The 117,500-nt window shown below is 41.8% G+C and overlaps 7 protein-coding genes, 3 long non-coding RNA genes and 2 other non-coding genes across 23 annotated transcripts; 7 read left to right on the forward strand and 5 right to left on the reverse strand.

Annotated features, from left to right (window-relative positions):
• The first annotated feature begins 6,816 nt into the window (after nucleotides 1-6,816).
• On the forward strand, nucleotides 6,817-19,108 carry LOC135100011 (tubulin alpha-1A chain). The gene is made up of 7 exons (XM_064002837.1): nucleotides 6,817-6,974; nucleotides 15,027-15,249; nucleotides 15,673-15,974; nucleotides 16,243-16,442; nucleotides 16,759-16,933; nucleotides 17,655-17,807; nucleotides 18,173-19,108. Exons 1-7 carry the CDS (start codon nucleotides 6,972-6,974, stop codon nucleotides 18,470-18,472), a joined length of 1,356 nt encoding a protein of 451 aa, XP_063858907.1. The 5' UTR covers nucleotides 6,817-6,971; the 3' UTR covers nucleotides 18,473-19,108.
• LOC135100081 (uncharacterized) lies at nucleotides 14,741-18,202 on the reverse strand. The gene is made up of 3 exons (XR_010268522.1): nucleotides 18,086-18,202; nucleotides 15,696-16,023; nucleotides 14,741-15,289 (listed from the first exon to the last, which is right to left on the reverse strand). It is a non-coding gene; the product is annotated as an uncharacterized LOC135100081 (long non-coding RNA).
• A 3,176-nt stretch (nucleotides 19,109-22,284) lies between the features above and the next one.
• Nucleotides 22,285-31,084, forward strand: LOC135100015 (uncharacterized). The gene is made up of 7 exons (XM_064002847.1): nucleotides 22,285-24,111; nucleotides 24,332-24,453; nucleotides 24,567-24,679; nucleotides 24,835-25,001; nucleotides 26,290-26,474; nucleotides 26,673-26,783; nucleotides 27,063-31,084. The coding sequence occupies exons 1-7, from the start codon at nucleotides 23,775-23,777 to the stop codon at nucleotides 27,258-27,260; spliced, it is 1,233 nt and encodes a 410-aa protein (XP_063858917.1). The 5' UTR covers nucleotides 22,285-23,774; the 3' UTR covers nucleotides 27,261-31,084.
• Nucleotides 24,449-30,997, reverse strand: LOC135100082 (uncharacterized). The gene is made up of 4 exons (XR_010268523.1): nucleotides 30,880-30,997; nucleotides 26,540-26,761; nucleotides 24,961-25,063; nucleotides 24,449-24,672 (listed from the first exon to the last, which is right to left on the reverse strand). It is a non-coding gene; the product is annotated as an uncharacterized LOC135100082 (long non-coding RNA).
• Nucleotides 31,085-32,560: 1,476 nt separating the features above from the next.
• Nucleotides 32,561-60,817, reverse strand: LOC135100045 (uncharacterized). Of its 6 annotated transcripts, none has more exons than XM_064002949.1 (8): nucleotides 60,706-60,817; nucleotides 36,237-36,364; nucleotides 35,935-36,056; nucleotides 35,687-35,799; nucleotides 35,369-35,535; nucleotides 33,989-34,173; nucleotides 33,666-33,776; nucleotides 32,561-33,373 (listed from the first exon to the last, which is right to left on the reverse strand). In XM_064002949.1, exons 2-8 carry the CDS (start codon nucleotides 36,292-36,294, stop codon nucleotides 33,176-33,178), a joined length of 954 nt encoding a protein of 317 aa, XP_063859019.1. In that variant the 5' UTR covers nucleotides 36,295-36,364; nucleotides 60,706-60,817; the 3' UTR covers nucleotides 32,561-33,175. The 6 variants fall into 6 exon arrangements, with proteins under 6 accessions (XP_063859019.1, XP_063859000.1, XP_063858990.1 ...); XM_064002930.1 differs by lacking the exon at nucleotides 60,706-60,817 and adding an exon at nucleotides 37,088-37,117 and having other exon boundaries at nucleotides 36,237-36,382; XM_064002920.1 differs by lacking the exon at nucleotides 60,706-60,817 and adding an exon at nucleotides 37,088-37,116 and having other exon boundaries at nucleotides 36,237-36,457.
• On the forward strand, nucleotides 40,592-40,664 carry Trnap-agg (transfer RNA proline (anticodon AGG)). Its single transcript has one exon. It is a non-coding gene; the product is annotated as a tRNA-Pro (tRNA).
• On the forward strand, nucleotides 44,792-46,218 carry LOC135100084 (uncharacterized). The gene is made up of 3 exons (XR_010268535.1): nucleotides 44,792-45,482; nucleotides 45,583-45,749; nucleotides 46,148-46,218. It is a non-coding gene; the product is annotated as an uncharacterized LOC135100084 (long non-coding RNA).
• LOC135101376 (tektin-4-like) lies at nucleotides 54,382-61,398 on the forward strand. Its single transcript, XM_064005319.1, has 7 exons — nucleotides 54,382-54,591; nucleotides 55,550-55,701; nucleotides 55,860-56,026; nucleotides 56,375-56,610; nucleotides 56,996-57,112; nucleotides 59,395-59,583; nucleotides 60,778-61,398. The coding sequence occupies exons 1-7, from the start codon at nucleotides 54,382-54,384 to the stop codon at nucleotides 60,910-60,912; spliced, it is 1,206 nt and encodes a 401-aa protein (XP_063861389.1). The 3' UTR covers nucleotides 60,913-61,398.
• On the reverse strand, nucleotides 61,396-65,222 carry LOC135100021 (uncharacterized). 6 transcript variants are annotated; one of them, XM_064002868.1, is made up of 8 exons: nucleotides 64,924-65,222; nucleotides 64,351-64,571; nucleotides 64,049-64,170; nucleotides 63,801-63,913; nucleotides 63,484-63,650; nucleotides 62,394-62,578; nucleotides 62,071-62,181; nucleotides 61,396-61,778 (listed from the first exon to the last, which is right to left on the reverse strand). In XM_064002868.1, the coding sequence occupies exons 2-8, from the start codon at nucleotides 64,565-64,567 to the stop codon at nucleotides 61,581-61,583; spliced, it is 1,113 nt and encodes a 370-aa protein (XP_063858938.1). In that variant the 5' UTR covers nucleotides 64,568-64,571; nucleotides 64,924-65,222; the 3' UTR covers nucleotides 61,396-61,580. The 6 variants fall into 6 exon arrangements, with proteins under 6 accessions (XP_063858938.1, XP_063858948.1, XP_063858954.1 ...); XM_064002878.1 differs by having other exon boundaries at nucleotides 64,351-64,496; nucleotides 64,924-65,218; XM_064002884.1 differs by having other exon boundaries at nucleotides 64,351-64,496; nucleotides 65,192-65,215.
• Nucleotides 65,223-72,303: 7,081 nt separating this feature from the next.
• LOC135100088 (tektin-4-like) lies at nucleotides 72,304-98,265 on the forward strand. 2 transcript variants are annotated; one of them, XM_064003011.1, is made up of 11 exons: nucleotides 72,304-74,802; nucleotides 74,903-75,069; nucleotides 84,743-84,913; nucleotides 85,072-85,233; nucleotides 85,631-85,820; nucleotides 86,205-86,321; nucleotides 88,625-88,813; nucleotides 90,046-90,174; nucleotides 95,373-95,492; nucleotides 95,940-96,094; nucleotides 96,601-98,265. In XM_064003011.1, exons 3-11 carry the CDS (start codon nucleotides 84,762-84,764, stop codon nucleotides 96,809-96,811), a joined length of 1,425 nt encoding a protein of 474 aa, XP_063859081.1. In that variant the 5' UTR covers nucleotides 72,304-74,802; nucleotides 74,903-75,069; nucleotides 84,743-84,761; the 3' UTR covers nucleotides 96,812-98,265. The 2 variants fall into 2 exon arrangements, with proteins under 2 accessions (XP_063859081.1, XP_063859091.1); XM_064003021.1 differs by lacking the exons at nucleotides 72,304-74,802; nucleotides 74,903-75,069 and adding an exon at nucleotides 84,042-84,293.
• LOC135100093 (uncharacterized) lies at nucleotides 90,473-95,211 on the reverse strand. Its single transcript, XM_064003037.1, has 8 exons — nucleotides 94,580-95,211; nucleotides 94,007-94,210; nucleotides 93,667-93,788; nucleotides 93,419-93,531; nucleotides 93,105-93,271; nucleotides 91,665-91,849; nucleotides 91,338-91,448; nucleotides 90,473-91,045 (listed from the first exon to the last, which is right to left on the reverse strand). The coding sequence occupies exons 2-8, from the start codon at nucleotides 94,062-94,064 to the stop codon at nucleotides 90,848-90,850; spliced, it is 954 nt and encodes a 317-aa protein (XP_063859107.1). The 5' UTR covers nucleotides 94,065-94,210; nucleotides 94,580-95,211; the 3' UTR covers nucleotides 90,473-90,847.
• Trnap-agg (transfer RNA proline (anticodon AGG)) lies at nucleotides 96,322-96,393 on the forward strand. Its single transcript has one exon. It is a non-coding gene; the product is annotated as a tRNA-Pro (tRNA).
• Nucleotides 98,266-117,500: the final 19,235 nt, after the last annotated feature.

Genomic DNA, 117,500 nt, shown 5'->3' on the forward strand with positions numbered 1-117,500 from the left:
CTGCTTATCTGAATATTCTTCCCCTAGTAATTCCTCCTGCAACACTATCCCTCACTCACTCTTCCTTCCCTCAGTATTACTCCCTTCTACAGTATTCTTCCCTTCAGTAATACCCCTCACTCATTGCCCCCTCTGTCGAGTATCATCTTCTCAGTATCATCTTCCTCTTAGTATTCTTTCCCCACTGAGTAATTCCAACCACAAGAAATTCCTCTCTAGTAACTAACTCCTTGCACATTGTATTAAAATATCTCCTCAGTGTCCCTCTTCTTCTGTATTGCTACTACTGTGTTATCAGCTGCGTAATGTTCTGAAGGGTGGACTTGAGTGTGTCTGATAAGGAGAGAAATCAAGCAAGTGGTGCAGTCTTGGTTAGAAGTCGAGCAATGTACCGCTCTTGCTTACATTGTTTACTGTTTGTCATCAGTCTCAAGTTCTCTGGTTTGACAATAATTTAGAAGATGTTATATTTCGTAGGGAGACTGACAGAAGAAGATCGGACTTAAGATTGAGAGAAAACGCAAAACACAGTGGAAATGCATGTATGTTACTCGACTGTTGATCATAACTTTACCTTAGGATGGAGTATTTTTCTTATCACTGGTCATATGTCTTAAGGAGGCTGGCAGAATATCAGGAGACTTCAGACTGAGAGAAAAGAGAACACAGTGGAAGTGCGTGCGCTATGTTATTTAAATATGATCATAACTAGACTCTTAACTGGAATACTTTTTCTATTCACTTTCTATGGAAGCAGCAATTAAAGGGGGACGTTCTTATATATATATATATATATATATATATATATATATATATATATATATATATATATATATATATATATATATATATATATATATATATATATATATATATATATATATATATATATATATATATATAATATACTGTCAGCTTCCTCCTCACTTCAAAAATATAAGAGCAGGAGACGCGTGGTAGGTTCTGATGGATGTTTTTTCCTCGTTATAGTTCTCTTTTCAGCAAGACTCGCCTGTGATGTCGTTTTGTTTGATTTGCTTTTAGGTGAACCAGCAATGTGACGATGCAACAAGAAACGCTGATTTGTCATAAACGTGTCACGAAGTGTGAGAGTGGAGGTGCCTCCGCTTGAGTGCTTTTATGACATTAAAAGCAATTAACACACAGCATTTTCAAACAGGTTTCTAAAAGGGCCTAACTGCTCTGTTGCAATAGTCTAGCCTGGGCCTTCCTGCCTCGGACGCAGAGGCTCGTTTTCTGTGAGTGGTGTTGCAGTAAGGGTGTGTTGCATCCAGGGCACATCAGCACCGCTCAGCACGCATTGCGCAATACAGGCACAATTTGGACGCACGTCCCTCTAAACAGGAACCTCTAATTGTCATCGCGTATCACACACACACACACACACACACACACACACACACACACACACACACACACACACACACACACACACACACACACACAGATGGAAAGATGGAATTGGTGGGTGGGTGCATTTTTTTTTTTTTTCCTTTCCGTTTTATGTGCGATTATATACAATTTGATCTCAGTTCTGATGGATGATCTTGCCAACCCATCCTTGAAAAAAAAAAAGTTGCATGTTATGAAGACACACGAGAAATAACAGCCGTATTATATTTATTTGTACATGTTATATTGTTATTATTTATTCACATGTCAGGATATGTAATATGTATAATATATACATATATATATATATATATATATATATATATATATATATATATATATATATATATATATATATATTTACAGAAGTAATCATATTTTATAGCAAGAGATAAACAACATACGTATCCAGTTTACCCTAGCTTAATTAACTCGAGAAGAGAAAATTGGACTTTATAATTATAATGTGTCTGCACGCTGCAATGTTGTTTTGCTGTGTTAGGTTTAGGTTATTTGATATGTATTTGTTTATATTTAATTTTTTTTAACACTGTGGACTTATGTTTTACTCGCTCAAGAAATATACCATAGAGTTTTAGGTGTTGTAGGTTGTGCAAGTGTGTTTGTGTGTGTGTGCGTGTGTATGTATGAGTGCCTGGCTACAGCAGTGACGGGAAGAGCAGGTAGGCAGGAAGGCCGCTGAGTCCCCGAGAGCAGAACTGGTTGAGGTGGCGTGACACGGTCTTGTTTCTATCGGGACTTGTTTTGGTGTGTGTGTGTGTGTGTGTGTGTGTGTGTGTGTGTGTGTGTGTGTGCCTGGGTGTTTGTTTGCGTGTGTGCATGCGCTGTATGATTTAGTTTTCGTGCGTGTAATATCCCCTCCCTCCGGTACTCTTCTCCCTGTCAGCAAACTGTTATCAAGTTAGAATCCCATGATCAAAATGCGGGTGTGTTTTTGGCAATGCAGATACCGTGACGAAAACATTTACCTATCCTGATCTATAGAAAACGGACTGGCTTCTTGCACTAGGCACACCCAGACCTTCCACACGCCCACCCTTGCCACCCAGTCTTAAGCGAATTTGACGTTAAGACTCTCAGTTAAGCTTCCCCGGACCATATTCTGAAACACATCCACGCTATACCACTACTTTTAAAGGGCTGTGGTTAAAGTTATACGGGCTTTTAATGATTTTTTTAACCATTAAAAGGACAAATTAAGATTTCTACGTTATCAACAGGAGAGACACCCTTAAGAACATGAGTAATCATTTCCGTTGCCTTTGAAAATAATCGTGATGAAGGACCAAAGCGCTTCAGAATACGGCCCCTAGTTTCTCTTTATAGTCTCCAGGTGATCACAATATGACAAGTGTGAGGTGAAGGTGAGGCGTCAAGTCACAGTTCCCTTCGTTTCACCTGACGGAGGCGGTGACGGGGAGGGAGGGAGGGAGGAAGGCATCAAACCTTGTCGTTACGTAAGGTGGGACGGCAGACAGGTTCGTGCTGTGACGTGATGGTGGTGGTGATGGCGGTGGTGGCGGGGTGTGTGTGTGTGTGTGTGTGTGTGTGTGTGTGTGTGTGTGTGTGTGTGTGTGTGTGTGTGTGTGTGTGTGTTTGTGTGCGTGTGTGTGTGTGTGCGTTGAAAATGGTAAAATACAGAGATTCTCTTCCAGATGTCATGCAGATTTCTTCCTTGTATATATAATTTTCTTATTCCAAAATCTCTCTCTCTCTCTCTCTCTCTCTCTCTCTCTCTCTCTCTCTCTCTCTCTCTCTCTCTCTCTCTCTCTCTCTCTCTCTCTCTCTCTCTCTCTCTCTCTCTCTCTCTCTCTCTCTCTCGACTTATTTTATTTTACATTCCTGAAAGAAAATTTGCATTCCTTAAAGATTGCTGTGAATTAGGAACACCTCGGATCGTTGTTCACTGCGTGGCTGATGCATGCGAGGGGACCATCATGCAGTTCGGCCTACTGTATGCCTTTCCCTGGACGTCCTTCCCGCTCCAGGTTTTTCCTTCTGTCACTGCGGTAGTCTTGTGTGTGTGTGTGTGTGTGTGTGTGTGTGTGTGTGTGTGTGTGTGTGTGTGTGTATTCCCAGTAACCTTCCCCATAATCCTTTCTTTCATTTGTCACTGTTCCCCTCTCCCAGGTATTGTTTCTCAGTCTGTTTCTCTCCGCCTACGAAATACATTTTTTTTAAACATCACACATTTCTCCTAGCGTTCCTTCAGGATATAAAACTGTCCACGAAGTTTTTTTTTTTTTCCGATATATTCATTAGCTGCCTCGTCGCACTCTTTTTAATCTCACCAACAGTCTGAAATGTCCTTCCTTTCAGCGGCGACTTTACTCTTGCCGTCGTTTTTTTTTTTCTCCTCCATCCTTCAGCTAAAAAAGACCCTCGATATATTACTCCCTGGTCAATGTTCGACCTTGTGGAGTGCGCTCAGGAAAGGAAAGGAAAAAAAAAGTCAAAATGGCCAACTTTTTTCATACCTTCTTCGTACATGTAGTGAACGGGGCTTATGTTTGAGGATTGTAGCCAAAGACTCACGCCTCGTCTGCGGTTTTGACTTGTTTGACGCATTCCTCCCGCGTCATGCTCATGTTAATCAGGGTTTGCATGAATGATACGTGGTAGCTGGCAGTCAACAGATGGAAAAATGACTTAATTGCTCTTAAAAATGTGTGTGTGTGTGTGTGTGTGTGTGTGTGTGATTCGACGTCGTGCATGATACGTTCCAGAATTACAAGTCTGAAGCGACGCCATTCTTCCGCAGTGCCTCTCCCTGTTCTCAGTCGCTGCGCCATTCCCAAAGGGTAATCTCACGAGCGGAGAGACACGAAGGCGTAGAGGGAAGGGAGGAAGATGAAAGCCTCAGAAAATCATATGTGTATGGGGTGGACGAATGATTACCCACCTATCACATTAAGTAAGGAGATACGAAATGGAAGAAAGGAAATGTATATAGATGGAACTAAGGTGTATGTTGAATGTATATTAGTTGATCATTATTTAATACATCTCGGGAGGAATAGATGAATGATAAAGGAAGTATGACTAGGATGGAACGCGTGGATGGAAGGGTGCATAGAAGCATAGAAGCAGGAAAGAAAGAAGGAAGGGAGGAAGGTGTAAGGTACTGTGCATGTCTCAGGCGTATAAGTTAATTTTGCAATACATCTGAAGAGGGAGAGAAGAGTGATGAAGAAAGTACGAGTAGGGCTGGAATGCGTGGACGGAAGGTATAGGAAAGAAGAAAGGAAGAAAGGTGCATAGAAGAAAGGAAGGAAGGAAAGGTGCATGGGAGAAGGAAGGAAGGATACATGGAAGGAAGGATAGATGCGTGGAAGAAAGAAGAAAGGCAGAGTACATGGAAGAAGGAAGGAAAAAGAAAGGAAGGGTACATAGAAAGAAGGAAGAAAGGAAGAGTGCATGGAGGAAGGAAGGAAGGGTGCATTAAAAGAGAGAGGGCAGGAAACAAGGATACATGGAAAGAAGGAAGGCAAGAAGAAAAAAAAATACAAGGAAGGAAGCAAAGGAAAGAAGAAAGGTGTACAGGTCAATAATATCAGCATTAGTCAGCAGCGGGCAATGTGTGTGTGCGTCACGGATCACAGGAGGAGCAGATGAATGGAAGGCAAGCACGTGTAGGGCAGGTTAGGAGCGGCGTGCAGTTGCTGGGGCTGGTGACTGAGGCGTGTGTTGGTCGCCATAGCAACTGACGGGACGCCGCCACGCGCTGCTCCCTGCCTCTGCTGCGAGAACGAAGGGGGCGGCGCAAAGAAGTGATCCACGCGAAACCCACGCCGTTGTAGTAGCAGCAGCAGCAGCAGTATTAATAGTAGTAGTAGTAGTAGTAGTAGTAGTAGTTGTTGTTGTTGTTGTTGTTATTGTTTTAGGTTGTTGTTTTATTGTTCTTTCCATCATCATCATCATCATCATCATCATCATCATCATCATCATTTTCTTGTTCTTGTTCTTGTTCTTCTGGTTCTTCTTCTTCTTCCTCCTCCTCCTCCTCCTCCTTTTCTTCTTAGTCTTCCGGAAGGGGAAAAAAAAACTACTGACTTAAGCCCTGGGACGATAATAATTAATTCCACCACAGCAGCAGTCCGGCGAACTTTTGTTTCATCGAAGTATAATTCATGATAATATTGATAATTCTTTAAATACTCTAAAAATACATCCATGTAATAGTTATATTCGTACTGCTGCATAGGAAACGAAACTGAGTAAAAATATGTAATTGTCACTTGATTAATCTCTTACCAGATGTATGCAAACTTCTTTTTCGAAAACCTCAGTGATACTTGCATTTATTGTGGTGCATAGGAAAGGAAGCAGAACAGAGCAATGCAATTAACGCTTAATTAATTAGTCTGTCATCTGTTTTCTATTCCAGGTTCTTAAAGTCACGAATTTGCAAGTACGTAATACCACTCTTTTAAAATAGAAGCAATCTTTTCTCGAAAGTCTCAGTGGTACTTGAATCTCAAAAATAGTTACGTGTTGGTAGTGAATGCTGATAGGGAAAGATCAACATGGACAAGGGGACAAACTTAAATGAAACATACCACGAAGAGTCCAATAAAGGAAGAAATATTTATGTTGGCAGAACTTGTGGCTGGGTCAGATAGAATATGGAGGAAAAGGCTCACTGACCGGGCTCCTAGACAGCAGAAGCAGGCGAGGAAAACCGGTAGGAGGCGGATTGATGATACAGAAAAGTTTGCAGGCAGACCTTGGCAGAGATTAGCGCAATGTCATGACTCACGTGGGGGTGGCGGTTTGGGGTGAGAGGGAGGAGGGCAAGATGGAGAGAAGGCGTTGTTGAACAGTGGACTAGTTGTGGCTAATGATGGTTGGTGTGGTTGGTGGCATAGTGTTTGTATTGTGCTGCATTGGAAGTGCGGTAGTTATGTGTATCTGCTAACTTCTCTGGTTTTCATTGTGTATTGGTTAGTGGGATTTGTCTTGCAGTGTTACTGCTAAATTACTGCTCATGTTAGTGAGTTGATTGTTTGATTGTGTCATTAGCTGTCACCTAATATTCACCGTTGCCACAACCGCCACCACCAACCGCCCACCACCACCACTAACAAGGTCCATAAAGATCTTGACCACCATCACCACCAGGCGTGGTCTAGTCCAGTGCCACGCACTGTTATCTGCCTTGCCTGGATAAGGAACTGTCAGAAGCGTCTCCTCGCTGTGCTCACGAAGCCTCATCAGTTAACATTCCCGGAAGCTTTGGCCATAAAAAAAATTACCCCACGAGACAGCAAGACTGATCAATAGCAGCAGATAGTCGCTGCATGGCGTGTCTGGCGTGTGTTTCCTCAAAGAATCGTTTGGACGAGGTAGTTTTGAAATAAAGAAGAAGCACGATTGGCTGGAGCGTATGCGCAGGACACTCCACCCGGCTGGCAGGACCACGCCTCCTCGTGGGGTGAGGGGCGCGGGCTTATATAGCGAGGTGCACGACTGGAATGTCAGCAATCTCACTCGTGTTCCCTCGTCACACTCTGTGAGGCTTCCCTCAGGCCGCCAAAATGGTGAGTTCAGGTTGTTACAGATTGTTCTGTCTGTGCCTCCTTTGCAGCGCATCGCTGTTCTGCAAACCCTTGTGTTCTGCCCCACGTGAAAGTCTTCAGCCCCGGGTTGCTTTATCGCTCTCGGGTGGGAGTGAACGTTCCAGAGCCCGCGTGACTCACCGCGCGTCGCGTCGCTAAACACAGACGGAAAGGCAAACTCCACCGTACGCACCGGTAATGATTTGAGGAACGTCACGTCATTATGACATAATTAGCGCGTTATACGCCACGGTAATGAGTGACCTTGGCTGAACCATGTTTGTTTACCCAATCATCTTCCGTTATTTCGATAAGAAAATTACTGACACTGCGGTTGTGAAGTTTTTTCAGTTGAGCAGTAAAGCTTGCAACGCGGTGAGTCACGGCTTGGCAGCGGCGTCCATGCCTCCTGTGAGCCCCTCCAGTGCTGGTTGATATGCAGGACACCTCACGCACTTAACGCGTCGCCCTAGTGAACTTTTCAATACGGTTTTATAACAAAACAACTAAATAAACGAAAAAAAAAGTTATATAAAAAAAATATATAATAAATAAATAAATATTTAAAAGGTACGACCGATTTTGCTATAGTTTGCATTATTTAAATGTTTGATCATATTTACACATAAAGCTCACGTAAATGCTGTACGTTTTATTTTTTTCTTGCTGTGTTAAGTAAACATCACATTATAAATATTTAGGCAACTGACAGGAAAAAAAAAAAAAAAAACCTTGTTAAAAAAGTTACTTTAGAAGACCCGCCGCTCTGCCTGACGCGGCGCCCAGCCCGTAGAAGGCCCGCTGGCAAGGAGCTTCTCGAGGACCGCAGGGCTTTCGTATCGATCAGTTGTCCGCAGCGCTTGACTCACGGATGAAGGACGGGGCAGTGCACGCGAGGAACCTGTGCTACCTGTGCTGCAAAAAACAGGCCCAAAGAATCATGATGTTTACGATGGGAACGAGAAATCAATCCATTGACTGAATTATCAATATTTTGGCGTCGAAAGAATGTCACGTGGGAATGCGAGAGAAGAGAAGACACGGGAATTGGGTTAAGAGAAATACAACAATTAGGGACAAGATTTGGTGTAACTGACAGTCATGGGGTGATGTGGAAGAGAGGACTAGAGGTCACATAAGAGAAAGGAGGGAAAGGGAACAGGTTCAGAGAAATAATTAGAACAGTTGATGGGCAGAGTGGTGCAGCAGACAGTCATGAGGTGATGTGGTATGGAGAACAAGAGGTCATGCGGGCCGTCACGTGGTAGAGAGGTTTACAGGTCATACGGGCTGTCATGACATAGATGGCTGAGAAAAAAGAAAGTGGAAAGTGGTTCGCGGTCCTGAAAAAAAAAAAAGTGCACTCGTTGGCTGGACTGTTATTGAAGGGGAAAGGGGCTGCTGGACTGTCAGGCAGGAGGGAAAGAGGAACTGGGTAGGGGAAGAAGGGGGGGAGAGAGGGGAGGGGTGGCGACAACCGGTCAGAGCCCCCACCATCACCGCCTGCTTGTTATTGATCCCCCGCCCGCCCCCAATCCACGCCCTGACGCCCGACACTCGACACTACTCCTCATGGCCGCACCCCGCCCCTCCTACCCACGCACCCCCAACACACACACACACACACACACACACACACACACACTCTTCATTGCTCTCATTATCAAGTTAATTTTTTTAACCCCATTCATGCAACGGATGCTGACGAGGGGTATGGAGGGGTAAGGGTGAAGAGGGAGGCAGGGCAGGTGTTGAGGCTGGAAGGGAGAGGAGGGGAGGAGGGAGATGAGGGGAGGGAGTGAGGGCAAGCAGGTGACGTGGGGCTGTGGGTGGGATTTAAAAGTTTTCCACGTAATGGTTGGCTTCGGCTTTCTCAAGTGAGTGGTTGTTGTTGTTTTGTTGTTGTTGTTGTTGTTGTTGTTGCTGCTGCTGTTGTTGTTGTTGTTGTTGTTGTTGCTGTGTGGTGCAGGAGGGAATACACAGAGTTGCCATTGCTTTGCTTTGTTCGCAGTTCACAGATGACAGCCGAAGAGTGAGTGTGTGAGGCCTGTATATTTGCCTAGGATTAAAAATAACTAATCTAACCTAACAGATACCAGGAGATAATTTGGTCTAACACGGTAGTACTTGCTAAATAACATACCATCTCCAAGCATGCCACACTGATTAATTAAATTTTGATTAACATTACTGTCTTTTCTCATTGATATTTTCGTGATTCCAGTGATTGCTTAGCTAGAACTGCTGCGTCATCAATAGAAGAAAAAAAAATTATACTACGTGAGTGAGAACAGGAGAGAGAGAGAGAAAAAAAAAAACAAGAGACCAGGATAGCTAAGAGCAAACAAAGACAAGCACGTTACCTAACAAGACACTGACTGGCCTACTCGAAGCAATGTCAGTGTGAGATTTCAGGTGACTTCAGAGGCTTCACTGTTTTCTTGTTGTATCACTCGGTTCATACTCGCGTCGGCATACCGGTGACTCATTCGTGCTTTCCTGTGACTTGCATGATATTGAACGCTTGTTTGAGACAGTAATGCGATGTAGAGAAAACTGAACTGCTGGCACCTGCTTTCATGTTTATATTATTCCCCCCCCCTCATTTTATTTATGCTTCTTCCCTCCTCCTTTATTTCTTCTTTCTCTCATTCTTGTCGCATATCCTTTCTTTTTCTTTCGTGTTTCATCTCCTCAAGGTGTTTCTTAATTTACGACAGCACTCATGATTAGGTTTATGCCTAGATCTGCATAAAGAAACTTCCATATGACTCATCTTTTTATCTTCTTCACTACGCTAACGGAGAGGTGTATTGTCTGTATCTCCTTATCACTTTATCTTATTTCCTATCCCTCATCATTTATTCCACTGCAGGGTGAAGTCTTACAACCTCCTCCACTCCTTTATAGGGCGGCTACCTGTCTATACCAGACCACCCTAGCAGAACTTATTTCCCTATATACGAGTAGTTGTCTGTCTACCCTGCCTTCTGTTACTATACCTGCTAGTGGGCTGCTGTGTTGTTATTCTAATCCTCTCTCTACACTCATATATCTTTGTAATACAGTTAGGGTAGAGAGAAAAGGCATCTCTTTCTCCTCTTTTCCCTTCCACCCATTCATTGTTTCTCTCATTCCTTCTTTTCCTTACTTCCATCCATCCTTCTTTCCTCTCCTTCCTCCATCTTTTCTATACTTTCATCCCCATCCTTTCCCTCTCTCCTTCCTCCCTCTTTCCCTTCCTCACATCCACCCTTTCTCCCTCTCCTTCCTCCCTTTTTCCCTTCCTTTCATCCACCCTTTCTCCCTCCTCATGCATCCCCATGCATCCTTTCTTCCTTTTCCTCCCGTTTTCCCTTCCATCCACCCTTTCCCCCTCTCCTTCCATCCTCCCTTTCTCCTTCCTCCTTCTTTCCCTTTCCCTATCCACCCTTTCTCCCTCTTTCCCTTCCGTCCACCCTTTCTCCCTTTCCTTCCTTCCTCTTTCCCTTCCTGCCATCCATCCATTCTTCCTCACCCTACTCCCGTTTTCCCTTCCTTCCTGAGGGTGTGTCGCGGTGCTAAGTAACAATGCACACGCTAATCAGTAACACACCAAACACACACTACACATACTCTCTCTCTCTCTCTCTCTCTCTCTCTCTCTCTCTCTCTCTCTCTCTCTCTCTCCGCGGGAAAGGTAGGAGGGCAGTGTGGCGCCTCTCCCCGCAGAGTCCAAGGGTTACATCAGCGCGCCGGGAAACATGACTGGCTTTTCAATTCTCCACTCAGGTGCGGAAGGGAGCGGCGAGTCAGAGATTAGCTTTGCTCTATTTGATTTCCTTGAGTTGACGTGTTTTTTTGTATTGAACGTATTTACAAGAAAGTACTTCTTTGATTTTTCTTTTATTTATTTATTAATTTATTCATTCATTTACTTATTTATCCATTTATCTATATCTTTAATCTTTACTTTTTTATCTTGTGGCCATTTGTTCACCCTCCTCCAATCGTTGTAGTGAATATAAATCATACACGTCGTCTCGATCTTTATTTTCACTATATGTTTGTCCTCAGTAAATATGTGAGTCTGTTGTTCATGTATAAGGTAGTGCTGCTCTGTATAGGCGGCCACTCACGCGTTTGTATAACAATGAACCGTGACTTGAAAGTATTTCCTAGAGGTGAAATTTTAACTCATTGGTATACAATAGTAAGGAGCCAAACAGACCCTTGATTGGTGTCCAGACTCAGATCTCTTGAAGGACGATGGATGTATATCGCTGACTTTTCTGTATGTGAGCCTGTGAATGAAATAGAATGCTTTCTGCCCACCTCCCTAATGCAAGAGTTAACCAGTATTCTCAATCTTTCATTCCTTTCTTGGTAACCTCTAAAACTCCCTGCCTCCTTCTATATTTCTCCTTACATATGACCTGAAGTCTTTCAAGAAGGAGGCTTCAAGACATTCATTTTGTTCTGGATAATCTTTTGGACTATTTAGGGACTGGCATCTTCATTGGGCCTTTTTTTTTCTCTCTGCCTTTTTAGCCCTTGACTAGAGCCCCTCTTACACACACACACACACAAAAAAAAAAAGAAAAGAAAAAAGGCTCAGCTTATTTGGAAGACGAACCGCGTTTGGCTTTCTGGTGGATGTATATCGTTAATTTTCCATATGTGAGCGTGCGTTATGAAGTAGGGACCATATTCTGAAACACTCCTGCGCCGCACCTCCACTACTTTCAAAAGGCTCTAGTTGACGGGACGCTGGTTTTTAGGGATGTTTTTTTTTGTAGTTCTACATTATTAACAGGACAAACAGTTTCGCGTACCGGCTAATCATCTCTGTGGCCTTTGAAAATAGTTATGGTGGGAGAGCAAAGTGTTTCAGAATACAAGCCTAGGATGCTTTATGTACGTGGTGTCTCGTCAGCACCAACCGGACGAGAGCAAGGCTAGACGAGGATTAAGCACCAACACAGACGACACAGTACAAGTCTGCGTGTGTTCCGAGATGAGGCGAGGGGAGGCGAAGCGTGGCAGTGTCGAGACAACAGGAAGCCGTGACGTGCGCACTTGTTTACTGTCTTGTTGCCATGGTGACGACAGTGTGGCGAGGAGAGGTGCATGGTTAGGGTCATGTTGTTGTTGATGATGATGATGATGATGACAGGGGCAGCAGAAGTAGTCATGAAGATAATAGTAGCATCACCACCACCAACAACAACAGTAGTAGTAGTGGTAGTAGTAGTAGCAGAAACAGTAGCAATAGGCGCAGCAGTAGTTGTAGTAGTAGCAACGGTAGTGATTATATTAATGTGAGGATGGTAATGGTGGTAATGATGGTGATGAAGGATAGAAAGGGTGAGAAGTGTTTTATTACTCTAATATATAGGATTAAATGTTCTTCTTCTTTTTTTTTTTTTTTTTTAAGTTACTTTTAAATTAGTCCTAATATATAAATATATGAAATTTTTTTTTTGTCTGCCCATAAAGCAGTTGCTTGCTAAGGGCTGTTTGTTTGTTATAAAATTATATTAAGTTCTTAACTCAACTGTAAAATGACAAACATAATAAAGTGTTTAAAGTGAAGTGAGATAAGGATGGAGAAAACATTTTGAAAGATGAAAAGAGGAGAAAGAGACAGGGCGTAAGGGTAAAAAAAAATGAAGGAGTTAGAGAAGTAAGAATGAGAGAGAGAGAGAGAGAGAGAGAGAGAGAGAGAGAGAGAGAGAGAGAGAGAGAGAGAGAGAGAGAGAGAGAGAAGCAAAACACTAAGTAAAACGACCAAGGAAAGAATGGGAAGAAAGAGGAGGTGGATTAGATTAACAGCACCAGCACCATTAGCAGCGTGACAACATACACTCAGCAACACGCGACTTCCCTTCAGTGCCCCGGGCGGTGGTGTAGTGAGGGCCCTGCCGCCTTATCGACCAGGGAGCTGCGGGGGTCAGGGTCGCGTCTGCAGCAGTGAGGGGCAGGGGGTGGGCCGGTTGTGGCGTGGGGCTGAAGACGGTGACTAATCTGATCTTGAGTCTCCGTTTTCTGTCGTGCTGAGTTGTCTGCATTTGTATTAGGTGTTTCTCCAGTGATTACAGACGTGATTAGTTAAGAGGGGAGATAAGATGAGGTGACACATGAGAAAAGGAACTGTAGGAATTAGGGATAAAGAGGAACAGAAGAACATAAGAAGTAAGGCGGTCTCAAAATTTTTGTTGACCCTCTCGAGGCATCTCCTGAAGGTGAGAAGAGAGGAAGAATATTAATTAGAAGGAGAAATAAGAGAAAGGAAAGGAGATAAAAAGATGAGAAGAGGCGGCAGAAGAATTAGATAAGAAGGAAGAGAAGAAAAAACAGAGCAGTGGAAATATGAGGAAAGGAAGGAGAGAAAAGATAAGAGAACAAGGGAGACGAGAGACAACAAGAGAGACGAGTAGAAATATGCATACTTTTATGATAACTTTCATCTTATCTTCCTGTCTGGCATTGCCAAACACGGCGGTCGTAGATTTAAGATTTCTGGGCAGCGGGGGTAGCAACAAGATCCAGGGTAAAACTAGGGTCGAGGGTTATGTGTCAGTCTTGGGTGAAAACAAGGGACAGAATCAGAGTTAAGGCAGAAACACGACGGCACGAGCACCTCTGTTTCTATATTGATCTTATGACTGAAATTTGTCTTAATTTGCATATGTAAAAAAAGATACGGCATGAAAGTCAGCCATAATGATGAAGAGTAATAAAGTTGGCACAAGAGGTTAATTATTCGAAAAAAGAGAGAAAAAAAAAACGACAACCTTAGAAGACAAAAAAAAAAAAATACTACGAAACATATCTCTTCATCACACAAACCTGCCCACCCATCTTCTCCCCCCCCCCCACACACACATATACACCCACCCATACACACGTCCATCATTACTCTCTTACTAGGAAAGAATATCCTACTACAAGCTACTGTCGTGTGCTCTTATCTCCTTGTCTATATTCAACCAGTCTTCTCTTCAGTGTGTGTGTGTGTGTGTGTGTGTGTGTGTGTGTGTGTGTGTGTGTGTGTGTGTGTGTGTGTGTGTGTGTGTGAAGCGGTACAGCCATAAGCGTACTCAACAGCATCATGATGACCTTCAGCATACACTTGTCACTGTCAGTTTGGAGTCTTTGTACCTTCAAGTTTACGTCGCGTGTTTGGACCCAATACCTAAATAAAAAAAATAAAATAAAAAGAATATTCGGAGAAGGTGCTGTGTCATTGATATGGTCTGTTTTCCTTTCTTAACATTTAAAACATTGTAGATGGACACGAAGAAGAAAGAGAGTATAGAGTTGGTTTTGTCATTTCTAAACTACAAAACCATATAAGAGACTATAATACAAAATAAGTGAGATTTTAGTACATAAATGAATTAAATAAGTGTCTTAAAAATTTCTCGTGAATATGGGGGAATATATATATATATATATATATATATATATATATATATATATATATATATATATATATATATATATATATATATATATATATATATATATATATATATATATATATATATATAGCAGTTAAAGGGTTAATGGTACATGTAGTGGGCAAACTATTTCCTGCCCACTTATTTATCTCTACGTGTCATTATGTGTTATCATTATTCAGTAAAAGTTAATAATAATCTACCGTTTCGTTGGTGTGTGTGTGTGTGTGTGTGTGTGTGTGTGTGTGTTATCAACCGGTAGTGTTCTTAAATTAAGTTAAGGTCAGTGGCTTCATCGAAATGCCTTTTATATTGCTTATATTTCCATAGGTTTCAGTCTTCCCTACTAGATTATTGATCATCCTCGTAGTTACATATCTTTTCAGCCTCCATTATTTGCGTAGGTTTTAATCCTTTCCTCCCTAGAGTATTCACTGTCCACTTAGTTATATATATTTTCAGCCTCCACTATTTCACTCAAATCACTCCTGATCCGCCTTTTTCTCCCTCCTATCTCTTAACTTGCCTCAAACACAAACCGTGGAGTGTTGTACCTGCGAAACTGAGACCTTATTCTCTTACTTCCTAGCGTGAATGTATCAGCGTGCACATCGGGCAGGCGGGCGTGCAGATCGGCAATGCCTGCTGGGAGCTGTACTGCCTGGAGCACGGCATCCAGCCCGATGGCTCCATGCCCTCAGACAAGACCATCGGCGGCGGCGACGATTCCTTCAACACATTCTTCAGTGAAACCGGCGCCGGCAAGCACGTCCCCCGCGCTGTTTTTGTGGATCTGGAGCCCACTGTGGTCGGTGAGTGTCTTTCTTTTCCTTTTTCCTTTTTTTTTCAATCCTATAAACGAATTTTTTGGTCAAACGAGAACAGAAAGAGGATAGAAAGAATTAGAAATCGATATGGAAATAGAAAGTTAATTGTATACCCACTCGTACCCTCCCACTGTTTTATGGTATTCGTTCCCCATTCAAGATATACACTTGTTGTTTGCCTCCATGCTCTAAATAACAAACTGCCAGTCACTTGGCTTTCACTCCCTTGAATATATACACACTTGAATCTCCACAGTACTAAGGCCTGACACACGGAGGGAAAAATCTGGCAAAGGGGAAATAGGAGTCTAATCCCATTCAATCTATGCAAATTTTTCCCCTCGTGCTTCGCTGCTTTAAGGCAGGATAAGGTGAACTGCTGCCCCTTGACGTGTTCCGCCCCAACAGATGAGGTGAGGACGGGCACGTACCGCCAACTGTTCCACCCCGAGCAGCTCATCACCGGGAAGGAGGACGCCGCCAACAACTATGCCCGCGGCCACTACACCATCGGGAAGGAAATCGTTGACCTTGTACTGGACCGCATCAGGAAGCTGGCCGATCAGTGCACGGGTCTCCAGGGCTTCCTCATCTTCCACTCCTTCGGCGGCGGCACCGGCTCTGGCTTCACCTCCCTCCTGATGGAGCGACTCTCTGTGGACTACGGCAAGAAGAGCAAACTGGAATTCTCCATCTACCCCGCCCCTCAGGTAAGCTGTGGCTCCTCCCTTCCTTCCCTCAGGACTACCTTGTTCACTCCTATGGAATGGAATAGACTCAGTAATCAGTTTGTTAGAGCCGAGTCATTAGGGAACTGTAAAGGAAGATTAGATAAATTTATGGATGAGGATGATAAGTGGATATAGGTGGGTAAGTTTCATTCAGGGACTGCCACGTGTAGACCTAATGGTTCCTTGCAGCTTCCCTTGTTTTCTTATGTTCTTATATATCACTCATCCGTTCATTTATCCCGCGCAGGTGTCGACAGCTGTGGTTGAGCCTTACAACTCCATCCTGACCACCCACACCACACTGGAACATTCCGACTGCGCCTTCATGGTCGACAACGAGGCCATCTATGACATCTGCCGCAGGAACCTGGACATCGAGCGACCCACCTACACCAACTTGAACCGTCTCATCGGCCAGATCGTGTCCTCCATCACCGCCTCCCTCAGGTATCGCTCCTTGTCTTCGGCTCTTGGTGTGTGTATCTTTATTTTGGTGATTGCCTTTTGTCTATGATTTCTATCTCCGTTGTTGTTTGTCTTTGACATAATTTTTTTCACATGTTTTCATCTTCCTACCTAAAAAAAATGTTTTATAGTAGTTGGACAGAATCTACTTTTCAAGGAGTCATTTATTCTTTCATTTACTCTTTCATTCATACATTCAGTTTGTCATTCAGTAAGTCACTCCATTACTCACTCACTCACTCACTCACTCATTCACTCACTCACTCACTCTTCATTTCTCGCTTTCCACCACTTTCAGGTTCGACGGTGCCCTCAATGTTGACCTGACCGAGTTCCAGACCAACCTGGTGCCTTACCCTCGCATCCACTTCCCTCTCGCTACCTACGCGCCCGTCATCTCTGCCGAGAAGGCTTACCACGAGCAGCTCTCCGTTGCCGAAATCACCAATGCCTGCTTCGAGCCTGCCAACCAGGTACGTGTCTTCCTGTGGCTCAAGTTTGGACCGTATTCTGAAACATTTCTGCGCCGCATCTCCACTACTTTCAAAAGGCTTTAGTTGAAGTTACACAGGTTTTAGGAATGTTTTTTTTTATGGTTCTAGTGACAGATTAACAAGATTTCTATAATATTAGCAGGAAAACACTCTTGAAAACCCGGGTAATCGTCTCCGTGGCTTTTGAAAATGCTCATGGTGTGAGATTAAGGCGTTTCAGAATACGGGTCTTTGTCTTTCAGTTAGAATTGTTGCCTCCATTGGGTACTTGGGGATGAATGATACCGGAAAAAAGTGGCACTGCAAAAAAAAAAAAAAAAAAAGGATGACTTGGTTAACTAGGGTACCAGTTTTTCCTGCGTCATTTTGTCTGTACTGGAGGACAAATTAGAGTAGAAAAGTGGCACTCGAAAATGTAAAAGATTTGAATGATTCATTAAACTTGGGTGACAGTTTTTCTGTGCTGAATTTTCTTACATAGGTTTCATTGATATAAGAAACCTCACCCTGAATGCATTGCCAAGAGGTTACAAGTGAAGTGAAGACCAGCCAGAGTTATGTTACTGAGCACGTAACACTTCAGAATCGTCAAGCTAGATAACACAGTCTCCAGTGATGTAAGATTAGTGAGTAGTATGTTTTTCACCAAACGTTTTGTTCTTGATGTGCCACCGAAAACTGACCCGCCGTGTGGTTCCAGATGGTGAAGTGTGATCCCCGCCACGGCAAGTACATGGCGTGCTGCATGCTGTACCGCGGTGACGTGGTGCCCAAGGATGTGAACGCCGCCATCGCCTCCATCAAGACTAAGAGGACCATCCAGTTCGTTGACTGGTGTCCCACAGGCTTCAAGGTGAGTGGCTGCATGTGTTTTGTGATTATGATTGTATTTACGTTAGTAAAGTAGTTTGCATGGAAAGTATGTTGTTTACATAGAAAAGGTATAGGTTTAGATAGAAAGCAGTAGCAATTCACATTGGAATTTATACATATCTAAATACTTCAGTTGAAAATGACTAATACAAAAGGTAGTTTATACAAAATACTTAATTATGTATTAAATTGATGTGTAGATGAAACTAACAAAAGCAAAGAAAACCAGACAAAACTTTCTGTAGCAACATTACAAACCTTCCTCAGACCTTAACTCATGCGGCTCGCTTGGTGTGTGTGTGTGTGTGTGTGTGTGTGTGTGTGTGCGCGATGTGTGTGAGACAGGTCGGCATCAACTACCAGCCGCCCACGGTGGTGCCCGGCGCTGACTTGGCCAAGGTGTCGCGAGCGGTGTGCATGCTGTCCAACACCACCGCGATCGCCGAGGCCTGGGCGCGTCTGGACCACAAGTTCGACCTGATGTACGCCAAGCGTGCCTTCGTTCACTGGTACGTCGGCGAGGGCATGGAGGAGGGCGAGTTCTCTGAGGCTCGTGAAGATTTGGCAGCCCTGGAGAAGGATTATGAGGAGGTGGGCGTGGACTCTACCGACGCTGAGGACGAGGAAGGAGGCGAGGAGTACTAAGAGGCATGACAGCGAGGAGAAAGATTGAGAAAGAGCAGAAACTGGATATCCAGGAAGCGAGAAAAGGCGAGGATCTATCAACACACTAAGTCCTTCATCTCTTCATGGTCGGTACAAGTCACGCCCCGAGCTGATGGCAGTTGACAGAGCCTGTCTCGGCCGTCTGTCTGGAATCTCTTAAAGACCAACCGAAGTGAAGCCTTTACTACTTTCTGATATGGATAACTAATAAATGTTTCAGCAAACGTAGTTATTCCCTTCACGAGAACATGTAGCTCGAATGTTATTATTATTTACATTATTATTATTATTTTTTATTATCAGTCCTTCATTCACAATTTTTATCACATTTTGCATTATACTACATAAGAAAAGTGTAGCATCTTTGTGTAGACATGAAGTGAAATACTAATGATGAAAATAATCTCAATATTCAGGAAACTATCTTACGTACCTTCATAAATAAGCTTTACAGAGAGAGAGAGAGAGAGAGAGAGAGAGAGATTCCAATATAATTTTCAGGATTCTTTTTTAGGATAGTTTTGCTTTGTTCGTCCCTCACTCCTCATGCGACCATCCACAGTGACGAGCCAGCTGTTCTGTACTTCTCTCAATAACAGCAGACAAATGAACCTGGCACGTGTTTCCTTCCTCCGCATCTCACGACTATAGAGAGGAATCACATGTAATGTCGGCCCACTGTAGCCACGTCTTACATTTGCGATCAACTCTGCGTTCTTAGTCTGAGATGAATAGGACTGGACCGTATTCTAAAACACTCGTGTGCCACACCACTACTTTATAAAGGCTCTTGTTGAAGCTACACGGGTTATAGTGTTCTTGTTTTTACAGTTGTAGTGACATATTATCAAGATTTCTATGTTACTGAGTGGAGAAACAGTCTTGAGAATCCGGCTAATCCTGTGGGCTTTTAAAATGATCGTGGTAAGAGTCCAAAGCCTTTCAGAATACGGGCCTTTATACCACATCACAATAATCTAAATCTGGCTTGCCTTCTCAGTTCGTAAATCAAAGGATGATGTATGAATAACACATGAAAATACTGGACATGATTATACAGGTATCCGTCGTTGTAGATGAGTCAGGATTCACTACCGGTTGCATATTTCCGGCTGCTGTTGTTTCTGTTGTTGTTCAGCGCCACTGGAGTGAGACTGAAGGGCAAATGTGTTGGAAATGTGAAGGAGAGACAGTAAGAAGAGAGCGTTACAAGAATGATGTGTGTGAGAGTAGGAAGAGTTGTTGCACTTGATAGGAATGAAAGGAGAGCAGTTGTGAATGCATGGATCTTCGAGGACCTATGCGTTTGTGACAGGTTTGTCCCTCGTATGATAAACTAAGAGGAGGAACCAAATAGACAAAAAAGTTTAAATCACCAGGACCAAATAAAATACATCCTAGAGTATTAAAGTAATGCTAAGAGATTGTTATAGTAATTTAATATTTTAAGGTCATTAGATTCTTCAAAGACGTGCCTTTAATGTGAAGACAAGCGACTGTAGCTCCCATCTTTAAGCAAAGAGATCAAACTGTAACGTCAAACTATCGTCCGGTCATCTTGACATAAACAATGCGTAGGTAAGTAACTAAAGTTTGTCAGTACAAGGAACACCAGGAATAATTTACAAAAGCGAATTCTAATAAAAAAAAAAAAATCAGAGCATGGATAAGTATACTTTTACGGCTGGGGTTTTCAGAAAAGGAGAGCCAAAGTATGTTCAGTGCAGAGGAGGAAGATAATAGAGCATCATTGAAAGCAACGAGCTAGTTGTTTGGAAGATAATGCTGAGTAGATGCGAGAAGTAAATGAGTTTTTGAGGCAGTATCAATGCAAACTTTGCTTTCTTCCATTCAGAAATTACAGAAAGATCTAAAGTTGAGACTTCTGCGACGTCTCTTCGTGAGTTGTTGTATTCGTGCAGTTGGTTGGTCTGACAAATGACGTTGATAAGAGCCGGTTAGAGTCTTCAGCCAAAGATGGGATAGGGAATGTGGTTAGGCAGAGATAATTTATGAATAGTGGAGAGTGGGTGACAGGAGAGAGCTCTTAGGGACACTACTGTTAATAGGAAGAACAATGGCGTTCTACTACACCAATATAACGGTCAAAAGGGAGGCTTGAGATAATGCTGAAGAGAGATGGAGAGAAAGTGTATGAGGGAAACTTAAAATAAATATATATATATATAGATTTATGCCAGACTGTCAGAAGCTTCAGATATTTTTAAGATAGCATCGAAGGTTTTAACAAAACTTCTAAGGGGATGCCTGAGATTCAATATGGACTCAAGATCATCAATGGCCTTTTTTCCACTTTTTTTTTTTTTTTTTTCTGACGTCTAGAATGAAGGCTGTGAGCAAATACATGTTTAGGAATCGTCCCATGAAGGATAGATTTAAAAGTTCTAGAGATATGAAAGGGTTGGAGGGACCTTCTTTTAGAGTAGGCTGAATGTAGCCAAGCTCCCAGTAAGTCGAACAGATAAATGTTGAGAGAAAGTTGGAAAAATTTGATCAGACAAGATGGAGACATGGAAACATAGCTACAGAGAATTATCAGAGGATGTCCATTAGAACAACATGCCTTCGAGAATCAAGGCCAGAGAAGGCATGGAAAACATAACTATAGTGAATGGAAATGAAGAAGGAGAGCGGAGAAACAAGGTTAGAATCATGTAGTGTCAGCAATGGTCTTACTTTAGAGATGGACGACACGTAAATAATTATAATAATTTGAATTTTCATAGCACAGAAGTGTAAAGCAACTTACTCCAGTAGTTAATTAAAACCACGAAAGGCAATCCTCTATAAACTAAAATGAATTATGAAGACATGACATGTAATATTTCGGATTTTTATAATAATTGAATAATCAATTGAAAAATTGTTTGCATAATTTATATGGTATCAACACCTTATTTTAGAAAAGTGGATGTTGCTTCTGGTTCTTGCAGTAATTTTATCATATACTTTTTAAACAATTATTTTTGGGAAGATAACTTCGCTCCCTTCACCTGCTGTGCTCTCCTCACGCCCCCAATTTGAGTACATGGTCAGTTTCGAGAAACAATTTCGGTGAAATACTCTGACAGACTGCGCAGCTCCACCTTGCTGGGCAGGCGATCAAGAGCGCCCCTTCACTCCCATCGTCTCCGTCTGTATGTCTGAATGTCTCTCGACGGCACAACAGCAACTTACATAATTACTTTTACATTGTAGTTGCCCGGAGGCAGCTGAAGGATTTTAGACCCACACGGTGACGCGAATCGTTTATTGCATTCAGTCAAACCTGAAGACATACATAATAAACATGAGACATGCGTGGCATTACTAACTGTCACATACTGTATCAACGAAACGTATCACTAATTTATGCATTATGCTAATTAGGGCAATCAACCCCTCGTAATACAGATGCGGAACTCACGTGTTTGGGGTCTTAAGGAGGCCTGTCACCAAGCAACACCTTTGTCTATACTGTAGAGGTCCGTTCTTTCCTGGAGTATTCACACCCTCACTCGGTGGCGATTCAAAGGAATCTGTCCCTCCGGGCTTCGTTCCTGCTGGTCCTCTGCGCCTCACGCCTGCCCGTCTTACCCTTAGGTCAGCAATAGTTCTTGGGTGACTCATTCCTCTATGGAGATCCCTCTGTGTCTTATCTACCCTCCGCGCCATGTCATCAACTTTATCACGTAAACACGTGATAAAGCTAGTCCTTCTCACACAGCTTCACTACTGCAATTAACTACTCTAATGAATTTAGTTTCCTTAATCTCTATGCTAATTAACTTAGCTTCCTTAGTGTTTTACATGCCTCATATTAGTCTCTCACTGCCAGCCCCACAGGACCTTGTGAGGCGGCACAGCTGGCGATTACACTCTCCTCATTTACTTAACCTTCAGCACCGGAGCTTAAGACACTACTAACTTATTACACTAGTTCACACCAAGTCTCATAATACACAACACATAATACAGAACATGTTATGTAGCATACATTTGTTTGTTCTTCCATCATTACTTCCGTAACACTTCCATAACCGGCAGCATCACTGGTGGCGGTAACATACATAACTGACAATACCACAAAGCCTGAAAAACTGACTGATGTCATTCACTTCAAAATGCTATGGACTTCAGTAAGATGTGGTGAAAGCTGTTACAGTCTTTGAATTTTTAATGCGAGTGATACGGTTAAGACAACAAGTAATTCAGGGACAACCTATACATACCATATAGGAAGAATAAAGAAGTATTGTCCTGCTGAACCTTTTCGGATCTGAATCTTCATGTATGTACTTGATTACATTCAGGTGATGGCAGTCGCTGGTCTGTTAAGATCAAAGTGACTTGATACTCATTAGGCCTTTAGCTTCCTTGAATAAAACCCTGTTTGGCAACTTTCCCTTCCCTTCCCTGTGTGTCTAGCAGACTGCCATTCCACACGGCTATACCTAGTCCTCAGCAGTCTGCCTTACTGTACGTTTAGTTTCTCCCCAAAGGTCTACACATCTGGTTCAGTTTCATGTAAGTGCGTCATGGTGTGTGTTTGTGTGTGTGTGTGTGTGTGTAATAGTGATGAAATTAAGTAAGCATGCTGATGATATTTAAGATGCATCGAAAGATTGTGCGAATATTAGTGAAAGTAAGAGTGGGGATGGTAGTACTCATAAGTACTTATTAGACTGAGACTGAATGAGAGAGAACGCAAATGTGCGTGAATGTGTTAGTTAACGAAAGATGAAGTGTGGCACTGAGTGAATTAGAACGATCCTAAGAATTGGTAAATAGAGTGAGACTGACAGAGAATGAGAATAAAATTATACGAAAGGGTGAGGAAGGCTGAGGAGTGAATGTTGTGGGATGAGTGAGAGGGAAAGAGATAGATATCACTCTCTTAACACTTTATCTTGGGCAGGTGAAGGGAGGGTAGGTGACAGGGAGAGAGGTTTGAAATAAGACGAAAGAGGAGAGGAGAGGAAAGGAACAGGGGGGAGAAGGAAAGGACATTATGGAGTTCGTAACGGGCCAAAGAAGTGGAGGAAGAATGAAGTACGAGGAGAAGGTAAAGAGAATAGATATAAGCAAGAAGAACAGGCTGAGTTAAACCAAGCTTTGGAAGGTTTAGGGTGAAAGAAAGAATGAGGAATGCATGCATCAATGGTGGATACAGTCACCTCTGCTATGGTGCTCAGCACACAGAAATGGATCTCTGACACAGAAGTAGATTGTGCTTAGTTGCAAAATCTATTGTGATTGAAGAAGGTATTTACTTTCAATCATGCAAATAACCTTAGGACACAGTTCCTCAACGCTTTTAAAACATTGTGCGGCGCGCAAAATCGACTGTGACATCAGGCTTCCAGCATCCACTTTGTCCTCATTATCACCATCAGCAGCACTCCCACTAGAAAGAGAACCAGCAGCACCACTCCCACCACCAGCAACAAAAGCAGCGACATCACCATCACCATCACCGCAGCCAACAAGAGAAACCACCACCATCGCCACCGTTTGCAACATAACGAGCAGCAGCAGAAGGCACAGCAGGTGCAGCAGCATGCAGAGCGAGGCGCCTACCTGCAGCAAGGTGCCCACCGTGGACGTGGGTGGCCTAGGTGAGTGCCATGGCCATCCTGGCCACCTTCAGGGAGAATACACAAAATTCCATTAAATGTTGCCCTTGGGAAGCACCGCCTGCTCGTTATACAACCTCTAGTGTACCTGACATATGTTGTGAAGAGCTCTAATGACCACCAAAACCACCACAATTAATGAGTTAGTAAGCCTTCTTCAAGGTGAACCCTGAAGCACGTGACTCTCCCCATACTCCTGCAGGCGCACACCACGCGGAGGAACCCTGCCAGCAGGAGTGGGAACGCGTGACGCGCGAGCTGGAGCAGGCCTTCAGCGATATAGGATGTGCCTACCTCACCGGCCATGGCGTGCCTGACCACCTGGTAAGAATGTTTGCAGGCTCTTCCATGCGTGGGTGATGTTGGTGTTGAAAATGGTGATGCCGGTGGGGTTGTAAAGAAGGTACTACTGTAGCAATGGCGGTTCACTGTTTCAGATCAATGAAATGCTGTCCACTGGTGTTGCTTTCTTCAAACAGCAAGAAGAAGTTAAGAATCGTTGGTCTAAAGATACGAATATGCATGGATACCTCAGTATTAACTCTGAAAGGTAAAAATACAGCGTAAATATGAATTTGCTGGTGTTACTTGAAATTGAATAAAATTAAAATGAAATGGAATTAAGTGCATGTAATTTCTCCACCGATGGAGATTAACAGACTTTAAGATACAGTGTGACCACAGACAGCTTAATATTTCCCACAGATATGCTGGAGCAGGTCCTGAACTGCATGAAAGCTTTCTCTTTAAGCCAGACAGTTACAACTCGTGTGATGAGGAAGCCCCGCCGTTTATGACGCCCTTAATGACTGTACATGAGTTTTGCCTCACCCTCTCTCGGAGGCTGATGACCTGTCTCGCCCTCAGTGTGGGTAAGTATCGCCAGACCCTCGTCGTGGCACTCGTGGTGCTGGCGGCCTCTGGAGGCTCGGTGCTGCGAGAAGTTAGACTTAAGTACTGGGCTCTCCTTAGTCCGGGTACCCAACGTTTTGGGCACGAATCAAGAACACACACACACACACACACACACACACACACACACACACACACACACACACACACACACACACACACACACACACACACACACACACACACACACACACACATACATACATTGTGAATATGTTAGGCTGGATAAGGTCAGGGTTAAGCGACAGGCAACAGAGACTTGTAATAAACGGCTCTAAATCCTAGTGGGGTCATGTAATTAGTGGGGTGCTACAGAGATCAGTGTTAGGACCATTGTTGTTTTTAATATATAACAATGACTCGGATAGTGGAATTAGTAGTGATGTTAAAAAATTTGCGGATGACACGAAGATAGGCATATTAATTAGTTCAGGATCGGATGCCATCGCCTTGCAGGCAGATTTAGATAGGATGAATGAATGGACGAACAGATGGCAAATGCAGTTTAATATCAACAAATGCAAAGTACTTAGCGTAGGTGCTGAAACCCACACAGTAGGTACACAATAAATAACAAAGTTCTGGTAGGTTCAGCATACGAAAAAGATTTAGAAGTTATAGTTTGCTCTGAACTCCGTCTAAGAAAGCAATGCAAAGAGGCCAGAAACAGGGCAAATAGGGTATTAGAATTCAATTTTAGGAGTGTTAAAAGAAGAAGGTCCGAAGTAATATTACAGTTATATTTGGAGTAATATTAGTTATATTAGGGAGACGTAGGTTAAGAGGGGACCCAATAGAAGTCTTTAAGTGTTATAAGGGTTATAACAAGGGAGACGTTAGCAAAATTCTTAGGATCAGTAACCAGGACAGAACAAGAAATAACGGGTTCAAGCTTGAAAAAAAAAAAAGAAAACATGGGTTTAAAAAAGAGATAGGAAGAAATTGGGTCTCAAATATAGTAATAGATAAATGAAACGGATTCAGTAATCAAGTTGTTAGTGCTAAGACATTAGGGAGCTTTAAGAGAAGATTAGACGGATTTATGGATGGGGATGATAGGTGGAAAAAAGTAGGTATGATTCATACAGGGACTGCCACGTGTAGGCCTGATGGCTTCTTGCAGCTTCCCTTATTTCTTATGTTCTGTTCTTATGTTACACACACACACACACACACACACACACACACACACACACAAACAAACAAACAAACAAACAAACAACAGTCTTTAATTTTAAGTGTTTTCAGGAAAAAATCGAGACCACTTCGTGAACATGCACCTGGACAGCGGCACCAAAAACAGCCTCAGCACTTATCGCCTGAACTATTACCCACTGGCCTCCGGTGGCCGAGAGGACACGACTGGATTCGGTGCTCACGTTGATTACTCTACTATAACCCTTATTTATAGCAACGACTCGGAAGGCTTGCAGGTGAGTGAAAAAATTATATTTTTAATTGATTTGAATAATATTAGCAAGCTGAGATCTAGACTTACCTACTAATGATCACCCCTATGCTATCACCCCTAGTTCTTGACGAAGGATAAAACGAAAAGCCAAGAGGGTATTCTTGGTGTAACTGTCGAGACTCTTGTCATTGTCATTCGTGCAGTACCTCACTTTTGGCAGGTTCGTGACTCAGCTGGACGGTGGATTGATGTGAAGTGCGTCCCAGGCACCATAATCTTGCTGGCAGGGGAGTTCCTCCACTTCCACTCCTACAAGAGGTTCAGACCAGCGGTGAGTCGCTGTTTAGATAGGATCGCTGGGTAATTCAGCACATAACATTACACCTTTAATGGGATGAACTTTCCACCTTAGGTTCTCTGTATTCATTGACTTCCATAAAAGTAAGGGAGATGATATCCATGAGGGTAGGTGGTGACGCGGGCATAACGGAAACTTCTATTTCCAGCCAAATAGAGCTTGTAAGAAGGCACTAGCATTTCTTTAATACACACAGGAAAACGCGATGCCAAGGAGTTAATATATTCACTTTAATGTCCTTTATGTATTCAGATGCACCGTGTCGTGCTGCCCAGCGAGCACCAGCCCAGGCGACCCCATCGCTGCACGTTGATTTGGTTCGAACATGCTGATTCACACCAGCCAATGTGGCCTACCAGTGAAGACCCCACCCAGCCCGCTCCTCCGGGTGTCAAGGATTTCCTAATGGAAAAGACAACTACAGCGGTTAAAGCAGTTTCCAGAAATTAAAAACAAGATGTCGGAACAAACATACTTGTCGATAATAGTTTCATTACTGTGTATCTTTTTTTTTTTGGATCTTGGTCATTTGTAATCCTCTATTTAGGCGGGATCCGTTGTTAACTAACGGGTGTCCGTGATCGAGTCACTCCATCTTTATCTTTATCTTTGATCTTTATCTTATTTTTGTCACTTTTACCATTAATTACTTGTAATTTTATGCAATTTTATAATCCGGCGCCATATAACCTACGTTGTTGTGGCGCCACGCAAAAAACTTAAACACGTCTCCTCGTTTCCTCAGTGATGCCAAAGGGTGACTATGGTTGAACATATTTAGTAACAGATTAGTGCCGAAAATCATATTGAACAGGTGAAATGAACGCTGTTGTGTGGTGGACTGGATGAATGGGGTTACCTCAGTGTGTGGCTAGGGATTTCGCATTTTTTATTTTCGCCTCAAATATCGTTCCCCACTGATATTAAAAGATCGTCAGAGTTTAATAAGGATGGTTGCTTGTGATGGCGATGGTATAGTAAATGGACCTCTGATGACACTGACTGTCTCTGGTAATGTAGTGATGTGTACACACGTACGTACGCACAATCTCATGCACTTTATATATCTGCCTGGAAACATGTCAAGTCTGTTCAGCAACTAGCCAAAAACTCCTTCATTAATAGAAAGTGTCATAATCTTTCAAGATCTAACTGCCCTCGTGACTTCTGGCATCTAGCCAGAAATATCTCCAATAACTTTGCTTCTTCTTCTTTCCCTCCTTTATTTCAACCAGATGGCACCACTGCTATCACATTTATCTCTCAAGCTGAACTCTTCGCTCAAACCTTTGCTAAAAACTCTATCTTGGATGATAAAGTGTTTGTTCCGCCCTCTGACTACTTCATGCTGCCTATTAAAATCCTTCGCAATGATGTTTTCATTGCCCTCGCTGGCCTAAACCCTCAGAAGGCTTATGGACCTGATGGGGTCCCTCCTATTGTTCTCTGAAACTGCGCCTCCGTGTTTGCACCTTGACTAGTCAAACTCTTTCATCCCTGTATTAACATCTGCCTTTCCTTCTTGCTGGAAGTTTGCCTACATTCAGCCTGTTCCTAAAAAGAGTGACCGTTCTAATCCTATTGCTTTAATTTCCTGCCTATCTAAAGTTTCTGAATCTAACATCAACAGAAATATTCTTAAACATCTATCACTTCACACCCTTCTGTCTGATCGATAGTATGGGTTCCGTCAAGGCCACTCTACTGGTGAGGTTTGGTCACCCTCTTTTAGAGATTTTGGTGAAACTTTTGCTTTTACTTTATAAATATCAAAGGCATTTGATAGAGCCTGGCACAAAATTTTTATTTCCAAACTACCCTCCTACAGCTTCTATCCTTCTCTCTGTAACTTCATCTCAAGTTTTCTTTCTGACTGTTCTATTGCTTCTGTGGTAGACGTTCACAGTTTTTTTCCTGATTCTATTAACAGTGGTGTTCCTTACGATTCTTTCTTGTCACCCACTTTCTTCATACAATTCATCAGTGATCTTCTAAACTAAACTTCTTGTCTTACCCACTCCTACGCTGATGATACCACCCTGCACTTTACCACGTCTTTTCGTAGACCTCCAACCCTTCAGGAAGTAAGCACTTCACGTAGGGAAGCCACAGAACGCCTGACTTCTGATCTCTCTAAAATTTCTGATTGGAACAGAGCAGACTTAGTTTTGTTCAGTGTCTCAAAATTTAATTCCTCCATTTATCATCTCGACACAACTTTCCAGATAACTATCCCCTCTTCTTCAATGACACTCAACTGTCCCCCTCTTCTACACTGAATATCCTCGGTCTGCCGTTTACTTATAATCTGGGAACTTCACTTCTCATCTCTATAGCTAAAATAGCTTTTATGAAGTTAAGCGTTCTGAGCCACCTCCGCCAGTTTTCTCAGCCCCTCCTCCCCCCAACAGCTGCTTATTCTGTACAGGAGCCTTATCTGTCCATGTATGGAGTATGCTTCACATATTTTGTGGTGGAGGGGGTTTTACACAAGGTGGAAGCAAAAACTTTTCGTCTTATCAACTCCTCTCCTCTAACTGACTGTCTTCAGCTTCTTTCTCATTGCCGTAATGTTGCATCTCTTGCTATCTTCTACCGCAATTTTCATGCTAACTGGTCTTCTGATCTTTCTAGCTGCATGTGTCCCCTCCTTCCGCGGCCTCGCTCTCACCTCTATTCCATCCACCTCTCTAATGCAAAACTTAACCAGTATTATCATTCATTTATCCCTTTGTCTGGTAAACTCTGTAACTCTCTGCCTGCTTCTGTATTTCATTTTTCCTATGACTTGAATCCTCTCAAGAGGGAGGTTTCAAGACAGTTATCCTTTCATTTTTGACGACCGTCTTTGACTCTGGGGACCGGCACCTAAGTGGACCTTTTTTTCCATTACAATTTTGTTGCTCTTGCTCGGTGCCGCTCCTACATAAAAAGGAATAAAAGAAAGAAAAAAAAAAGGAGTAAAGAAGGATAAAAATAAGTGCCTATAGTGTTAGAGCTTATTTTGTTGATGAAAGAGTGTTTGGTAAAGAAGCTTGGGATCAGATTCCTTAAGTATCTCTCCAATAACATAATCAGCTGATATCAACGACCAAGTTGTGCAGCGGACCACACCAAATGTAAAAGTCTGTTTGCAGGTTGATGAGCGTACTGACATGGCTGGGAAATGCCTTTCCCGTCCTGACCAGAGTTGAACTGACCTGTTTCTAAATCTAGATGATGAAGTGATCCTTTCTTGTAGACTCTGTGTTTAAATGCTACGCGTCCGATCGTAACGAAATTAGCACCATATGATAGCACAACTCTGTTAATTTTATAGTATGTAGCTTTCATCTCTTCTCTTGTTTGAGGTCAATTGCTAACTTGCAAAAAGTAGAAGGGTGTCGAAAATGGTATTTTGTTAAAAAGATCCTAATTTTTCTGCAATTTTCACCAACTTTCTTTTCTTTCAACGAGACCGGATACTTACTACTGAACGCATAGTCTAATTTCCTATCCAATAGTATATCCCATAGCCATTCGGCTCTCACAAAGTTTTTAGCTAGAGTGATTTGAATATTAGCCAAGTTTTCCGGCCCATCGCGGCCTGACCGTAACGCTATTCAGACGCTAATATTTCATGAACTACGCTGCCGATTGTAATGAAATTTGCACCATATGATAGCACAATTATATCAATTAAACATCATGTAGCTTTCAGCTCTTCTATTAGGTGAAGTCAAAGAGTAACCTGAAAAGTATAAGTGTTGAAAATGCGATTTTATAAATAACCTCAGTTTTCTGCAATTTTCATCAACTTTTGTTTATCTCAGCATGAGAGGACACATACCACTGAACGCACAATGAAATTTCCTATCCAACGGTATATACCACAATTATTATTCAGCATTTGCAGACTTTTAGGTAGAGTGATTTGAATTTAGCGATTTGAGGCTTGCTTCCACTTTTTCATCAATTTACTGTTACATATAAATGACTAAGTTATTTTAGGTTAGGTTACGTTATTTTAGGTTATTTTACTTAAGGTTAGGTTATTTTAGATTAGTTTGGTTTATTTTAGGTTACTCACCGCTTCCCTCGTCAATCGCCTATCGACGCATTTTACTGGAAAAAGTAGTGGTAGTAGTAGTAGTAGTAGTAGTAGTAGTAGTAGTAGTAGTAGTAGCAGTAATGATATTAGTGTGAGTGGAATCTGATAGATGGTGGTCACTCACGTCTGTAATCCATTATGTACCAGAAATAAATAAAGAAAAAAATATCAGTAACCATGACAAGATGTTAGTGAATTGACTGATAACCTTAACAATCTGGAACAATCTTTGTGGTTATATCATCCTTGTTATATTCCGTTAAACACGTAAAGATCTTTATCAGATCCCTCTTATCTAACGTCTCTCTAGAGGATGTAAATTTGAAAACTTCAGTCTCCTTTAGTAAGGAATATTTTTCATCCTTTATAATATATATATATATATATATATATATATATATATATATATATATATATATATATATATATATATATATATATATATATATATATATATATATATATATATATATATATATATATATATATATATATATATATATATATATATATTATATTTCTATTTTTTTAATTAATTAATTATTATTATTTTTTTATTTTTATTTTCTGTTGTACTAACTTTAATAGACCCGTATCTCTCCTGTAACATGGAGATCAGAAAAGATCCACAACATAATCTACAATAGTTAAGGTCTGACTAGTGTCAAATATAAATTAGACATTTCTTCGGGACTTCTATTTTAACGCTCCTGAATATGATTCCTAATGATCTGTTTAATTTTTGGGTACTATGCATTGTTTATTTCTGATGTAAAGCACAGCTGATTATAACTCCCAAATATTTCTCTTTCTCTGAACTTACCAGAGCTTCCTTCTCTAATGTGCGGTGTCGGCGGCCCTGAACGAGGGAGTGTCTGTGCCAGACACGTGGAGACTGCGCAGCAAGATAACATCTGGATGTGTGTCGCAGGGAGATAACGACGCTGCTGATCAGGTATGACTTCCCCAAGGTGAACTAATGTACTGTACCCTACACGGCAACTTTTTCGTAAAACACACACACACACACACACACACACACACACACACACACACACACACACACACACACACACACACGCTCATCATTATAGTTGATCCGAACCTTCTTCAGGAAAACTGAAGGCACGCAGCAACAGCAACAGCAACAACAGTAGAAGAGGAAAAAGACTGAGATACATAAGATCACGAAGTCAATAACTGCAAAGAATGAACGAAAAAAAAAAAAAAAACATTTGTGCCACGTGAAGACATACTTCAGAACCAAACAAGATTACTTTATAAAACCTTTTTTTCATTTTTGAGAACGAAAAATTAAACGTTTTCTCACTTTTTTATGAAGTTTTAATAGTTTATTTTAGGGTATTTTTTTTGGGGGGGTGAGGGTTTATTCTCTCTCTCTCTCTCTCTCTCTCTCTCTCTCTCTCTCTCTCTCTCTCTCTCTCTCTCTCTCTCTCTCTCTCTCTCTCTCTCCTACAGAACACTGTTTTTCCTTCACTGTATAAGAGATATCCTACATTAAATGGATATAACCTAAGACCAAAAACTTCAGGAGGTCGCCGTTATTAACAACTGATTTATGGGATCACTATTGTGATCTGTTCATGTTAGTTCTGAAATTTATAGAAAGTTGTTGGTACCATCGTATTCAAGAAACATATTTCTTTTTTTTCGATTTTTTTCATTTACATTCGTCATAATCTATATTGGTTTTACAGGGCTTTCACAAACATTCTTGAGTTTTCAATCACCGTTGAGTCAAATAGTATTAATGACGTGTAATGTTCACTGTTGTACAGCTTAACATGAAATGAATGACAAACGTTACCCAGAACTTACTACAAGTACCTGATTCTGGAAAAGTAGATTTCAAAATATAAAGGGAACACGGAGTCTACAAGGAAGGATCACTTCATTATCTAGATTTAAAAGCAGGTCTGTCCAACTCGGGTCAGGTCGGGTCGGGCATTTTCAAGCCATGTCGTTACGCTCATATACCTGCAAAAAAACTTGTACATTTAAAGCGATCCACTACTCAATTTGGTCGTTCATATCATCTGACATTTGAAATACACTACGACTGATTGTGTTAATGGAGATATACTTAAGGAATCTGACCCCAAGCTTTTTTCCCAAACACTTCCTCAACAACAAAATAATCTCTAACACTATAGGGGCTTATTTTTATCCTTTTGCCTGAAACATAAGAAAAAAAAAAACTAAAAAAAAAAAATGATTAACGCCAAACAGTATGCTTGTTCCAACACCTTGTCTCTCATTTCTTGGACACTAGTTCAACCGCTTTATGCATCTTTGCCACAAAGTAGTCTTTGGCATTCGGCGGAGCAGGGCTGGTAGGGTCTTCACTGGGAGGCCACATTGGCTGGTGCGAGTCAGGATGATCGAAAAAGCCAAACGTGACACGATGTAGTCGCCCGGGCTGGTATTCACTGGGCACAACGACGCGATGCATCTGAACAAACAGAAGACACAAGAGTAAATAGACATCCTTGGCATCACATTTTCGTGTCCGTACTAAACAATGAAAAGCTGATTGTGTATACAGCATCTCTTCACAACCTCTATCTGGATGGGAATGGAGGCGTCCGCTATGCCAACGCCATCCTTTACCATCACGGATACCACCTCCCTTTCTTATATGGAAGTCAATTGATACAGAGAACCTAAAGAGGAAAGCTCGTTCCATTAAAGTTATAATGTTAGGTGCTGAATAACCTAGCGATCCTCTCTGAACACCGACTCACCGGTGCTTTGAACCTCTTGTAGGAGTGGAAGTGGAGGAACTCCCCCGCCAGTAACAGTATGGTGCCGGGAACGTAGGGCACGTCCACCCACTGCCCAGCTGAGTCATGAACCTGCCAACATTGAGGTGCTGCACCTATGACACATATCGCGAGAGTTGTTCCTACTATGATTCACGTCTTGGCTTTTTCTCTTGATTTCTCAAGGAAGTAATAGACTTGGTATCACGAGGTAGAAAACATAGGCAAGCAAGACTTTACCTCCACTTAATGATTTGATTGAATTTCCAATATTCATTTATTTATCTGCGTTACTATTCACTCACCTGCAAGCCTTTCGAGTCGTTGCTGAAAAGAAGGGTTATAGTAGTGTAATCAGTGTGAGCACCGAATCCAACCACGTCCTCTTGATCACCAGAGGCCAGTGGGTAATAGTTGAGACGGTAAGAGCTGAGGCTGTTCTTGGTACCGCTGTCCTGGTGCATGTTCACGAAGTAATCTCGATTCTTTCCTGAAAAACGTCTATAATTAAAATGAAAGATGCATTAAAGTCTTCCAAATAGTAATGACATTCGTAATGTCAAGTTAAAAAAAAAAGACGGACTTTTTTATTTGCTTACAAATTTCTATCACTCATGCTCTTTCTTCTGCTATATGTGAAAAGGTAATAGAAAATTTATGAATATGGGTTTGTCTTGTGAAATGTTCGCATATCGTCATTTTTCGTCCATTACACACCTAAAACTGAGTGATTTCTTTGAGTCTCTCATGATAGGTTTATTTTCATAGGAATATAAGAGAGAGAAAAAAGTAACACTAACAATATTTTTTTTTTTTCGATTTTTGGCACATATGTACTTTTTTTTTATATATATTTATTGATCTATTTAGATGCACAAAAAGATGCTTCTTACATTATATTTCATACATTTTCAAAAAGAAACGCTCGTGAAATATAGTCAAATTCATAGTGTTTGTATGGGCCCTGACCCGACCGAGTCTCGTGCTGACCTCCCCCAGGCCGACTCTCGGCCTTGATACACGACCCCCTGATCGAGAAGAGAAAAAAATCGAGGAAAGTCGCAGAAAGTAGGGCTAATTTATTTACCCCGGGCCGAGAGTAGTCCACCAATCACGTACAATACTTCTGTCACGTGGCGAACGGACGAGGATCACGTCCACCCCCCTCCACCCCCTGCAGTCATGTGCGCCATTGTGGTTTGCGAGCACAGACAATAATAAATAATGTATGGTACAGTTGCTGAAAATGCAGCAATTTGCAATAAAAAAGATTATCTTTACACTTCTTACTATACTGCTCTTTATGCTGCAGCTTTATGAAACTATGGAAAAGGAAGAATTCCTAGAGGATGAAATTTTGTTTGGAGTTGATTTTGATTTTTGACAAATATTTAAATACCGAATTTCAATTTTTTTTCTTTTTTCCTCGAGCAATAAGAATATTTATTTACTATTTAAAAAAAATAAAACCATAGCCTTTAATCTCCTATCCTCCCTAAATAAAACGCTTTTTGAATAAAAGAAATTGGTCAGTAACTAGGGGAAAATATAAAAAAAGATAAGCAACTGAACATGAGGTCGGCACATTTTCCAATCGCCCTTCAGTCTAACTTTTCGCAACACTGAACCTCCAGAGGCCACCAGCACAACAAGCGCCACGACGAGGGTCTGGCGACAATACTTACCCACACTGAGGGCGAAGCAGGTCATCAGCCTCCGAGAGAGGGTGAGACAAAACTCATGCAGAGGCACTAAAAGCGTCATAAACAGCGGTACTTCCTCATTATACGGGCCGTAACAGGCTGGATTGAAGACGAAGCCTTCATGCAGCTCAGGACCTGCTCCAGCAAACCTGCAGAAAATATTAAGCCGTTAATGATAATAAAGAAGTGAATCCCGTTAACCTCCGTCCCTGGTAAATTAGGTATACCTACATTTCATGATTATTTCTTGGTAAAACCATCAAATACATGGAATGTAAATTACGATGTTTTTTTTTTCACCTTTCGGAGTTCATCTTGATGTATCCATGTATATTCGTATCTTTAGCCCAACGAATCTTAACCTCTTCTTGCTGTTTGAAGAAAGCAACACCAGTGGACAGCATTTCATTGATCTGAAACAGTGAACCACCAGTGCTAAAGTAGTACCTTCTTTACAACCCCACCGGCATCACCATCACATTGACCAAATATCACCATTTTCAACACCAACATCACCCACGCATGGAGGAGCCTGCAAACATTCTTACCAGGTGGTCAGGCACGCCATGGCCGGTGAGGTAGGCACATCCTATATCGCTGAAGGCCTGCTCCAGCTCGCGCGTCACGCGTTCCCACTCCTGCTGGCAGGGCTCCTCCGCGTGGTGTGCGCCTGCAGGAGTATGGGGAGTCACATGCTTCAGGGTCCACCTTGAGGAAAGCTTACTAACTCATTATATATGTCAGGTACACCAGAGGTTGTAAAACGAGGAGGCGGTGCTTCCCAAGGGCAACATTTAGAGGAACTTTGTGTCTTATCCCTGAAGGCGACCAGGATGGCCACAGCACCTACCTAGGTCACCCACGTCCACGGTGGGCACCTTGCTGCAGGGAGGCGCCTCGCTCCGCATGCTGCTGCACCTGCTGTGCCTTCTGCTGCTGCTGGTTGTGCTGCAAGCGGTGATGCTGGTGGTGGTTGTTCTGTTGGGGCAGGCGATGCTGTTGATGATAACAGGATGAACTCTGTCACAGTCTGTTCCGTGTTTTGTGTGTAGGAAATTAGAACACATTAAGCTGAAAATAAAGTCAAGCACTGAGGATGTGTGTTTGATTTCCTTGATCGAGGATGATATGTTTTATAGATATAAAGATTTATAACGATATGGAGTCCGAGATTTATCCTAAAATAATCCTACACCAATGCGACATTCCAAGAAGGAAGTAACTGAGAGAAAGGAAAAATTTCCCTGTCACCGTGAAGGAAACAGATTTTTCATCAATATCCATATAAGCGAATCACTGAACCGTCAACCCTCAAGCATGTGGAAAGCGGCTGCAGTTCACGACGATGAGGCGTTATAGCAATATAATTGATGTTTTTAGAAATAGTTCCTTGCTTCTCTTAAATGGCATTTAAATAAAGTTTTGTATACACCATTGTATTTGTTGTAGATGATATGGTACATTTTGGTACCCACTCCACACAGCAGATTCAAATAGTGATCGTTTGTAAAATGGGTCATGAATATTGCGGAGCGATAATTTGCTTTGCACTCATCATTGTATATCTGGTTTTTGTTTTACCAAGTATTTGCTTATTTAAGTGCTTCATAACTAGTTGTTTTGAAAAGAAAGAAAAAAAAAACTTTTATATCAATGTCAAAAAGTAACGCGCAAGCAGGAGCAGAAGCCGCAGACACCAACTTTCTCGAATGTCGAACTCATACTGACTGTTAGGGATGGGCGGGAACCGAGTCCGACGATTCCGCCGCGGCCGACTATAAGAACCGAGTCCAAAGTCTGGGAACCAAATCCTAATGAGTCCAAGTGATTATTAATTTGTACGGCGCCTCAATATATCAAACATTAGAGAATATGTTTTAGAAGTAATTATGAAACAAAATACGTTTGATAAAATACTGTTAAAATGAGGTAGAACGTACTGAAATTGCATGAATCGCATCCCTGCACGAATATTACAGAAATTGCATGAAAGTCAAAGAGAAATTTCACTCAAGCTGGCCAAAAGCAGCACCGCTTTAGTGTTGCCATAAGAATCTTTTTTTTTTTTCTTTTTTTGTGTGTCTGTTCATTGGTAGATGTCAGGTGACATCACAACTAGGTATATATAATGGGTGCCCATCTCGCACGCAGCTCCTAAGGGGCTAAACCAATCCAGAGGGGGTACCCGTGCAGTTGCACCCACAAATAAATTTACTCTCATTTTCCGGATGCATATGAACTTACTCATTATTCACTTATACTGCAACTCTTCCTTTCTCAAATTATCATATATCTAAATTTCACACTCTAAATTTTTTTTTTTCAGGCGCACAGATTTAAAGGTATACAACTCACGTACTCACCAAACTTGCGCGGTAACGTAACTTTTTCAAGCAAACAACGTGACAAAATTAGCTTCGTGTTTGTCAGCCATAGCGCCCAAGAGAAACAGAATTGCTCCTGTGTGGAGCTATATGGAGCAGACATCTTCTGACGCTGTCACATGCTTGGTGTGCAAAGATGCAGCAAAGTTTTGTGGTGGTACTTCCAGCATGTTGAAACATCTCCGCACGAGACATCCTATAGAATATGCTTAGTTAAAAGAGGACGTGTCTGAAAAGGCTGCCAGACCGTCTACTTCAGCTCAGCCTTCTCTAATGAAGACAATCACAAGGGCTCATCCCTATAAAAATGACTCGAGCAAAAAGAAGGAATTTGACGAGCTGGTAGTCATAATGATAGTGGAAGACCTGCAACCACTATCTGTTGTGGAAGACAAAAGGTTCAGGAATCTAGTTCATGGACTTAACCCTAAGCACGAATTTGCCAGACGCAGAGAGATAGGTAGAACTTTTTTGCCCTCTACTTACAACCGAGAGGTAGAAAGAGTTCGAAAAAAACTAGAGATGGTGAAATACATCTCACTGATTACTGACATATTGCAGTCGCCAGTTGTGTCGCCTCACAAGGTCCTGTGAGGCTGATGGTGAGAGACTAATATGAAGCATGTGTAACAGTAAGGAAAGAGTAGAAATCAAGGAAACTGCATTCATTATAGTAGTTAATTGCAGGAGTGAATTTGTGTGAGAGGAACTAGCTGTGGAGAGCTTAGCTGTTGAGAGGTAGTGAGGGTTGTGTTTACGTGGTAAAGTTGAAGACATGGCGCCAAGGGTAGATAAGGCACAGAGGGATCTCTGTAGAGGTATGGGTCACCTGGTGTCGCATATTTGGCCCAGCGGCCTCAGAAGTGGGCAGATTGTGCCCAGTCTTCAGAGGGAGAGGTGTTGCGACTCGTTCTGTTTTTTCCATAAACCCTAGACCCTCAAACGCCGACCCTCGTAGTCGTAGGTGTTGCATTGTGATTAATTAGCAGTAACTGCTACATGTCAAAATGCAATGTAAATTACTATACATGTATTGCATTTGCGTATCTATTATTCTGAATGCTCGTTAAAGCGTAAACCATTATGTATTTTGGTTATTATATCGCACTTTATTATGATGGAATGCTATCTCTCTATATGTTCATGTGCCTTAAGTGCATGCGAATGTTTTATTGTACTTCAGTACTCCTCGTGCTGATGTCAAATTAATTGTCACTACAGGTTAACCACATTAAAGCGAGTAAACGACTGGGTCGTTTGTCATCCTGATCCCTTATAGACGTGAAGGCGTCTACAGTTAACGACTACGGTCTGCCGCATGCTGGAGAAGAGAGGCGAGGATCGCAGTGGAGCAAAGCGTTTACGGGACTGCCCAGCGGACGAGTGCGTGTGTATGTTTGTGCGTTCTGCTGCCCGGTGGGCGGAGTTTGAGGCGGCCGGGGAACCTCGCACGCTGATCTTCCCGCGAGGCCGTCTCGCAACGAAGTGCGTGTGTGCGTATGTGCGTTCCTCTGCCCAGCCCTTTCACTTAACGACGCTTCCTCTCTCTCTCTCTCTCTCTCTCTCTCTCTCTCTCTCTCTCTCTCTCTCTCTCTCTCTCTCTCAGACCGATGAATCGGTTTGCTTTCATTAACTGACAGCTGACGGATCAACGACATCTGCCCATCCCCCACCCATCGCTACCTGTTCAGCGGTGTTAAACATCACAGGCATTCCTGATGAGCCTCACCCCGATAAGGACACTACCTGCAGGGATCTGTATCCAGCTGATAATACTGCAAGAAGCTAGAAAATGCATCCATCGGGTCCTGCAATGCTCGGTAATGCGGACAGGACCTTTGCTTTATAAAGGGTAATATTCTCTCTCTCTCTCTCTCTCTCTCTCTCTCTCTCTCTCTCTCTCTCTCTTAGACGTTGCGGGACGTGGCGAGGGACGCAGAGGATACAGCAGAGCCAGTGAACATGGCCCTCAGCATACGCATCCCTGAACTGAACGAGGCCAAGGTGAGACTCACGGAGAAGGACGGCATGGTGAGCCTCGCGTTACTTAGAACTTCTAAAACACTTCTCCCTCTCCTTGACTACTTTTAAAAAGCTCTAATCGAAGTTACACGGGTTTTCGATGGTGTTCTTTTTTTTCTGTTCTATTAGCAGATTAACAACATTTGTACATTGTTAACAGGAGAATCACACTTGAAAACCCGGTTAATCATCTCTGTGGCCTTTGGAAAAAGTCGTGGTAAAACAGGAAAGCGTTTCTGAATTGGAGTCTTAAAGAAAGACCATTCCTCTTTTCTTTTTCTTTTATTTTTTCTTCGCGTTTTCTTTATTCTTTATGTTATTTATTATTATTTATTCTTTTTTACTATCTTTTGAGACTTATGAAACGTTTGGATGGTTGGATCCAATAGGCTTGTTTCTTGAGGCCTAAAATTTTACAATTTTTAAGCCTCCCTTTACTCCAGCTTCGTCAGGAGATAGCACAGGAGGAGGAGAGCATCGCGTCGCTGCGGCAGGCCCTGCAGGACAAGGAGTCGCCAATACAGGTGTCGCAGAGCAGACACTGGACGCGCCCCTTCAGGCCTGGCGCCGACAGCTGCCTCAACCAGCCCCACTACATGTACTACTGCTGCTGCTGCTGCTGCTGGTGCTTCTTCTTCTTCTTCCTCTTCTTCTTCTTCTTCTTTTTCTTCTTCTGTGATATTGCGGTATCTTATTTAAAATCAATCAATTAATCTTCTTGTTCTTGTTGTTCTACTACTACTTCTACTACTGCTACTGATACTAGTACCACTGCACCATCCCTGTGGCTTGCTTAATCGGCCTGATGGTCTAGGGGTATGATTCTCGCTTAGGATGCGAGAGGTCTCGGGTTCAAATCCCGGTCAGGCACTAGGAGCAACATTTTACAGGGACTGCCACGTGCAGGTCTGATGGCGTCTTGCAGCTTCCCTCATTTTCTAATGTTCTTATGTTCTTATGCTACTGCTGCTACCACCACCACCACTACATTCACCACCACTACCTTCACCACCACCACTACCACTACTATTACTCCTGTCCAACACTTCTCGTTCTTCCTCTGACTGAAGGACGAGCTTCAGGAGTTACCCCAGAGCATCGAGTTCGTTCGCGAGCGGCTGAGCGCAAGCGAGGACACCCTGGCTGGAGGGCCAGTATTGTCCTGCTGAACCTTTACGGATCTGAATTTTCATGTTTGTACTTGATTACTTTCAGGTGATGGTAGTCATTGGTCTGTTAAAACCAAATTTTTCATTAAGCCTTTAGCTTCCCTGTTTGGCAACTTTCCCCTTCCTTCTCTGTATATCTGGCACGCTACGGCTATAACTAGTCCTCAGCAGCCTGCTTTACTGCACCTACTTTTAGTTTCTCCCCAGACGTCTACAAAGTTGGTACAGTTTCATGTGTGTCATGGGGTGTGTGTGTGTGTGTGTGTGTGTGTGTGTGTGTGTGTGTGTGTGTGTGTGTGTGTGTGTGTGTGTGTGTGTGTGTGTGTGTAATAGTGATGAAATTAAGTAAACATACTGGTGATGTTTGGGATGCATCGAAAGATTAAGTGCGAGTATGAGTGAAAGTAAGAGAGGGGATGGGAGTACTCGTAAGAGCTTATTAGACTGAGACTGAATGAGAGAGAACGCAAATGTGCGTGAATGTGTTAGTTAACGAAAGATGAAGTGTGGCACTGAGTGAATAAGAACGATCCTGAGGATTGGTAAATAAAAACATAAGAACATAAAAAACAAGGGAAGCTGCAAGAAGCTACCAGGCTTACACGTGGCAGTCCCTGTATGAAATATACCTACCTATTTCCACCTATCATCCCCCATCCATAAACCCGTCTAATCTTCTCTTAAAGCTCCCTAATGTCTTAGCACTAACAACATGATTACTGAGTCCGTTCCACACATCTACCACTCCATTTGAGAACAATTTCTTCCTATCTCTTTCTTAAACCTAAATTTTTCAAGCTTGAACCCGTTATTTCTTGTTCTACCCTGGTTACAGATCCTAAGAATTTTGCTTACATCCCCCTACATCCTATTCACTCAGTGCCACACTTCATCTTTCGTTAACTAACACATTCACGCAAATTTGCGTTTTCTCTCATTCAGTCTCAGTCTAATAAGCTCTTACGAGTACTCCCATCCCCTCTCTTTATACCTTTATACCACTTGAAGACTTCTATCAGGTCCCCTCTTAACCTACGTCGCTCTAAAGAATGTAAATCTAACAGTTTCACTCTCGCCTAGTAAGGAATACTCCTCATTCCCTGTATCCTTCTATTCATTCTCCTCCGTACTGATTCTAATAGACCTATATCTTTCTAGTAATGTGGGGACCAGAGCTGCACAGCGTAGTCTAGATAAGGTCTGACCAACGCCAAATATAACTTTAATATTACTACTGGCCTTCTACTTTTAACATTCCTAAAATTGAATCCTAATACCCTATTTGCCTTGTTTCTGGTCTCTATGCATTGTTTTCCAAGACGGAGTTCAGAGCTAACTATAACTCCTAAAACTTTTTTGTACCCTGAACCTACCAGAGTTTCGTTGTTTATTGTGTACCTACTGTGTGGGTTTCCTCTACCTACGCTATGTACTTTGCATTTGTTGATATCAAACTGCATTTGCCATTTGTCCGTCCATTCATTCATCCTATCTAAATCTGGCTGCAAGGCGATGGCATCCGATTCAGACCTAATTAATCTACCTATCTTTGTGTCATTCGCAAATTTACTAGCATCACTACTAATTCCAATATCCAAGTCATTGATATATATTAATAAACAACAGTGGCCCTAATACTGATCCCTGTGGCACTCCACTAATTACATGACCCCACACGGATTTATAGCCGTTTATTACAACTCTTTGTCGCCTGTCGCTTAGCCATGACCTTATCCAGCCTAACACCTTCCCATCTATCCCGTGCCATAACCTTTATTAGGAGCCTCTGATGGGATACCTTGTCAAAAGCTTTACTAAAGTCCAGATATAAAATGTCATAACTATCACCATTATTTACTGCCTCGTACACTTTACTGTAAAAACTTAACAAGCTCGTCAGGCAAGACTTCCCCTTTATGAAGCCATGCTGTGACTGATTTATCAAGTTATGTTTGTCTAAATGCTCTCTAATGTTCCTCATTATTATTGATTCCAATATTTTACCTACAACTGAAGTTAAGCTGACAGGTCTATAAGTAGACGCTAAAGTTTTGTCTCCTTTCTTAAAGATGGGTACTATATTAGCCTGCCTCCACATTACTGGTACCTCACCTGACTCATGTGATTTCCTAAAGACAGAAACTAACGGCTCACTAATAACCTCTTTGCATTCCTTAAGTACTGTGGGATATATTTCATTTGGTCCTGGTGTCTTGAACTTTATTGGCCTATCTATCTCCTGTTGCACTATCTCCTTAGTTATGGAAATATCTGTCAGCTTCTCATTCTCATCTGCTCTAAATATCTGTTCTCTATTTGGCATATTCTGCATGTTTTCCTGGGTGAAGACAGTTAAAAAAAATTCATTCAGAATTTTACTAATCTCCTCCCCAGAACTAAGCAGCTCCCCATCTGCTGCCTTTAATGGACCTATAGTATCCTTATTCTTCGTCCTGTAAATCTAATAAAATTCCTTGGGGTCCTTCTTCGCCTGGTTGGCTACCTTTGATTCGTAATTCGTAATTGTTCTAACTAATTCATTATATTGTGGCCTTAAAACCTCTTCACCTGCCCTAAATCTCTTATATATACTTCTCTTCCGCCCTATATAATGTTTCAACCTAGCAGTCATCCATTTAGGGTAATTTTTTCTGTGATCTTATTGCTCTATACGGGATCTTTGCTAACTCCTGTATGCACTTTATCTACGAAATATTTATAGAACTCATCTACATTTTACTTCACCTAATCCCCTCATCTCGGCCCCTTCCATCCTTTCCACTCCTTCATCTACTCGCTTCGACCTCACCTCTCTCATTTCAGCATGACCTGACCCTCCAACATACTCACACTATCTCCCCCTCTCTCTCTCCTCCGCCCCTTTCGGACACATCTTCCTTCCTCTTGTCACCCTCACACCTCACCTTACCTCTCTCATTCTGCCTTGTCTCTCTCAACTCCGTCTCGGACCTGACCTCACCCTGCATTCGTTGCCATGCAAGTCCTCGGAGGTACCTTTTTAATTCCTCAAAATCTGCTCTTATAATGTCAGGTATTTTACTAGTGTTTTTGCTTCTAAAATTTTCTTCCCATATTGATTTGTACCCAATTTCCCAATGGTCACTGTTGCCTAGCTGTCCTCCAACCTCTACCTGCGTGACTATTTCCTCCCTGTTAGTAAGAATTAAATCTAGAATATTGTTCCCCTTTGTGGGTATTACGACAACCTGTTTTAAAAAAATCATCCTGAATTACCTTAAGAAATTCCTCTGCCTCATTGATACCCACCATCAGACTCCAGTCGATATTCCTAAAATTAAGATCTACTACCACTCAGACCAGACTGTACCTTCCTGCTCTATTTATTTCCTGCCACAGTGAGGTGTTAATTTCCTTTGTACTGTTCCGTGGCCTGTACGTTACTCCCAGTACTACTAACTGTGATCCTTCCTTAATATCTACCCACATCGACTCTGTTTTGCTATCTGTTTTAATTCTACTGTTAATACAGCCCTGTAATGTGTCCCTAACGTATAACGCGACGCCTCCTCCTTTCCTGTTTTACCTGTCTTTATAGAACAATGTATAACCATCTTTCTTAACCTCTGGATTTAATACTTTTCTTGACATATCTAACTAAGTTTCTGTTAAAGCAATGATATCAAGGTGCTCTACATAAGACTGACAGAAAATGAGAATGAAATTATACGAGAGAGTGAGGAAGGCTGAGGAGTGAATGTTGTGGGATGAGTGAGGGGGAAAGAGAGAGATATTACTCTCGTAACACTTTATCTTGGGCAGGTAAAGGGAGGGGAGGTGACAGGGAGGGAGGTTTGAGAGAAGATGAAAGAGGAGAGGAGAAGAAAGGAACAGGGGGGGGGAGAAGAAAAGGACATTATGGAGTTCGTAAAGGGGGAAGGAGAACACATGGGGCAAAGAAGTGGAGGAAGAATGAAGTACAGGGAGAAGGTAAAAAGAATAGATATAAGCAAGAAGAATAGGCTGAGTTAAACCAAGCTTTGGAAGGTTTAGGGTGAAAAAAAGAATGAGGAATGCATGCCTCAATGGTGGATACAATCACCTCTGCTATGGTGCTCAGCACACAGAGACGGATCTCTGACACAGAAGTAGATTGTGTTTGTTTGCAAAATCTATTGTGATTGAAGAAGGTATTTGCTTTCAATCATGCAAATAACCTTAGGACACAGTTCCTCAACGCTTTTAAAACATCGTGCGGCGCGCAAAATCGACTGTGACATCAGGCTTCCAGCATCCACTTTGTCCTCATTATCACCATCAGCAGCACTCCCACTAGAAAGAGAACCAGCAGCACCACTCCCACCACCAGCAACAAAAGCAGCGACATCACCATCACCATCACCGCAGCCAACAAAAGAACCACCACCATCGCCACCGTTTGCAACATAACCAGCAGCAGCAGAAGGCACAGCAGGTGCAGCAGCATGCAGAGCGAGGCGCCTACCTGCAGCAAGGTGCCCACCGTGGACGTGGGTGGCCTAGGTGAGTGCCGTGGAATTAAGTGCATGTAATTTCTCTACCGATGGAGATTAACAAACTTTAAGATACAGCGTGACCACAAACGGCTTGATATTTCCCACAGATATGCTGGAGCAGGTCCTGAACAGCGTGAAAGCTTCCTCTTTAAGCCAGATAGTTACAACTCGTGTGATAAGGAGACCTCGCTGTTTATAACACCTTTAGTGTCTCTACATGAGCTGCATCGCACCCTCTCTCGGAGGCTGATGACCTGCCTTGCCCTCAGATTGGGTAAGTATCGTCGCCAGACCCTCGTCGTGGCGCTTGTGGTGCTGGCGGTCTCTGGAGGCTCGGTGCTGCGAGAAGTTAGACTTAAGTACTGGGCTCTCCTTAGTCCGGGTACCAAATGTTTTGGGCACGAATCAACAACAACAACACACACACACACACACACACACACACACACACACACACACACACACACACACACACACAGAGAGAGAGAGAGAGAGAGAGAGAGAGAGAGAGAGAGAGAGAGAGAGAGAGAGAGAGAGAGAGAGAGAGAGAGAGAGAGAGAGAGAGAGAGACATATTAAGTATTTACTGTGAAAAGAAAAGGAATACATTTGGAGCATAATTACTATTTGAAAGCCTTTTATGTATCAACAGTCTAATTTTAAGTATTTTCAGGAAAAAATCGAGACCACTTCGTGAACATGCACCTGGACAGCGGCACCAAAAACAGCCTCAGCACAACTGCAATTTTTGTATATATATATATATATATATATATATATATATATATATATATATATATATATATATATATATATATATATATATATATATATATATATATATATATATATATATATATATATATATTTCTTTATTAGATTTTTGTTGCCATTGGCCAGTGTCCTTCCTACATAAAAAAAAAAAATATATATATATATATATATATATATATATATATATATATATATATATATATATATATATATATATATATATATATATATATATATATATATATATATATATATATATTGCTCGTGTCACACACTTATTTTATATAGAATATAACTCTCGCATGTGTATTTACATAAAAAGTTGATCTGAATAAACCACAACATAAAAGACTGAAATAAGTTTACTTCGAGGAGAATATTTCTTAGAATTACGAAATATTGGTAAAAAAAGTTTTTGAAAATATTTCTTGAATGGTGGGGTGCCATTCATATAAGTCTGGTAATACACATTGCTTCATTACTTTGCCCTTGCTCATCTATGTTATGATATGGACCATTTTGACTCAAGCGTGACTGTAGAGCACGAACATGTTTGCTGAAACTCTGTAAAGCAAAGCAAAATAAAAATAAAAATAAATAAAATAAAATAAAAAGATAAGGTACGTGAAAGAAGATTATGGAAATATTTACACCATTTGTCATATAATTACTATTTGCTACAATATTGGATCAGTATTGAAATTAACCATTTTAACTTATAAAGGAAAACATTCCGAATACGATATTGTAACTAACGATAAGTGGAAATGGCGGAAAATATTTAATAGAGATTGATTAGCAAGAGAATTCTACACTCTGCAGAACCAGAGATATAAATTGATACATAGCTGTGCACATACACTGTGTTTTCTGAGCATTCGTAGGGAGTCCGTTCGTAAGAAAGCACAGGCATGCTTTATGCAATGTTTCTTGTGTATTATGAATGAAGTCATCAAGATTATTGACAGTGTTGCTGTACAGAAATGCATGTCTCCTACGTATTGAGCCATCATCCAATCATTGATATCATCTGATATGTCATTTTTGGAAAATGTCGGAAAAAACTTGCAGCCCTGCAGAATACGAGTACATACACAACAATAATTTTTGGAGATTGTGTTCTCTTGAAATACTTATGTAGCCAACAGTGTCAACTTTTGTTTTTGCAATTTTCTTAGGAACCATGGCGTCGATGATATTGTCAAATGCTTAAGACGTTATATATTGGGTCGAAAGCCATGTTGATTGTTAGATAGGCAGTCGATGACTCGAAGAACGTTATGGATTGAATTACTGTTGCTCGCCGCTGTGGATGATGGATCCTGGACAAACCCCTCTGTACAATAGGTTTATCTGTAGTCCTCTCCTCGATAATTTCCACGTAGCCAGTTGCAGGTTTTGTACTCGTGTCAACAATGCCGAAGACGTGTGAGATGCTTGTCCACGGTGATGGTTTGGTTTACGAAAGAAACGTGACTTCATCGATTTCAAATCATTCCTTGCCCACAGACTTGAACTGGGCATGCTTCAAGGCACAAAGCTCCTGGAAAAAAAAAAAAAAAACTAACAACCAATCCTAGTCTTCCCAGAAATGTTTACCTGTCAGCATGCGTCTGCTTTTCTTATTCTCTCGCTCCAGAGATACATAACATATACCCATTTCTGAAGTGACAGTCTTGAGCGTACAAAAAAAAAAAAAATGATCCTGTTCTCATGGATGTGATACTTTTATATTCTGCAGTCTTTCTTCTGACATTTCCATACAAAATCATTGTTATTTTCTGATATTTTGTCCGGCTCATTCGGCTGTGACACTTTTTTCACAATTTTCTAAACGCTGCCAGATGTCACATCACCAGAATCGAACAGAAACATCCACATAATGATCAGCCACGCTGCGTGTAGCTGATCGTCATGTGACCTGTTGTTGCGGGGCGGCCATCTTTGCAGTGAGAGCGTGTCATTAACCACGCGTAGACAGGGTTGGTCAAGTCTTATCAGGATTTATGATAGACGCGCGCAGTTTACGACTATTTTTCTAATTTATGATAAAAATGCGCAATTTGAGCACTATTGCGAATTGACTTTAAAATAAACTACCTTTTTTATTTATTAGAAAAAAAAAAAGAAAAGTAATGTCCATTAAGCATCAGTCTTACTCATTAAGTGCTGAAAGCCAAAGCAAAGTAATAATCAATATTCATCAACACTTAATCAATCAGCTTCATCTTTCCGTCCCTGTAACGCGCTTTTACACACACACACACACACACACACACACACACACACACACACACACAGCTGCCCCTAATCACAGTTATCATCAACGTAACATATTTTTCAAGCATAATTTTTCCCTTTCACTAACCTCTTCCTTATATATTCTCTCTCTCTCTCTCTCTCTCTCTCTCTCTCTCTCTCTCTCTCTCTCTCTCTCTCTCTCTCCCTCTCTCTCTCTCTCTCTCTCTCTCTCTCTCTCTCTCTCACACACACACACACACACACACACACACACACACACACACACACACACACACACACACACACACACACACACACACACACACAGGTCAACATGACATTCCTAAACATACCATGTCGGCACCTATAACCAGGTATGCCTGGTGAACACACACACACACACACACACACACACACACACACACACACAGGTCAACATGACATTCCTAAACACACCATGTTGGCACCTATAACCAGGTATGCCTGGTGAACACACACACACACACACACACACACACACACACACACACACACACACACACACACACACACACACACACACACACACACACATACACACACACAGACATACGCTCCTACTGTCCTACAGCCTTGCAATAATGGTAAAAGGAAGTGTAACCTGTTTTTATTCCACTATTCTTTAGTTTTCCTCATCCTTAACCCTTAAAATCCGGTTGGCTTCTTGAAACATATCAAATCAGTCTATTCCTACTCGAAATTGTACAAAACTAGATACTTTCAGATAGAGAATTTTACTATACATAACACACAGCTCATTGATTTTAAGATAGTACCCGTGAAACAGTAAAAACATGTAATCACAACCTAAATAATAATCCAAGACAACCACCGGATTCAGAGTTCATTCCTCTGGTGTACCACCGTCTCTTTACAAAACAAAAGAGTCTCAGTTTATCGATGATTAGATAGCGGGAAGACTGACCAGAATGGATGTCTGATATGCTATTCGATACCCTAGTTACTACACCACGAAGCTCAGCTCTGCTGGATGCTTAACTTCTCTTCGTTAGCGGACGAGATGGAAAGCGAGGCAAAGGGCACGGTCTAGAGAAAGGGAGCAATGGGGGTATCTGACAGGAAAGCGGAGAGACGATTAGTTAGGGAGAGGGAAGGGGAAGGGGTTGTGATGTCTGTAAAAGGGAAGATGGAAGTGTTAATGGGATGGTGTGATGAGTGTGTGAGGGGAAGAAGGATACAGGACGAGGGTGGATACAGTGGGACTCTTAAACGATAAGGCCTGGCAGTGGCAAGACCATTGCAATATGGGTACACCTACAACCGGTTCAGCATGACCAATGGTGCCCGTGGTAGCTATAAGCATCTCCATCAGACTGCAGCCATTCGTTGTTGCCGTTACTCCAACTGATGAGGGTTATTATAATGCAGTTGAATCTAAAGTACACCATGGGCTTCATGTGTCTCATTGCAGTGTATGCTTCTATCGAGGAATTCGAAACCGAAGAAGACATGTTCTAAGCCAAACTCGACTCAGTATTGGACCGGGACACACTCATTGTCTTAGTTGAATTATTAATGCATGTACCGGCAATGACAGAGCTATCTACGAGATACTAGTTGGTTCTCATGATTTTGGTAACAGGAATACCAGCAGTTCTCTTGGTATCAAACATCAGAGCTTCATCAATGGGCTTAATACAGCAGTGCCAGAAGGATTGTTAAGGAGATAAATCACATACTCAGTAGCACTTATAGGAGGATCCTTCAGAACTGCAGGGTTTTCTGAAGTGCTGAATTCTTTCCTACTGATCACAAATTAGTTGTTGCATCACTGAAGCTTCATTTCAGGTCCAAAAGAATCCCCAAATCTGAGCACTCAGTGTTTCACCTTGAGAAACTGGAGAACCTTTGTTGATCTCAAGAAGGCATTTGATTCAATGCATTTTCAGTCACTCTTGGAGTTGCAGTAACTGCGGGATTGCTATGAGGTCTATTGACTTGCCTATAGTCCGGTACTGAGAATGTTGTCAAGCGCAGAAGGGAATGTCAAATTTCTTTCCTGTGATTGCGCAGGTGAGGCAAGAATGTGTCCGTGCCCTGTCATTTTCCAACGTTTGTATGGACAAGGTATTGGGTAGAGCCGTAAATCAAAATCATTGTGGAACATTTACCAACAATATCAATGCCATTGATCTTGTTATTGTCATCTGCGAAGTAATCCTTGTGGGGTTGATATAGGTTCTGGAGATGGCTTTCGAGGCACTCCACTAGGAGGTGAAGGCCTCGGGTCTTAAGGTCTCCTAACCTAACGCCGAAGTCCAGGTGACTGGAGGCTTACTGGATAACTCAGTAGACTGTCCATGCGTCTGGCTGTAGCATTAAGATCTTGAGAAACTTCAGATACTTTTCTGCAAGGCACAATCCAGTATGGCAGAAGTCAGAGGCCAAGGGCACCCCCACAAATCTCATGACAGTGGTAAATTGATGCCTCCTGCCAGGCTTTACTTGTTATGGGGAAGAGGTCTGCATGGAAACTAGTCCAGGGCAATCCCTCCAGGAATACGTCGTAGGGTGAGCGAAGCAACGGGTTCTCCTGGGTGTGCCCTCCATAACTGATTGGAGACAAAATTACAAAATGGCTGAAATGATCTACACAGACAAAGGCATATGGGGAAACCTGAGGCAATTGTAAAAGGGCGAGTGCAGCTGTTTCGAAAGGAAGGAATGGGGTGGGGTATTCACATGTAGGAGCAATTTGAGTATTGCCTTTTGTCTGCACGCGAGAAAGAGTTAGGAAGTGTGTGATGATGTGAATATCCATAGTATGATAGTAATGATGATTCCATGCAACAGACAATTTTGTCACCATCTGGCTGACCAGAGACAGATAAATTATTAGGAAGCTGCAAAACGGTGTTGGAAATGGAGGTGAAATAACGAATCATAACGGACATCGACAAAGAAATCGATTCTCAAGAAAAAAAAAACTGAGAACAGCACAAGTGAGTTAAGGTGAAGTCGTCACTATTTTCTAATGTTCGTATAAATAACTTTAGAACTCAATACATTTTGGCGTTGACCTATAGAGAGTTCTCGAGAAGAAAAGTAGGAACCTTATTAACAGAAATAACTGGGATGATACGTGAAAGTGTCAGCGATAGCAATCCCTCATTAACTCATGGAGAGTGACATATGTACCATCCGGTTAAGTGATGAGCTTTTTACCTCGAAAAGAGGTGAGTTACAGCACTGTGGAATATGTACTAAATAATCTGGTAGTCATGTATGATCTCTCAGAAGTGCTTCCATTCCTTGTAAGTGCATAACAGAGTATTGACATTGAGCTGCATCACCAATATAGAGGGCCAGCACTGGGTTCTTGGTCCTAGGTCAGTGGAGTCAGTGTCTTGGGTACATGAACAATGGGTCAGTGGGGTCAATGCCTTAGGTACGAAATGAACAACGCCAGATGTACTGTTCTGGATCAGTGGGATCGATACCCATCACTTGCAATTAGTACATTATGATTCCAGTCTGCTTAATTTATAGTTTCTAGTCTTTTTTTTTTTTTTTTTAAATTTGAATTATATATTTTCGTTAGTTTTGCCTTACATTTTAAACATTACAAGTATTTTGTGCAATTCTTATTTTCTATTTCGACGCCTTACGTATAACTGTAGTTGTAACTCCATGCAAGAAATGTTTTAATCACTTTACTTTCTACAAAACGGAGAAAATATTGTTTGATCGGGATTATTTAGTGTTTTTATCGTATGTAATTTTGTGACGTCTGTAAAAAGTGTATTTATATTTTTCATTTGTTTAATTAAGTTTTGGACACTGGCGTTGGATTTTTTTTTTCTTTTTTTTTTTTTTAGTGGAGGAATCAATTACTAATAATCTTTGTAGCTGCCCGAATGCAGCTAAAGGATTTCGGGCCTGCACGGTGGCAGGAATCGTTTATTGCATTCGGTCAGACCTGAAGGCATACATAATAAACTTAAGACGTGCGAAGCACTACTAACCATTAAATATTGTATCAACATAATGCATCACTAATCATTGATTATGCTAATTAGGCCAATCGACCCCTCGTAATACAGATATGGAATTCACGTGTTTGAGGTCTTAAGGAGGCCTGTCACCAAGCAACACCTGCGTCTGTATTGTAGTGGTCCGATCTTTCCTGGAGTAGTCACACCCTGACTCGGTGGCGGTACAAAGGGATCTGCCCCTCCGGGCTTCGTTCCTGCTGGCCCTCGGCGCCTCACGCCTGTCCATCTTATCCTTTTAGGCCAGCATGACCCATTCCTCTATAGAGATCCCTCTATGTCTTATCTACCCTACGCGCCATGTCATCAACTTTACCACGTAAACACGACCCTCACTACGTCTCTACAGCTAAGTTCTCCACTGCTAGTTCCTCTCACAGAACTTCGCTACTACAATTAACTACTATAATGAGTTCAGTTTCCTTAATCTCTACTCTAATTAGCTCGGTTTCCTTAGTGTTACCCATGCGTCATATTAGTCTCTCACCACCAGTCTCACAGGACTATGTGAGGCGACACAGTTGCCGATTATACTCTCCTCATTTACCTAACTTTTATAGCACCAGAACTTAATATACTAGTTCACTTTAACTCTCATAACACAGAACATGTTATTTATCATACGCTTCTTCAACAACAATTTCTTTCACCCTCTCGGCTCTCTTTCACCCGCTCGGCGGTAACAATCTTCTATATATATCATTCTTAAAATTCAATAGTTGTTCATGATTGTACTCTTTATTTCATATACAGAGTATAACACGAGTTTCTGCGGATATTGCTAGAGGTGAAAGTACAGGTTATTCTAGTAGGAAAATATTATTTGTATAGTATCATTCAGCGCCTCAAAAACTCAATTCTTCCATCTATCAACTCGACAAAACTTTCCAGATAACTATCCCCTCTTCCTCAATGACACTGAACTGTTCCCTTCTTCTACACTGAACGTCCTCGATCCGTCCTTTACTTATAATCTAAACTGGAAACTTCACATCTTATCTCTAGCTAAAACAACTTCTATGAAATTAGGCATTCTGGGACGTGCTTGGGAAAGAAGCATGGGATTGGATTCCTTAAATATCTCTCCAATAACACAATCAGTTGTAGTATATTTGATAGTATATTTTGATCAGCTGATATCAACAACTAAGTTGAGCAGCGGATCGCTTCAAATGTAAGTCTCTTTGCAGGTTGATGAGCGTACTGACATGACTTGAAAATGCCTGATCCGACCTGACCCGAGTTAAACTGACCTGTTTCTAAATCTAGATAATGAAATGATCCTTCTTTATAGACTCCGTGTTCTCTCTATATCTTCAAATCTACTTTTCCACAGTCAGGTACTTGTAGTAAGTTCTGGGTAACGTTTGTCATTCATTTCATGTTAAGCTGTACAACGGTGAACATTGCACGTCATTAATACTATTTGACTCAATGGTGACTGAAAACTCAATAATGTTTATGAAAGCCCTGTAAAACTAATATAAATTATGACGAATGTAAGTGAAGGAACAATTTCGAAAAAAAAAAAAAAAAAACTAAAATGTTTCTTAAATACGATGGCATAAACAACTTTTCAATAAATTTCATAGCTAACACGAACAGATCACAATAGTGATTCCATAAATCAATCATTAGTAACCACGACCTCCTGAAATTTTTAGTCGCATGTTGTATCCCCTTAATGTGGGCTATTCTTATACAAAGAAGGAAAAACAGTGCTCTATAAGATACAGCGAGAGAGAGAGAGAGAGAGAGAGAGAGAGAGAGAGAGAGAGAGAGAGAGAGAGAGAGAGAGAGAGAGAGAGTAGTACCTTAGATATTTTACAAAAGTAGTGGTATGGAAAGAAGTCAGATTGATCTAAGGGTCGGACCTCGACCACTCACACGCCACACGCCGGGACAGCGAGGCCACAACTTCTCGTCTTACTTCCCATATGTACTGCTGCTGGTGAACAGGGGCTACAGATTATTTAAAAGATTCGCCCATCTGCTTCGCCGCGCCCGGGACTCGAACTTGGGTCTTCTCGATTGTGAGCTACACTACCCGGTGTGTGTATGTGTGGGTGTGTGTATTTGTGTGTGTGTGTTTGACTGAATGATTGTGCGTGTGCGTTCTATATGTTTCTAATGTTTCATAGTTGTGTTTAATGGGTTTAGTGTAACATCAATTTGTTAGACCACGCTAATTATTGGAATTATGCTGCTTACTGTGTAGTGATGAATGAAATATCTATATGTGTGTGTGTGTGTGAGCGAATTATGAAATTTGAGCAATAGTAATTAGTCAGTTATATTGCTTCTTATTCAGCAATGCACATCTAAATAAAAACGTCACACCTTATTTATGACCCACTCGCTATGTCCTTTTCTAGTTGTACAAGTACTTATGTACTTGACGGGCTCACTCAGTTATCAAAGAAGTGGAGCTTGCATGGCGCGGTGGATGGAGTTTTCGTCGTGAGAACTTCTATCCTGGTCTTGAGATATTGTTTTGACCACGCGGTTGTTATGACGACGGGGAGGACGCTTGGCTCAGTAGTGCCTGGCCTCCGCCACCACCAGGGAAGACAGTGTTATCGTCCTTTTACTTTTGGTCAGGTACCTCAACTTACAGCGTTGCTACTGCCTTTTTTTCTCTTCTTTTCTAAGAATAGAAGTTTACACAAGATTATTATGGATATGTCGTCAGGTTATGAGTTCACGTCATGGAGTCGTGTGTGTGTGTGTGTGTGTGTGTGTGTGTGTGTGTTTTAATTATTCCCTACTTATCTGTACTGATAGTGAAACAGCAACAACAACAACACCAACAACAACGACGACAACGACGACGACGAAATTAAAGAAAAAATATGCACCTGAGAGAGAGAGAGAGAGAGAGAGAGAGAGAGAGAGAGAGAGAGAGAGAGAGAGAGAGAGAGAGAGAGAGAGAGAGAGAATATTAACAAAACAAGCTTGTCCACTCCACTCACACCCCTCCTGTCTCCAGTTTGCCTTGCTCCTGGGAGATGGAGGGCCCTGCGGTGGTGCAGGCTGTGGAGGAGGTGGGCCTGCCCAGTGCCCGGCAGGAGGTGGCAGCCCCGAGGGAAACCACCACCTTCACAGGTCTCGTGCCCCACACCCAAGCCAGAGATGTGAGACCAGGTAACCGTCCTTACAGGTAAGTGACGCAATCAATCACGTTTTCTCGTTAAGTTACCTGTATCGTCACCTTTCCGGGATCTGTTGCAACACTGACCGATTAACTGTGCGCCTGTTGCTGTGATAATGTTAATAATAATGATAATGCTGATGATGATAACAAAACTCCTTTCCCAGTGCCGTGGACGTGACTGGGATGCGCGAGAGGCTGGTGAGGGCAGTTTCCCCGCTGCAGACGGTGGAGGAGGCGCGGGGCGGGAGAGTTCACGCCTGCTCTCTGGGCGGCCCACCACCTGGACCGCCACACCCATGCACAGGACCTCCTGCAGCGCTCCGAAAAGTTAGTTCGTTTCTGGCGCTCAAATATTATTCATGAAAAATAAAGAAATAAATATACGAGAACAGTACTGTACAGCTAATAATTATTTTTTTTATTTATTTATCTTTCTAGTTGTTAGTTTTAATGAATGCTCTCTAGATCTGAAACGGAGGTCATATAAAGTTGAATTTCTGCTTGTTCCTCATTCTAAAATACGATTTATTGCCAAGAAACATTTTTGAATAAAGTAAATACATGCAAAACACAGGCATCTAGAGGATATAGATGTCAGTTTATTATTCTGATAAAATGTTCAGCAAAACTATACGATAGGAACATGATGTGAGGTTAGCTTTAAATCTAATTCCTCCAGCTCCTTATCCTCCTCCATCTCCTCCTCTTCCTTCCTCCTCTCCAAGGCTACGAGGTCAGAGCCGCCGCACGGAGACCTACACGGAGGAACGCACCCAGTCGGCGGAGAATTCGGTGACTCATGGGCTGGACCAGCGCCTCGCTTCTACCCTGGAGCTCCGCACGCACCACCACCACGCCATCAACAACACCATAGACGAACTGGCGCTCCAGAACACCATGAAATCGCGACTGCAGGTGGGGATTGAGAAGTTCCTTTGTGGTCCATGTTTCGGGGAAGGTCTAATGAACTGTGCAAAGAAAGGAACCGTTTTTGATGGAAACAGCTAAGAGACGGTTGATTGAATTAAGGGTCCGTCAGCCAGTCGGTCAATATGGGAACATCGGACACACTTGGGGGGCGAGGGGTCCTCAAGAGCACGGATTCGAATCTTGGCCACGGTCCGAGTTTAGGAAGGGCATCCACTCGGGTTAAAGGTTTCGAAAACCCAACACCAAAGTCCTTTGTTAGGAGGCACCGTTCTAACCTAGATAAATTAGGGGAACCCAGACGTAAAATCCGGAAAAAGTAAGTCGGTCAGTGTGTCTCTCAGTTCAATTCATAAGCCCCCTGCCCTCCTAGGTGGCCCTGTTCGCGCTGGAGCTGCCAGAGAGGAACAACGAGGAGTGCATCCACATAAGGAGATTTCGATTCAGTGTGGACAGGACGCGAGACCCGGTGGTGTTTGCTCTCAACAAGGTAATACAGATGGAACCTCCCTGTCATTATTATTATTATTATTATTATTATTATTATTATTATTATTATTATTATTATTATTATTATTATCAGAGAGAGAGAGAGAGAGAGAGAGAGAGAGAAGAGAGAGAGAGAGAGAGAGAGAGAGAGAGAGAGAGAGAGAGAGAGAGAGAGAGAGAGAGAGAGATTCTTTGTCAATGTAACAACGAATATTTATTGTGTACTAATTTTTCATTCTCTCTCTCTCTCTCTCTCTCTCTCTCTCTCTCTCTCTCTCTCTCTCTCTCTCTCTCTCTCTCTCTCTTTCTCTCCGTTTTTAGCTAAGCATACATCAGTATTTTTTGTCCAAAGGTGCACTGTCGTGTGCCACCTATTTAAAGGACAATGTATAGCTTAACTTAGCCTAACGTGGTTCAGTATTAAAAGTTAAAACCATATACAAGTATACAAAAATGTGCAAAAACTATATTCAGCTACAAAGAAAGTGTCTTGAAGCGATTTAATAGTTCCACAGTTTGTCCCAAATGTAGTTCACTGTACTGTATATTATGTTGTATCAGTATGATTGCCTGTGTGCATCACTGTCACTATCACTGTGTTTGTAGTGTCAGGGAGACTGTCTCTGTCTCCAGGCGTAAGCCGCCACTTTCACGCTTTGGGTGTTCATGTGACGGATTTGAGACACAACGGCTATGGAAATATCCCACATCCTGGAGACGTGACCCATAAAGGTGCGGATGTGCTGGCTGGCTCGGGAAAGCGTCACTTCCATTGTGTTTCTGATCAAGTGTACCGTTCTTATGCACCGTGTAGCGATCCCTGGAGATTGGTGCATCCCAGCGAAATGTGGCGCTCCCTGCACCTTCTCCTTGGGAACACTACTATCTCTGTAACGTTCCAGTGAGTTGATGGGACTCGCAGGCCTAGGTTGGGCAGAGGAGTCTGCAGCATCCACCAGTCACAGAGCCTGATAACGGATGCTTTTCAGTTTATTGGTGTGGGGATGTAGCTGTTGACATTCAGTAGAGGGAAGCATACTCTAGTGAGAGCCGTATCTGGGTCTTACAGACCAAGAGCTTCCGTCTCCTGTCGAGAAAACCAGCCATCCTTTGCAGGGCGGAAACTCTGTTGGAGGCCTTTTTGGCTATGGTCTAGATGTGGCCATCAAAGCATAGTGTTCGGTCCACCTTTACTCAAGGAATCTTGATGGATTCCTGAAGCTGAAGAGGAACACCACCAAAAAGCAGTCTTCCTTACACTGCTGGTCTGGCAGTGGGAGACCTAGACATCACCACTGCCTGAGTCTTCTCCGAGGCAATGGTTACCTGTTAGCGTGCACCCAACTCCTCTAATACCCTTAGCTGCTGGTTGATGTCATCAGCAGTACACCTGCTTCCTTCTCTGGGATAGGTGTAAGAGAGAGTACATTCATCAGCAAAGGCTGAGACTGCTGACGGTTGCCAAGGATCATCCACATAGACTTTCCTCAGGACTGATGCCAACACGGGACCTTGTAGTACTGATGCTTCCACTGGCAGGGACTCTAATGCCTGACGTTGACGACGACTTACAAGGTCCTTCCTTGTAAGGTGCAGCAGAGGGCCGCCCCGGATGCCTTTTGCATGAAGTTTTCCACCAGCCCTCCTGGCCACACTCTTTTTCTCTTTTTTTTTTTCTTTTTCTCACCTGTAAGAACATGAACGCCTATAGATAAGATTGCTCCCTGCCTTCTTCACTAATGTTTGAAGAGAGTGTCCGGATGGCTGGCAACACACTGGTTCTCTTCTTCCCTTATATAAGTGACACAAAAGATAAGTCCTGAATCATTACTTTACCCAAGTTTGTTGAGAATTCATTGTACTCTATTGAGCTTTCAACTTTCCTTCTTTCTTTTTCTTTTTCCTTTTCTTTTTTTTTGCTTTCCTTCTTCCTTCTTTTCCTTCTTTCTTTCTTTCTACCTTCGTTTTTTTTTCTTCTCTTTTATTAGTCTTGCGCGAATATCCTTTATTCTTTATGTCCCCCTTTCCTTTCTTTCTTCTTCCCTTCCTTCCTTTTTCATTCTTTCATTCTTATTATTCCTTCACTTCCTCCAGCATACCTTCCTCGTTTCCTTCATTCCCTTCATTCTTTATTTTTCTTTCCTTCTTCCTTTTTTTCCTTTCCTTTCATTCCCTCCCTCTTCTTTCCCTTCTCATCCATGAATCTCGATCCTTCCCTCCTTTCTCCCCCTTGCTTCTCTCCTTCCTTCTTATCTCTGTCTCAATCTGCAATGACCCGAACAGGAGAAGGAGACACTGAGTACGGGTCGCAGCCTCCTGACACAGACGCTGAAGGAGACAGAGGCACAGATCAGTCGCCTGCTGGAGGTCAAAAGGCTGCTGGAACATGACTGGTCCGACAAACAGGAAGCCTTTCAGCTGGACCACTTCGCCGCCAAGCTGGCCAACGACCGTGTCAAGGCGCAGTTCAAGGTGGGTTGTCAGGGAAAGAACACTGGTGGTGGCGGTGGTGGTAATGGATTTTTTTTTACCAGAATTGTATTGTTAAATTCGTTATTATTTTTATTGGCGTTGTTTTAAGTATTAGTGATGGTGATAGTATTATTATCATTATTATTATTATTATCATTATTATCATTATTAGTAGTAGTAGTGGAGTATTATTACTATCATTATTATTATTATTATTATTAGTAGTAGTAGTAGTAGTAGTGGTAGTAGTAGTAGTAGTAGTAGTAGAATCAGAAGAAGAAGCAGCAGCAATAGCAGCAGCAGAAGCAGCAGCAGCATTTTATTATTGTTATTATTATTATTATCATTATTATTGTTATTATCATTATTATTGTTATTATCATTATCATTATCATTATTATTATCATTATTATTATTATTATTATTATTATTATTATTATTATTATTATTATTTTCAATATCATCATCATCATCATCATCATCAGCATCAGCATCATAAGTAGTAGTAGTAGTAGTAGTAGTAGTAGTAGTAGTAGTAGTACTAGTAGTAGCAGTAATGATATTAGTGTGAGTGGAATCTGATAGAGAGTGGTCACTCACGTCTCTAATCCATTATGTACCAGAAAGAGAGAAAGAAAAAAAAATATCAGTAACCATGACAAGATGTTAGTGAAGTGACTGATAACCTTATCAATCTGGAACAATGTTTTGTGGTTATGTTATCCTTGTTATATTTCGTTAAACACGTAAAGATCTTTATCAGATCCCTCTTATCCTACGTCTCTCTAAAACAATGTAAACTTGAAAACTTCAGTCTCCTTTTGTAAGGAATATTTCTCATCCTTTTTTTTTTTTTCATTTCTTGTTGTACTAATTTTAATAGACCCGTATCTCTCCTGTATAATAGAGACCAGAAAAGATCCACAGCATAATCTACAACAGTTAAGGTCTGACTAGTGTCAAATATAAATTTGACATTTCTTCGGGACTTCTGTTTTAACGCTCCTGAATATAATTCCTGATATATGATCTGCTTAATTTTGGGGCACTATGCATTGTTTATTTCTGATTTAAAGCACACCTGATTATAACTCCCAAATATTTATCTTTCTTTGAACTTACCAGAGCCTCCTTCTCTAATGTGTATCTGTTATTTGGATCTTCTTACGTTCTTGTAAATACTGCCCTTCACAGGCTGTGTCGGCGGCCCTGAACGAGGGAGTGTCTGTGCCAGACACGTGGAGACTGCGCAGCAAGGAGCATCTGGATGTGTGTCGCAGGGAGATAACGACGGGGAGTCAGCTGAGGGGCGCTGCTGATCAGGTATGACTTCCCCAAGGTGAACTAAGGTACTGTACCCTTCACGGCAACTTTTTCGTAACACACACACACACACACACACACACACGTCCGATTAAAGCAACTCTCATCATTGTAACTGATCTGAACCTTGTAACTGATCTGAACCTTCTTGAGGAAAACTGCACGCAGTAGCAGCAGCAGCAGCAGTAGAAGAAGAAAAAGAGACTGAGATACATGAAGGTGTTGTACAGCTTAACATGAAATGAATGACAAACTTACTACAAGTACCTGACTCTGGAAAAGTAGATTTCAAGATATAAAGGGATCACTTCATTATCTAGATTTAAAAGCAGGTCTGTCCAACTCGTGTCAGGTCGGATCAGACATTTTCAAGCCATCATCTTACAAAGAGACTTTTATATTTGAAGCGATCCGCTGCTCAACTTAGTCGTTCCTATCATCTGACATTTCAGATATCTTACGACCGGTTGTGTTATTTGAGAGAAATACTTTTAAGAAATCTGATCCCAAGTTTCTTTGCCAAGCATATTTTCAACAACAAAATAAGTTATAACGCTTTAGGGGCTAATCTTTATCATTCTTTTCTCCTTGGATGGCCTCCTGACACATTAAAATTAACCTAAACAAAACAGTAACTAACGCCAAACAGTATGCTTGTTCCAACACCTTGTCTCTCATTTCTTAGCACCTATGTCAACCGCTCTACGCATTATTGCCAGTAAATAGTCTTTGACATTCGGCGGAGCAGGGCTGGTAGGGTCTTCACTGGGAGGCCACATTGGCTGGTGCGAGTCAGGATGATCGAAAAAGCCAAACGTGACACGATGTAGTCGCCCGGGCTGGTATTCACTGGGCACAACGACGCGATGCATCTGAACAAACAGAAGACACAAGAGTAAATAGACATCCTTGGCATCACATTTTCGTGTCCGTACTAAACAATGAAAAGCTGATTGTGTATACAGCATCTCTTCACAACCTCTATCTGGATGGGAATGGAGGCGTCCGCTATGCCAACGCCATCCTTTACCATCACGGATACCACCTCCCTTTCTTATATGGAAGTCAATTGATACAGAGAACCTAAAGAGGAAAGCTCGTTCCATTAAAGTTATAATGTTAGGTGCTGAATAACCTAGCGATCCTCTCTGAACACCGACTCACCGGTGCTTTGAACCTCTTGTAGGAGTGGAAGTGGAGGAACTCCCCCGCCAGTAACAGTATGGTGCCGGGAACGTAGGCCACGTCCACCCACTGCCCAGCTGAGTCACGAACCTGCCAACATTGAGGTGCTGCACCTATGACACGTATCGCGAGAGTTGTTCGTACTATGATTCACGTCTTGGCTTTTTCTCTTGATTTCTCAAGGAAGTAATAGACTTGGTATCACGAGGTAGTAAACATAGGCAAGCAAGACTTTACCTCCACTTAATGATTTGATTGAATTTCCAATATTCATTTATTTATCTACGTTACTATTCACTTACCTGCAAGCCTTTCGAGTCGTTGCTGAAAAGAAGGGTTATAGTAGTGTAATCAGCGTGAGCACCGAATCCAACCACTTCCTCTTGATCACCAGAGGCCAGTGGGTAATAGTTCAGACGGTAAGTGCTGAGGCTGTTCTTGGTGCCGCTGTCCTGGTGCATGTTCACGAAGTAATCTCGATTCTTTCCTGAAAAACGTTTATAATAAAAAAGAAAGATGCATTAAAGTCTTCCAAATAGTAATGACATTCGTAATGTCAAGTAAAAAAAAAGACGGACTTTTTTATTTGCTTACAAATTTCTATCACTCATGCTCTTTCTTCTGCTATATGTGAAAAGGTAATAGAAAATTTATGAATATGGGTTTGTCTTGTGAAATGTTCGCATATCGTCATTTTTCGTCCATTACACACCTAAAACTGAGTGATTTCTCTGAGTCTCTCATGATAGGTTTATTTTCATAGGAATATGAATATGAAAAGTAGGGCTAATTTATTTACCCCGGGCCGAGAGTAGTCCACCAATCACGTACAATACTTCTGTCACGTGGCGAACGGACGAGGATCACGTCCACCCCCCTCCACCCCCTGCAGTCATGTGCGCCATTGTGGTTTGCGAGCACAGACAATAATAAATAATGTATGGTACAGTTGCTGAAAATGCAGCAATTTGCAATAAAAAAGATTATCTTTACACTTCTTACTATACTGCTCTTTATGCTGCAGCTTTGTGAAACTATGGAAAAGGAAGAATTCCTAGAGGATGAAATTTTGTTTGGAGTTGATTTTGATTTTTGACAAATATTTAAATACCGAATTTCATTTTTTTTTCTTTTTTTCCTCGAGCAATAAGAATATTTATTTACTATTTTATAAAAAAATAAAACCATAGCCTTTAATCTCCTATCCTCCCTAAATAAAACGCTTTTTGAATAAAAGAAATTGGTCAATAACTAGGGGAGAATATAAAAAAGATAAGCAACTGAACATGAGGTCGACACATTTTCCAATCGCCCTTCAGTCTAACTTTTCGCAACACTGAACCTCCAGAGGCACAACAAGCGCCACGACGAGGGTTTGGCGACAATACTTACCCACACTGAGGGCGAAGCAGGTCATCAGCCTCCGAGAGAGGGTGCGACAAAACTCATGCAGAGGCACTAAAAGCGTCATAAACAGCGGTACTTCCTCATTATACGGGCCGTAACAGGCTGGATTGAAGACGAAGCCTTCATGCAGCTCAGGACCTGCTCCAGCAAATCTGCAGAAAATATTAAGCCGTTAATGATAATACAGAAGTGAAGCCCATTAACCTCCGTCCCTGGAAAATTAGGTATACCTACATTTCATGATTATTTCTTGGTAAAACCATCAAATACATGGAATGGAAATTACGATGTTTTTTTTTCACCTTTCGGAGTTCATCTTGATGTATCCATGTAAATTCATATCTTTAGCCCAACGAATCTTAACCTCTTCTTGCTGCTTGAAGAAAGCAACACCAGTGGACAGCATTTCATTGATCTGAAACAGTGAACCACCAGTGCTACAGTAGTACCTTCTTTACAACCCCACCGGCATCACCATCACATTGACCAAATATCACCATTTTCAACACCAACATCACCCACGCATGGAAGAGCCTGCAAACATTCTTACCAGGTGGTCAGGCACGCCATGGCCGGTGAGGTAGGCACATCCTATATCGCTGAAGGCCTGCTCCAGCTCGCGCGTCACGCGTTCCCACTCCTGCTGGCAGGGCTCCTCCGCGTGGTGTGCGCCTGCAGGAGTATGGGGAGTCACATGCTTCAGGGTCCACCTTGAGGAAAGCTTATTAACTCATTATATATGTCAGGTACACCAGAGGTTGTATAACGAGAAGTCGGTGCTTCCCAAGGGCAACATTTAGAGGAACTTTGTGTCTTATCCCTGAAGGCGGCCAAGATGGCCACAGCACCCACCTAGGTCACCCACGTCCACGGTGGGCACCTTGCTGCAGGGAGGCGCCTCGCTCTGCATGCTGCTGCACCTGCTGTGCCTTCTGCTGCTGCTGGTTGTGTTGCAAGCGGTGATGCTAGTGGTGGTTGTTCTGTTGGGGCAGGCGATGCTGTTGATGATAACAGGACGAACTCTGTCACAGTCTGTTCCGTGTTTTGTGTGTAGGAAATTAGAACACATTAAGCTGAAAATAAAGTCAAGCACTGAGGATGTGTGTTTGATTTCCTTGATCGAGGATGATATGTTTTATAGATATAAAGATTTATAACGATATGGGGTCCGAGATTTATCCTAAAATAATCCTACACCAATGCGACATTCCAAGAAGGAAATAACTGAGAGAAAGGAAAAATTTCCTTGTCACCATGAAGGAAACACAGATTTTTCATCAATATCCATACAAGCGAATCACTGAACCGTCAACCCTCAAGCGGTTGCAGTTCATGATGATGAGGCGTTATAGCAATATAATTAATGGTTTTAGAAACAGTTCCTTGCTTCTCTTAAATGGTATTTAAATAAAGTTTTGTATATACCATTGTATTTGTTGTAGATGATATGGTACATTTTAGTACCCACTCCACACAGCAGATTCCAATAGTGATCGTTTGTAAAATGGGTCATGAATATTGCGGAGCGATAATTTGCTTTGCACTCATCATGATATATCTGGTTTTTGTTTTACCAAGTATTTGCTTATTTAAGTGCTCCATAACTAGTTGTCTTGAAAAGAAAGAAAAAAAAACTTTTATATCAATGTCAAAAAGTAACGCGCAAGCAGGAGCAGAAGCCGCAGACACCAACTTTCTCGAATGTCGAACTCATACTGACTGTTAGGGATGGGCGGGAACCGAGTCCGACGATTCCGCCGCGGCCGACTAGGAACCGAGTCCAAAGTCTGGGAACCGAATCCTAACGAGTCCAAGTGATTATTAATTTGTACGGCACCTCAATTTATCAAACATTAGAGAATATGTTTTAGAAGTAATTATGAAACAAAATACGTTTGATAAAATACTGTTAAAATGAGGTAGAACGTACTGAAATTGCATGAATCGTGTCCCTGCACGAATATTACAGAAATTGCATGAAAGTCAAAGAGAAATTTCACTCAAGCTGGCCAATAGCAGCACCGCTTTAGTGTTGCCATAAGAATCTTTTTTTTTTCTTTCTTTTTTTGTGTGTGTGTTCATTGGTAGATGTCAGGTGACATCACAACTAGGTATATATAATGGGTGCCCATCTCGCACGCAGCTCCTGTGTCACTTTGTTTGCTTTTGTCACTTTGTTACTATTACTGTAAGCTAGAGATAAGATTTGTTTTTGTTGTATCTTGAGTGTCAACCAGATATATATAAAATCATAATGTAAATAAATATAGATAAAAAAAAAATCTATAAATAAAAACAGTAACGTGGTCAATCCCACATCCTATCTTTCTCCAACTTTCTTTCACCTCTTCTCTTCCCACCCACTTTCTCTTAGCTAGCTATCTTCCTCTCTTCACCCACTTAAAAAAAAAAAAAAAAAAAGCACGCAGCTCTTAAGAGGCTAAACCAATCCAGAGGGGGTACCCGTGCAGTTGCGCCCACAAATAAATTTACTCTCATTTTCCGGATGCATATGAACTTACTCATTATTCACTTATACTGCAACTCTTCCTTTCTCAAATTATCATATATCTAAATTTTACACTCTAATTTTTTTTTCAGGCGCACAGATTTAAAGGTATACAACTTACGTACTCACCAAACTTGCGCGGTAACGTAACTTTTTCAAGCAAACAACGTGACAAAATTAGCTTTGTGTTTGTCAGCCATAGCACCCAAGAGAAACAGAATTGCTCCTGTGTGGAGCTATATGGAGCAGACATCTTCTGACGCTGTCACATGCTTGGTGTGCAAAGATGCAGTAAAGTTTTGTGGTGGTACTTCCAGCATGTTGAAACATCTCCGCACGAGACATCCTATAGAATATGCTTAGTTAAAAGGGGACGTGTCTGAAAAGGCTGCCAGACCGTCTACTTCAGCTCAGCCTTCTCTAATGGAGACAATCACAAGGGCTCAGCCCTATAAAAATGACTCGAGCAAAAAGAAGGAATTTGACGAGCTGGTAGTCAGAATGATAGTGGAAGACCTGCAACCACTATTTGTTGTGGAAGACAAAAGGTTCAGGAATCTAGTTCATGGACTTAACCCTAAGCACGAATTTGCCAGCCGCAGAGAGATAGAACTCTTTTGCCCTCTACTTACAACCGAGAGGTAGAAAGAGTTCGAAAAAAAACTAGAGATGGTGAAATACATCTCACTGACTACTGACATATTGCAGTCGCCAGTTGTGTCGCCTCACAAGTGGCGAGAGACTAATATGAAGCATGTGTAACACTAAGGAAAGAGTAGAAATTAAGGAAACTGCATTCATTATAGTAGTTAATTGCAGGAGTGAATTTGTGTGAGAGGAACTAGCTGTGGAGAGCTTAGCTGTTGAGAGGTAGTGAGGGTTGTGTTTACTTGGTAAAGTTGAAGACATGGCGCCAAGGGTAGATAAGGCACAGAGGGATCTCTGTAGAGGTATGGGTCACCTGGTGTCGCATATTTGGCCCAGCGGCCTCAGAAGTGGGCAGATTGTGCCCAGTCTTCAGAGGGAGAGGTGTTGCGACTCGTTCTGTTTTCTCCATAAACCTTAGACCCTCAAACGCCGACCCTCGTAGTCGTAGGTTTTGCATTGTGATTAATTAGCAGTAACTGCTACATGTCAAAATGCAATGTAAATTACTATACATGTATTGCATTTGCGTATCTATTATTCTGAATGCTCGTTAAAGCGTAAACCATTATGTATTTTGGTTATTATATCGCACTTTATTATGATGGAATGCTATCTCTTTATATGTTCATGTGCCTTAAGTGCATGCGAATGTTTTATTGTACGTCAGTACTCCTCGTGCTGATGTCAAATTAATTGTCACTACAGGTTAACCACATTAAAACGAGTAAACGATTGGGTCGTTTGTCATCCTGATCCCTTATAGACGTGAAGGCGTCTACAGTTAACGACTACGGTCTGCCGCATGCTGGAGAAGAGAGGCGAGGATCGCAGTGGAGCGAAGCGTTTACAGGTCTGCCCAGCGGACGAGTGCGTGTGTATGTTTGTGCGTTCTGCTGCCTGGTGGGCGGAGCTTGAGGCGGCTGGGGAACCTCGCACGCTGATCTTCCCGCGAGGCCTTCTCGCAACGAAGTGCGTGTGGGCGTATGTGCGTTCCGCTGCCCGATAGACGGGCATGAGGTGGCCTGAGAGCCTCGCATACTGAGTGCAAGTGCGTGTGCGCATATTGGGGCACATTAGAACGAACGGAAATATTCGTTTGTTAGTGCAGATGTACAGGTGTGCCCTTGTGAAAGGCACAACAACGAGGTAAGTCTGTGTATTCATGACGAAGTGGTGTAGTGGCAAGCTGATTGAAGCAAGCAAGCGCAGTGCAGCAAACGTCTGGGCCTTCACACGCATACAGCGAACAGGGAGAGGGGGGAGGTTGTACCTCACGGTGTAAATAGTGCCTGCCTATTTGGGTTAGCTGACACGCATGACGCAGCGGACGAAACAGAATCCGCCACTGGTAACCTCACCTCAGTGGACACCGGGATTCAGCCTTTTAATGAGGCCTGTGGTAAATGAGACCCGGTTCACGGTGACTCGATGTATTGATTCGATTGGCATCGGACTCGGGATCGCAATCGGTCAAAACGTGTTGGCAGGTCCTTGAGCTTCTGTGAGTTTACAAAGCTTTCTTTGATTCAGGGTTAAATATTCCCTTTGCCTGTTTTATGTGCAGTTACAAGGCTGGGTTGAATGTTTTGCTTTCACAGTTTGTGCCCTCCCAGAGGACACAGTATGGAGTGCCCGTGTCCTCGCACTGGCAAAGAGTATCTGTGTCCTCGCTCGGGGCGAGACACCAAGTAGTGAGTGTCCTCGCGCTGGGCAAGACATCACGTTGTGCCCGTGTTCTCGCGGTGGCGAGGCACTGTGTTCAGTGGCGGATCCTCCAGCCTCTGGACTCGGAACCGTGAGTTCTCAAGTTACCGAGTCCTACCCACCACTACAGACTGTTGGCCCTTACTTGACCTGCAGCGAGGGGCCCGTGGCAGGGGCTCATTGCCGTCTAACGCCGAACAAAGTATAAATTGACTCTCTCGACCAGCCCTTTCACTTAACGACGCTTCCTCTCTCTCTCTCTCTCTCTCTCTCTCTCTCTCTCTCTCTCTCTCTCTCTCTCTCTCTCTCTCTCTCTCTCTTTCAGACCGATGAATCGGTTTGCTTTCATTAACTGACAGCTGACGGATCAACGACATCTGCCCATCCCCCACCCATTGCTACCTGTTCAGCGGTGTTAACATCACAGGCATTCCTGATGAGCCTCACCCCGATAAGGACACTACCTGCAGGGATCTGTATCCAGCTGATAATACTGCAAGAAGCTTGAAAATGCATCCATCGGGTCCTGCAATGCTCGGGAATGCGGTCAAGACCTTTGCTTTATAAAGGGTAATATTCTCTCTCTCTCTCTCTCTCTCTCTCTCTCTCTCTCTCTCTCTCTCTCTCTCTCTCTCTCTCTCTCTCTCTCTCTCTCTCTCTCTGTCTCTCTCTCTCTCTCTTAGACGTTGCGGGACGTGGCGAGGGACGCAGAGGATACGGCAGAGGCAGTGGACGTGGCCCTCAGCATACGCATCCCTGAACTGAACGAGGCCAAGGCGAGACTCACGGAGAAGGACGGCATGGTGAGCCTCGCGTTACTTGAAACTTCTGAAACACTTCTCCCTCTCCTTGACTACTTTTAAAAGGCTCTAATCGAAGTTACACGGGTTTTCGATGGTGTTCTTTTCTTTCTGTTCTATTAGCAGATTAACAACATTTGTACATTGTTAACAGGAGAATCACACTTGAAAACCCGGTTAATCATCTCTGTGGCCTTTGGAAATAGTCGTGGTAAAACAGGAAAGCGTTTTTGAATTGGAGTCTTAAAGAAAGACCATTCTTCTTTTCTTTTTCTTTTATATTTTCTTCGCGTTTTCTTTATTCTTTATGTTATTTATTATTATTATTATTATTTTTTTACTATCTTTTGAGACTTATGAAACGTTTGGATGGTTGGATCCAATAGGCTTGTTTCTTGAGGCCTAAAATTTTACAATTTTTAAGCCTCCCTTTACTCCAACTTCGTCAGGAAATAGCACAGGAGGAGGAGAGCATCGCGTCGCTGCGCCAGGCAGGACAAGGAGTCGCCAATACAGGTGTCGCAGAGCAGACACTGGACGCGCCCCTTCAGGCCTGGCGCCGACAGCTGCCTCGACCAGCCCCACTACATTTACTACTGCTGCTGCTGCTGCTGTTGCTTCTTCTTCTTCTTCTTCCTCTTCTTCTTCTTCTTCTTCTTCTTCTTCTGTGATATTGCGGTATCTTATTTAAAATCAATCAATTAATCTTCTTGTTCTTGTTGTTTTACTACTACTGCTACTACTGCTACTGATACTAGTACCACTGCACCATCCCTGTGGCTTGCTTAATCGGCCTGATGGTCTAGGGGTATGATTCTCGCTTAGGGTGCGAGAGGTCTCGGGCTCAAATCCCGGTCAGGCACTAGGAGCAACATTTTACAGGGACTGCCACGTGCAGGTCTGATGGCGTCTTGCAGCTTCCCTCATTTTCTAATGTTCTTATGTTCTTATGCTACTGCTGCTACCACCACCACCACTACATTCACCACCACTACCTTCACCACCACCACTACCACTACTATTACTCCTGTCCAACTCTTCTCGTTCTTCCTCTGACTGAAGGACGAGCTTCAGGAGTTACCCCAGAGCATCGAGTTCGTTCGCGAGCGGCTGAGGGCAAGCGAGGACACCCTGGAGGACCAGTATTGTCCTGCTGAACCTTTACGGATCTGAATTTTCGTGTTTGTACTTGATTACTTTCAGGTGATGGTAGTCATTGGTCTGTTAAAACCAAATTTTTCATTAAGCCTTTAGCTTCCCTGTTTGGCAACTTTCCCCTTCCTTCTCTGTATATCTGGCACGCTACGGCTATAACCAGTCCTCAGCAGCCTGCTTTACTGCACCTACTTTTAGTTTCTCCCCAGACGTTTACAAAGTTGGTACAGTTTCATGTGTGTCATGGTGTGTGTGTGTGTATGTGTGTGTATGTGTGTGTGTGTGTGTGTGTGTGTGTGTGTAATAGTGATGAAATTAAGTAAACATGCTGGTGATGTTTGGGATGCATCGAAAGATTAAGTGCGAGCATGAGTGAAAGTAAGAGAGGGGATGGGAGTACTCGTAAGAGCTTATTAGACTGAGACTGAATGAGAGAGAACGCAAATGTGCGTGAATGTGTTAGTTAACGAAAGATGAAGCGTGGCACTGAGTGAATAAGAACGATCCTGAGGATTGGTAAATAAGAACATAAGAACATAAAAAATAAGGGAAGCTGCAAGAAGCTACCAGGCTTACACGTGGCAGTCCCTGTATGAAATATACCTACCTATTTCCACCTATCATCCCCATCCATAAACCCGTCTAATCTTCTCTTAAAGCTCCCTAATGTCTTAGCACTAACAACATGATTACTGAGTCCGTTCCACACAATTTCTTCCTATCTCTTTCTTAAACCTAAATTTTTTAAGCTTGAACCCGTTATTTCTTGTTCTACCCTGGTTACAGATCCTAAGAATTTTGCTTACATCCCCCTACATCCTATTCACTCAGTGCCACACTTCATCTTTCGTTAACTAACACATTCACGCACATTTGCGTTCTCTCTCATTCAGTCTCAGTCTAATAAGCTCTTACGAGTACTCCCATCCCCTCTCTTTATACCTTTATACCACTTTAAGACTTCTATCAGGTCCCCTCTTAACCTACGTCGCTCTAAAGAATGTAAATCTAACAGCTTCACTCTCGCCTAGTAAGGAATACTCCTCATTCCCTGTATCCTTCTATTAATTTTCCTCCGTACTGATTGTAATAGACCTATATCTTTCTAGTAATGTGGGGACCAGAGCTGCACAGCGTAGTCTAGATAAGGTCTGATCAGCGCCAAATATAACTTTAATATTACTACTGGCCTTCTACTTTTAACATTCCTAAAATTGAATCCTAATACCCTATTTGCCTTGTTTCTGGCATCTATGCCTTGTTTTCCTAGACGGAGTTCAGAGCTACTCGTAACTATAACTCCTAAATCTTTTTTGTACCCTGAACCTACCAGAGTTTCGTTGTTTATTGTGTACCTACTGTGTGGGTTTCCTCTACCTACGCTAAGTACTTTGCATTTGTTGATATCAAACTGCATTTGCCATTTGTCCGTCCATTCATTCATCCTATCTAAATCTGGCTGCAAGGCGATGGCATCCGATTCAGACCTAATTAATCTACCTATCTTTGTGTCATCCGCAAATTTACTAGCATCACTACTAATTCCAATATCCAAGTCATTGATATATACTAAAAAACAACAGTGGCCCTAATACTGATACCTGTGGCACTCCACTAATTACATGACCCCACACGGATTTATAGCCGTTTATTACAACTCTTTGTCGCCTGTCGCTTAGCCATGACCTTATCCAGCCTAACACCTTCCCATCTATCCCTTGCCATAACCTTTCTTAGGAGCCTCTGATGGGATACCTTGTCAAAAGCTTTACTAAAGTCCAGATATAAGATGTCATAACTATCACCATTATTTACTGCCTCGTACACTTTACTGTAAAAACTTAACAAGCTCGTCAGGCAAGACTTCCCCTTTATGAAGCCATGCTGTGACTGATTTATCAAGTTATGTTTGTCTAAATGCTCTCTAATGTTCCTCATTATTATTCCAATATTTTACTCCAATATTTTACCTACAACTGAAGTTAAGCTGACAGGTCTATAAGTAGACGCTAAAGTTTTGTCTCCTTTCTTAAAGATGGGTACTATATTAGCCTGCCTCCACATTACTGGTACCTCACCTGACTCATGTGATTTCCTAAAGACAGAAACTAACGGCTCACTAATAACCTCTTTGCATTCCTTAAGTACTGTGGGATATATTTCATTTGGTCCTGGTGTCTTGAACTTTATTGGCCTATCTATCTCCTGTTGCACTATCTCCTTAGTTATGGAAATATCTGTCAGCTTCTCATTCTCATCTGCTCTAAATATCTGTTCTCTATTTGGCATATTCTGCATGTTTTCCTGGGTGAAGACAGTTAAAAAAAATTCATTCAGAATTTTACTAATCTCCTCCCCAGAACCAAGCAGCTCCCCATCTGCTGCCTTTAATGGACCTATAGTATACTTATTCTTCGTCCTGTAAATCTAATAAAATTCCTTGGGGTCCTTCTTCGCCTGGCTGGCTACCTTTGATTCGTAATTCGTAATTGTTCTAACTAATTCATTATATTGTGGCCTTAAAACCTCTTCACCTGCCCTAAATCTCTTATATATACTTCTCTTCCGCCCTATATAATGTTTCAACCTAGCAGTCATCCATTTAGGGTAATTTTTTCTGTGATCTTATTGCTCTATACGGGATCTTTGCTAACTCCTGTATGCACTTTATCTACGAAATATTTATAGAACTCATCTACATTTTACTTCACCTAATCCCCTCATCTCGGCCCCTTCCATCCTTTCCACTCCTTCATCTACTCGCTTCGACCTCACCTCTCTCATTTCAGCATGACCTGACCCTCCAACATACTCACACTATCTCCCCCTCTCTCTCTCCTCCGCCCCTTTCGGACACATCTTCCTTCCTCTTGTCACCCTCACACCTCACCTTACCTCTCTCATCCTGCCTTGTCTCTCTCAACTCCGTCTCGGACCTGACCTCACCCTGCATTCGTTGCCATGCAAGTCCTCGGAGGTACCTTTTTAATTCCTCAAAATCTGCTCTTATAATGTCAGGTATTTTACTAGTGTTTTTGCTTCTAAAATTTTCTTCCCATATTGATTTGTACCTAATTTCCCAATGGTCACTGTTGCCTAGCTGTCCTCCAACCTCTACCTGCGTGACTATTTCCTCCCTGTTAGTAAGAATTAAATCTAGAATATTGTTCCCCTTTGTGGGTATTACGACAACCTGTTTTAAAAAAATCATCCTGAATTACCTTAAGAAATTCCTCTGCCTCATTGATACCCACCATCAGACTCCAGTCGATATTCCTAAAATTAAGATCTACTACCACTCAGACCAGACTGTACCTTCCTGCTCTATTTATTTCCTGCCACAGTGAGGTGTTAATTTCCTTTGTACTGTTCCGTGGCCTGTGCGTTACTCCCAGTACTACTAACTGTGATCCTTCCTTAATATCTACCCACATCGACTCTGTTTTGCTATCTGTTTTAATTCTACTGTTAATACAGCCCTGTAATGTGTCCCTAACGTATAACGCGACGCCTCCTCCTCTCCTGTTTTACCTGTCTTTATAGAACAATGTATAACCATCTTTCTTAACCTCTGGATTTAATACTTTTCTTGACATATCTAACTAAGTTTCTGTTAAAGCAATGATATCAAGGTGCTCTACATAAGACTGACAGAAAATGAGAATGAAATTATACGAGAGAGTGAGGAAGGCTGAGGAGTGAATGTTGTGGGATGAGTGAGGGGGAAAGAGAGAGATATCACTCTCGTAACACTTTATCTTGGGCAGGTAAAGGGAGGGGAGGTGACAGGGAGGGAGGTTTGAGAGAAGATGAAAGAGGAGAGGAGAAGAAAGGAACAGGGGGGGGGGAGAAGAAAAGGACATTATGGAGTTCGTAAAGGGAGAAGGAGAACACATGGGGCAAAGAAGTGGAGGAAGAATGAAGACAGGGAGAAGGTAAAAAGAATAGATATAAGCAAGAAGAATAGGCTGAGTTAAACCAAGCTTTGGAAGGTTTAGGGTGAAAAAAAAGAATGAGGAATGCATGCCTCAATGGTGGATACAATCACCTCTGCTATGGTGCTCAGCACACAGAGACGGATCTCTGACACAGATTGTGTTTGTTTGCAAAATCTATTGTGATTGAAGAAGGTATAAAAGTCTGCTTTCAATCATGCAAATAACCTTAGGACACAGTTCCTCAACGCTTTTAAAACATTGTGCGGCGCGCAAAATCGACTGTGACATCAGGCTTCCATCATCCACTTTGTTCTCATTATCACCATCAGCAGCACTCCCACTAGAAAGAGAACCAGCAGCACCACTACCACCACCAGCAACAAAAGCAGCGACATCACCATCACCATCACCGCAGCCAACAAAAGAACCACCACCATCGCCACCGTTTGCAACATAACCAGCAGCAGCAGAAGGCACAGCAGGTGCAGCAGCATGCAGAGCGAGGCGCCTACCTGCAGCAAGGTGCCCACCGTGGACGCGGGTGACCTAGGTGAGTGCCGTGGAATTAAGTGCATGTAATTTCTCTACCGATGGAGATTAACAAACTTTAAGATACAGCGTGACCACAAACGGCTTGATATTTCCCACAGATATGCTGGAGCAGGTCCTGAACAGCGTGAAAGCTTCCTCTTTAAGCCAGATAGTTACAACTCGTGTGATAAGGAGACCTCGCTGTTTATAACACCTTTAGTGTCTCTACATGAGCTGCATCGCACCCTCTCTCGGAGGCTGATGACCTGCCTCGCCCTCAGATTGGGTAAGTATCGTCGCCAGACCCTCGTCGTGGCGCTTGTGGTGCTGGCGGTCTCTGGAGGCTCGGTGCTGCGAGAAGTTAGACTTAAGTACTGGGCTCTCCTTAGTCCGGGTACCAAATGTTTTGGGCACGAATCAACAACAACAACACACACACACACACACACACACACACACACACACACACACACACACACACACACACACACACACAGAGAGAGAGAGAGAGAGAGAGAGAGAGAGAGAGAGAGAGAGAGAGAGAGAGAGAGAGAGAGAGAGAGAGAGAGAGAGAGAGAGAGACATATTAAGTATTTACTGTGAAAAGAAAAGGAATACATTTGGAGCATAATTACTATTTGAAAGCCTTTTATGTATCAACAGTCTAATTTTAAGTATTTTCAGGAAAAAATCGAGACCAGCACCAAAAACAGCCTCAGCACAACTGCAATTTTTGTATATATATATATATATATATATATATATATATATATATATATATATATATATATATATATATATATATATATATATATATATATATATATATATATATATATATATATATATATATATATATATATATATATATTTCTTTATTAGATTTTTGTTGCCATTGGCCAGTGTCCTTCCTACATAAAAAAAAAATATATATATATATATATATATATATATATATATATGTATATATATATATATATATATATATATATATATATATATATATATATATATATATATATATATATATATATATATATATATATATATATATATATATTGCTCGTGTCACACACTTATTTTATATAGAATATAACTCTCGCATGTGTATTTACATAAAAAGTTGATCTGAATAAACCACAACATAAAAGACTGAAATAAGTTTACTTCAAGGAGACTATTTCTTAGAATTACGAAATATTGGTAAAAAAAGTTTTTGAAAATATTTCTTGAATGGTGGGGTGCCATTCATATAAGTCTGGTAATACACATTGCTTCATTACTTTGCCCTTGCTCATCTATGTTATGATATGGACCATTTTGACTCAAGCGTGACTGTAGAGCACGAACATGTTTGCTGAAACTCTGTAAAGCAAAGCAAAATAAAAATAAAAATAAATAAAATAAAATAAAAAGATAAGGTACGTGAAAGAAGATTATGGAAATATTTACACCATTTGTCATATAATTACTATTTGCTACAATATTGGATCAGTATTGAAATTAACCATTTTAACTTATAAAGGAAAACATTCCGAATACGATATTGTAACTAACGATAAGTGGAAATGGCGGAAAATATTTAATAGAGATTGATTAGCAAGAGAATTCTACACTCTGCAGAACCAGAGATATAAATTGATACATAGCTGTGCACATACACTGTGTTTTCTGAGCATTCGTAGGGAGTCCGTTCGTAAGAAAGCACAGGCATGCTTTATGCAATGTTTCTTGTGTATTATGAATGAAGTCATCAAGATTATTGACAGTGTTGCTGTACAGAAATGTATGTCTCCTACGTATTGAACCATCATCCAATCATTGATATCATCTGATATGTCATTTTTGGAAAATGTCGGAAAAAACTTGCAGCCCTGCAGAATACATACACAACAATAATTTTTGGAGATTGTGTTCTCTTGAAATACTTATGTAGCCAATAGTGTCAACTTTTGTTTTTGCAATTTTCTTAGGAACCATGGCGTCGATGATACTGTCAAATGCTTAAGACGTTATATATTGGGTCGAAAGCCATGTTGATTGTTAGATAGGCAGTCGATGACTCGAAGAACGTTATGGATTGAATTACTGTTGCTCGCCGCTGTGGATGATGGATCCTGGACAAACCCCTCTGTACAATAGGTTTATCTGTAGTCCTCTCCTCGATAATTTCCACGTAGCCAGTTGCAGGTTTTGTACTCGTGTCAACAATGCCGAAGACGTGTGAGATGCTTGTCCACGGTGATGGTTTGGTTTACGAAAGAAACGTGACTTCATCGATTTCAAATCATTCCTTGCCCACAGACTTGAACTGGGCATGCTTCAAGGCACAAAGCTCCTGGGGGAAAAAAAAAAAAAAAACTAACAACCAATCCTAGTCTTCCCAGAAATGTTTACCTGTCAGCATGCGTCTGCTTTTCTTATTCTCTCACTCCAGAGATACATAACATATACCCATTTCTGAAGTGACAGTCTTGAGCGTACAAAAAAAAAAAAAAAAGAAAATGATCCTGTTCTCATGGATATGATATTTTTATATTCTGTAGTCTTTCTTCTGACATTTCCATACAAAATCATTGTTATTTTCTGATATTTTGTCCGGCTCATTCGGCTGTGACACTTTTTCACAATTCTCTAAACGCTGCCAGATGTCACATCACCAGAATCGAACAGAAACATCCACATAATGATCAGCCACGCTGCGTGTAGCTGATCGTCATGTGACCTGTTGTTGCGGGGCGGCCATCTTTGCAGTGAGAGCGTGTCATTAACCACGCGTAGACAGGATTGATCAAGTCTTATCAGGATTTATGATAGACGCGCGCAGTTTACGACTATTTTTCTAATTTATGATAAAAATGCGCAATTTGAGCACTATTGCGAATTGACTTTAAAATAAACTACCTTTTTTTATTTATTAGAAAAAAAAAAGAAAAGTAATGTCCATTAAGCATCAGTCTTACTCATTAAGTGCTGAAAGCCAAAGCAAAGTAATAATCAATATTCATCAACACTTAATCAATCAGCTTCATCTTTCCGTCCCTGTCACACGCTTTTACACACACACACACACACACACACACACACACACACACACACACACACAACTGCCCCTAATCACTGTTATCATCAACGTAACATATTTTTCAAGCATAATTTTTCCCTTTCACTAACCTCTTCCTTATATATTCTCTCTCTCTCTCTCTCTCTCTCTCTCTCTCTCTCTCTCTCTCTCTCTCTCTCTCTCTCTCTCTCTCTCTCTCTCTCTCTCTCTCTCTCTCTCTCTCTCTCTCTCTCATACACACACACAGGTCAACATGACATTCCTAAACACATCCTGTCGGCACCCATAACCAGGTATGCCTGGTGAACACACACACACACACACACACACACACACACACACACACACACACACACACACACACACACACACACACACACACAGACATACGCTCCTACTGTCCTACAGCCTTGCAATAATGGTAAAAAAAAAGTGTAACCTGTTTTTATTCCACTATTCTTTAGTTTCCCTCATCCTTAACCCTTAAAATCCGGGTGGCTTCTTGAAACATATCAAATCAGTCTATTCCTACTCGAAATTGTACAAAACTAGATACTTTCAGATAGAGAATTTTACTATACATAACACACAGCTCATTGATTTTAAGATAGTACCCGTGAAACATAGTAAAAAACATGTAATCACAGCCTAAATAATAATCCAAGACAACCACCGGATTCAGAGTTCATTCCTCTGGTGTACCACCGTCCCCTTACAAAACAACAGAGTCTCAGTTTATCGATGATTAGATAGCGGGAAGACTGACCACAGTGGATGTCTGATATGCTATTCGATACTCTAGTTACTACACCATGAAGCTCAACTCTGCTGGATGCTTAACTTCTCTTCGTTAGCGGACGAGATGGAAAGCGAGGCAAAGGGCGCGGTCTAGAGAAAGGGAGCAATGGGGGTATCTGACAGGAAAGCGGAGAGACGATTAGTCAGGGAGAGGGAAGGGGAAGGGGTTGTGATGTCTGTAAAAGGGAAGATGGAGGTGTTAATGGGATGGTGTGATGAGTGTGTGAGGGGAAGGAGGATACAGGACGAGGGTGGATACAGTGGGACTCTTAAACGATAAAGCCTGGCAGTGGCAAGACCATTGCAATATGGGTACACCTACAACCAGTTCAGCATGACCAATGGTGCCCGTGGTAGCTATAAGCATCTCCATCAGACTGCAGCCATTCGTTGTTGCCGTTACTCCAACTGATGAGGGTTATTATAATGCAGTTGAGTCTAAAGTACACCATGGGCTTCATGTGTCTAGTTGCAGTGTATGCTTCTATCGAGGAATTCGAAACCGAAGAAGACATGTTCTAAGCCATACTCGACTCAGTATTGGACCGGGACACACTCATTGTCTTAGTTGAATTATTAATGCATGTACCGGCAATGACAGAGCTATCTACGAGATACTTGTCGGTTCTCATGATTTTGGTAACAGGGATACCAGCAGTTCTCTTGGTATCAAACATCAGAGCTTCATCAATGGGCTTAATACAGCAGTGCCAGAAGGATTGTTAAGGAGATAAATCACATACTCAGTAGCACTTATAGGAGGATCCTTCAGAACTGCAGGGTTTTCTGAAGTGCTGAATTCTTTCCTACTGATCACAAATTAGTTGCTGCATCACTGAAGCTTCATTTTAGGTCCAGAAGAATCCCCAAATCTGAGCACTCAGTGTTTCACCTTGAGAAACTGGAGAACCTTTGTTAATCTCAAGAAGGCATTCGTTTCAATGCATTTTCAGTCACTCTTGGAGTTGCAGTAACTGCGGGATTGCTATAAGGTCTATTGACTTGCCTATAGTCCGGTACTGAGAATGTTGTCAAGCGCAGAGGGGAATGTCAAATTTCTTTCCTGTGATTGCGCAGGTGAAGCAAGAATGTGTCCATGCCCTGTCATTTTCCAACGTTTGTATGGACAAGGTATTGGGTAGAACCGTAAATCAAAATCATTGTGGAACATTTACCAACAATATCAATACCATTGATCTTGTTATTGTCAACTGCGAAGTAATCCTTATGGGGTTGATATAGGTTCTGGTGATGGCTTTTGAGGCACTGCACTAGGAGGTGAAGGCCTCGGGTCTTAAGGTCTCCTGACCTAACACCGAAGTCAAGGTGACTGGAGGCTTACTGGATAACTCAATAGACTGTCCATGCGTTTGGCTGTAGCATTAAGGTCTTGGGAAACTTCAGATACTTTTCTGCAAGGCACAATCCAGTATGGCAGAAGGCAGAGGCCAAGGGCACCCCCACAAATCTCATGACAGTGGTAAATTGATGCCTCCTGTCAGGCTTTACCTGTTATGGGGAAGAGATCTGCATGGAAACTAGTCCAGGGCAATCCCCCCAGGAGTACGTCGTAGGGTGAGCGAAGCAACGGGTTTTCCTGGGTGTGCCCTCCATAACTGACTGGAGACAAAATTACAAAATGGCTGAAATGATCTACACAGACAAAGGCATATGGGGAAACCTGAGGCAATTGTAAGAGGGCGAGTGCAGCTGTTTCGAAAGGAATATAGGGGTGGGGTATTCACATGTAGGAGCAATTTGAGTATTGCCTTTTGTCTGCACGCGAGAAAGAGTTAGGAATGTGTGTAATGATGTGAATACCCATAGTGTGATAGTAATGATGGTTCCATGCAACAGACAATTTTGTCACCATCTGGCTGACCAGAGACAGATAAATCATTAGGAAGCTGCAAAACGGTGTTGGAAATGGAGGTGAAATAACGAATCATAACGGACATCGACAAAGAAGTCGATTCTCAAGAAAAAAAAAAAAAATGTGAGAACAGCACAAGTGAGTTAAGGTGAAGTCGTCACTATTTTCTAATGTTCGTATAAATAACTTTATAACTCAATACATTTTGGCGTTGACCTATAGAGAGTTCTCGAGAAGAAAAGTAGAAACATTATTAACAGCAATAACTGGGATGATACGTGAAAGTGTCAACGATAGCAATCCCTCATTAACTCATGGAGAGTGACATATGTACCATCCGGTTAAGTGACGAGCTTTTTACCTCGAAAAGAGGTGAGTTACAGCGCTGTGGAATACGTACTAAATAATCTGGTAGTCATGTATGATCTCTCAGAAGTGCTTCCATTCCTTGTAGGTGCATAACAGAGTATTGACATTGAGCTGCATCACCAATATAGGGGGCCAGCACTGGGTTCTTGGTCCTAGATCAGTGGAGTCAGTGTCTTGGGTACATAACGAACAATGGGTCAGTGGGGTCAATGCCTTAGGTACGAAATGAACAACGCCAGATGTACTGTTCTGGATCAGTGGGATCGGTACCCATCACTTGCAATTAGTACATTATGATTCCAGTCTGCTTAATTTATAGTTTCTATTTTTTTTTTTAATTTGAATTATATATTTTCGTTAGTTTTGCCTTACATTTTAAACATTACAAGTATTTTGTGCAATTTTTATTTTCTATTTCGACGCCTTACGTATAACTGTAGTTGTAACTCCATGCAAGAAATGTTTTAATCACTTTATTTTCTACAAAACGGAGAAAATATTGTTTGATTGGGATGATTTAGTGTTTTTATCGTATGTAATTTTGTGACGTCTGTAAAAAGTGTATTTATATTTTTCATTTGTTTAACTAAATTTTGGACACTGGCGTTGGATTTTTTTTTTTTTTTTTTTTTTTTTAGTGGAGGAATCAGTTACTAATAATCTTTGTAGCTGCCCGAATGCAGCTAAAAGGATTTCAGACCCGCACGGTGACAGGAATCGTTTATTGCATTCGGTCAGACCTGAAGGCATACATAATAAACTTAAGACGTGCGAAGCACTACTAACCATTAAATATTGTATCAACATAATGCATCACTAATCATTGATTATGTTAATTAGGGCAATCGACCCCTCGTAATACAGATGTGGAACTCACGTGTTTGAGGTCTTAAGGAGGCCTGTCACCAAGCAACACCTGCGTCTGTATTGTAGTGGTCTGATCTTTCCTGGAGTAGTCACACCCTGACTCGGTGGCGGTACAAAGGGATCTGTCCCTCCGGGCTTCGTTCCTGCTGGCCCTAGGCGCCTCACGCCTGTCCATCTTATCCTTAGGCCAGCATGACCCATTCCTCTATAGAGATCCCTCTGTGTCTTATCTACCCTACGCGCCATGTCATCAACTTTACCACGTAAACACGACCCTCACTACGTCTCTACAGCTAAGTTCTCCACTGCTAGTTCCTCTCACAGAATTTCACTACTGCAATTAACTACTATAATGAATTCAGTTTCCTTAGTCTCTACTCTAATTAGCTCGGTTTCCTTAGTGTTACCCATGCGTCATATTAGTCTCTCACCACCAGTCTCACAGGACCATGTGAGGCGACACAGCTGCCGATTATACTCTCCTCATTTACCTAACTTTTATAGCACCAGAACTTAATATACTAGTTCACTTTAACTCTCATAACACAGAACATGTTATTTAGCATACGCTTCTTCAACAACAATTTCTTTCATCCGCTCGGCTGTTTTTCACCCGCTCGGCGGTAACAATCTTCTATATATATCATTCTTGAAATTCAATAGTTGTTCATGATTGTACTCTTTATTTCATATACAGAGTGTAACACGAGTTTCTGCGGATATTGTTAGAGGTGAAAGTACAGGTTATTCTAATAGGAAAATATTCTTTGTATAGTATCATTCAGTGCCTCAAAAACTTAATTCTTCCATCTATCAGCTCGACAAAACTTTCCAGATAACTATCCCCTCTTCTTCAATGACACTCAACTGTTCCCTTCTTCTACACTGAACGTCCTCGATCCGTCCTTTACTTATAATCTAAACTGGAAACTTCACATCTTATCTTTAGCTAAAACAACTTCTATGAAATTAGGCGTTCTGGGACGTGCTTAGGAAAGAAGTATGGGATTAGATTCCTTAAATATCTCTACAATAACACAATCAGTCGCAGTATATTTGAAATGTCAGCTGATATCAACAACTAAGTTGAGCAGCGGATCGCTTCAAATGTAAGTCTCTTTGCAGGTTGATGAGCGTACTGACATGACTTGAAAATGCCTGATCCGACCTGACCCGAGTTAAACTGACCTGTTTCTAAATCTAGATAATGAAATGATCCTTCCTTATAGACTCCGTGTTCCCTTTATATCTTCAAATCTACTTTTCCACAGTCAGGTACTTGAAGTAAGTTCTGGGTAACGTTTGTCATTCATTTGATGTTAAGCTGTACAACGGTGAACATTACACGTCATTAATACTATTTGACTCAACGGTGACTGAAAACTCAATAATGTTTATGAAAGCCCTGTAAAATTAATATAAATTATGACGAATGTAAGTGAAGGAACAATTTCGAAAAAAAAAAAACAACTAAAATGTTTCTTAAATACGATGGCATAAACAACTTTTCAATAAATTTCATAGCTAACACGAACAGATCATAATAGTGATTCCATAAATCAATCGTTAGTAACCACGATCTCCTGAAATTTTTAGTCGCATGTTGTATCCCCTTAATGTGGGCTATTCTTATACAAAGAAGGAAAAACAGTGCTCTGTAAGATACAGCGATTATTAAGAGAGAGAGAGAGAGAGAGAGAGAGAGAGAGTAGTACTTTAGATATTTTACAAAAGTAGTGGTATGGAAAGAAGTCAGATTGATCTAAGGGTCGGACCTCGACCACTCACACGCCACACGCCGGGACAGCGAGGCCACAACTTCTCGTCTTACTTCTCATATGTACTGCTGCTGGTGAACAGGGGCTACAGATTATTTAAAAGATTCGCCCATCTGCTTCACCGCGCCCGGGACTCGAACTTGGGTCTTCTCGATTGTGAGCTACACTACCCGGTGTGTGTATGTGTGGGTGTGTGTATTTGTGTGTGTGTGTTTGACTGAATGATTGTGCGTGTGCGTTCTATATGTTTCTAATGTTTCATAGTTGTGTTTAATGGGTTTAGTGTAACATCAATTTGTTAGACCACGCTAATTATTGGAATTATGCTGCTTACTGTGTAGTGATGAATGAAATATCTATATATATGTGTGTGTGTGTGTGTGTGTGTGTGTGTGTGTGTGTGAGAGAGAGAGAGAGAATTATGAAATTTGAGCAATAGTAATTAGTCAGTTATATTGCTTCTTATTCAGCAATGCACATTTAAATAAAAACGTCACACCTTATTTATGACCCACTCGCTATGTCCTTTTTGTACTAGTACAAGTACTTATGTACTTGACGGGCTCACTCAGTTATCAAAGAAGTGGAGCTTGGATGGCGCGGTGGATGGAGTTTTCGTCGTGAGAACTTCTATCCTGGTCTTGAGATATTGTTTTGACCACGCGGTTGTTATGACGACAGGGAGGACGCTTGGCTCAGTAGTGCCTGGCCTCCGCCACCACCAGGGAAGACAGTGTTATCGTCCTTTTACTTTCCGTCAGGTACCTCAACTTACAGCGTTGCTACTGCCTTTTTTTCTCTTCTTTTCTAGGAATAGAAGTTTACACAAGATTATTATGGATATGTTGTCAGGTTATGAGTTCACGTCATGGAGTCGTGTGTGTGTGTGTGTGTGTGTGTGTGTGTATGTGTGTGTGTGTGTGTGTGTGTGTGTGTTTTAATTATTCCCTACTTATCTGTACTGATAGTGCAACAACAACAACAACAACAACAACAACAACAACAACAACAACACCACCAACAACAACGACGACAACGACGACGACGAAATTAAAGAAAAAATATGCACCTGAGAGAGAGAGAGAGAGAGAGAGAGAGAGAGAGAGAGAGAGAGAGAGAGAGAGAGAGAGAGAGAGAGAGAGAGAGAGAGAGAGAAAGAATATTAACAAAACAAGCTTGTCCACTCCACTCACACCCCTCCTGTCTCCAGTTTGCCTTGCTCCTGGGAGATGGAGGGCCCTGCGGTGGTGCAGGCTGTGGAGGAGGTGGGCCTGCCCAGTGCCCGGCAGGAGGTGGCAGCCCCGAGGGAAACCACCACCTTCACAGGTCTCGTGCCCCACACCCAAGCCAGAGATGTGAGACCAGGTAACCGTCCTTACAGGTAAGTGACGCAATCAATCACGTTCTCTCGTTAAGTTACCTGTATCGTCATCTTTCCGGGATCTGTTGCAACACTGACCGATTAACTGTGCGCCTATTGCTGTGATAATGTTAATAATAATGATAATGCTGATGATGATAACAAAACTCCTTTCCCAGTGCCGTGGACGTGACTGGGATGCGCGAGAGGCTGGTGAGGGCAGTTTCCCCGCTGCAGACGGTGGAGGAGGCGCGGGCGGGAGAGTTCACGCCTGCTCTTTGGGCGGCCCACCACCTGGACCGCCACACCCATGCACAGGACCTCCTGCAGCGCTCCGAAAAGTTAGTTCGTTTCTGGCGCTCAAATAATATTCATGAAAAATAAAGAAATAAATATACGAGAACAGTACTGTACAGCTAATAATTATTTTTTTATTCATTTATCTTTCTAGTTGTTAGTTTTAATGAATGTTCTCTAGATCTGAAACGGAGGTCATATAAAGTTGAATTTCAGCTTGTTCCTCATTCTAAAATACGATTTATTGCTAAGAAACATTTTTGAATAAAGTAAATACATGCAAAACACAGGCATCTAGAGGATATAGATGTCAGTTTATTATTCTGATAAAATGTTCAGCAAAACTATACGATAGGAACATGATGTGAGGTTAGCTTTAAATCTAATTCCTCCAGCTCCTTATCCTCCTCCATCTCCTCCTCTTCCTTCCTCCTCTCCAAGGCTACGAGGTCAGAGCCGCCGCACGGAGACCTACACGGAGGAACGCACCCAGTCGGCGGAGAATTCGGTGACTCATGGGCTGGACCAGCGCCTCGCTTCTACCCTGGAGCTCCGCACGCACCTCCACCACGCCATCAACAACACCATAGACGAACTGGCGCTCCAGAACACCATGAAATCGCGACTGCAGGTGGGGATTGAGAAGTTCCTTTGTGGTCCATGTTTCGGGGAAGGTCTAATGAACTGTGCAAAGAAAGGAACCGTTTTTGATGGAAACAGCTAAGAGACGGTTGATTGAATTAAGGGTCCGTCAGCCAGTCGGTCAATATGGGAACACCGGACACACTTGGGGGGCGAGGGGTCCTCAAGAGCACGGGTTCGAATCTTGGCCACGGTCCGAGTTTAGGAAGGGCATCCACTCGGGTTTAAGGTTTCGAAAACCCAACACCAAAGTCCTTTGTTAGGAGGCACCGTTCTAACCTAGATAAATTAGGGGACCCAGACGTAAAATCCGGAAAAAGTAAGTCGGTCAGTGTGTCTCTCAGTTCAGTTCATAAGCCCCCTGCACTCCTAGGTGGCCCTGTTCGCGCTGGAGCTGCCAGAGAGGAACAACGAGGAGTGCATCCACATAAGGAGATTTCGATTCAGTGTGGACAGGACGCGAGACCCGGTGGTGTTTGCTCTCAACAAGGTAATACAGATGGAACCTCCTTGTCATTATTATTATTATTATTATTATTATTATTATTATTAGAGAGAGAGAGAGAGAGAGAGAGAGAGAGAGAGAGAGAGAGAGAGAGAGAGAGAGAGAGAGAGAGAGAGAGAGAGAGAGAGAGAGAGAGAGAGAGAGAGAGATTCTTTGTCAATGTAACAACGAATATTTATTGTGTACTAATTTTTCATTCTCTCTCTCTCTCTCTCTCTCTCTCTCTCTCTCTCTCTCTCTCTCTCTCTCTCTCTCTCTCTCTCTCCGTTTTTAGCTAAGCATACATCAGTATTTTTTGTCCAAAGGTGCACTGTCGTGTGCCACCTATTTAAAGGACAATGTATAGCTTAACTTAGCCTAACGTGGTTCAGTATTAAAAATTAAAACCATATACAAGTATACAAAAATGTGCAAAAACTATATTCAGCTACAAAGAAAGTGTCTTGAAGCGATTTAATAGTTCCACAGTTTGTCCCAAATGTAGTTCACTGTACTGTATATTATGTTGTATCAGTATGATTGTCTGTGTGCATCACTGTCACTATCACTGTGTTTGTAGTGTCAGGGAGACTGTCTCTGTCTCCAGGCATAAGCCGCCACTTTCACGCTTTGGGTGTTCATGTGACGGATTTGAGACACAACGGCTATGGAAATATCCTACATCCTGGAGACGTGACCCATAAAGGTGCGGATGTGCTGGCTGGCTCGGGAAGGCGTCACTTCCATTGTGTTTCTGATCAAGTGTACCGTTCTTTTGCACCGTGTAGCGATCCCTGGAGATTGGTGCATCCCAGCGAAATGTGGCGCTCCCTGCACCTTCTCCTTGGGAACACTACTATCTCTGTAACGTTCCAGTGAGTTGATGGGACTCGCAGGCCTAGGTTGGGCAGAGGAGTCTGCAGCATCCACCAGTCACAGAGCCTGATAACGGATGCTTTTCAGTTTATTGGTGTGGGGAGGCAGCTGTTGACATTCAGTAGAGGGAAGCATACTCTAGTGAGAGCCGTATCTGGGTCTTACAGACCAAGAGCTTCCGTCTCCTGTCGAGAAAACCAGCCATCCTTTGCAGGGCGGAAACTCTGTTGGAGGCCTTTTTGGCTATGGTCTAGATGTGGCCATCAAAGCATAGTGTTCGGTCCACCTTTACTCAAGGAATCTTGATGGATTCCTGAAGCTGAAGAGGAACACCACCAAAAAGCAGTCTTCCTTACACTGCTGGTCTGGCAGTGGGAGACCTAGACATCACCACTGCCTGAGTCTTCTCCGGGGCAATGGTTACCTGTCAGCGTGCACCCAATTCCTCTAATACCCTTAGCTGCTAGTTGATGTCATCAGCAGTACACCTGCTTCCTTCTCTGGGATAGGTGTAAGAGAGAGTACATTCATCAGCAAAGACCGAGACTGCTGACGGTTGCCAAGGATCATCCACATAGACTTTCCTCAGGACTGATGCCAGCACGGGACCTTGTAGTACTGATGCTTCCACTGGCAGGGAGTCTAATGCCTGGCGTTGACGACGACTTACAAGGTCCTTCCTTGTAAGGTGCAGCAGAGGGCCGCCCCGGATGCCTTTTGCATGAAGTTTTCCACCAGCCCTCCTGGCCACACTCTTTTTCTCATTTTTTTTTCTTTTTCTCACCTGTAAGAACATGAACGCCTATAGATAAGATTGCTCCCTGCCTTCCTCACTAATGTTTGAAGAGAGTGTCCGGATGGCTGGCAACACACTGGTTCTCTTCTTCCCTTATATAAGTGACACAAAAGAAAAGTCCTGAATCATTACTTTACCCAAGTTTGTTGAGAACTCATTGTACTCTATTGAGCTTTCAACTTTCCTTCTTTCTTTTTATTTTTCCTTTTCTTTTTTTTTGTTTCCTCTTCCTTCACGTTTCGTTCATGATTTTAGTAGTGTCTCTAACTGACCTTTGCTTTCCTTCTTCCTTCTTTTTCCTTCTTTCTTTCTTTCTTTCTACCTTCGTTTTTTTTCTTCTCTTTTATTAGTCTTGCGCGAATATCCTTTATGTCCCCCTTTCCTTTCTTTCTTCTTCCCTTCCTTCCTTTTTCATTCTTTCATTCTTATTATTCCTTCACTTCCTCCTGCATACCTTCCTCGTTTCCTTCATTCCCTTCATTCTTTATTTTTCTTTCCTTCTTCCTTTTTTCCTTTCCTTTCATTCCCTCCCTCTTCTTTCCCTTCTCATCCATGAATCTCGATCCTTCCCTCCTTCCTCCCCCTTGCTTCTCTCCTTCCTTCTTATCTCTGTCTCAATCTGCAATGACCCGAACAGGAGAAGGAGACACTGAGTACGGGTCGCAGCCTCCTGACACAGACGCTGAAGGAGACAGAGGCACAGATCAGTCGCCTGCTGGAGGTCAAAAGGCTGCTGGAACATGACTGGTCCGACAAACAGGAAGCCTTTCAGCTGGACCACTTCGCCGCCAAGCTGGCCAACGACCGTATCAAGGCGCAGTTCAAGGTGGGTTGTCAGGGAAAGAACACTGGTGGTGGCGGTGGTGGTAATGGATTTTTTTTTACCAGAATTGTATTGTTAAATTCGTTATTATTTTTATTGGCGTTGTTTTAAGTATTAGTGATGGTGATAGTATTATTATCATTATTATTATTATTATCATTATTATTATTATTAGTAGTAGTAGTGGAGTATTATTACTATCATTATTATTATTATTATTATTAGTAGTAGTAGTAGTAGTAGTGGTAGTAGTAGTAGTAGTAGTAGTAGAATCAGAAGAAGAAGCAGCAGCAATAGCAGCAGCAGAAGCAGCAGCAGCATTTTATTATTGTTATTATTATTATTATCATTATTATTGTTAATATCATTATTATTGTTATTATCATTATCATTATCATTATTATTATCATTATTATTATTATTATTATTATTATTATTATTATTATTATTTTCAATATCATCATCATCATCATCATCATCATCATCATCATCAGCATCATAAGTAGTAGTAGTAGTAGTAGTAGTAGTAGTAGTAGTAGTAGTAGTAGTAGTAGTAGTAGTAGTAGTAGTACTAGTAGTAGCAGTAATGATATTCAGGACATTGAGTGAGTGGAATCTGATAGAGAGTGGTCACTCACGTCTCTAATCCATTATGTACCAGAAAGAGAGAAAGAAAAAAAAATATCAGTAACCATGACAAGATGTTAGTGAAGTGACTGATAACCTTATCAATCTGGAACAATGTTTTGTGGTTATGTTATCCTTGTTATATTTCGTTAAACACGTAAAGATCTTTATCAGATCCCTCTTATCCTACGTCTCTCTAAACAATGTAAACTTGAAAACTTCAGTCTCCTTTTGTAAGGAATATTTCTCATCCTTTTTTTTTTTTTTTTTCATTTTTTGTTGTACTAATTTTAATAGACCCGTATCTCTCCTGTATAATAGAGACCAGAAAAGATCCACAGCATAATCTACAATAGTTAAGGTCTGACTAGTGTCAAATATAAATTTGACGTTTCTCCGGGACTTCTGTTTTAACGCTCCTGAATATAATTCCTAATATATGATCTGCCTAATTTTGGGGCACTATGCATTGTTTATTTCTGATTTAAAGCACAGCTGATTATAACTCCCAAATATTTATCTCTCTTTGAACTTACCAGAGCCTCCTTCTCTAATGTGTATCTGTTATTTGGATCTTCTTACGTTCTTGTAAATACTGCCCTTCACAGGCGGTGTCAGCGGCCCTGAACGAGGGAGTGTCTGTGCCAGACACGTGGAGACTGCGCAGCAAGGAGCATCTGGATGTGTGTCGCAGGGAGATAACGACGGGGAGTCAGCTGAGGGGCGCTGCTGATCAGGTATGACTTCCCCAAGGTGAACTAAGGTACTGTACCTTTCACGGCAACTTTTTCGTAACACACACACACACACACACACACACACACGTCCGATTAAAGCAACTCTCATCATTGTAACTGATCTGAACCTTGTAACTGATTTGAACCTTCTTGAGGAAAATTGCACGCAGTAGCAGCAGCAGCAGCAGTAGAAGAAGAAAAAGAGACTGAGATACATGAAGGTGTTGTACAGCTTAACATGAAATGAATGACAAACTTACTACAAGTACCTGACTCTGGAAAAGTAGATTTCAAGATATAAAGGGATCACTTCATTATCTAGATTTAAAAGCAGGTCTGTCCAACTCGTGTCAGGTTGGATCAGACATTTTCAAGCCATCATCTTACAAAGAGACTTATATTTGAAGCGATCCTCTGCTCAACTTAGTCGTTCCTATCATCTGACATTTCAGATATCTTACGACCAGTTGTGTTATTTGAGAGAAATACTTTAAGAAATCTGATCCCAAGTTTCTTTGCCAAGCATATTTTCAACAACAAAATAAGTTATAACGCTTTAGGGGCTAATTTTTATCATTCTTTTCTCCTTGGATGGCCTCCTGACACATTAAAATTAACCTAAACAAAACAGTAACTAACGCCAAACAGTATGCTTGTTCCAACACCTTGTCTCTCATTTCTTAGCACCTATGTCAACCGCTCTACGCATTATTGCCAGTAAATAGTCTTTGACATTCGGCGGAGCAGGGCTGGTAGGGTCTTCACTGGGAGGCCACATTGGCTGGTGCGAGTCAGGATGATCGAAAAAGCCAAACGTGACACGATGTAGTCGCCCGGGCTGGTATTCACTGGGCACAACGACGCGATGCATCTGAACAAACAGAAGACACAAGAGTAAATAGACATCCTTGGCATCACATTTTCGTGTCCGTACTAAACAATGAAAAGCTGATTGTGTATACAGCATCTCTTCACAACCTCTATCTGGATGGGAATGGAGGCGTCCGCTATGCCAACGCCATCCTCTACCATCACGGATACCACCTCCCTTTCTTATATGGAAGTCAATTGATACAGAGAACCTAAAGAGGAAAGCTCGTTCCATTAAAGTTATAATGTTAGGTGCTGAATAACCTAGCGATCCTCTCTGAACACCGACTCACCGGTGCTTTGAACCTCTTGTAGGAGTGGAAGTGGAGGAACTCCCCCGCCAGTAACAGTATGGTGCCGGGAACGTAGGGCACGTCCGCCCACTGCCCAGCTGAGTCACGAACCTGCCAACATTGAGGTGCTGCACCTATGACACGTATCGCGAGAGTTGTTCCTACTATGATTCACGTCTTGGCTTTTTCTCTTAATTTATCCAGGAAGTAGTAGACTTGGTATCACGAGGTAGTAAACATAGGCAAGCAAGACTTTATCTCCACTTAATGATTTGATTGAATTTCTAATATTCATTTATTTATTTATTTACGTTACTATTCACTTACCTGCAAGCCTTTCGAGTCATTGCTATAAAGAAGGGATATAGTAGTGTAATCAGAGTGAGCACCGAATCCAACCACGTCCTCTTGATTACCAGAGGCCAGTGGGTAATAGTTTAGACGGTAAGTGCTGAGGCTGTTCTTGGTACCGCTGTCCTGGTGCATGTTCACGAAGTAATCTCGATTCTTTCCTGAAAAATGTTCATAATTAAAAAGAAAGATGCATTAAAGTCTTCCAGATAATAATGACATTCGTAATGTAAACCTAAAACAATGACTATTTGCTTAGAAATTTCTATCATTCTTGCTCTTTCTTCTGTTATATGTAAAAGGTAATAAAAAATTTATGAATATGGATTTGTCTTGTGAAATGTTCGCATATCGTCATATTCCGTCCATTACACACCTAAAACTCAGTGTTTTTACAAGATAATGTGATCATAGCTTGATTTCTCTGGGTCTCTCATGATAGGTTTACTTTCATAGAAATATAAGAGAAAACAAAAAAAAAGTATCAATAACTTTTTTTTTCGATTTTTGTCATATAATATGTACTTTTTTTTTTATATTTATTGATCTATTTAGATGCACAAAAAGATGCTTCTTACATTATACTTCATACATTTTCAAAAAGAAACAATCGTGAAATATAGTAAAATTCATAGTGTTTGCATGGGCCCTGACCCGACTGAGTCTCATGCTGACCTACCCCAGGACGACTCTCGGCCTTGATACACGACCCCCTGGTCAAGAAGAGAGAAAATCCAGGAAAATCGCAGACAATATGGTTAATTTATTTGACCCGGGCCGAGAGTAGTCCACCAATCACGTACAATACTTCTGTCACGTGGTTTAGGAGGAAAATGTGTGAAGGTAAGGTGTGAGTCCTGGGTGTTTCCCCGGGGGACCAACACACCTAGCGAAGTCCGGCGAGGTGCGAACATGTTTGGATCGCGTCACCCACACAGTCATGTGCGTCATTGTGGTTTGCGAGCACACACAATAATAAATAATATATGGTACAGTTGCTCAAAATGCAGCAATTTGCATTTCTTATTATACTACTCGTTATGTTGCAGCTTTATGAAACTATGGAAAAGGAAGAATTCCTAGAGGATGAAACTTTGTTTGGAGTTGATTTTCATTTTTGACAAATATTTGAATATCGAATTTTAATGTTTTTCCTCGAACAATAAAAATATTGATTTACTATTTTATAAAAAAAATAAAAACATAGCCTTTAATCTCCTATCCTCCCTAATTAAAATGCTTTTTTAATAAAAGAAATTGGTCAATAACTAGGGGAGAATATAAAAAAAAATAAGCAATTGACATGTGATCGGCACATTTTCCAATCGCCCTTCAGTCTAACTTTTCGCAACACTGAACCTCCAGAGGCCACCAGCACAACAAGCGCCACGACGAAGGTCTGGCGACAATACTTACCCACACTGAGGGCGAGGCAGGTCATCAGCCTCCGAGAGAGGGTGCGACAAAACTCATGCAGAGGCACTAAAGGCACCATAAACGACGGGGCTTCCTCATCACACGAGCTGTAACTGTCTGGCTTAAAGAGAAAGCTTTCATGCAGCTCAGGACCTGCTCCAGCATATCTGCAGAAAATGTTAAGTCGTTAGGGATAATATAGAAGTGAAGCCCGTTAACCTCCGTCCCTGGAAAATTAGGTATACCTACATTTCATGATTATTTCTTGGTAAAACCATCAAATACATGGAATGTAAATTACGCTGTATTTTCACCTTTCGGAGTTCATCTTGATGTATCCATGTAAATTCGTATCTTCAGCCCAACGAATCTTAACCTCTTCTTGCTGTTTGAAGAAAGCAACACCAGTGGACAGCATTTCATTGATCTGAAACAGTGAACCACCAGTGCTACAGTAGTACCTTCTTTACAACCCCACCGGCATCACCATCACATTGACCAAATATCACCATTTTCAACATCAACATCATCCACGCATAGAGGAGCCTGCAAACATTCTTACCAGGTGGTCAGGCACGCCATGGCCGGTGAGGTAGGCACATCCTATATCGCTGAAGGCCTGCTCCAGCTCGCGCGTCACGCGTTCCCACTCCTGCTGGCAGGGCTCCTCTGCATGGTGCACGCCTGCAGGAGTATGGAGAGTCACGTGCTTCAGGGCCCACCTTGAGGAAGGCTTACTAACTCATTAATTGTGGTGGTTGTGGTGGTCACTAGAGCTCTTCACAATATATGTCAGGTACACCAGAGGTTGTATAACGAGCAGGCGGTGCTTCCCAAGGGCAACATTTAAAGGAGCTTTGCGTCTTCCCCCTGAAGGTGGCCAGGACGGCCATGGCACCCACCTAGGTCACCCACGTCCACGGTGGGCACCTTGCTGCAAGGAGGCGCCTCGCTCTGCATGTTGCTGGTTGTGTTGCAAGCGGTGATGCTGGTGGTAGTTGTTCTGTTGGGGCAGGCGATGCTGTTGATGATAACAGGATGAACACTGGATCCAGATGTCACAGTCTGTTGCGTGTCTCGTGTGTAGGAAATTAGAACACATTAAGCTGAAAATAAAGTCAAGCACTGTGAATGTCTATTTAATTTCTTTGATCGATGATGATATATTTTATAAATATAAAGACTTTTAACGATATGGAATCTGAGATTTATCCTAAAATTATCCTACACGAATGCGACATTCTAGGAAGGAGGTAACTGAGAAAAAGGAAAAATTTCGTCGTCATCATGAAGGAAACACAGATTTTTCATCAATATCCATATAAGCGAATCACTGAACCGTCAACCCTCAAGCATGTGGAAAGCGGCTGCAGTTCACGACGATGAGGCGTTATAGCAATATAATTAATGTTTTTAGAAATAGTTCCTTGCTTCTCTTAAATGGCATTTAAATAAAGTTTTGTATATACTCGTACCATTGTATTTGTTGTAGATGATATGGTACATTTTAGTACCCACTCCACACAGCAGATTCAAATAGTGATCGTTTATAAAATGGGTCATGAATATTGCGGAGCAATAATTTGCATTGCACTCATCATGGTATATCTGGTTTTTGTTTTACCAAGTATTTACTTATTTAAGTGCTCCATAACTAGTTGTTTTGAAAAAAAAATAATAATTTTACGAAGAAAAAAAAAACTTTTATAACAATGTCAAAAAGTAACGCGCAAACAGGAGCAGAAGCCGCGGACACCAACCCCTCACTAATGTCCAACGCATACTGACTGTTGGCCCTTTTTACATGACTTTCAGCAAGGGGTTCGTGGCAGGAGCTCATTGCCGTCTAATGTCGAACAAAGTGCAAGTTTACTATGTCGACCAGGATTTTCGCCTAACGACGCTTCCTCTCTCTCTCAGACCGATGAATCAGTTTGCCTTCATTAATTGACAGCTGACGGAACAATGAGATCTGCCCACCCTCCACAAATTACTACCTATTCAGCGGTGTTAACATCGCAAACATTCCCGATAAGCCTCAACCCGATAAGGGATCTGTCTCACAATATGGAGTCATCAGAGACTGCTCCATCTGATAATACTGAAAGAGGCTAGAAAAATGAGTTCATCAGATCAAGCACTACCCAATAATACGGACAGGACTTTAGGTTTACAAAAGGTAATTCTCTCTCTCTCTCTCTCTCTCTCTCTCTCTCTCTCTCTCTCTCTCTCTCTCTCTCTCTCTCTCTCTCTCTCTCTCTCTCTCAGGCGCTGCGGGACGTGGCGAGGGACGCGGAGGACACGGCAGAGGCGGTAGACGTGGCCCTCAACATACGCATTGCTGAACTGAACGAGGCCAAGGCGAGACTCACGGAGAAGGACGGCATGGTGAGCCTCGCGTTACTTAGAACTTCTGAAACACTTCTCCCTGTACTTCGACTACTTTTAAAGGCCTCTAGTCGAAGTTAGACGGGTTTTATTTTATTTTATTTTATTATTTTTTTCTTTTTAACGGTTCTAGTGACAGATTAACAATATTTGTACATTATTAACAGGAGAAACACACTTGAGAACCCGGTTAATCATCTCTGGCCTTTGGAAATAGTCGTAGTAAAACAGGAAAGCGTTTCTGAATTGAAGTCTTAAAAAGGTAATTTTCTTTCCTTTTCTTTCCTTTTTTTCCTTTGGTTTCTTCATTCCTTATTTTAATTATCTATTTATTTATTTATTCTTTTTTTTTTTACTATTATTTGAGACTTTTGGATGGTTGGATTGCATAGGCTTGTTTCTCGAGGCCTAAAATTTTACGCTTCTTTACATCTCCCTTTCCTCCAGCTTCGTCAGGAGATAGCACAGGAGGAGGTGAGCATCGCGTCGCTGCGCCAGGCCCTGCAGGACAAGGAGTCGCCCCTACAGGTGGCGCAGAGCAGACACTGGACGCGCTCCTTCAGGCCTGGCGCCGACCGCTGCCTCGACCAGCCCCACTACAGGTACTGTTGCTCCTACTGCTGCAGCTTTCTTTTTCTTGCTCTTGTTCTTTTTTTCTTCTTCTGTGATATTGCGGTGTCTTATTTGAAATCAGTCAATTAATCCATTTTCTTTTCCTGTTGTTGTTCAACAACAACAACAACAACAACTACTACTACTACTACTACTACTACTACTACTACTACTACTACTACTGGTACTAGTACCACTGCGCTGGTCCTGTATAATCGGCCTGATGGTCTAGGGGTATGATTTTCGCTTAGGGTGCGAGAGGTCCCGGGTTCAAATCCCGGTCAGGCCCTCAGAGTAATGTTTTACAGGGACTGCCACGTGTAGGTCTGGTGGCGTCTTGCAGATTCCCATATTTTTTTCATGTTCTTAAATTCTTATGTACTACTACTTCTACTACTGCTGCTACTACCACCACCACCACCACCTTCACCACCACCACCACCACGGCCACTATGACTGCTGTTACTCCTGTCCAACTCTTCTTGTTCCCCCTCAGACTGAAGGACGAGCTTCAGGAGTTGCCACAGAGCATCGAGTCCCTTCGCGAGCGGCTGAGGGCGAGCGAGGACACCCTGGAGGACCTGCATCGCCTTCACGAGGACTTTGCCAAGGATATCCTACACCGGGAGCACACCCTGAGCCTGGAGCGTCGATGCGTCACCGTCAGGAGCGTGAGACAGACACAGGAGAAGTTGCAGGGACTGTGATGCGAAGAATGGGAGTAATGGTATGCAAAGGACAGAAACAACTGGAGGAAACTCGTAAATGGCCCCAACCCCTGACTCTGGGGAAGCAGCGAAAGGGGGTGTAATAGTATTCTCGCCAGCTAGTCAGCAAACAAACCGTCAGTCAGTCTGTTACTGAGTTAGTTGATTAGTCCGTCAGTTAGTAAGTCAGTCGGGGCAGGAGGACAAGCAAGGTGTCAATCACCTAATAAGGCTACAGTAGTTACCAGTCAGTTTGTATGTAGATCAGTGAGTCATATTGTTAGTTCATTCGTCATTCAATTAGTCAGTCAGTCAGTCAGTCAGTCAGTCTGTCTGTCTGTCTGTCTGTCAGTCAGTCTCCGCCATGCTGGTTCCTGTAACAGTGTCGTTCTCTTTTATACTTTGAACAATTTCATGATTTTGATATCCTTATGAACATTCCTCTTCATCACACTTCCGGGAGTAGTAGTAGTAGCATAAGTAGTAGTAGTAGTAGTAATAGTAGTAATACATAAGTAACAGCAAAGAATCAGGGACTAACTCTATATACTAAAGTTACCTCTACAGAAGTGAAGAATTATTTTAAGAGTTTCAAATTAACATCAATGGATGCAGCATTTCACATCATCCGGCAATCAAGATTCAAGTTCATTGACCCTTGCATTTTTCGTTCTCTAGTGTAACGCTACAGTCTCGTAACCCCTTGATATCCCTCTCCTCTTTATTATCTTCATTTCGCAACCTCACCCCTTAACTTTCTCACTGAATGACACCCTTCGACAGAAAAATGTATCTAGATTACTTGATGCTTTTCTAATGCTTTGTACGCCACCGGTTAATCTTCCCCCGGTCAAAGATATCAGATAAGACTCAAGTATGAGTGATACGAGCTACATCTCTCACATGGTAATTATTCTTCTCAAGTTCATGATAATGTTGTATCTTATTAATCAGAAGTGTTCACTCTTGGTTGCTTCTGCTTATATTACTCATCCGGGTTTAATGTTTGAGGAATACATGCATCTCTCTACAGTAACTACGTAGTGTATTTATGACTCCCTGTTACTGCTGCTTCAGTTTAGAAGAGCATAAAGAATATTTGTCATCTATATTCTTCGTCATAGTTTACATAATTTTACTTGTATTTGCGTTCTTCTATAAGTATTAACAAACAAAACTTGAGCTCTTGTACTGACGACCAATGAAACAAATCTGGCACTTTTGACACTCGTATTAAGCGAGTAACGAGAGTGATAGATCGCGGGACAAGGGAATGAATGTAGTACAATAGAAGAGTCACACAAAAATGTTTCAGTCCTCCATACTGGCTCCGTTTACTGAAACACTTTGGGCTCCCACGAGGACTGCTTTTGCAGGCCACAGAGATCAGTCAGATTGTTCACTGGTCGTTTTCCTATTGGTGATGTAGTGTTGTTATTAAACCATTACTAGAATTATGAAAGCATTTGAAAATCTCGTGATGATGCAGAATCCTTATTAAATCCTCACTAGAATTGCTATTGAAAACTTCAAATTTTTTTTTGATATCGTAAAGTAACTAGCAGTGAAACGAAATTACATGATAACGACTCCTTTTAACTAGATGGTACTTTGGCGTTGTTGTCGGTGTTGTTATTAGGTAAGTTTCATGTTGTCTAAAGGATACATTTTACAAACCTAATGTGTTACCTTATAGAGTCATTTGGAAGTGTAAATAATCTGAGTTCATGTACAAGATTTTCCATTGTAAAATGTTCCTGTTCGGATGAGAACCAGTGTTTCAGTCCTGCGGAACACAAGTGTGTTTGTGTTTGTTGTGGGTTCGTTCCGCTCTGCTTTCTTCTCCCAGCTCAGGTACCAAGGTAAGACTGACCTCCTTGCTGACCTGTTGAGTTCGTTCAGTAGTGTTACGTGAGGAGAGAAACGTTATAGAATGAAGGATTATCTATTTCAAACTTGTTATTCTGGAGGGCATCACACACACACACACACACACACACACACACACACACACTTTTGAGGACAATTGTTTAATAGGAAAAGAGAGGGAAAACAATTAAGACCCCAGAAATACAATATATAGATTTAACTCCACGAGTGCTGAAGTTAAATTTTGTTTCCAGTCACACCAAACAAAATAACGCCCATTTTCTGTGGACCCTTCAGTTTCCCTCTATGGTGGGGAACTATGACAAATATACATACTTTTTCACTGCCGTATATAAACAAGAAACGACTTTCCACCCCATGGGCAAAGGAGGAGGAGGAGGAGGAGGAGGAGGAAGTATATATGAAGTAAAAGAAAGAACAAATAACACCAGTCTTATTTTTGTGGGGAAGTTCCAATGAGTTACTTTAAGAGCGAGAGAGAGAGAGAGAGAGAGAGAGAGAGAGAGAGAGAGAGAGAGAGAGAGAGAGAGAGAGAGCGTACTTCTTTTCTCTAATGTATCCAAACACTTTCTCACAGACAGCTAAAAAAGAGACACTCGTTCTCTGTCTCACTGCGTTCAGCAACACGCCTTAGCTGTGAGGGCCGAGTGTGACTGAGAAAAAATGACTGCTGACCATGCCACCCCCACTCACTCACTCAGTCACTCAGTCACTCAGTCACTTTCAGTCAGTCAGTCATTTGTTCTATCTCAGTCAGCGCGCCGAGACTTAAAGGACAATGCCGACAGACCCATTGTTTTCTTTTTCTGTACTTCAAAGTTAAAATGTTTCCTCGGAGCAGTTTTGGCAAAGTGTGCTGAAGCAAGATGGTGGCTCATTTGCTTGGCTGACTGACTCACTGACTGGCTGACTGATTGGTTGACCGACTGAGAAAGACTGACTGACCGATCGAAAGAGAGAGACTGAGTGACTGATTGAAAGAGAGACTGACTGACTGATTGAAAGAGAATGAGTAACTGAGTGAGTGAAAGCACCAGGATCAGTAATCACTCACACTCACACCTCAAGAGAGCGCTGGCCGCCATTCTGGAACACTGCTCTCTCACCACAAATATTTTCAAAGAACTCAAGAATTAGGAACATACAGTGAAACACTTCGCTTTACTTTCGCTACATCCAAAGGGCTTTAGTTGAAATAACACGGGTTTTTAAGGGTGTTTTTACGATTTTAGAAAAGATTACCAAAATTTTACATTATTAACAGGAGAAACACTTTTGAGAACCAGAGAGCTTATAGTGTCCCCAGATATGAGGATTTCAGGAAAAATAGTAAACACAGTGGGAGTACAGAATGTTCTCTGTTTGTCCATGGGTTATCAGACGCCCTGCTCACGATGTCTTATTCTAGTCTATCATTCACTTTTCTACCTCGGTCTGAAATATGCATCCCTCCTAATACGTGGGGTCATTACGCACCCTTTCGTTTACAAGTTGAGCATCGATATGGTTGAATATTAATGCAATCAATGACAACAAACATTACATAACCCATATATGTATCCACACAATTACTCCACATTGATCCACCACTTTCCTACTTTCTTATTCAGAATCCTTAGGGTATTTAGGGGCAGTAAGTAGAATGTACCAAAGGGCCCCTCACACAAACCGGATCAAAGTTATGGAGTTATGTAACCCACGCAATAACTTCATGTTTGCCCACTTTTATCGTATTCAGAGATCTATAGAGTCTTTCGAGCTTAGCAGGACCTTATTCTAAAACGCAAAGGTTACACAGGTATTTTCAAAGGTAATAGAGATGCTTGGTCGGATTTCCATAGACGTTTTTTCATTGATGGTGTGGAATTTTTGTTAAAACATCGCCGGAATCATGAAAACATTCTTAAAAACCATTGTAACTTTTGTTTTCCTTTTTTAAAGTAGATGAGATGAAATGTTTCTTTCTTTATCTTTTTTTTTTTTATGTAAAAGGTGTTTTGGCCAACGGAAACAAAAAGACGATAAAGAAAAAGGTCCACTGACGATGCCTGTCGCAAAAGTGAAGGGTCTAAAAGGAATATACAAAATTATGATAAGAATCTTGAGAATGCGGTGTCAGATTAGTATACCGATCTTAGGATCATATTCTGAAACACTTCTGTGCCTCACCTGCACTTCTGACAAAAGGAATTAGTTGACGTGACCTGGAATTTTAAGAGTGTATTCACGTTTCGAGTGACAAATTAACATGATTTCTACATTATTAGCAGGAGAAACACACTTGAGAGCCCAGCTAATCATCTCTGTGGCCTTGAAAAATAGACGTGGTGAGAGGGCAGAGCGGTTTTGAATACAGACCTTACTCTGACGAAGAAAATTCTGAGTATTTACCTTTCTACCATCTTCCTCAGAGCTTGTCCCTCCTATCGCACAGCTGCTTCACTGAGGTTGGACTCATCGTTCTTGAGTTCTTGGTTCTGAAGGTTGCCAGCTGGTGCCCTTTTCCTCAACTTAGCGTGAGAGGCTTCTTGCGCTGCCCACTGAATGATTTAACCGATTATGGCTCGGCTATATAACCACAAAAGTTATATTGAACCGGCTGTCATGGCGATGAGGAACCGATATCTCGTTAATGCAAATGTACTACCCCAAACATTTTTTTTTTTTTTTTTTTTGTGTGTGTGTGTGTGTAAGAGACCTCAGGCAAAATGTGACAAAAAGGCTGAAAAAGGATCCATTGAAGGTGTCAGTCGCCAGAGTTAGTCAAAAGGATTATCCAAAACTCTGAGGAAAAGTGAAACCTCCCTTTTGAAAGAATTGGGAATCTACATGTGAGTTTCCAAATCGAAACATGCCATAAAATTTTTATTTCAAAGCTAAAGCAGTTTCCGTGAATTTACAAGCAAATTATACAAGACGAGACCGTATGTTATATAAAAAAAATTAATAAAATAAATAAATAAATGAAAAAATCAAATTCCCCGACTCATCCTGAGTTATGAGACAACGCTCTGTTCCAAATCACGCTATTGAACTTCCATCACTAAAGCTGTTTCCGTAAATTTACATGCAAATTATACAAAAGAAAACAGCTTGTCCTTAATAAAAAAACAAAAAAAACATTAAACTCAACATAGTCCTGAAATATGAGATTATGCTCCGTTCCATTCTGTCCCTAACGTAGCAACTCATTTCTTCTTACCAGCTGACCACTAACCTACAAACCTCCTTCAGCCTGGCAGTTAAGCAAGAATCAGTGGTGAGGAATCGGGAACACGTCCTTGGAGCTTCTGTCTGCACTCCCAAATTATCAAACAGGACGGGGAGGGGAAGGAGGGACAAGTCAGTGGTGGTGGTGGCAGGTGTAGTGGGCGCTGGGAGGAGGTGGAGGTACGTGCAGAAGCGAGGGGGAAGACGGGTTTGGCGATGACATGTGGCGGCGGGAGGGCGTTCCTCTTTCCTTGCTTCACTGACCAGGCTTGGGGGACAAAACGAGAGAGAGAGAGAGAGAGAGAGAGAGAGAGAGAGAGAGAGAGAGAGAGACAGAGAGAGAGAGAGAGAGAGAGAGAGAGAGAGAGAATTGTGGGAACGCTTATCATAATAAATTTTAAACGCTCCTCCGCTTCAATGTTGTTATTATATTAGACACTCGTGATCTTAAAGAGAAATGATGACAACTGGAGTGAGCGAGGGAGGAAAGGATGGACTAGCAAACGAGGACAGAGTATGGCCTAGAAAGACGAGCGGGGGAGGAGGGAGGATGAAAGGAGAGAAAGAGAGAAAGAGGATCAGGAGAGGTCAGGACTCAGAAGCAGGTGACAAACAATCATGGGACAGGATTAGAGTGGGAGGGCTCGCTTTATCTCATTAATTATAGGTTCGTATTCTTTCATCCCTCATCACGACTATTTTCAAAAGGGCAGAGAGGTAACCAGTGGCATTCTCATTAGTATTTTTTTTTCCAGTGATTATGCAAAATACTTGTTAAACTATCATTACAATCATGAAAACATCCTTGAAAACCACCATGATTGCCAGTAGAGCTTGTTAAAAAATACTCGAGAAGAGACAGCAAAGCGCTATGTGACGGTTACCAGTGTCCACCTGTCCCTATAGGAATGGTTGACCTACTTAGTATCAGTGCAGCATCACCTGGCTACGTGTCCTGAAGCTTTGCCGGAGGTTCCAAGTTTCGCCACCCGCAGCCTATACTCACCAGGGGCCGTGTTCTAAATGCTTTGTGCTCTCTTAAGGACTACTTTTAAAGGTTACACTTGATTATTTAAAGTTTCTCATGAGTATTTTGATTGATGCAAAATCCTTGTTAAACCTTTCCTGAAATAATGAAAACCTCCCTGAAACTCCAATGACTTCCACTGGAGACTATTTATGTAGTTCAAATAAGACGTCGAAAGGTTTAAGAATACGGTGCCCAGGTGCCTCTTGATGGTGCTCTCAGTCAGCCCATCAGTGCCAGCTCCACTAGTAAAACAGGGAAATACGACCAACCCTTTACCACTGTCCTCGCTACCCCTACCACCACTACTATTACTACCATTACCACCATCACCTCCCTTACCATTACTACCACTATATCTTTGACGTCAGAAACTGGATATTGATTGAATCATATGACCACAATAACGAGATCTATGGCATCGGCTTAGGTTACGATAAAGAGAGCAACTTCCACCGGAAAACTACAAAGAACCAGAATCGAACCCACAACCTTCAAGCCACGAGACGAGCAATGTACCACAGAGCAACCACCTAGTTCCCGAAAACCATGTCACCGCCATTCACTCGGCAATAAATCAGGTGTCAAATACTGCGAAACTCCTGCCTGTTCATTTCCTTCGTGCCTCATTTGGCGAAGCAGCGGTGTAAAAAGTGACGCCTAACGAGGGCTGAGAGACGGGACTCATTTTTCTAAGCTATCATGACTTGTTTTTCTCCCTGAGTGCCGCGGCTCCAACAGCAGGAAACTGGGTCATGGTGGGGATGAGTTGAGTGCCGTAAACTTTAACATACAAGGTCGGAACTCCCAGCAAACACAGTCTTGACAGGCACTGAGGGAGAGTGCCGCCCTCCACAGGCGTCATGTCGGACGAAGGTGTAATAGCGTGAGGGCATGACGATCGATAGACTGAGCTGGCCAGAATGTTTACTTGGTCTCTTTAATTATCTGTGTATTTGGTTAGTTATTAATTAATTAGTTTGCTAGCTAGTAAGTTAATAAGTAAATAGGTTAGTTAGTTAGTTAATCAGTCATTCATTCAGTCATTCAGTTTGTTAGTTAGTTCATTAGTTGCTTAATTAATTAGTTAGTTCGTTCTTTCGCTCGTTAGTTAGTTAATTACATAGTTAGATAGTTTACTTTTGGTGTGTGGAGAGGAGATTGACTAACGCCTGCAAAAAAAAAAAAAAGAATAAAGAAAAAATTAATTATTGCTGAGCTAAAGGTTAATCTCAGGTATTATCTGGAATTACAGTGTTTCAGCGATTGCTTAATGGACTCTGCGCCCGTCCAGTGAGCAAAGCCATGCCGTGGCGTTAAGTGGCGGCTTATTTCGGATGTTCAAAAGTGCCGGCAGATGTTTAGTTGCGGCTGTTAAGCTAATGGCCCGTATTCAGAAGCGATTTGCTCTCTCATCATGACTGTTTTCAAAGGCCACAGAGATAATTAGCTGGGTTCTCAAGAGTGTTTCTCCCATTAGTAATGTAGAAATCATGTTAATCTGTCACCAGAGCCATAAAAACATCCTTAAAAACCAGTGCAACTTCAACTAGGAGCTTTTGAAAGTAATCAAAGAGCGGACAAAAGCGTTTCAGAATATGTTCCACTGACGCGGTGTAGCGGTGTAGCGAGTCTTTAGTACCGGCGAAAACTAATTGATTTCATGGCGTGCAGCAATGTAACACGGCAAAGTTTTTGATGTCCCAAGTCAGCACGGAAAAGTAAATTATTTGAAGCACATGAACCGGTGAGGACGCACGCTGACACATGCTAAGTTGTTACCATGTTTTGTGTGTGTGTGTGTGTGTGTGTGTGTGTGTGTGTGTGTGTGTGTGTGTGTGTGTGTGTTCACTGTAGCTCGCGTTGAGTGGCTGAGAAAGGTCTCCTGGTGGAACGAGGTCGTGTGTGGTGATGGTGGCAAGTGTTTTCACCACACCCGGCCTTCCTGCGTGCCCTTGTTAAGTAACTTGTCGTTTGAGTGTGGAAAAAAAAAAAAAAGATAGAAGGGGAAAGGTTAACAGACTTTTTTACTTCACCTCTCCACTTCATTTACTTGCCACTGAGTGTGGAGCTTAGAAGGGCCTGTCCTGCAGTAGTGTCTGAGAGGGTAATGATAACTTGTTGTCTGGATGTGAAAAAAGAAAATGAAGGGGAAAGGTTAAGCATTTTTTGCCTCGCCTCTCCGCTTTATTTACTTGCTGAATCGCTGAACCTGGTGAAGGCTAAGAGAGGCTTCTGTCCTGCAGTAGATTAGTGAGGATGTTGATTCATATATACCCAGTGGTAGGTGAACACCTCTTGCTCGAAAGACTGTAGCATCCTGGATAGTGCAGTCTGTCCTTCCAATGTCTGTCTGTTGGCCGCCTCGCGGGGAATCAAAGACTATACAAAAGATATAGCCTTTTGGTAAGGAACGGTTAACATGATGAGTCCCGTTCATCGTTTTCTTTATCATGTTAAGTCAAGGGAGCCAGAGAGAGTCAAGAGTCATAAGCTTCCCTTTGTTATACTGTTATACTGTTTCCCCAAATTAAATCAGCATAAAAAGAAAGAAAGAAAAAATAACATATTTTACCCAAGACTTTTTACAAATCATACGTATCGATTTTGAGTGCGATACTTCATAACTCAAAAATATTTTAAGCAGAAAGGTAAGGAGCTTTTTTGTGGTCGCGTGAAGGAAAAGACGCGTGTAAGATGAAATATTGCTCGTGTTAGTGTTATCTAGAAGACATACTGTGTACATCATAACAGCACCGGCAAGCCAGGTGAGGCGTGACGTCACCCAGGGGATTTCTTTAACACGTCCTTCATTTAGAATACTAAAAATAAATAAATAAATAAATAAATAAATAAATGAATAAATAAAAAAAAGCATTAAGAGAATTTCCAGCCTGACATGACCGAGACCGTGACTGTGTGGAGACGAAACACTAAGGAATCAGATCACGTACCTTTATGGAGGCAAAGTATTGAATAGTGGTTGGATCGTTCTGTTTCTTTTTAGGGAGCGACACTATAAACGAGCAATTTTTCTTTCTCTCATTTTTTGTTCCCTTCTCCTGACTCTGACGTAAAATATGGGAAAGGGAAGGAAGGCAAAGGGTTAATTAGGGTGAGGATGAATGAGAAATTACAAAGAAGTATGAGAAGGACATATATTTTAGCAAACACAAACAAACAAGGGGGTAGATGAAGTGGTGGTAGGAGCAGTAATGGTGGACGGAAGGCAAGAGAGATATTAGGTAAGGGAAGGATGGACGAGAGATTACAGATAAGTATGAGAAGGGGAAATGTTTTAGCTGAGATAAGAAAACAAACAAGGGGTAAATACAGGGATAATAATGGTTGAGGGAAGGTAAGCGAGGTACTAAGTAAGGAAAGTATGGACGAAAGATTGGACAGAAGGAAGATAAGCGGGGGACTGTATAGGGATGGAAACATGCTAGTAAAAAATGGTAAAAAGGAAAATGCGGCTAATGAGGGAAATGATGACAAAGAGGAAAAAAAAAAGAAAACACTGTTATGGTCCACGTGACTCAGCAGAAGGCCATAATCAGCCTATAGAGCTCCGAGAATAAGACAAGAAAAAAAAGTCGTAGTGCAGCCAGAGAGAGAGAGAGAGAGAGAGAGAGAGAGAGAGAGAGAGAGAGAGAGAGAGAGAGAGAGAGAGAGAGGTGGGGGGGAGAGAACACAACCCTTTCTTGGCATTTACTTACCTACATTTCCCACGTTTATCACAAACAGCCTCGGAGCCAAAAGAAGTGTTTTTTTTTTCTTCCTTTGTGTTCCCTTGTGATCCCTTGTGTTCCTCTCCGTCACACGCCCTGTCCTTCGTTCCTCGCCCTAATGGAGCATCGACCGTCACAGGAACCCACGATTAGCACAGCTGGCTCGAGGCTGCACGAATATGGACTCTTGGATCAATGTCCTTATCTTATTACACCTTCGCCCACTCTCTTATTAATATTCAATAGGAACCAACTGCCTACCTGTATATGCTGAGTGACAACCTTTTTTTTACCTGTCCTTTCTTCCCTTTGCTACTTTTTTTATTTCCTTCTCTACGGCACCTCTTTCTTTCCTTCTCTCCTAACCTTCAGCTACTTATTTTCCTCCTTCACCTCCTCCTCCTCCTCCTCCTTCTCCTCTTCTTCCTTCTCTTGCTTTTTTTTTTTCGTCCTTCGATCTCTTTTATTCGTTTTCTTTTTTGTCTTCTCTCTTTTTCCTGCTCCTCCTCCTCCTACTCCTCCTCCTCTTCCTTCTTCGATCTCTTCTATTAATCTGATTTCCAGTTCTATCCTGCTTCCTACTTCCTTTCTTCCCGTCTTTCACTTTTCTCCTTTATTCGATATTCCTTTTATTATTTCTTTTCATTCTTATCCTGTCTTCTACCACCTACCTCCTCCTCCTCCCTTCTCTCCTTTCTTCTGTCTCTTTTATTTATTTATTCCTTCCTTCCTATCCTCCCTTCTGCCACCTTTCCCCTCCTCTTCATTCTTCCTCCTCCTTGACCTTCTTTATTCACTCCCTTCTCTTTCACGTGCACCCTATTCCCCTATCCCCTTCCCTTCCCTCTGTTTGTGACCTTGGTTCTTTTCTTTTGTCCCCTGTTAACACACACACGCACACACACACACACACACACACACACTTTCAATTTCAAGGTCAACATCTGTTATTGTCTCTTCAATCGAATAGTTTTCTCTGGTCTTCCTACAATATTATTCTTCACCTTTACAGTTTTTCGTCCTCTCTTCCTAATCTCCCTTGTTTTCTGTATAGCTCCTTTCTACCTTTCCGATTATACTCCTGTTCCTGCTCTATCAAGTTCTCTCCTATATCTGGTCTTTGGTCCATGTTCTTCAGCGTCTCTTTTCAATAACCATTTCTAAGAGGCTACAGGTTAAATCATGAGAGTTTTCATCCATTTTTCTGTGAGTCCAGTGATTCAATTCCTTTCCTATACATGGTCGTTGGTCTGTATTCCTAAACGTCTCAGCGTCTCATATCAATAACTATTACTGAGAGGTTATAGATGAAGTCATTGGGGTTTTTGTGCATGTTTCTGTGATATCAGTGAGAGTTTAACGTGTATTCAGCATCGTCAGTAAGGAAAAGCACCTGTGAGAACCCGGCTAATCGTGTATGTACGAGTATGTTGCCTTTCGAAATAGTTCTTACTAGATCACTAAGCGTTTAAGAATGCGGTCCTTAAAACCTTACACTGCTATGGCTTTTCTTGAGCTCAACCAAATTATTTGCAGCAATTTTATATACAGTGAACTTTCGAAAGATACAAGTGACAATAAAATGAGAAACGTATTAACTTGAATCATATTGTACTTGCTATTTTATTTATTTATTTATTTTTGTTTAGTAAAAGTCAAACATCGTCTTTTGCTTCTATATAACTCCTACTTACCTTATTATAACTCTTTCCCTCCCTCTTGTTAGTGCTGAGTCATTAGGGAGCTTTAAAGAGAAGATTAGGCAAATTTATGGATGAAGAATATTGGTGAAAATAGTTTTATACAGTAACTGCCACGTGTAGGTCTGATGGCTTCTTGCTGCTTCCCTTATATGTTCTTATGTTCTTATATAACAGGAGTCGTTGTGTCACAGTTTGCCTTCTATCCACTGTCTTTCTCCTTAATCCCTCCGTCTGGTTCTCTTGTCTTCTGCTTCTTACCACTCGCTTTGGATGTGGAGGACCTTGGCATTAGATTTGAGAAAGGAATGCTTCTTTTTTTTTATCGATAGCTGCTCCGTCTCTCCTCCCTCCCCCTCCTCCTCCTCCTCCTCCTCCTCCTCCTCCTCCTCCTCCTCCTCCTCCTCCTCCTCTTGCTCCTCCCCCAGTACATACACAGGGTCTCGGTAAGGAAAGCCAGACACATTATCATTGACGTCTGGCGCTTCCCACTACATCTATAATTAAGCCTCGGTGAATGTTAATGTATGAATATCACTCGTTGGGTGGTGGTGGTGGTGGTGGTGGTGGTGGTGGTGGTGCTGGTGGGTTATGGTGTTTTTTTTATTGTGTGGTGGTGATGATGGGGGTGGTGGTGGTGGGAATGTAAATGTGTGTGTATGTGTGTGTGTGTGTTTTTCTTTCTGTAGTGACATTCTAATTTTATTTATCCATTTTTTTTTTTTATGAATCTACTACTACTATTACTACTACTACTACTACTACTACTTTTTTTTTTTTTTTTTTGTGTAGGAGGGACACTGGCCAAGGGCAACAAAAATCCAATAAAAAACAAAATGCCCACTGAGATGCCAGTCTCATTACCATTACTACTACTATTACTATTATTACTACTATTATTATTATCACTACTACTATCACTATTACTATTACTATTAATATTACTACTACTATTACTACTACTACTACTACTACTACTACTACTACTACTACTACTACTACTACTACTACTGCTCCTGCAACTCCCACCACCGCCAACACCACCACCAATGAAGCTGCTATCATCATAACAATTCCTATTCTGAACACAGCTTACCCGTATCACCCTCATGTACTCATGCTCTACTACCACCACCAACCTCCCACAAAGCCCTAGTATAGAGAATGACCTTGCCTGGCACCACCACCCTCGCCACCTCGCCGGCTCTGCAAACACGGAAAGGATTGTAATGTAAACTAAGAGTAACTGGGAGGCTTGGTGTCGCTTGTACTTAGGTTGGAAATGTGATCTAGCGTAGTAGTTACTAGACTTTTTAATCATTATGCTCAAATGTTTCATCCGCAGTTTTCTTTCTATTTTTTTTTTCTTTTTTTTTTTTTTTGTAGTAATAAGTGAAAGAGTCTTTGTCTTGTCAGAGAGAGAGGGAGAGAGAAAGAGGGAAAAAAAAAAGGTAGTAAAATCGAAGGCTTCTTTCCACCCAACCTTCTCTTCTAGCCGTGACTAGCAGGAAAGAAAGAAATGTCACACACACCAGTGAAAATATGAATAGAAACCGTTACAAGAATGAATAAGAACGATCATCATTAATACTGAAGCATGACAGGCAGTGTTAAGAGTACATCATCGGCAGCAACCCAGAGAAAAGAGAAATTTCATAATAACACTCGGAAGATTATGAATTTACTGCGAAAATGTAGAATATCTTAGTTAAGGATTACGTATTAACTTTGAACTCTTGTCTAATCTGTTCTCTAAAGCAGAAATTCAAACCATGGAAGACATTAGAGGATAAAAGAGTGCAGGCGTTAATAACCTAATTGAAGAGGTGTTTGGCTTCGTTTGGCTTTGTTCGGCTTTGGGGTTCTTTTACCAATTATCTAAAAACTGTTACCTGTTACTTGATCTATCAGGTGTAAAGTAACCTATATCATCGATGTTTTTAATTCTTTTAAGTATCATGAGCACTTCCAATAGCACTTCTTTCAGTTGCTACCGTTGGAGGTCACCACGGATATAAGCGAAGGAGAGAAAGTTGGAGAAGAGGAGCGGGAGGAGTGAGTGAGTGATTAAAAAATGTAAAGAAATATGAAAGAAAGTAAAATTAGTCTCCAACGTAAACGGTCTTCTGCGCCTTCCTCAGTAAAAACGCCCATCACAAGCATGCCCTCCGTCACAGCTAGCACTTCTGTTCCCTCTAAGACAGAGCCAGGTGAACGAGGTGAAAGGTGTATCTCTCCACACCTCCTCTCAGTCCAGGTGTGGGGATCCGCGGCAGGTGACAAAGCTAATTAAGTGAGGAAACCGTGAAGGTGTGATGGTGTTGGCGGTGCGCTGCGGTGCATGACGGAGGGTAGAGAAGGGCGAGGGTAATTATGGTTTCTGGGTGAGGTAATAGTTTGGTAAAGTGGTTAGTTCGGTAAATGTTAGCTGTAGGGTAGTGGGCGCTTTCACGGATAGATAGATGGATAGATAGATAAATAGATAGTTAGACAGACAGATAGATAGATAGATAGTTTATTGATCATAGTTTTCATGGTTGATGTGAAGTTACTGAACAAACACGATGTATAAAACGCAAAATACTAGAGACACAAGCTCAAATACATAAAACAAAGATGCAATCCAAAAATCCAAGCTCTTTGTAGATAAATTAAAAACAGCAAGACGGTAAATACACACACACATACACACACACACACACACACACACACACACACACACACACACACACACACACACACACACACACACACCACTGTCACTGATCCCTATGAGGTCTACACTTATCCAGTCCACTTGTGGGTCACTCACATTTTACTTTCCATTACCACTCCACTCCTCCCATTCCATCTGTTCTCCACTGCACCTTAGTCCACTCCACCACACCCCCACCCAACTCCACTTGTCCCTTCTGACCTCTAGATCCTCTTCCTCCTCCCCCTCACTCCCTGCCCAACTGAATCCCAAATTATCCTCTTTTTCATTCTCACTTCTACCACATCCTTGCCCTCTCACAACCACACTGCATTCCTTCCCTCTCTCCCTCCATCTCTCCATCTTTCTCTCTCTCCCTGTCCGCCGCACCTCCTTGTCTTTGTAATACCTTGTGGTGGAGTCAGCCCTAGTAACCGGGAAGAACGGGAGGAATAGCAAGGAGGGAAGGAGGAAAAAATGTACGTTCATGGTGAAAGGTGAATGAGGAGGAAAACATTGGAGGAAAGAGGGAGGAGAGGCTAGGAAAGTTTTGGGGAAATGAGTGGAATATCAGGATATGGAAAGAAAAGGAGAGAGAGAGAGAGAGAGAGAGAGAGAGAGAGAGAGAGAGAGAGAGAGAGAGAGAGAGAGAGAGAGAGAGAGAGAGAGAGAGAGAGAGAGAGAGAGAGAGAGAGAGAGAGATCAAATGAAGCCTAAGAATAGAAAAGAATATTCACTTTAGATTCTCTTCTTACCTCTTATCTTCTTATTTTCTTTAGACAATTGCAGTGGCAAGGCAGGTAGATTTATTTACCTGTTTAGTCCCCGCCCTCTCTCTCTCTCTCTCTCTCTCTCTCTCTCTCTCTCTCTCTCTCTCTCTCTCTCTCTCTCTCTCTCTCTCTCTCTCTCTCTCTTTGTGTGCACGTGTGTGTGTGTGTGTGTGTGTGTGTGTGTGTGTGTGTGTGTGTGTGTGTGTGTGTGTGTGTGTGTGTGTGTGTGTATGTGGGTGTGTGTGTCTTTGTTCATCTACATTCATAAGCACTCCTCGTTATGTATAAATGCAAGAAACGCACAGAATAATAAGGCAGCAGCAGCAGCAGCAACAACAACAACAACAGCAACAAACAATAAGATGCAAAGAAGTGATAGTATTGAATTATGATAGGCATTCTAACCCCAGATTCTCTCTTATTTGTAGCAGTAGTAGTAGTAGTAGTAGTAGAAGTTATTGTTGTTGCTGTTTTCTTATCATGATGCTCTTGTCTCTTATATTGATTTGTTTAATTCATTTATTAGATAGATTTCATTTGTCCTTTCCTAGCTGTTCTTGACATTCACTTTGTTATTATTATTTTCAGTGTTGCTAATCCTCTTCATTAGATCCACCCCTATTATTCTTCCTGCTCATTTTCTTCTTCACATCATTATCATTACTCACTTCCCTCTTCCTTTCCTTACTTTCATTTGCATTCACAAGATTTTTCTTATTAGACTTCTTTTTTTCATCATCATTTTATCATATCCTTTCTGATTATCTTCCTCGTACTGTCTTTGTTATCATTTTCATTCCTCTTGACATTCATCTTAATCCCATTCACGTATATTTTGTTCTCGTGTTCCTGCATCACTTAATTTAATTCCGCTTCCTTTTTGTGTTCAGGGTCATTGCGAGGACGTGATGGACAGTTCTGACACTACTACTACTACTGCTACTACTACTACTACTACTACTACTACTACTGCTACTGCTGCTGCTGCTGATACTGGTGGTGCTGCTGCTTGGCGTTCAGAGGAAAGGACCACAGTTTAGTAAGTGTGAATAAGGTGCTCTCTCTCTCTCTCTCTCTCTCTCTCTCTCTCTCTCTCTCTCTCTCTCTCTCTCTCTCTCTCTCTCTCTCTCTCTCTTCACGTCCCCTTCACCTCCACCTCAAGGCCTCAACCGCCCCCTTGCTCTCCCCCTCCAATCCCCCGACCTTCTCTCTCTCTCTCTCTCTCTCTCTCTCTCTCTCTCTCTCTCTCTCTCTCTCTCTCTCTCTCTCTCTCTCTCTCTCTCTCTCTCTCTCTCCTCCCCCACCATCAGGAAGGGTCTCTCTCTCTCTCTCTCTCTCTCTCTCTCTCTCTCTCTCTCTCTCTCTCTCTCTCTCTCTCTCTCTCTCTCTCTCTCTCTCTCTCTCTCTGTGTGTGTGTGTGTGTGTGTGTGTGTGTTTGCTGCCTTGTATAATGACGTGATGGTACCCGTATCTCTCTCTCTCTCTCTCTCTCTCTCTCTCTCTCTCTCTCTCTCTCTCTCTCTCTCTCTCTCTCTCTCTCTCTCTCTCTCTCTCTCTCTCTCTCTCTCTCTCTCTCTCTCTCTCTCTCACTCCTTTCATTCCCGTCGTCTGTTCCTCACCTTCCCTCCCCCTCCCCTTCCCCCTTTCCCTTCACTCCCCTGAGGCAGTTCTAGACCAGCAGATGTATGTACAAATTGCGTCACCTGTTCTGTTATGGCACACCTGTACATTTATTACCTGGGAATGACGCTCTCTCTCTCTCTCTCTCTCTCTCTCTCTCTCTCTCTCTCTCTCTCTCTCTCTCTCTCTCTCTCTCTCTCTCTCTCTCTCTCTCTCTCTCTCTCTCTCTCTCTCTCTCTCTCTCTCTCTCTCTCTCTCTCTCTCTCTCTCTCTCTCTCTCTCTCTCTCTCTCTCTCTCTCTCTCTCAAGTCTCCATCCTTTTCTTGTTTGCGTCTTTTGTTATCCCCGAAAGAGCCAGTGTGTCTGTTTGTTTTTCCTTTGTGTTCCTCTTTGTTACCTGAAGTTCCCGTTTCTTTCTCATTTCATTCAGTCATCAAATACACGTTTATCTACTTTCCTTAACCATTTTATTGCTGTGATCTTCCTTCCTTATCCTTACTAGCAATGTAAAAGCTGTTTGCAATGAGACGCAGGAGAGGGTTAGTTTTGTTTTTTTACGTGCCAGAAATATTTACGAGAGCCTTGTGCAAAAATACTCAGAAAAGTTATAGATTATTAAAGGAGGAAATTTGTCCAGCAGTGAGAGAATTAATGTTGTGATGACCTGGACATATTGACGATTATTTATTCACCAGTTTATGTGACTAACGCTACGCACAGTTATGGTTAGAAGCCAAGTGTCGTTCTACATTCGCTTTCACTGTTTTATGTTTTCCCTCAGTCTGAAGTCATATTGTTATTAAAGAATCTATCGGTCGTTAAATTTTACAAGAAGACCGTCAGGAGTTCGGGATGTAGATTGAAAGGAAAATGGTAAAGACAGATAGATTGATAGTTAGATAGATAGATAGATTGACAGAATAACCCCAATAGCTACGCAGCATAGTCGAACAAATGCTCTTACACTAAACACATTAGACACAACTGAAACATTAGAAACATACACGATACATATACAAACACACACATACAGAAAAAAAAAAAAAGTAAGGGACAGAGATACATAAACGGTGGAAGTAAATGCAGAAAGTTACTCTATTTCTCGACTATCTGTGCGTAACCTCAGTCTGTCTATCAGTCGTTAGGTTTTACAAGAGACTGTCTGGATGTTACAGTTTAGATTTAGAAAAAAAAAAAAATCAATGGAAATGAATGAAGAAGGTTACTCTGTTTTTTTTTACTATCTGTACATAACGTTAGTCTGTCAATTGTTACGTTTTACAAGGAAACTGTCAGGAGTTTAGAGTTTTGATTCAGGAAAAAAACTCTAAAGAGTGGAAGTAAAATGAAGAAAGTTGCTCTATTTTATTTTATTTTTTTCTTTAAGTGACTACAAAACATAAATCTAGTAATCGCCAAGTTTTACAAGGACACAGTCAGAAGTTTAGAATTTAGATTCAGAAAAAAAATAAATAAATAAATAAATAAAAAATCTAAAAACTCAGTGAAAATTAATGAAGACAACTATTTTTTGAATGACTGTACGTAACGCTAGTCTATCAATCATTGCGTTTTACAAGGAGACTGACAGGAACTAACAATTTAGAATCAGAAAAAAGAAAAAAAAAGAAAAAACACAGTGAAAATTAATGAAAGTAACTATTTTTTGACTGTACATATCACCAGTCTATCTCAATGGGCAAGAGCGTGGAAACCTGTGATTGGCTGTGGAGTGGTGACGTGTAGCTCGGTGAATGGCTGGAGGTGATAGCGTCAGTAAACATAACTATTCCGCTCCAAGGTGTGAGGACGCAGCTTTATTATTCTTTGCCTTCGATCTTAATGGTAAATATTTGATGATTAAGCGTTTGTCATTTTCTTCCTCCATGAAATAGTTGTTATTTTTGGTGAGGAGAGAAGTGGGTAGGTGAGAAAAAGTAATGGAGAGAGAGAGAGAGAGAGAGAGAGAGAGAGAGAGAGAGAGAGAGAGAGAGAGAGAGAGAGAGAGAGAGAGAGAGAGAGAGAATGGATTAGGTGTTTATCATCTTCGTTCTCCTTGAAATATTTATCTTTTGTTGTTGTTGTTGTTGTTGTTGCTGTTGTTGTTGTTAGATTTTGGCCAAGGGAGGGAAAGAGAGAGAGAGAGAGAGAGAGAGAGAGAGAGAGAGAGAGAGAGAGAGAGAGAGAGAGAGAGAGAGAGAATGAATTATAGGTTTATCATCTTCGTTCTTGAATTCCTTGTCTTTTTTTATGTAATGTTAGGTATGCTTTGGTAAGGAGACACGTGAAGAGGAGAGTGAAGGGAATAAGGGAGGAAGAGGGAGAAAGAGGGAGAAGGAAGGTAGTGGATAAGGTGTTTGTCATCTTAGTTTTTTTAAATATTTGCCTTTTCTTGTTGTTATTGTTGTCGTTGTTGTTGCTGTTAGATTTTTGTCGTGGGAAGGAGAGGAAAGGAAGCAAGGAAGAGAGAGAGAGAGAGAGAGAGAGAGAGAGAGAGAGAGAGAGAGAGAGAGAGAGAGAGAGAGAGAGAGAGAGAAGGAGGTTACATGAATTAGATACCTGTCACCTTCGTTCTTCCTGAAATGCTTGTCTTTTTGTTGCTGTTAGATATCATTTGGTGATGGGAAGAAGAAGAATGGGGAAGCGAGGTAAAGGAAGAAGGGAAGAGAGAGCGAGGAAAGGTGAGTGAATGCCTAACTAAGTGGTAGCAAGAGCATCCGAGGAATGTCTTTGTATCATATTACGAGGAGTGTATAAATTTTTGTTCCTTTTAGACTCATTCCGATGCCCTTTTCTTTCTGCTTGTTTTCCAGTCAGTCTGTCAGAGCACATCCATTTATCATTTTGTCATGTCTTTTATTGTTGTGTGTGAATGAGTATTTATGTATGTATGTATGTATGTACGTTTCTTTACTACCTATCTGTCAGTCATCCAGTCAGTCAGGCTTTCTGTTGTATGTAGTGTATGTCTTTTTGTTTGTCTGTTCCTCTATCTGTCTGTTTCTTTGCTTCTATATCATTTTTTCTGTGTAAGTGTAAGTATTTTTTTCTAAACATTAAGCCATAAACTGTATTTTGATGATGAGTGAATGTTTCAGAAAGAGGGCAGTATATAATTACACAACAAGTATACATACCTTGATTAAATTTCCACGTTATATAAATGCACGTATAGGAGGAACGCTCAATACACCATAAATCAACACCACCACCACCACCAACACCGCCAACACCAACACCAACACCAACACCACATCACCTTGTCCACAATCACTAGTTACTATTACCACCAGGGATATTATGTGTCACCATCACCGCCTTTACCATTACCATTATGACAAACAGTGAACCACCATAACTCTCTCTCTCTCTCTCTCTCTCTCTCTCTCTCTCTCTCTCTCTCTCTCTCTCTCTCTCTCTCTCTCTCTCTCTCTCTCTCTCTCTCAAGGCCGACATGACGAGTAGTACTAGTGGAAACATAAATAAACACACTAAGTATCCACTTTAATTCGCACTCTTAAACCTGTCTTGTCTTCTCTTGTCTTGGCGAAGGAGACGTGAGTTCCTACCGCAGTCAGATTTCTACGTGATTATGTTGTATTAAGAATCTTGTGGTGTTTGGACAAGTGGCTATTGTTGAGTTTAAAGCTCATGAAACGTAGTTTATAGCCAATGATTGGAGGTGATTGCCTGCTTTGGGACTTGCGCAGCTGACTGATGTGAAATGCGTGGTGTGTATCAGAGGTGTGCAGTATTTCATAGAAGATTAAATGCATCTATGTTAGTGAACGTATATTTTCTGGTATATTTTCTAGTATATATATGCTTTCTGTTGTTCGTACCTACATTTTTCTCTCCAATTAAAAGGAATTTTCACACACTTACGGGCTTATTATCTGAAAACCGTGGGAATGTGAAGTAAAAAAAAAGAAATCTTCATAGACAGACAAGTGTGTGTATACGTAAAGTTTTTGTTCTGTTCTTACCTGCAATCTTCTTAATTATCTGGAATTTCACCTACACATAAGTGGCCGTCATTGAAAGCC

The sequence above is a fragment of the Scylla paramamosain genome, chromosome 1, assembly GCF_035594125.1.
Source record: "Scylla paramamosain isolate STU-SP2022 chromosome 1, ASM3559412v1, whole genome shotgun sequence".
NCBI classification, from domain to species: domain Eukaryota; kingdom Metazoa; phylum Arthropoda; class Malacostraca; order Decapoda; family Portunidae; genus Scylla; species Scylla paramamosain.

Bases quoted from the DNA above. Each gene is read 5' to 3' on its own strand.
- LOC135100045 (XM_064002920.1), bottom strand. From the start codon at position 36,453: ATGTGTTCTAATTTCCTACACACAAAACACGGAACAGACTGTGACAGA. The intron at 35,536-35,686 runs GTGAAAAAAAAA...TATTTTCTGCAG, and splicing joins ATCAAGATGAACTCCGAAAG to GTTTGCTGGAGCAGGTCCTG. The intron at 34,174-35,368 runs GTAAGTATTGTC...GACGTTTTTCAG, and splicing joins CTGCTTCGCCCTCAGTGTGG to GAAAGAATCGAGATTACTTC.
- LOC135100093 (XM_064003037.1), bottom strand. From the start codon at position 94,064: ATGCAGAGCGAGGCGCCTCCTTGCAGCAAGGTGCCCACCGTGGACGTG. The intron at 91,850-93,104 runs GTAAGTATTGTC...AACATTTTTCAG, and splicing joins CTGCCTCGCCCTCAGTGTGG to GAAAGAATCGAGATTACTTC. The intron at 91,449-91,664 runs GTAAGTGAATAG...CAATGTTGGCAG, and splicing joins ATGACTCGAAAGGCTTGCAG to GTTCGTGACTCAGCTGGGCA.
- LOC135101376 (XM_064005319.1), top strand. From the start codon at position 54,382: ATGGAAAGAAGTCAGATTGATCTAAGGGTCGGACCTCGACCACTCACA. The intron at 56,611-56,995 runs GTGGGGATTGAG...CTGCCCTCCTAG, and splicing joins CCATGAAATCGCGACTGCAG to GTGGCCCTGTTCGCGCTGGA. The intron at 59,584-60,777 runs GTGGGTTGTCAG...TGCCCTTCACAG, and splicing joins GTGTCAAGGCGCAGTTCAAG to GCTGTGTCGGCGGCCCTGAA.
- LOC135100021 (XM_064002868.1), bottom strand. From the start codon at position 64,567: ATGTGTTCTAATTTCCTACACACAAAACACGGAACAGACTGTGACAGA. The intron at 64,171-64,350 runs GTGGGTGCTGTG...ATACTCCTGCAG, and splicing joins CGTGGACGTGGGTGACCTAG to GCGCACACCACGCGGAGGAG. The intron at 63,651-63,800 runs GTGAAAAAAAAA...TATTTTCTGCAG, and splicing joins ATCAAGATGAACTCCGAAAG to ATTTGCTGGAGCAGGTCCTG.
- LOC135100015 (XM_064002847.1), top strand. From the start codon at position 23,775: ATGCAAATAACCTTAGGACACAGTTCCTCAACGCTTTTAAAACATTGT. The intron at 24,680-24,834 runs GTAAAAATACAG...TATTTCCCACAG, and splicing joins CTCAGTATTAACTCTGAAAG to ATATGCTGGAGCAGGTCCTG. The intron at 26,475-26,672 runs GTGAGTGAAAAA...CACTTTTGGCAG, and splicing joins ACGACTCGGAAGGCTTGCAG to GTTCGTGACTCAGCTGGACG.
- LOC135100011 (XM_064002837.1), top strand. The intron at 15,975-16,242 runs GTAAGCTGTGGC...TATCCCGCGCAG, and splicing joins CCATCTACCCCGCCCCTCAG to GTGTCGACAGCTGTGGTTGA. The intron at 17,808-18,172 runs GTGAGTGGCTGC...TGTGTGAGACAG, and splicing joins GGTGTCCCACAGGCTTCAAG to GTCGGCATCAACTACCAGCC.
- LOC135100088 (XM_064003011.1), top strand. From the start codon at position 84,762: ATGGAGGGCCCTGCGGTGGTGCAGGCTGTGGAGGAGGTGGGCCTGCCC. The intron at 85,234-85,630 runs GTTAGTTCGTTT...CTCCTCTCCAAG, and splicing joins CTCCTGCAGCGCTCCGAAAA to GCTACGAGGTCAGAGCCGCC. The intron at 85,821-86,204 runs GTGGGGATTGAG...CTGCACTCCTAG, and splicing joins CCATGAAATCGCGACTGCAG to GTGGCCCTGTTCGCGCTGGA.